The sequence below is a fragment of the Pleurodeles waltl genome, chromosome 2_1 (assembly GCF_031143425.1).
Source record: "Pleurodeles waltl isolate 20211129_DDA chromosome 2_1, aPleWal1.hap1.20221129, whole genome shotgun sequence".
NCBI classification, from domain to species: domain Eukaryota; kingdom Metazoa; phylum Chordata; class Amphibia; order Caudata; family Salamandridae; genus Pleurodeles; species Pleurodeles waltl.
Genome location: NC_090438.1, coordinates 341,907,541 through 342,051,719, shown reverse-complemented (window position 1 = coordinate 342,051,719; position 144,179 = coordinate 341,907,541). Strand labels below are relative to the sequence as shown.

The 144,179-nt window shown below is 46.5% G+C and overlaps 1 protein-coding gene across 1 annotated transcript; it reads left to right on the top strand.

Annotated features, from left to right (window-relative positions):
* The first annotated feature begins 41,032 nt into the window (after positions 1-41,032).
* ITM2A (integral membrane protein 2A) lies at positions 41,033-121,912 on the top strand. Its single transcript, XM_069212573.1, has 6 exons — positions 41,033-41,249; positions 46,154-46,285; positions 51,017-51,205; positions 62,481-62,591; positions 110,388-110,538; positions 120,599-121,912. The coding sequence occupies exons 1-6, from the start codon at positions 41,169-41,171 to the stop codon at positions 120,685-120,687; spliced, it is 753 nt and encodes a 250-aa protein (XP_069068674.1). The 5' UTR covers positions 41,033-41,168; the 3' UTR covers positions 120,688-121,912.
* Positions 121,913-144,179: the final 22,267 nt, after the last annotated feature.

Here is a 144,179-nt window from a genome sequence, read left to right as displayed (position 1 = left end):
GCATTAATAAATGGTTTGCTGCACTTGAGAGGGCCTGTATGGTACAGTTGGTCCCTCCTCAAAGGCAGTGGGCTGCCATCTTGTGGCTATCTTTCACTGGGAAGGGATAGGCTCCTTACTGTCAGAGAAAGTGATGCAAACAACTACAAAGCTTTGGAGGATGCACTCTTAGATGGATTTGGCTTAACCACTGAACAATACAGGATAAAGTTCAGAGATACCAGAAAAGAGTCCTCTCAAGACTGGACAGTCTTTGTAGACTGTTCAGTGAAGGCCTTGGGGGGATGGTTACATGGCAATAAGGTGACTGACTATGAAAGCCTATATAATCTAATCATGAGAGAGCATATTTTGAATAATTGTGTGTCTGATATGTTGCACCAGTACTTGGTAGACTCAGATCTGACCTCTCCCCAAGGATTGGGAAAGAAGGCAGACAAATGGGTCAGAACAAGAGTGAGCAGAAAAGCTCATACAGGGGGTGACAAGGGTGGCAAAAAGAAAGATGGTGAGTAATCTCAGGATAAGCATGAGGATAAAGGTAAAAACAAGGATCCTTCTTTACATCCTAAACACTCTTCAGGGGGTGGGGATAAATCATCTTCTTCCTCTTCTTCACAACCCACACACACTAAAAAGCCTTGGTGCTATATGTGTAGAAATAAAGGCCATTGGCCAGGGGCTACGTTCGGCCCAGGTAAAGCCCCTGAGCCTACCACCACTAATACATCAAACTCTAGTGCCCCTGGCAGTAGTGGTAATAGTGGTGGAACTGCTGGCAACAGTCAAAATAAGGGTGTAGTTGGGTTCACTTTTGGGTCCATCATAGGAACTGGGGTAGTCAGTCCCAAGACAGTTTCTGTCACACCTGGTGGCATTGGCCTTGCCACACTGGCTGTTTGTCCCCTTACAATGGATAAGTACAGGCAGTCAGTTTTAATAAATAGTGTTGAGGCCCAGGCCTACAGGGACACAGGTACCAGTATCACTTTGGTGACTGAGAACCAAGTGTCTCCTGCACAACACCTCAAAGGACAACAGTACAAGATTATTGATGTCCATAACTCCACTTAGTTCCTCCCCTTAGCTATAGTTCAGTTTAGATGGGGTGGAGTTACTAGCCCTAAGTAGGTGGTAGTATCACCTAGCTTACCTGTAGACTGTCTCTTAGGTAATGACCTAGAGACCTCAGGTTGGGCTGAGGTAGAGTTTAGGACCCATGCGTCCATGCTGGGTATCCCTGAGGAATTGCTTCCTCTCATTTCAGCTGAAATGAAAAAGCAAAGGAGACAAAAAGGCCTGAAATCTCAGGATCCTTCTCCAACAACAGGTGAGGAGGGCATCAAAGTATCCCCTACCCACCCTGCCACTAAGGATACCAGTCCTGTGGTGGGAGAAACCTCTCCTGTGGTGGAACCTGTACCAAGGGAACCACCGGCTACCACAGCTGTACTCCCTTAGGTGAAAGTACATCTCGGTGGAATAACTAATCCTGATGTGAAAGATTGCACTGTTTTAGTTAACATGGAGCATCCCTCCAACTCTCCCAGAGAAACTTTAGTGCAGCAGCCCTGCCCTGCCTCACAACACTTAGGACAACAACCTTGCCCTAGTGTGGAGCTTATAGGACAGCAACCCTGCCGTGCTCTAAATCAAGAGGAACAGCAACCTTGTTCTCTCTTAAAGCAATATGGACAAACGTTTTGCCCAGCTATGGCTTTATTGAGACAGCATCCCTGTCTGGCATTCTCATCATTTGATATTAGCCCAGTGGACCAATCCCACTGCTCTCAACTAAAACATACTAATAGGACCTCTGAAAATATAACCTCACATTGTTGGCTAGCTAAAAAACTCCAAACAGGGTGGTTTACATCCCCACAGGGAAGTAACCATACAGTGGATGATAAAGGGAGTAACCAATCTATTGCAGAGCTACTCTCCACTTATCACCACTTAGACAATAAAGACTCAACTGGCCAAGGTTAGCCTTATTGTCCTTTGTTTGTGGGCGGAGTTGTGTAGGAAGGTAGCCTCTTTCTAGCATTGTTACCCCCACTTTTGGCCTGTGTGTGAGTATGTGTCAGGGTGTTTTTACTGTCTCACATGGATCCTGCTAGCCAGGACCCCAGTGGTCATAGTGAAAACTCTATCTGTCAGTTTGTTTGTGCCTGTCTCACTGGGATCCTGCTAGCCAGGACCCCAGTGTTCCTAGTTTGCGGCTTGAATGTGTTCCCTGTGTGGTGCCTAACTGTGTCACTGAGGCTCTGCTAATCAGAACCTCAGTGCTTATGCTCTCTCTGTCTTTAAAATTGTCACTGCAGGCTAGTAGCCATTTTTACCAATTCTGATTGGCACACTGGAACACCCTTATAATTCCCTAGTATATGGTACCTAGGTACCCAGGGTATTAGAGTTCCAGGAGATCCCTATGGGCTGCAGCATTTATTTTGCCACCCGTAGGAAGCTCAGACAATTCTTACACAGGACTGCCACTGCAGCCTGAGTGAAATAACGTCCACGTTATTTCACAGCCATTTTACACTGCACTTAAGTAACTTATAAGTCACCTATATGTCTAACCCTCACTTACTGAAGGTAAGGTGCAACGTTACTAAGTGTAAGGGCACCCTGGCACTAGCCAAGGTGCCCCCACATAGTTCTGGGCAATTTCCCTGGACTTTGTGAGTGCAGGGACACCATTACACACGTGCACTACATAAAGGTCAATACCTATATCTAGCTTCACAATGGTAACTCCGAATATGGCCATGTAACATGTCTAAGATCACTGAATTGTCTCCTCATGCCAAATCTGGTATTGGGGTGCCAATCCCATGCATCCCAGGGGCTCCAGCATGGACCCCGGGTACTGACAAACAAGCTCTCTGGGGTTTTCACTGCAGCTACCGCTGCTGCCAACCCACAGATAGGCTTCTGCCCTCCTGGGGTCTGGACAGCCCAGTCCCAGTCCCAGGAAGGCATAACAAAGGATTTCCTCTGAGAGAGGTTGTTACACCCTCTCCCTTTGGAAATAGGTGTTAAGGGCTGGGGAGAAGTAGCCTCCCCCAGCCTCTGGAAATGCTTTGAAGGGCACAGATGGTGCCCTCCTTGCATAAGCCAGTCTACACCGTTTCAGGGATCCCCCATCCCCCTCTCCGGTGCGAAACTGGACAAAGTAAAGGGGCGTAACCACTCCCCTGTCCATCACCACCCCAGGAGTGGTGCCCAGAGCTCTGCCAGTGTGTCCCAGACATCTGCCATCTTGAATGTAGAGGTGTGAGGGCACAATGAAGGCCTCTGAGTGGCCAGTGCCAGCGGGTGATGTCAGAGACCCCTCCTGATAGGTGCTTACCTGACTAGGTTGCCAATCCTCCTCTGAGGGCTATTTAGGGTCTCTCCTGTGGGCTTCTCTTCAGATAACGAATGCAAGAGCTCACCACAGTTCCTCTGCATCTCCCTCTTCGACTTCTGCCAAGGATCGACCGCTGACTGCTCCAGGACGCCAGCAAAACTGCAACAAAGTAGCAAGAAGACTACCAGCGACATTGTAGCACCTAATCCTGCCGGCTTTCTCGACTGTTTCCTGGTGGTGCATGCTCTGGGGGCTGTCTGCCTTCACCCTGCACTGGAAGCCAAGAAGAAATCTCCTGTGGGTCGACGGAATCTTCCCCCTGCTAACGCAGGCACCAAACTTCTGCTTCAGCGGTCCTCTGGGTCCCCTCTCATCTTGACGGGTGTGGTCCCTGGAACACAGGAGCTGGATCCAAGTGACCCCGACAGTCCAGTGGTCCATCTGTCCAAATTTGGTGGAGGTAAGTCCTTGCCTCCCCACGCCAGACAGTAAACGTCTGTACTGCGTGAACTGCAGCTGCTAGGGCTTCTGTGCACTTTTGCAAGAAATCATTCGTGCACAGCACAGCCCAGGTCCCCAGCACTCCATCCTGCATTGCTCAACTCGCTGAGTTGACCACCGGCCTCGTGGGCCCCTCCTTTGTAGTGTTGAGACGACCGCCGTGCTCAGTTTTCTTGAACCCATGTTCAAGTTCTTCTGCGGGTGCTGCCTGCTTCTGCGAGGGCTCTCTGTGTTGCTGAGCGCCCCCTCTGTCTCCTCCTCCAAAGGGTGACCTCCTGGTCCTTCATGGGCCTGGGCAGCACCCATTTTCTTCAACTGTGACCTTTGCAGCTAGGAAGGCCTTGTTTGTGGTCTTTCTGCGTGGAAACAACTCTGCATCCTCCAGCACGCCGTGGGACATCTTCTGTGCAAAGTAGAAGTTCCTGGCATCTTCCGTTGTTGCCGAACCTTCAGCTTCTTCCACCCGGAGGCAGCCATTTTGCACCTTCTTCCGGGGGTTAGTGGGCTCCTGCCCCCCATAAACTTTCGTGACTCTTGGACTTGGTCCCCTTCCTTTACAGGTCCTCAGGTCCAGGAATCCTCAGTGCTTTGCAGTCAGTTGTGGTCTTTGCAGAATCTCATATCACGACTTTAGTGTGTTTCTGAGGAAGTAGGGTAACTTTACTCCTACTTTTCAGGGTCTTGGGGTGGGGTATCTTGGACACCCTGAGTGTTTTCTAACACTCACAGAACTACACACAACACTAGGCCTTGGGTCCTTAAGTGGTTCGCATTCCACTTTCTTAGTGTATGGTTTTTGTTGCCCCTAGGCCTATTGCATCCTATTGTATTCTACAGTGTTTGCACTACTTTTCTGTTTACTTACATGATTTTGGTTTGTGTGTATATTTTGTGTATTTTACTTACCTCCTAAGGGAGTATATCCTCTGAGATATTTGTGGCACATTGTCACTAAAATAAAGTACCTTTTAAGTATTGTGATTCTTGTGATATAGTGCTATATGATTTAAGTGGTGTAGTAGAAGCTTTGCATGTCTCCTAGTTCAGCCTAAGCTGCTCTGGTATAGCTACCTCTATCAGCCTAAGCTGCTAGAACACTACTAATCTACTACTAAGGCATAACTGGACCTGGCACAAGTTGTAAGTACCACCAGGTACCCACTATAAGCCAGGCTAGCCTCCTACAGTGGGGTTGATTGTGGCAATTTGTTTTGGACTGAGGTGCGGCATATTGTTTTGGACTGGAGTGGGGCGGATTGGAGTGGTGCAGATTGTTTTGGATTGGAGTTGTGCAGATTGTTTTTGACTAAAGTGGGGTGAATTGTAGTGGGGCAGATTGTTTTGGAGTGGAGTAGGGCAGATTGGTTTGGATTGGAGTGGGGCAGATTGCTTTGGAGTGGAGGGGGCAGATTGTTTTAAATTGGAGTGGAGTGGGGCAGATTATTTTGGATTGGAGTGGGGCAGATTGTTTTGGATTGGAGTGGTGCAGATTGTTTTTGATGACAGTGGAAGAATTGGAGTGGTGCAGATTGTTTTTGATTATAGTGGAGAGAATTGGAGTGGGGCAGATTGCTTAGGAGTGGTGCAGATTGTTTTTGATTAGAGTGGCGCACATAGGAGTGGGGCAGATTGTTTTGATTTGGAGTGGGGCAGTTTGGATTAGGGTGGATTGGAGTGGGGCAGATTGTTTTGGATAGGACTGGGGCAGATTGTTTTAGATTGGAGTGGGGCAGACTGTTTGGAATTGGAGTGGGGCAGATTGTTTTGGATTGGAGTGGACCGAATTGGAGCGGGCCAGATTGGAGTGCGGAAGATCGTTTTGGATTGGAGTGGGGCAGATTCTTTTGGATTGAAGTGGGCGAATTGGAGTGGGGCAGATTGCTTTGGATTGGAGTGGAGCAGATTGTTTTTGATTAGAGTGGGGCAGATTGAAGTGGGGCAAATTGTTCTAGATTGGCGTGGGGCAGATTGTTCTAGATTGCAGTAGGGCAGATTGGAGTGGGGCAGATTCTTTTGGGTTGGAGTGGGGCAGATTGGATTGGGGCAAATTGGAGTAGGGCAGATTGCTTTGGCTTGGAGTGGAGCAGATTGTTTTTGATTAGAGTGGGGCACATTGACTGGGGCAGATCGCTTTGGAGATTTGGAGATTGTTTTTTATTAGAGTGGGGCAGATTGGAGTAGGGTAGACTATTTTGGATTGGATTGGGGCAGTTTGCTCTGGATTGGAGTGAGGTAGATTGGAGTAGGGCAGATTGTTTTGGGTTGTTGTTTTGGGTTGGAGTGGGGCAGATTGCTTTGGAGTGGTGAAGATTGTTTTAATTAGAGTGGGGCAAATTTGATTGGGGCAGAATGCTTTAGAGTGTTGCATATTGTTTTTGATTAGAGTAGGGCGAATCGGAGTGGGGCACATTGCTTTGGAGTGGTGCAGGTTGCTTTGGAGTGATGCAGATTATTTTTTATTAGAGTGGGGCAGATTAGATAGGGGTGGTTAGGGAGGACTGAAGTGAGGTGGGTTGGAATGGACTGGATTTAGGTGAGGTTGATTGGTGTGGGGTAAAGTGGGTTGGATTGGGGTGGATTGTAGTTGGGGAAATTTGATTGGGATGGATTGGGGTGTACTGCATTATTAGGTGTTAAGGCATCATTTCACAGACTACACATAATAATGAAACACTGTCATTTTGCAATATTTTGAACAACTTTTGAACAACTTAATTGCCATCTTCTGAGAAGAGCGCCCACCAGCAAAAACAAAAGAAAACATGAGTGGAAAGTGAGGACAGACAACTTGGCAAAATAAAAGAAAGTTACCTTTAAAGAATAAAACTTTGCAGTTTTGTTTGGTTGAAGAAAACAAACAGCAGTGGGCTCCAGAGGCTCAGCAGTACCCGTCCTCACCCCTCCCCTCAGCCCATTCCCTTAAAAAATATTATCACTCACAACGAGGTGTGCGGCATCTCAGGAAAACAGATTGCTGTAAACATTTGTCTGATCAGGGCGGTCCGCATTTCATACATGAATGAATTATTGGTTGTTCAGCGGGCTGGCTCAGAACTTTCAGCTTTGCAGTGTAAGTCTTGGGCACCCTGCCTCAATTCCCGACTTCAGTGCTTTTGTCAAAGCCTTTGTTATCTCTGAAGGATGCAAATTTCTGAGAGCTTGATGTGTGTATTTTAAAATGGGAAGGAGCCTGCAGGCGTTGCTTGAGTTTTAAGCCTGAGCACTGAGTGGTGTTAAGGTCTGTCCTGGGCCACGTGCGCAGAGAGCACAGAGGGGTTTTACTTTATGGGTGGGGGAGTGTAGAAGATAAAAACTACCCAGCAGAAGATGCCAACTGGCAAGACACTGAACGCATTACTTTTACTATCTCAGGACAAGAGCCACATTTTATCCCAGTGTTCCTGTAGCATGTGTTCACATCTGAGCAAAATCTGATCTACCTTTTACCGAGGTGAAAGTACTTATCATTTTCAACGTGTTCTTCAGTTCAATGTCATAAGTAATTGCAGCCAATGAGCCTGTCTGAATGTCTGAGCACTCACGGCTACTTGGCACCTTTTAAAACTTTAGGTATGTATTAATTCATATATACAATCGTCACCTGTTGTTTGTATCCAGAGACCCAGGAAGAATGGTAGATTTACTGATTCAATCTTAACACAGTTGTCAGCCATGCCACAGAATGAATAATGCACCGTACTATCAGATGGCCCCATCTCAGGCGTGATACGACGAGCAAGTTCTGGCTTGTCAACCTGCATCACTTTTCATATTTTGGTTTTTGAGCATATCACAAAATTGGTAAACATGGAACTACAAGTCCCAGAATGCAAGATCTAAAAACTCGGGACCGCTGACATGGGTCCACTTGGTGGCTGTAGGATGCTGGCTTAGATATGGTGTACACCTATAGGTGAGGCACTCTGTACTGAGTCCAGGTAACCCTTAGTGATAGTGTTAGTGGTTCCAAATAACCAAATCTCTCCTAGGGTAGCTGTGGAGAGCAGATAAGGCTTATCGGAGAGGGTATAACGCAATTGCAAATACCAGAACAGTCAGTCAGTGATCTTCACACAAGAAAGAACCACACCAGTGTTAGTAAAATAATGTATTATTTATTTAAAACACATGCACTAACCTATCTTTGGTATATCTGGTAACTGGAGAAATATACGCACAAAAACATACTTAGAAACAGGTAACTAAAGGCATAAAGTAACATGAGCCACTATGCTACCATATGTTAAAAACTATATACTAACAAATGGGACGTGAAAGCCACAACTAACCAGGACTGACACTCAACGATCTTCAGGGTTGGTTAAGTACTGAAACACCAGAGGTAAGTTACTAGGTTTTCCCAGGCGAGCAAGCCTTGGCAACGACAAACAGACACGGTGCACAGGGTTTCCGGCCAATCAGCTCCTACAGTCGACCACATCTTCCCAGTTGCAAAGAAGACAGGTCAGATCTCTGGAGAGCCACAGTACCACCACCTGTATTGCAGAGCCTTGAAGAGTCCGTGGGACAAAAGGATCCACAAACCAGTCGTCAACACTGAGGTGCCTGCGGATGCAGGGGAGTGACTCCTTCACTCCAAGGGAGATTTCTTCTTGTTGTCCTTAATGTAGACAGAGTCCTTGTGACTATGGAGGATGCATTGGCAAGGACGTTGCAGAGTCCTTGCAATACTGGGGACAAAGTTGCAGTAGGAGCCCTCCTACCAGTTGCAGTCTTGTCTTGGTTCTCAGTGAGGTCCAGCAGCAGAATCCGGTGTCCAGCAGCAGACGTGCCTTGGAAAAGAATCTTGCAGGCAAATCTAGGGTCCCACCCTCAGGGGAGCCCTTAAGTAACAAAGGAAGGTGGTTGGACAGCTTCTGCAGTGACCCACTTATCAGGGGTATCAGGGACAATACTCTGATGGACTGGCCAGTCAGATGCCCTCAGCGGCCACTGCTCATCTTATTTCCAAGATGGCAGAATTAAGTGGCCACCTGGCAGAGCTCTGACCACCTCCTGAGGGGGGGAGCTGGACAGGGGGTGGGCACTCCCCTGTCCTTTGTGTAGTTTCGTGCCAGAGTGGGAGCCGGGGGCTCCTACAGAGGAGCAAACTGGTTTATGCAGGGAGGGCACCAAATGTGCCCTTCAAAGTAGTCTGGTGGCACTCAGGAGCATCCTCACCCTAGCCCAGAGACACCTATTTCTAAAGGAGAGGTTGTGACACCTCTCCTCTACAGGAAATTCTTTGTTCTGCCTTCTCATGTCTGAGATACGCTCAGCAGCAGGAGGGCAGAGCAAGGTTGGTGTCAGCGGCAGCACTGGCTTGCACGCAGACCCTGCCAGCCTGTACAGGAACCCCCAAAGTATATGGTATCATTCAACTAACACTTGAATCAGTGTAGTTGCATGATTCCAACATGTTTGATACCAAACATGACTAGGTTCGGTGAAGCCATTATGTAAGTGGACATCTCATGATACATACCTTAAAATGGCTTCCCCACACTTACAAATCCCAGAAAATGGTGTCTGGGGTTGGGTTTGTAGGGGTACCTCTGCTCATGCAAGGGTACCCTTAAACGTAGAACAATTCACCCTACCCTTGGGATGAAGGGCCTACTCTAGGGGTGACTTGCAGGGTCAGAGTACAGTGACCCGGATATAAGGTAAACCTTATATCTGGGGTGCAATGGCAGGCCTGTAGACACAATTTGCATGGGCTCCCATGGGTGGCATAATACATGCTACAGCCCTTGGGTGACACCTGGTGTGCCAGTGCCCTGGGTACCTAAGTACCATATACTAGGGACTCACAGGGGTACACCAGTATGCCAAATGTGAGGTGTAAGAAGTACTTACCAATCAAATTTAGAGGAGACAAGACTGACACTGGGGTCCTGGTTAGCAGGATCCCAGTGTACTACAGTCAAAACACACTGATACCGGGCGAAAAGTGGGGGCGACCATGTCAGAAAGATCCTATTTTCCTACAGTGGCTACCACATTTGGCACCTGTAAATGCATATTCACATCCATCACCAGTTGAGGGATGGGGGATGCTTTTTCTGTGTTTCTAAAATTACCATAACCTTATATAAACTCATTGGTGAGGAAGCGCAATATTTAATTCTTACAGTGAGATCAACTTTTTGTTTTTATGTGTTGTTTTTAACTGCTAATTTTCAAGAAGGATCAGTTATGCATTTTTTTAAAGCGATTACATGAACGTGCTTTAAGACGCTTTGAAAGGAAACCCCCGTTGAAAAATACAATTTATCGAAATATATAGCTCACTAAATCTGTGCCTTATACTGCACTGGGCATCTGTTCTAACAATAGTGCATCCTTATACTGACCCATGCTGTGTTACGCTTGAAGTGGGGAGTAAGAATGACACTGTTAGAAATGGGGTCTTTGGTTGAAAGTTAGTTTACCCCCTGTCCAAGCAAGGACCCTCACTCTAGTCAGGGTAAAAGAGAATCACCCTCAGCTAACCCCTGCTTACCCCCTGGGTAGCTTGGCACGAGCAGGAAGGCTTAACTTCAGAGCGCTATGTGTAAAGTATTTGTACCAACACACACAGTAATTTAATGAAAGCACTACAAAATGACACAACACAGTTTAGAAAAATAGAAAATATTTATCTAAACAAAACAAGACCAAAACGCCCAAAATGCACAATACACAAGTCAAGTTGTCACTAAAAATGCAAAAAGAGTCTTCATGTAATTTTAAACACAACGCTAATGCTGTTAGCGTGAAAATGTATCTGGGTGCGTCAAAAATAACCCCGCACGGGCGAGAGTGCTTCAAAAAGGGCTTGCTATGCATCGATTTCACTAACGAGCGAGACCTTGCGTCGTTTCTCCTTTAGTCGGGTTGGCGTGCATTGTTTCTTCTCTCTGCAGGAGAGCGATGCATCGATCCGGTCAGCACTCTCGGGTCCGGGCAGGCCTTGTGCCGTTTTTACACGCCCATTGGTGTTTGCGTCAGAAATTCAGCCGCACGATGGTCCAAAAACCACGCAGCGCAGGTTGTGATCTCACCAGCCTCCGTCAGCGATGCTGTGCGTCGTTTCTCCAGCTGCAGGAGTCGATCTTCTGGTCGCGTTGCATACAAGCGTCGATTTTCAGCTGCGAAGCCACCAGCATGTCAATTTTTCAGACGCAGATCAGAGTTGCGTCGATCTTTTGCCCGCACGACGGTCTGTGCGTGGATTTCTTCCACTTAGGCTGCCAGCATCTCCTTTCAAGGTCCCAGGTACTGGATGGGCACCACTTGGCAGAGTAGGAGTCTCTCCAGAGACTCCAGGTGCTGGCAGAGAGAAGTCTTTGCTGTCCCTGAGACTTCAAACAACAGGAGGAAAGCTCTAAATCAAGCCCTTAGAGATCTTCACAAGAAGGAAGGCACAGAAAGTCCAGTCTTTGCCCTCTTACTCTGGCAGAAGCAGCAACTGCAGGATAGCTCCACAAAGCACAGTCAAAGGCAGGGCAGTTCTTCTTCCTCAGCTCTTCAGCTCTTCTCCAGGCAGAGGTTCTTCTTGGTTTCCAGAAGTGTTCTAAAGTCTGTAGTTTTGGGTGCCCTTCTTATACCCATTTTCTCCTTTGAAGTAGGCCTACGTCAAAGCAAAGTCTCTCTTGATTGTGAAATCCTGCCTTGCCCAGGCCAGGCCCCAGACACTCACCAGGGGGTTGGGGACTGCATTGTGTGAGGGCAGGCACAGCCCTTTCAGGAGTGAGTGAACACTCCTCTCCTCCCTCCTAGCAGAGATGGCTCATCAGGAAAAGCAGACTACACCCCAGCTCCCTTTGTGTCGCTGTCTAGTGTAAGGTGCAATCAGCCCAACTGGGCAGGGAATCCACAAACAGGCAGAGTCACAAAAATGGTATAAGCAAGAAAATGCTCACTTTATAAAAGTGTCATTTTCAAACACACAATCTTAAAATCAACTTTACTAAAAGATGCATTTTTAAATTGTGAGCTCAGAGACCCCAAACTCCACATGACCATCCGCTCCCAAAGGGACTCTACACTTTAATCATATTTAAAGGTAGCCCCCATGTTATGTTAATCAAGGAGAGGGACAGGCCTTGAAACAGTGAAAAACAAATTTAGCAGTATTTCACTGTCAGGACATATAAAACACATTACTATATGTCCTACATTAACCATACACTGCAGCCTTCCCTTGGGGCTATCTACGGCCTACCTTAGGGGTGACTTACATGTAAGAAAAGGGAAGGTTTAGGCCTGGCAAGTGGATCCACTTGCCAAGTCAAATTTACAGTTAAAACTGCACACACCAACACTGTTGTGGCAGGTCTGAGACATGATTACAGAGCTACTTATCGGGTAGCACAACCAGTGCTGCAGGCCCACTAGTAGTATTTGATTTACAGGCCCTAGCACCTCTAGTGCACTTTACTAGGGACTTCCTAGCAAATCAAATATGCCAATCATGGATAAACCAATTAACCATACAATTTACACAGAGAGCATATGCACTTTAGCACTAGTTAGCAGTGGTAACGTGCTCAGAGTTCAAAAGCCAACAGCAACACATCAGAAAAAATAGGAGGCAGGAGGCAAAAAGATTGGGAAAGACCCTGCATAATCAAAAAAGTCCAAAAGACACAATATGCACATCTGATAGACTGATATTTGAAGAGATGGGTGAAAACTATAATAAATGTATACATTTGGTGGTATACATGTTGTTATTATTTGACAATGTATAAGATTTGTAGAAACTAAGTTTTTCATAGCAGGCCTGTATGAAGCTGAAGAGATCATCTCCTCCATCAAAGCAGCCAACATTATAAATGTTATAAGTTCAGCCAGTCCTACTTTGATTCTTTGTATCTTGATACCGGTAGTTTTGCTTTTAAATGCAGCACTACAAGTCCCAGGAGGCAATATAAAGGAGGTGCTCTGGCTGTAGTAGCATGACATGGAACAGACAGTGATCCTGTTAGACCTGACAGCCTTAAGGTGGTCATCCCCCCACTTTTTGGCTGCCTCCTCCACTTTTCTGACACTGTTTTTGCTGGTTTTAGGACTCTCTGCACTTTACCACTGCTAACCAGTGCTAAAGTGCATATGCTTTCTCCCTTAAACATGGTAACATTGGTTCATCCCCAGTTGGCATATTTGATTTACTTGTAAGTCCCTAGTAAAGTGCACTACGTGTGCCCAGGGCCTGTAAGGTGAATGCTACTACTGGGTCTGCAGCACTGGTTGTGCCATCCACATAAGTAGCCCCTTAAGCATGTGTGAGGCCTGCCATTGCAAGGCCTGTGTGTGCAGTTTCACTGCCACTTCGACTTGGCATTTAAAAGTACTTGCCAAGTCTTAAACTCCCCTTTTTCTACATATACATCACCCCTAAGGTAGGCCCTAGGTAATCCATAGGGCAGGGTACTATGTAGTTAAAAGGCAGGACATGTACATGTGTGTTTATTATGTCCTGGTAGTGGAAAGCTCCTAAATTCATTTTTCACTACTGTGAGGCCTGCTCCTTTCATAGGATGGCATCAGGGCTACGCTCATATACTGTTGGAGTGGTAGATTCTGATCAGAAAGGGGTAACCAGGTCATATTTAATATGGCCAGAATGGTAATAGAAAATCCTGTTTATTGGTGAGGTTGGCTTTTATATTACATGTTAGAAATAACACATTTAGAAAGTGAGCATTTCTCTGCACTTAAAATCCATCTGTGCTTTACAGCCTGTCTCCAATCAACGTCTGGGCTGGGCTGGTTGGCATCTTCCTTGTGCATTTTGTGACCATTTTTACCAATTCTGATTGGCACACTGGAACACCCTTATAATTCCCTAGTATATGGTATTGGGGTTCCAGGAGATCCCTATGGGCTGCAGCATTTCTTTTGTCACTCATAGGGAGCTCAGACAATTCTTACACGGGACTGCCACTGCAGCCTGAGTGAAATAACGTCCACGTTATTTCACAGCCATTTTACGCTGCACTTAAGTAACTTATAAGTCACCTATATGTCTAACCCTCACTTAGTGACGGTTAGGTGCAAAGTTACTAAGTGTGAGGGCACCCTGGCACTAACAAAGATGCCCCCACATAGTTCAGGGCAATTTCCCTTGACTTTGTGAGTGCGGGGACACCATTACACGCGTGCAATACATATAGGTCAATACCTATATGTACCTTCACAATGGTAACTCCGAATATGGCCATGTAACATGTCTAAGATCACAGAATTGTCCCCCCATGCCAAATCTGGTATTGGGGTGCCAATCCCATGCATCCCCTGGGCTCCAGCATGGACCCCTGGTACTGCCAAACTAGCTCTCTGGGGTTTTTACTGCAGCTACCGCTGCTGCCAACCCACAGACAGGCGTCTGCCCTCCTGGGGTCTGGGCAGCCCAGTCCCAGGAAGGCAGAACAAAGGATTTCCTCTGAGAGAGGGTGTTACACCCTCTCCCTTTGGAAATAGGTGTTAAGGGCTGGGGGGGAGTAGCCTCCCCCAGCCTCCGGAAATGCTTTGAAGGGCACAGATGGTGCCCTCCTTGCATAAGCCAGTCTACACCCGTTCAGGGATCCCTCAGCTCCTGCTCTGGTGCAAAACTGGACAAAGGAAAGGGTAGTGACCACTCCCTTGTCCATCGCCACCCCAGGAGTGGTGCCCAGAGCTCCTCCAGTGTGTCCCAGACCTCTGTCATCTTGAATGCAGAGGTGTGAGGGCACAATGAAGGCCTCTGAGTGGCCAGTGCCAGCAGGTGACGTCAGAGACCTCTCCTGATATGTGCTTAACTGACTAGGTGGCCAATCCTCCTCTGAGGGCTATTTAGGGTCTCTCCTGTGGGCTTCTCTTCAGATAACGAATGCAAGAGCTCACCACAGTTCCTTTGCATCTCCCTCTTCGACTTCTGCCTAGGATCGACCGCTGACTGCTCCAGGACGCCTGCAAAACTGCAACAAAGTAGCAAGAAGACTACCAGCGACACTGTAGTGCCTAATCCTGCCAGCTTTCTCGACTGTTTCCTGGTGGTGCATGCTCTGGGGGCTGTCTACCTTCACCCTGCACTGGAAGCCAAGAAGAAATCTCCTGTGGATCGACGGAATCTTCACCCTGCTAACGCAGGCACCAAACTTCTGCTTCACCGGTCCTCTGGGTCCCCTCTCATCTTGACGAGCGTGGTCCCTGGAACACAAGAGCTGGATCCAAGTGACCCCGACAGTCCAGTGGTCCATCTGTCCAAATTTGGTGGAGGTAAGTTCTTGCCTCCCCACGCCAGACAGTAAACCTCTGTACTGCGTGAACTGCAGCTGCAAGGGCTTCTGTGCACTTTTGCAAGGAATCATTCGTGCACAGCACAACCCAGGTCCCCAGCACTCCGTCCAGCATTGTTCAACTCGCTGAGTTGACTACTGGCGTCGTGGGACCCTCCTTTGTAGTGTTGAGACGACCGCCGTGCTCAATTTTCTTGAACCTGTGTTCAAGTTCTTCTGCGGGTGCTGCCTGCTTCTGCATGGGCTCTCTGTGTTGCTGAGCGCCACCTCTGTCTCCTCCTCCAAGGGGCGACTTCCTGGTCCTTCCTGGGCCCAGGCAGCACCCATTTTCTTCAACCGCGACCTTTGCAGCTAGCAAGGCTTGTTTGCGGTCTTTCTGCGTGGAAACAACTCTGCATCCTCCAGCACGCCGTGGGACATCTTCTGTGCAAAGGAGAAATTCCTGGCGTCTTCCGAATCTTCAGCTTCTTCCACCCAGAGGCAGCCATTTTGCACCTTCTTCCGGGGGTTAGTGGGCTCCTGCCCCCCATACACTTTCGTGACTCTTGGACTTGGTCCCCTTCCTTTACAGGTCCTCAGGTCCAGGAATCCGTCTTCAGTGCTTTGCAGTCAGTTGTGGTCTTTGCAGAATCTCGTATCACGACTTTAGTGTGTTTCTGAGGAAGTAGGGTAACTTTACTCCTACTTTTCAGGGTCTTGGGGTGGGGTATCTTGGACACCCTTAGTGTTTTCTAACACTCACAGAGACCCTCTACACACAACACTAGGCCTGGGGTCCCTAAGTGGTTCGCATTCCACGTTCTTAGTGTATGGTTTTTGTTGCCCCTTGGCCTATTGCATCCTATTGTATTCTACAGTGTTTGCACTACTTTTCTGTTTACTTACCTGATTTTGGTTTGTGTGTATATTTTGTGTATTTTACTTACCTCCTAAGGGAGTATATCCTCTGAGATATTTTTGGCACATTGTCACTAAAATAAAGTACCTTTATTTTTAGTAACTCTGAGTATTGTGATTCTTGTGATATAGTGCTATATGATTTAAGTGGTATAGTAGAAGCTTTGCATGTCTCCTAGTTCAGCCTAAGCTGCTCTGGTATAGCTACCTCTATCAGCCTAAGCTGCTAGAACACTACTAATCTACTACTAAGGCATAACTGGACCTGGCACAAGTTGTAAGTACCACCAGGTACCCACTATAAGCCAGGCCAGCCTCCTACAGTGGGGTAGATTGTGGCAATTTGTTTTGGACTGAGGTGCAGCAGATTGTTTTGGACTGGAGTGGGGCGGATTGGAGTGGTGCAGATTGTTTTGATTTGGAGTGGTGCAGATTGTTTTTGACTAAAGTGGGGTGAACTGTAGTGGGGCAGATTGTTTTGGAGTGGAGTAGGGCAGATTGGTTTGGATTGGAGTGGGGCATATTGCTTTGGAGTGGAGTGGGCAGATTGTTTTAGTTTGGAGTGGGGCAGATTGTTTTGGATTGGAGTGGGACAGATTGCAGTGGGGCAGATTGTTTTGGATTGGAGTGGGACAGATTGCAGTGGGGCAGGTTGTTTTGGATTTGAGTGGGGTACATTGGAGCGGGCAGATTGCTCTGGAATGGTGAAGATTTTCTTTATTAGAGTGTTGTGGATTGGAGGTGGGGCAGATTGTTTTGGATTGGAGTGGGAGGGGTTGTTTTGGATTAGGGTTGGGTAGATTGCTTTGGATTGGAGTGGGGCGAACTGGAGTGGGGCAGATTGTTTTGGATTGGAGTGGTCCAGATTGTTTTTGATGACAGTGATGGAAATTGGATTGGGGCAGATTACTTTGGAGAGGTTCAGATTGTTTTCGATTAGAGTGGGGCGAATTGGAGTGGGGAAGACTGCTTTGGAGTGGAGTGGAGTGGGGCAGATTATTTTGGATTTGAGTGGGGCAGATTGTTTTGGATTGGAGTGGTACAGATTGTTTTTAAGGACAGTGGGGAAAATGGGAGTGGTGCATATAGTTTTTAATTATAGTGGAGAGAATTGGAGTGGGGCAGATTGCTTAGAAGTGGTGCAGATTGTTTTGATTAGAGTAGCGCACATAGTAGTGGGGCAGATTGTTTTGATTTGGAGTGGGGCAGTTTGGATTAGGGTGGATTGGAGTGGGGCAGATTGTTTTGGATAGGACCGGGGCAGATTGTTTTAGATTGGAGTGAGGCAGACTGTTTTGAATTGGAGTGGGGCAGATTGTTTTGGATTGGAGTGGACCGAATTTGAGCGGGCCGGATTGGAGTGGGGAAGATTGTTTTGGATTGGAGTGGAGCAGATTATTTTGGATTGGAGTGGGGCGCAATGGAGTGGGGCAGATTGCTTTGGATTGGAGTGGAGCAGATTGTTTTTGATTAGAGTGGGGCAGATTAAAGTGGGGCAAATTGTTCTGGATTGGCGTCGGGCAGATTGTTCTAGATTGCAGTAGGGCAGATTGGAGTGGGGCAGATTCTTTTCGGTTGGATTGGGGCAGATTAGATTGGGGCGAATTGAAGTAGGGCAGATTGCTTTGGTTTGGAATGGAGCAGATTGTTTTTGATTAGAGTGGGGCACATTGAGTGGGGCAGATCGCTTTGGAGATTTGTAGATTGTGTTTGATGAGAGTGGGGCAGATTGGAGTAGGGTAGATTATTTTGGATTGGATTGGGGCAGTTTGTTCTGGATTGGAGTGAGGCAGATTGGAGTAGGGCAGATTGTTTTGGGTTGTTGTTTTGGGTTGGAGTGGGGCAGATTGCTTTGGAGTGGTGAAGATTGTTTTAATTAGAGTGGGGCAAATTTGATTGGGGCAGAATGCTTTGGAGTGTTGCATATTGTTTTTGATTAGAGTAGGGCGAATCGGAGTGGGGCACATTGCTTTGGAGTGGTGCAGGTTGCTTTGGAGTGATGCAGATTATTTTTTATTAGAGTGGGGCAGATTAGATAGGGGTGTTTAGGGAGGACTGGAGTAAGGTGGGTTGGAATGGACTGGATTTAGGTGAGGTTGATTGGTGTGGGGTAAAGTGGGTTGGATTGGGGTGGATTGTAGTTGGGGGGATTTGATTGGGATGGATTGGGGTGTAGTGCATGATTAGGTGTTAAGGCATCATTTCACAGATTACACATAATAATGAAACACTGTCACTTTGCAATATTTTGAACAACTTAATTGCCATCTTCTGAGAAGAGCGCCCACCAGCATACAAAAGAAAACATGAGTGGAAAGTGAGGGCAGACAACTTGGCAAAATAAAAGAAAGTTACCTTTAAAGAATACAACTTTGCAATTTTGTTTGGTTGAAGAAAACAAACAGCAGTGGGCTCCAGAGGCTCAGCAGTACCCAGCTCAAGCTTTATCGTCCTCACCCCTCGCCTCAGCCCATTCCCTTAAAAGATATTATCACTCACAACGAGGTGTGAGGCATCTCAGGAAAACAGATTGCTGTAAACATTTGTCTGATCAGGGCGGTCTGCATTTCATACATGAATGAATTATTGGTTGTTCAGCAGGCTGGCTCAGAACTTTCAGTTTTGCGGTGCAAGTCTTGGGCACCCTGCCTCCATTCCCCACTTCAGTGCTTTTGTCAAAGCCTTTGTTATCTCTGAAGGATGCAAATTTCTGAGAGTTTAGTGTGTGTATTTTAAAGTGGTGAGGAGCCTGCTGGCGTCGCTAGAGTTTTAAGCCTGAGTGGTGTTAAGGTCTGTCCTGGACCACATGTGCAGAGCTCACAGAGGGGTTTTACTTTATTGGTGGGGGAGTGTAGAAGATAAAAACTACCAAGCAGAAGATGCCAACTGGCAAGACACTGAATGCATTACTTTTACTATCTCAGGACAAGAGCCGTATTTTATCCCAGTGTTCCTGTAGCATGTGTTCACATCTGAGCGAACTCTTATGTACCTTTCACCGAGGTGAAAGTACTTATCATTTTCAACGTGTTCTTCAGTTCAATGTCATAAGTGATTGCAGCCAATGAGCCTGTCTGAATGTCTGAGCACTCACTGCTACTTAGCATCTTTTTAAAACTTTAGGTGTGTATTAATTCATATATACAATCGTCACCTGTCGTTCGGATCCAGAGACCCAGGAAGAATGGTAGATTTACTGATTCAATCTTAACACAGTTGTCAGCCATGCCACAGAATGAATAATGCACCCTAGCTATCAGATGGCCCCATGTCAGGCGTGACACCATAAGCAAGTTCTGGCTTGTCAACCTGCATCACTTTTCATATTTTGGTTTTTGAGCATATCACAAAATTGGTAAACATGGAACTACAAGTCCCAGAATGCAAGATCTAAAAACCCGGGACCGCTGACATGGGTCCACTTGGTGGCTGTAGGAGGCTGGCTTAGATATGGTATACACCTATAGGTGAGGCACTCTGTACTGAGTCCAGGTAACCCTTAGTGATAGTGTTAGTGGTTCCAAATAACCAAATCTCTCCTAGGGTAGCTGTGGAGAGCAGATAAGGCTTATCGGAGAGGGTATAACGCAATTGCAAATACCAGAACAGTCAGTCAGTGATCTTCACACAGGAAAGAACCACACCAGTGTTAGTAAAATAATGTATTATTTATTTAAAACACATGCACTAACCTATCTTTGGTATATCTGGTAACTGGAGAAATATACGCACAAAAATATACTGAGAAACAGGTAGGTAAAGGCATAAAGTAACATGAGCCGCTATACTACCATATGTTAAAAACTATATACTAACAAATGGGATGTGAAAGCCACAACTAACCAGGATTGACACTCAATGATCTTCAGGGTTGTTTAAGTACTGAAACACCAGAGGTAAATAACTAGGTTTTGCCAGGCGAGCAAGCCTTGGCAACAACAAACAGACACAGGGGTGCACAGGTGCACAGGGGTTCCATCCAATCAGCTCCTACAGGCGACCACATCTTACCAGTTGCAAAGAAGACAGGTCGTATCTCTGGAGAGCCACAGTACCACCACCTGTACTGCAGAGCCTTGAAGAGTCCGTGGGACAACAGGATCCACAAACCAGTCGTCAACACTGAGGTGCCTGCGGATGCAGGGGAGTGACTCCTTCACTCAAAGGGAGATTTCTTCTTGTTGTCCTTAATGTAGACAGAGTCCTTGTGACTCTGGAGGATGCATGGCCAAGGACGTTGCAGAGTCCTTGCAATACTGGGGACAAAGTTGCAGTAGAAGCCCTCCTACCAGTTGCAGTCTTGTCTTGGTTCTCAGTGAGGTCCAGCAGCAGAATCCGGTGTCCAGTAGCAGACGTGCCTTGAAGAAGAATCTTGCAGGCAAATCTAGAGCCCCACCCTCAGGGGAGCCCTTAAGTAACAGAGGAAGGTGGTTGGGCAGCTTCTGCAGTGACCCACTTATCGGGGAATCAGGGACAATACTCTGATGGACTGGCCAGTCAGATGCCCTCAGCGGCCTCTGCTCATCTTATTTCCAAGATGGCAGAATCAAGTGGCCACCTGGCAGAGCTCTGGCCACCTCCTGAGGGGAGGAGCTGGACAGGGGGTGGGCACTCCCCTGTCCTTTGTGTAGTTTCATGCCAGAGTGGGATCCGGGGGCTCCTACAGTGGAGCAAACTGGTTTATGCAAGGAGGGCACCAAATGTGCCCTTCAAAGTAGTCTGGTGGCCCTCAGGAGCACCCTCACCCTAGCCCAGAGACACCTAATTCTAAAGGAGAGGTGTTGACACCTCTCCTCTACAGGAAATTCTTTGTTCTGCCTTCCCATGCCTGAGATAAGCTCAGCAGCAGGAGGGCAGGGCAATGTTGGTGTCAGCGGCAGCACTGGCTTGCACGCAGACCCTGCCAGCCTGTACAGGCAAACGTGGTATCCTCTAAGGAACCCCCAAAGTACATGGTATCATTCAACTAACACTTGAATCAGTGTAGTTGCATGATTCCAACATGTTTGATACCAAACATGACTAGGTTCGGTGAAGCCATTATGTAAGTGGACATCTCATGATGACCAATGTTCACTACATACCTTAAAATGGATTCCCCACACTGACAAATCCCAGAAAATGGTGTCTGGGGTTGGGTTTGTAGGGGTACCTCTGCTCATGCAAGGGTACCCTTAAACGTAGAACAATGCACCCTACCCTTGGGATGAAGGGCCTACTCTAGGGGTGACTTGCAGGGTCAGAGTACAGTGACCCGGATATAAGATAACCTTGTATCTGGGGTGCAATGGCAGGCCTGTAGACACAATTAGCATGGGCTCCCATGGGTGGCATAATACATGCTGCAGCCCTTGGGTGACACCTGGTGTGCCAGTGCCCTGGGTACCTAAGGACTCACATGGGTACACCAGTATGCCAAATGTGAGGTGTAAGAAGTACTTACCAATCAAATTTAGAGGAGACAACACTGACACTGGGGTCCTGGTTAGCAGGATCCCAGTGTACTACAGTCAAAACACACTGACACCGGGCAAAAAGTGGGGGCGACCATGTCAGAAAGATCCTATTTTCCTACAGTGGCCACCACATTTGGCGCCTGTAAATGCATATTCACATCCATCACCAGTTGAGGGATGGGGGATGCTTTTTCTGTGTTTCTAAAATTACCATAACCTTATATAAACTCATTGGTGAGGAAGCGCAATATTTAATTCTTACAGTGAGATCAACTTTTTGTTTTTATATGTTGTTTTTAACTGCCAATTTTCAAGAAGGATCAGGTATGCATTTTTTTAAAGCGGTTACATGAACGTGCTTTAAGACCCTTTGAAAGGAAACCTCCATTGAACAACACAATTTATCGAGATATATAGCTCACTAAATCTGTGCTCAAGGCGCCATGCCTTGTACTGCACTGGGCATCTGTTCTAACAATCGTGCATCCTTATACTGACCTATGCTGTGTTACGCTTGAAGTGGGGAGTAAGAATGACACTGTTAGAAATGGGGTCTTTGCTTGAATGTTAGTTTACCCCCTGTAAAGAAATGGCTCCCTGTTGCAGTTACCCCCCCACTTTTTGCCTGATACTGATGCTGACTTGACTGAGAAGAGTGCTGGGACCCTGCTAACCAGGCCCCAGCACCAGTGTTCCTTCACCTAAAATGTACCATTGTATCCACAATTGGCACACCCTGGCATTCAGATAAGTCCCTTGTAACTGGTACTTCTAGTACCAAGGGCCCTGATGCCAAGGAAGGTCTCTAAGGGCTGCAGCATGTCTTATGCCACCCTAGAGACCCCTCACTCAGCACAGACACACTGCTTACAAGCCTGTGTGTGCTAGTGAGAACAAAATGAGTAAGTCGACATGGCACTCCCCTCAGGGTGCCATGCCAGCCTCTCACTGCCTATGCAGTATAGGTAAAACACCCCTCTAGCAGGCCTTACAGCCCTAAGGCAGGGTGCACTATACCATAGGTGAGGGTACCAGTGCATGAGCACTGTGCCCCTACAGTGTCTAAACAAAACCTTAGACATTGTAAGTGCAGGGTAGCCATAAGAGTATATGGTCTGGGAGTCTGTTTTACACGAACTCCACAGCACCATAATGGCTACACTGAAAACTGGGAAGTTTGGTATCAAACTTCTCAGCACAATAAATGCACACTGATGCCAGTGTACATTTTATTGCAAAACACACCCCAGAGGGCACCTTAGAGGTGCCCCCTGAAACTTAACCGACTGTCTGTGTAGGCTGACTAGTTCCAGCAGCCTGCCACACCAGAGACATGTTGCTGGCCCCATGGGGAGAGTGCCTTTGTCACTCTGAGGCCAGTAACAAAGCCTGCACTGGGTGGAGATGCTAACACCCCCCCCAGGCAGGAGCGGTAACACCTGGCGGTGAGCCTCAAAGGCTCACCCCTTTGTCACAGCCCAGCAGGGCACTGCAGCTTAGTGGAGTTGCCCGCCCCCTCCGGCCACGGCCCCCACTTTTGGCGGCAAGGCTGGAGGGAACAAAGAAAGCAACAAGGAGGAGTCACTGGCCAGTCAGGACAGCCCCTAAGGTGTCCTGAGCTGAAGTGACTCCAACTTTTAGAAATCCTCCATCTTGCAGATGGAGGATTCCCCCAATAGGGTTAGGACTGTGACCCCCTCCCCTTGGGAGGAGGCACAAAGAGGGTGTACCCACCCTCAGGGCTAGTAGCCATTGGCTACTAACCCCCCAGACCTAAACACGCCCTTAAATTTAGTATTTAAGGGCTACCCTGAACCCTAGAAAATTAGATTCCTGCAACAAGAAGAAGGACTGCCCAGCTGAAAACCCCTGCAGCGGAAGACCAGAAGACGACAACTGCCTTGGCTCCAGAAACTCACCGGCCTGTCTCCTGCCTTCCAAAGATCCTGCTCCAGCGACGCCTTCCGAAGGGACCAGCGACCTCGACATCCTCTGAGGACTGCCCCTGCTTCGAAAAGACAAGAAACTCCCGAGGACAGCGGACCTGCTCCAAGAAAAGCTGCAACTTTGTTTCCAGCAGCTTTAAAGAACCCTGCAAGCTCCCCGCAAGAAGCGTGAGACTTGCAACACTGCACCCGGCGACCCCGACTCGGCTGGTGGCGATCCAACACCTCAGGAGGGACCCCAGGACTACTCTGATACTGTGAGTACCAAAACCTGTCCCCCCTGAGCCCCCACAGCGCCGCCTGCAGAGGGAATCCCGAGGCTTCCCCTGACCGCGACTCTTTGAACCTAAAGTCCCGACGCCTGGGAGAGACCCTGCACCCGCAGCCCCCAGGACCTGAAGGACCGGACTTTCACTGGAGAAGTGACCCCCAGGAGTCCCTCTCCCTTGCCCAAGTGGAGGTTTCCCCGAGGAATCCCCCCCTTGCCTGCCTGCAGCGCTGAAGAGATCCCGAGATCTCTCATAGACTAACATTTCAAACCCGACGCTTGTTTCTACACTGCACCCGGCCGCCCCCGCGCTGCTGAGGGTGAAATTTCTGTGTGGACTTGTGTCCCCCCCGGTGCCCTACAAAACCCCCCTGGTCTGCCCTCCGAAGACGCGGGTACTTACCTGCAAGCAGACCGGAACCGGGGCACCCCCTTCTCTCCATTCTAGCCTATGTGTTTTGGGCACCACTTTGAACTCTGCACCTGACCGGCCCTGAGCTGCTGGTGTGGTGACTTTGGGGTTGCTCTGAACCCCCAACGGTGGGCTACCTTGGACCAAGAACTGAACCCTGTAAGTGTCCTACTTACCTGGTAAAACTAACAAAAACTTACCTCCCCCAGGAACTGTGAAAATTGCACTAAGTGTCCACTTTTAAAACAGCTATTTGTCAATAACTTGAAAAGTATACATGCAATTTTGATGATTTGAAGTTCCTAAAGTACTTACCTGCAATACCTTTCGAATGAGATATTACATGTAGAATTTGAACCTGTGGTTCTTAAAATAAACTAAGAAAAGATATTTTTCTATATAAAAACCTATTGGCTGGATTTGTCTCTGAGTGTGTGTACCTCATTTATTGTCTTGTGTATGTACAACAAATGCTTAACACTACTCCTTGGATAAGCCTACTGCTCGACCACACTACCACAAAATAGAGCATTAGTATTATCTATTTTTACCACTATTTTACCTCTAAGGGGAACCCTTGGACTCTGTGCATGCTATTCCTTACTTTGAAATAGCACATACAGAGCCAACTTCCTACATTGGTGGATCAGCGGTGGGGTACAAGACTTTGCATTTGCTGGACTACTCAGCCAATACCTGATCACACGACAAATTCCAAAATTGTCATTAGAAATTGATTTTTGCAATTTGAAAAGTTTTCTAAATTCTTAAAAGACCTGCTAGGGCCTTGTGTTAGATCCTGTTTAGCATTTCTTTTAGAGCTTAAAAGTTTGTAAAAGTTTGAATTAGATTCTAGAACCAGTTGTAGATTCTTAAAAAGTATTCCAACTTTTAGAAGCAAAATGTCTAGCACAGATGTGACTGTGGTGGAACTCGACACCACACCTTACCTCCATCTTAAGATGAGGGAGCTAAGGTCACTCTGTAAAATAAAGAAAATAACAATGGGCCCCAAACCTACCAAAATACAGCTCCAGGAGCTTTTGGCAGAGTTTGAAAAGGCCAACCCCTCTGAGGGTGGCAACTCAGAGGAAGAGGATAGTGACTTGGAGGAAAATTCCCCCCTACCAGTCCTATCTAGGGAGAACAGGGTCCCTCAAACCCTGACTCCAAAAATAATAGTCAGAGATGCTGGTTCCCTCACAGGAGAGACCAACACCTCTGAAATCACTGAGGATAACTCCAGTGAAGATGACCCCCTGTTAGCCAGGATGGTCAAAAGATTGGCTTTGGAAAAGCAGCTCCTAGCCATAGAAAGGGAAAGAAAAGAGATGGGCCTAGGTCCCATCGATGGTGGCAGCAACTTAAATAGGGTCAGAGATTCTCCTGACATCCTAAAAATCCCCAAAGGGATTGTAACTAAATATGAAGATGGTGATGACATCACCAAATGGTTCACAGCTTTTGAGAGGGCTTGTGTAACCAGAAAAGTGAACAGATCTCACTGGGGTGCTCTCCTTTGGGAAATGTTCACTGGAAAGTGTAGGGATAGACTCCTCACACTCTCTGGAAAAGATGCAGAATCTTATGACCTCATGAAGGGTACCCTGATTGAGGGCTTTGGATTCTCCACTGAGGAGTATAGAATTAGATTCAGGGGGGCTCAAAAATCCTCGAGCCAGACCTGGGTTGATTTTGTAGACTACTCAGTAAAAACACTAGATGGTTGGTTAACTGGAAATGAAGTGTGTGACTATGTTGGGCTTTATAATTTGTTTATGAAAGAACACATTTTAAGTAACTGCTTCAATGAAAAGTTGCATCAGTATCTGGTAGACCTAGGTCCAATTTCTCCCCAAGAATTGGGAAAGAAGGCAGACCACTGGGTCAAGACTAGGGTAACCAAAACTTCCACTGGGGGTGACCAAAAGAAAGGGGTTACAAAAACTCCCCAGGAGAAAGTGGGTGACACTAGAAACAAAGAAAAAGAGTCCTCTGTAGGCCCCCAAAAACCAGAACAGGTGGGTGGGCCCCAAGACACAACCCAAAACAAAGGTGGGTACCAGGGTAAGAACTGGGATGCCACTAAGGCATGGTGCCACAACTGTAAACAGTCTGGGCACCACACCAAGGACACTTCTTGTCCCAAAAACAAACCCCAGAACAAAATTCCAGGGGTAACCAGTGTAGCCATGGGAGATGACTCCTCAGATGAGGAGGTCTTCATAGCCTTCAACTGGAAACAGGGCCCAACAGGTGAGTTGGAGATTCCAGAGGGAAGTAGACACTTCCACCACCTACTGGTGAATGGAATCCCAACCACTGCCCTGAGAGACACTTGTGCCAGTCACACTATTGTGCATGACAGGCTGGTGCTCTCGAACCAGTACATCCCAGGTGAGACTGCCAGGGTAAGAGTTAGCCTAGACAGGGTCACTAAGAGGCCTGTGGCTTTAGTGCCCATAGAAGTGGGTGGCACTCTTAGCTGGAGAAGGGTAGTAGTCAGTACAGACCTCCCCCTTGATTGTCTCCTTGGAAATGACTACCCAGAGGTTAGTCAGAGCCCAAGAGAGGAACTGGTCCAGTGCCAGTCCTCTCCCAAGGATTCTGGAAATCCTGCCTCTGCAGTAAATGCAAGCAGGCCCCAGAAGAAGAAGAAAAGAAAACAGAGTAGGAGGGGTGGACAACCTTTAGCCAAGGTTACAGCAAGCCAGGGAGATTCTGCTCCAGTAGGGGAGAACTCCAAAAATGGCCCTGATAAAGTCCAACCTGACCCACAAGAAGTCCTGGCTAGTCAGGCAACTGTTAAACCTGAGTGGGTGGCTCCTCAGCTAACAGAAGAAAGAGTGGAAGAAGGGTGTTTACTACAAGATGTGGTAACCCCCCACTCCAATACAGCAGACAGGCAACCTGAACCCAAAGAGGCCTGTAACTTAGCCCCTTCCCTTTTAGGTGAAGAGCTAAAGGTGTGGTTCTGGGCACTGACAGCTGTCAGTGGCCTCTGCTGGGTGTTAGCCTTTATGGCTGCACTATCCTTAGCATGGTGGTCTGACCCCATGCCAAATAGCAAGTTAGGCCCCCTGACCCTATTAGTCATGGTGGGGTTACTCCAGCTCTGGGTAACCTCTCTGGGTAAGCTAGGGGTAACCCTGGCCAAGATAAGGTTAGCAGAGGTGGATACCTCTAAGACCAAAATAGAAAGAATGGGTGGAGACATTGAAGAGGCAGACAAGAGGCAATTCAGACTAGGTCCTATCACTGTGGAAGTAGGTCAGTTCCCCAAAGGGAATGACCTGAACAGAAGGATGTAAGGCAGAGTAGGCCCTGCAACTAACCAGCCTATTTCTCCTACTCTTCCTCGCCTGACAGACTAGGAAGACTCTCCCAGCTTGGGCTGAGTCTCCTGGCCTGTGGGCTGGGGGGGGGCTTGTGTAAAGAAATGGCTCCCTGTTGCAGTTACCCCCCCACTTTTTGCCTGATACTGATGCTGACTTGACTGAGAAGAGTGCTGGGACCCTGCTAACCAGGCCCCAGCACCAGTGTTCCTTCACCTAAAATGTACCATTGTATCCACAATTGGCACACCCTGGCATTCAGATAAGTCCCTTGTAACTGGTACTTCTAGTACCAAGGGCCCTGATGCCAAGGAAGGTCTCTAAGGGCTGCAGCATGTCTTATGCCACCCTAGAGACCCCTCACTCAGCACAGACACACTGCTTACAAGCCTGTGTGTGCTAGTGAGAACAAAATGAGTAAGTCGACATGGCACTCCCCTCAGGGTGCCATGCCAGCCTCTCACTGCCTATGCAGTATAGGTAAGACACCCCTCTAGCAGGCCTTACAGCCCTAAGGCAGGGTGCACTATACCATAGGTGAGGGTACCAGTGCATGAGCACTGTGCCCCTACAGTGTCTAAACAAAACCTTAGACATTGTAAGTGCAGGGTAGCCATAAGAGTATATGGTCTGGGAGTCTGTTTTACACGAACTCCACAGCACCATAATGGCTACACTGAAAACTGGGAAGTTTGGTATCAAACTTCTCAGCACAATAAATGCACACTGATGCCAGTGTACATTTTATTGCAAAACACACCCCAGAGGGCACCTTAGAGGTGCCCCCTGAAACTTAACCGACTGTCTGTGTAGGCTGACTAGTTCCAGCAGCCTGCCACACCAGAGACATGTTGCTGGCCCCATGGGGAGAGTGCCTTTGTCACTCTGAGGCCAGTAACAAAGCCTGCACTGGGTGGAGATGCTAACACCCCCCCCAGGCAGGAGCGGTAACACCTGGCGGTGAGCCTCAAAGGCTCACCCCTTTGTCACAGCCCAGCAGGGCACTGCAGCTTAGTGGAGTTGCCCGCCCCCTCCGGCCACGGCCCCCACTTTTGGCGGCAAGGCTGGAGGGAACAAAGAAAGCAACAAGGAGGAGTCACTGGCCAGTCAGGACAGCCCCTAAGGTGTCCTGAGCTGAAGTGACTCCAACTTTTAGAAATCCTCCATCTTGCAGATGGAGGATTCCCCCAATAGGGTTAGGACTGTGACCCCCTCCCCTTGGGAGGAGGCACAAAGAGGGTGTACCCACCCTCAGGGCTAGTAGCCATTGGCTACTAACCCCCCAGACCTAAACACGCCCTTAAATTTAGTATTTAAGGGCTACCCTGAACCCTAGAAAATTAGATTCCTGCAACAAGAAGAAGGACTGCCCAGCTGAAAACCCCTGCAGCGGAAGACCAGAAGACGACAACTGCCTTGGCTCCAGAAACTCACCGGCCTGTCTCCTGCCTTCCAAAGATCCTGCTCCAGCGACGCCTTCCGAAGGGACCAGCGACCTCGACATCCTCTGAGGACTGCCCCTGCTTCGAAAAGACAAGAAACTCCTGAGGACAGCGGACCTGCTCCAAGAAAAGCTGCAACTTTGTTTCCAGCAGCTTTAAAGAACCCTGCAAGCTCCCCGCAAGAAGCGTGAGACTTGCAACACTGCACCCGGCGACCCCGACTCGGCTGGTGGCGATCCAACACCTCAGGAGGGACCCCAGGACTACTCTGATACTGTGAGTACCAAAACCTGTCCCCCCTGAGCCCCCACAGCGCCGCCTGCAGAGGGAATCCCGAGGCTTCCCCTGACCGCGACTCTTTGAACCTAAAGTCCCGACGCCTGGGAGAGACCCTGCACCCGCAGCCCCCAGGACCTGAAGGACCGGACTTTCACTGGAGAAGTGACCCCCAGGAGTCCCTCTCCCTTGCCCAAGTGGAGGTTTCCCCGAGGAATCCCCCCCTTGCCTGCCTGCAGCGCTGAAGAGATCCCGAGATCTCTCATAGACTAACATTTCAAACCCGACGCTTGTTTCTACACTGCACCCGGCCGCCCCCGCGCTGCTCAGGGTGAAATTTCTGTGTGGACTTGTGTCCCCCCCGGTGCCCTACAAAACCCCCCTGGTCTGCCCTCCGAAGACGCGGGTACTTACCTGCAAGCAGACCGGAACCGGGGCACCCCCTTCTCTCCATTCTAGCCTATGTGTTTTGGGCACCACTTTGAACTCTGCACCTGACCGGCCCTGAGCTGCTGGTGTGGTGACTTTGGGGTTGCTCTGAACCCCCAACGGTGGGCTACCTTGGACCAAGAACTGAACCCTGTAAGTGTCCTACTTACCTGGTAAAACTAACAAAAACTTACCTCCCCCAGGAACTGTGAAAATTGCACTAAGTGTCCACTTTTAAAACAGCTATTTGTCAATAACTTGAAAAGTATACATGCAATTTTGATGATTTGAAGTTCCTAAAGTACTTACCTGCAATACCTTTCGAATGAGATATTACATGTAGAATTTGAACCTGTGGTTCTTAAAATAAACTAAGAAAAGATATTTTTCTATATAAAAACCTATTGGCTGGATTTGTCTCTGAGTGTGTGTACCTCATTTATTGTCTTGTGTATGTACAACAAATGCTTAACACTACTCCTTGGATAAGCCTACTGCTCGACCACACTACCACAAAATAGAGCATTAGTATTATCTATTTTTACCACTATTTTACCTCTAAGGGGAACCCTTGGACTCTGTGCATGCTATTCCTTACTTTGAAATAGCACATACAGAGCCAACTTCCTACATTGGTGGATCAGCGGTGGGGTACAAGACTTTGCATTTGCTGGACTACTCAGCCAATACCTGATCACACGACAAATTCCAAAATTGTCATTAGAAATTGATTTTTGCAATTTGAAAAGTTTTCTAAATTCTTAAAAGACCTGCTAGGGCCTTGTGTTAGATCCTGTTTAGCATTTCTTTTAGAGCTTAAAAGTTTGTAAAAGTTTGAATTAGATTCTAGAACCAGTTGTAGATTCTTAAAAAGTATTCCAACTTTTAGAAGCAAAATGTCTAGCACAGATGTGACTGTGGTGGAACTCGACACCACACCTTACCTCCATCTTAAGATGAGGGAGCTAAGGTCACTCTGTAAAATAAAGAAAATAACAATGGGCCCCAAACCTACCAAAATACAGCTCCAGGAGCTTTTGGCAGAGTTTGAAAAGGCCAACCCCTCTGAGGGTGGCAACTCAGAGGAAGAGGATAGTGACTTGGAGGAAAATTCCCCCCTACCAGTCCTATCTAGGGAGAACAGGGTCCCTCAAACCCTGACTCCAAAAATAATAGTCAGAGATGCTGGTTCCCTCACAGGAGAGACCAACACCTCTGAAATCACTGAGGATAACTCCAGTGAAGATGACCCCCTGTTAGCCAGGATGGTCAAAAGATTGGCTTTGGAAAAGCAGCTCCTAGCCATAGAAAGGGAAAGAAAAGAGATGGGCCTAGGTCCCATCGATGGTGGCAGCAACTTAAATAGGGTCAGAGATTCTCCTGACATCCTAAAAATCCCCAAAGGGATTGTAACTAAATATGAAGATGGTGATGACATCACCAAATGGTTCACAGCTTTTGAGAGGGCTTGTGTAACCAGAAAAGTGAACAGATCTCACTGGGGTGCTCTCCTTTGGGAAATGTTCACTGGAAAGTGTAGGGATAGACTCCTCACACTCTCTGGAAAAGATGCAGAATCTTATGACCTCATGAAGGGTACCCTGATTGAGGGCTTTGGATTCTCCACTGAGGAGTATAGAATTAGATTCAGGGGGGCTCAAAAATCCTCGAGCCAGACCTGGGTTGATTTTGTAGACTACTCAGTAAAAACACTAGATGGTTGGTTAACTGGAAATGAAGTGTGTGACTATGTTGGGCTTTATAATTTGTTTATGAAAGAACACATTTTAAGTAACTGCTTCAATGAAAAGTTGCATCAGTATCTGGTAGACCTAGGTCCAATTTCTCCCCAAGAATTGGGAAAGAAGGCAGACCACTGGGTCAAGACTAGGGTAACCAAAACTTCCACTGGGGGTGACCAAAAGAAAGGGGTTACAAAAACTCCCCAGGAGAAAGTGGGTGACACTAGAAACAAAGAAAAAGAGTCCTCTGTAGGCCCCCAAAAACCAGAACAGGTGGGTGGGCCCCAAGACACAACCCAAAACAAAGGTGGGTACCAGGGTAAGAACTGGGATGCCACTAAGGCATGGTGCCACAACTGTAAACAGTCTGGGCACCACACCAAGGACACTTCTTGTCCCAAAAACAAACCCCAGAACAAAATTCCAGGGGTAACCAGTGTAGCCATGGGAGATGACTCCTCAGATGAGGAGGTCTTCATAGCCTTCAACTGGAAACAGGGCCCAACAGGTGAGTTGGAGATTCCAGAGGGAAGTAGACACTTCCACCACCTACTGGTGAATGGAATCCCAACCACTGCCCTGAGAGACACTTGTGCCAGTCACACTATTGTGCATGACAGGCTGGTGCTCTCGAACCAGTACATCCCAGGTGAGACTGCCAGGGTAAGAGTTAGCCTAGACAGGGTCACTAAGAGGCCTGTGGCTTTAGTGCCCATAGAAGTGGGTGGCACTCTTAGCTGGAGAAGGGTAGTAGTCAGTACAGACCTCCCCCTTGATTGTCTCCTTGGAAATGACTACCCAGAGGTTAGTCAGAGCCCAAGAGAGGAACTGGTCCAGTGCCAGTCCTCTCCCAAGGATTCTGGAAATCCTGCCTCTGCAGTAAATGCAAGCAGGCCCCAGAAGAAGAAGAAAAGAAAACAGAGTAGGAGGGGTGGACAACCTTTAGCCAAGGTTACAGCAAGCCAGGGAGATTCTGCTCCAGTAGGGGAGAACTCCAAAAATGGCCCTGATAAAGTCCAACCTGACCCACAAGAAGTCCTGGCTAGTCAGGCAACTGTTAAACCTGAGTGGGTGGCTCCTCAGCTAACAGAAGAAAGAGTGGAAGAAGGGTGTTTACTACAAGATGTGGTAACCCCCCACTCCAATACAGCAGACAGGCAACCTGAACCCAAAGAGGCCTGTAACTTAGCCCCTTCCCTTTTAGGTGAAGAGCTAAAGGTGTGGTTCTGGGCACTGACAGCTGTCAGTGGCCTCTGCTGGGTGTTAGCCTTTATGGCTGCACTATCCTTAGCATGGTGGTCTGACCCCATGCCAAATAGCAAGTTAGGCCCCCTGACCCTATTAGTCATGGTGGGGTTACTCCAGCTCTGGGTAACCTCTCTGGGTAAGCTAGGGGTAACCCTGGCCAAGATAAGGTTAGCAGAGGTGGATACCTCTAAGACCAAAATAGAAAGAATGGGTGGAGACATTGAAGAGGCAGACAAGAGGCAATTCAGACTAGGTCCTATCACTGTGGAAGTAGGTCAGTTCCCCAAAGGGAATGACCTGAACAGAAGGATGTAAGGCAGAGTAGGCCCTGCAACTAACCAGCCTATTTCTCCTACTCTTCCTCGCCTGACAGACTAGGAAGACTCTCCCAGCTTGGGCTGAGTCTCCTGGCCTGTGGGCTGGGGGGGGGCTTGTGTAAAGAAATGGCTCCCTGTTGCAGTTACCCCCCCACTTTTTGCCTGATACTGATGCTGACTTGACTGAGAAGAGTGCTGGGACCCTGCTAACCAGGCCCCAGCACCAGTGTTCCTTCACCTAAAATGTACCATTGTATCCACAATTGGCACACCCTGGCATTCAGATAAGTCCCTTGTAACTGGTACTTCTAGTACCAAGGGCCCTGATGCCAAGGAAGGTCTCTAAGGGCTGCAGCATGTCTTATGCCACCCTAGAGACCCCTCACTCAGCACAGACACACTGCTTACAAGCCTGTGTGTGCTAGTGAGAACAAAATGAGTAAGTCGACATGGCACTCCCCTCAGGGTGCCATGCCAGCCTCTCACTGCCTATGCAGTATAGGTAAGACACCCCTCTAGCAGGCCTTACAGCCCTAAGGCAGGGTGCACTATACCATAGGTGAGGGTACCAGTGCATGAGCACTGTGCCCCTACAGTGTCTAAACAAAACCTTAGACATTGTAAGTGCAGGGTAGCCATAAGAGTATATGGTCTGGGAGTCTGTTTTACACGAACTCCACAGCACCATAATGGCTACACTGAAAACTGGGAAGTTTGGTATCAAACTTCTCAGCACAATAAATGCACACTGATGCCAGTGTACATTTTATTGCAAAACACACCCCAGAGGGCACCTTAGAGGTGCCCCCTGAAACTTAACCGACTGTCTGTGTAGGCTGACTAGTTCCAGCAGCCTGCCACACCAGAGACATGTTGCTGGCCCCATGGGGAGAGTGCCTTTGTCACTCTGAGGCCAGTAACAAAGCCTGCACTGGGTGGAGATGCTAACACCCCCCCCAGGCAGGAGCGGTAACACCTGGCGGTGAGCCTCAAAGGCTCACCCCTTTGTCACAGCCCAGCAGGGCACTGCAGCTTAGTGGAGTTGCCCGCCCCCTCCGGCCACGGCCCCCACTTTTGGCGGCAAGGCTGGAGGGAACAAAGAAAGCAACAAGGAGGAGTCACTGGCCAGTCAGGACAGCCCCTAAGGTGTCCTGAGCTGAAGTGACTCCAACTTTTAGAAATCCTCCATCTTGCAGATGGAGGATTCCCCCAATAGGGTTAGGACTGTGACCCCCTCCCCTTGGGAGGAGGCACAAAGAGGGTGTACCCACCCTCAGGGCTAGTAGCCATTGGCTACTAACCCCCCAGACCTAAACACGCCCTTAAATTTAGTATTTAAGGGCTACCCTGAACCCTAGAAAATTAGATTCCTGCAACAAGAAGAAGGACTGCCCAGCTGAAAACCCCTGCAGCGGAAGACCAGAAGACGACAACTGCCTTGGCTCCAGAAACTCACCGGCCTGTCTCCTGCCTTCCAAAGATCCTGCTCCAGCGACGCCTTCCGAAGGGACCAGCGACCTCGACATCCTCTGAGGACTGCCCCTGCTTCGAAAAGACAAGAAACTCCCGAGGACAGCGGACCTGCTCCAAGAAAAGCTGCAACTTTGTTTCCAGCAGCTTTAAAGAACCCTGCAAGCTCCCCGCAAGAAGCGTGAGACTTGCAACACTGCACCCGGCGACCCCGACTCGGCTGGTGGCGATCCAACACCTCAGGAGGGACCCCAGGACTACTCTGATACTGTGAGTACCAAAACCTGTCCCCCCTGAGCCCCCACAGCGCCGCCTGCAGAGGGAATCCCGAGGCTTCCCCTGACCGCGACTCTTTGAACCTAAAGTCCCGACGCCTGGGAGAGACCCTGCACCCGCAGCCCCCAGGACCTGAAGGACCGGACTTTCACTGGAGAAGTGACCCCCAGGAGTCCCTCTCCCTTGCCCAAGTGGAGGTTTCCCCGAGGAATCCCCCCCTTGCCTGCCTGCAGCGCTGAAGAGATCCCGAGATCTCTCATAGACTAACATTTCAAACCCGACGCTTGTTTCTACACTGCACCCGGCCGCCCCCGCGCTGCTGAGGGTGAAATTTCTGTGTGGACTTGTGTCCCCCCCGGTGCCCTACAAAACCCCCCTGGTCTGCCCTCCGAAGACGCGGGTACTTACCTGCAAGCAGACCGGAACCGGGGCACCCCCTTCTCTCCATTCTAGCCTATGTGTTTTGGGCACCACTTTGAACTCTGCACCTGACCGGCCCTGAGCTGCTGGTGTGGTGACTTTGGGGTTGCTCTGAACCCCCAACGGTGGGCTACCTTGGACCAAGAACTGAACCCTGTAAGTGTCCTACTTACCTGGTAAAACTAACAAAAACTTACCTCCCCCAGGAACTGTGAAAATTGCACTGTGTCCACTTTTAAAACAGCTATTTGTCAATAACTTGAAAAGTATACATGCAATTTTGATGATTTGAAGTTCCTAAAGTACTTACCTGCAATACCTTTCGAATGAGATATTACATGTAGAATTTGAACCTGTGGTTCTTAAAATAAACTAAGAAAAGATATTTTTCTATATAAAAACCTATTGGCTGGATTTGTCTCTGAGTGTGTGTACCTCATTTATTGTCTTGTGTATGTACAACAAATGCTTAACACTACTCCTTGGATAAGCCTACTGCTCGACCACACTACCACAAAATAGAGCATTAGTATTATCTATTTTTACCACTATTTTACCTCTAAGGGGAACCCTTGGACTCTGTGCATGCTATTCCTTACTTTGAAATAGCACATACAGAGCCAACTTCCTACACCCCCTGTCCAAGCAAGGACCCTCACTCTAGTCAGGGTAAAAGAGAATCACCCTCAGCTAACCCCTGCTTACCCTGTTGGTAGCTTGGCACGAGCAGGAAGGCTTAACTTCAGAGTGCTAGGTGTAAAGTATTTGTACCAACACACACAGTAATTCAATGAAAGCACTACAAAATGACACAACACTGTTTAGAAAAATAGAAAATATTTATCTAAACAGAACAAGACCAAAACGCCCAAAATACACAATACACAAGTCAAGTTATCACTAAAAATGCAAAAAGAGTCTTCATGTAATATTAAACACAAAGCTAATGCTGTTAGCGTGAAAATGTACCTGGGTGCGTCAAAAATAACCCCGCACGGGCGAGTGTGCTTCAAAAAGGGCTTGCAATGCGTTGATTTCACTCATAAGAAAGACCTTGCAATGTTTTTGGGGAGGAATGGGCAGGCTGTTTTGGATTGGAGTGGGGTGAATTGGAGTAGGGCTGATTGTTTTGAATTGGAGTTGGGCAAATGGTTTCAGGCTGCAGTGAAGCAGACTGTTTTGGATTGAAGTGCAGCACATTGAAGTGGGGCAGATTGTTTTAGATAGGGCAGATTGGTGTGGGGCAGATTCTTTGGGATTGGAGTGGAGTAGATGGGAATGGGGCATATTGTTTTGGATTGGGGTAGAGCATATTGTTTTGGATTGGAGTGGGGAAGATTGGAGTGGTGGCTGACTGCTTTGGATTGGGGCAGATTGTTTTGGAGTAGTGTAGATTGTTTTGGATTTAAGTGGGGCAGATTAGATAAAGGTGGGTTGGAGTGGATTGAATCGGGGTGGACTGGTGTGGGTGAGGTTGGACAAATTGGAGTGGGGTGGATTTGGGTGTACCGCACCATTATGTGTTAAAGCATAATTTCAGAAATTACATGTAATAAAGAAACAATGCTGCTTTGCAATATTTAGAACAAGATAATCGTCAGCTTTTGAGAACAGCGCCCATAAGCAAAAACAAAAGAAAGCATGAGTGCAAAGAGAGAAAAGACAACTTGGCAAAATAAAAGAAAGTTAGCAATAAAAAAAATTAACTTTGCAATTTTGTTTGTCCTGCTGTGCACGTTTTTGACAGTCACATGCCTGCTGTTTGCAGGGAACTAGAAGTTAAAAGGAAAAAAATAGTACCCCAATCACGTCGAAAGCAGCAGACGGGCACTGATCAAGTGGAATAGGTCAGTGCTTTATTCCTGCTCCAGACAGAGTAACAGAAAAGATGGTAGGCCTGTAGTGACTAATTACGAGGCTGTAAAGCAGAGTGCCAAGTAAGCCAACAAATGGTAAGCAACAGGGGGCTCCAAGCCTTTTACTGTACACAACAGAATCCTGCAAGCGAGATGCATGTGCTAGCCCATGCACTTGCAGGCTTGACCCTAAAAACGCACATATGTATTTCTGATACCCAACACTGCACCAGCACACTTGCAATTCTCAAACACACCAATGGACCTGATTCAGTCCTCCATAGCAGTCAATGAAAGAAATACATTCTTCTGATTCTTTTTTTGTTTAAATATCCCACTTTCCTCTTCTACAACGTTAGCATGTTCACCCTAAAGAAGTTCATATTGACGAAACGCGTTGGCTGCAAGAAAATTGTATGAGGCTACAAACAAATTGTACGAACAGAATATGAAAATAATAAAGGTTGGTTTAACACAACAAATTCAGACTTCTGTACACTGCCAGTTAACAATATTACAAGTGTTAGCGAGTCTGACCTTATTTGGTTTCTTATCTTTAATTCATAAGGGGACGCGTTAGAGGTTCAATGGACCTTTTGACTGCGCTTAGAGTAAATCCCACCATAGGACTCGACTTCAATACAAATCAATAACAAATATCAATCAACAATATCAATAATCTTTGGAGTCAGTAATTTCCACACACCATGACCCCTTTGGCCAGGAATAACAAACAACACCTTTCTTGTAAAAGTTAGAATGTTTAATTCCCTATATTAAAAATGCTAATATCACGTAACTTAGTCTCAAAATCAGATGATACACATGCAGAAATAACACTGGTTGACAAAATCTTCTAAGGAATCTCAATTTAACCAAAGCATGTATAGTTACGCATTCTAGGATTACAGTACAAATCACTAACAAGAATAACTGTGCAATAGAAATAGCATACATTTAGATTCAGCAAAGAAATGACATTGAATATTGTTAATATTTAGCAAACATCTTCTCTGGGTCTCCTAGGTAACCTTCTGATTAGGATAGCATGTTTGGACTTCATGCAAAACAATTTAGTCAACACAAATTTGGAAAAACATCTAACTATGGCTCTATCAAAATTGCGGTTGGTACCTAGGAAACAAAAGACAAATTACATCAAACAATAACATTTGATTAATACCTCTCCTCAGTATGGATCAACAAGCTGAGACTGTCTTTGTCAATTGGACATCTGTTTGGTCAGCATCAGCAACGGACTATGAAAGGGAAATGTTTCAGAACAAGGGGACTCTAAGCCAACGGTACTCAAAGTACGGCCCGCGGGCCGCCAGCGGCCCCACGGACCTAGCTTGGCGGCCCGCGAGACGCACACCAAACGCCATATCATAATAGCAGCAGTATGTAAACATAGAAGAGGGCCGCGGGAGCAGGCTCCCGCGGCCCTCCTCTATGTTTACATACGGCGGCCATTGTTTATGGCGTTGCCTTGACGATCCTGGAAGCCAAAGCCCCATAAAAGTCAGCGCTTGCAGCTAACTTTTATGGGGCTTTGGTCGTCTGCTTCCTTTCACCGGCTCCACGTCTGCTGCCCGCCTGCCTGCCTGCTGTTCCACATTTGTGGCATCTTTACAGTGCTTTGAGTCAGGTAAGGCTCTTTGGTTATTTATTTATTTGTTTTTAATGTAGTGTGTGTTACTGGGGTAGGCGTGAGAGCAGATTGCGCTGTGTGTGTGCACTGTGTGTGTGTGTTACTGGGGTAGGGGTGAGAGCAGATGGTGCTGTGTGTGTGCGCGCTGTGTGTGTTACTGGGGTAGGGGTGAGAGCAGATGGCGCTGTATGTGTGCGCGCTGTGTGTGTTACTGGGGTAGGGGTGAGAGCAGATGGCGCTGTGTGTGTGAGCGCTGTGTGTGTTACTGGGGTAGGGGTGAGAGCAGATGGCGCTGTGTGTGTGCGCGCTGTGTGTGTTACTGGGGTAGGGGTGAGAGCAGATGGCGCTGTGTGTGTGCGCTGTGTGTGTGTTACTGGGGTGGGGTGAGAGCAGATGGCGCTGTGTGCAGATGGCGCAGTGTGTGTTACTGGGGTAGGGGTGAGAGCAGATGGCGCTGTGTGTGTTACTGGGGTAGGGGTGGGAGCAGATGGCGCTGTGTGCAGATGGCGCAGTGTGTGTTACTGGGGTAGGGGTGAGAGCAGATGGCGCTGTGTGTGTTACTGGGGTAGGGGTGAGAGCAGATGGCGCTGTGTGTGTTACTGGGGTAGGGGTGAGAGCAGATGGCGCTGTGTGCAGATGGCGCTGTGTGTGTTACTGAGGTAGGGGTGAGAGCAGATGGCGCTGTGTGTGTTACTGGGGCAGGGGTGAGAGCAGATGGCGATGTTTTGAAAAAGGGGGTGGGGTGGTTGTTCCCCCTCTAAGCCCCGCCCCCCCCCCGCTGTCACTTCAGTGGCCCCCGAGAAAAAGTTTGTGAGTACCCATGCTCTAAGCTATCCGAACCATGTGTAAGACATAGTTTAAGGATCAGAATTCAGCATCAAAAGTCTAAGTAATAAAATTAAAGATAGAATTCTCTAAGTAAAGGAATCAAATACGAATGAGCAAGGAAGGTAAGAATGATCGGAATGGCCTCTCAGCAAAGGATTAAGAAAAATTAGCTCCCTTCTCTCCGTGCAGTCAGGCTGAGTTAAAATCCTCTAAACTCTTCAAACGTTGCCATTGGTTAAAGAATCGTATGTTTACATTTAGTCCAAGCTGAATTTCAAATCCAAGATATAACTAAACTGTCATTCACATCTTGATAATTGGCTCCTCTTTTTCTGTTCCCATCATTGGGCTCGTCAGGTAACAATTTTGTATCTCTCTGTCCTTCAGTCAGTGCATCCATTGTTAGCTCCTGGGAACATTGTTTTCACACACACTAAACTTAACATTGTAAAGATATCTAATACAGCATATTCTAACAAGCAGTTCTCATGGGAAAGGAAGACCATCTACTAGTGTATGGTCAACGCAGTGGAACACTACAAGTATTAATTTCTCAACAGCCATTTTTTATTTGAACAGTGCAACTTAACATGAGGCTGTGCAACTAGGCCCAAGACCTCGCCTACAATTAATAAACAAATACATAACACATAATCATTAATATAACATACTACTACATTAATCTAAACATGAGCACATCTTTTCATATTAATAAGCAATTAATAAGGACACTGTGATTATTTGCAGCCACCAAGTAGGCACATTTTCCAAGTTGTGCATTATTTTCTACATTAATTCATTTTCTATGCAGATTCAACATTTAGAATACATGAATATTTATTAGTAAAATTCAGCGTTCACACAAGTAGTGCGCTAAACAACACTGTACCCCTGTCCTGTGGTATGATTAAAAAAAATCTAGTAAAAAAAAAATGTAAGACGAAAATCAGGTTAGATATTCCCAAACAAACATTTTAATAAAAAATTGTAACGCTGAGAAACACTAGACACCACTGCTAATCTGACCCCGTGGCACTACAGACTGATAAAGATCTGGAATGCCTGGGTATGGCAAAAGGAATCGCCCAGAAAACAGAACAAAAGTTGCTGCACCAGAAGTCAAGAGTGCTCTTCTAAGTTTCTTTCTTTTTCACTGAGTTTGCTGTGGGGCGTACTCTTGTCATTGGTCGTGACGCAGTTCCTTAATGCACCCAACCCTTCAAGGAATGAGGAAGTCTGTCGACGCCATGTCGGTGCTTCGTAAAAACAAACGATGTTGCCATCTTTTACTCACAATTTTCTACTGAAGAAGGTCTACGAAATAGAAAAGAAGCAGAACCCGTAAACAAATGTCTCTATATTTCGATTTCTATTTCCTATTGTTAGCGACTTCTGCCATTTATTTATGAAATGTTGAAATAGCAGAAAATTAAAAGTCCCAAGTGTTTAGTATCACTAAGTACTGATAGTAAGAAAATTAACAAAACTTTAAAATATGTTTCCAAAAATAGGTCTAAATTGTGGTTTTGTGACCTCACAACAGCATTTTACGCCACTGGGAAATGGCCACCTTTTTTGCTGTTAGTTGATCGCGAGCACCTCTCTAGCCTGTAGCACGGAGGGGGAGGAGGAGGAGGAGGAGTGTCTGTGGTTGTTTTGAGGCTGTACGCAGGGGCAGCCATTGCTGAAGTTGCGTCACATGCAAGACAGAAAGCATAGGCTTGCAGTATTCAGACCAAGATCCCGTGCGGCGACATCGTCGCTTCTTTCTCAAACATGGTGAAGATTGCCTTCAGCTCCCCTTTTTCTGGAGCCAAGGAGCCCAAGAAGGATGCCGAGGCCTTGGTACCCGAGCAGGTAATGGAGGCAGCTAAAGGCGGGGTTAGAGATGGGCCACAGTTCCGTACCTGTTGGAGTCAGTAAGTCCCTCGGCCGCAAAAAACTATGGTCCACCCACAACTTCTTAATTTTGATCAATTGGGCGGAAAAATGTGTATCCATGCCACCAGGGATTCGGTTATTGAGGATGGTATTGAGGGGATACGGTACTATTTTCAGTTAAGGGCCAACGAACGCATTCCGCTGTAAAGACTTGGATTTGAGTAGGGCCATGGGTTCGTGCAGCAGTGGTGCCTTTGAAATTATTTTTTATTGACTAGGATCCAACACTTTTAGCTATGCTCTCTGAAGCAGTGGATTTCCTTAGTAGGTAATACCATTGTAAACGAGCCAAGGGGAAATCCGGAACTGAAAAGCTATTCTTCTATTTAACGGCAATCGGACCTTAGCTTAGATGAGCACTTCCATATATATATATATATTTTTTTACGACATCAAATGTTTTTCATGATCGTTTTTTGTTTACAGTTCGCATGTCGAACTTTTTTTGAAATCTCGCTCTGCAGGGAAGAGTTAGTGTCTTATTAAAGCAATCTAAGCTGGGTCCCTCGGGACCTCTGTGATTGTACGCATTGGAAAGGTGAATGCTTATGTCTCCCCTACACAGCGTCTCCAAAAGCAAGCAGTGGAGCTATGTGTCCCATTAATCCACGGGCGTTCTCAATCCACCTCCCACGGTGTGAACATTGACCTAGAGAATTGATTTTTGAGGTTTTGCATAGCACCGATCAAGTCGACGTCAGAGTGCTTCACACTGGAGTGAGACTGTGATGAGACTGACGACAGAACATACGTAAATACAAAAGTTAATAAAAAGCAAGGTATGGATACTTGTTTTCAATGAGAATGATTTGAAACACAACAGTAGCAAAGATTAGGCACATGTTCAATATAAATATTATACAAATATTGTAATGTTATAGTGTTGTAGGATATCGGACTAGTTCAATCAATCAGAAATTTGTAAAGTGCAGTACTCGCCGTGAGGGTCTCAAGGCACTGAGGGGGAGGGGGGGGAGGGAGGGGTGCTGCTACTGCTCAAACAGCCAGGTCTTGAGGAGTTTCCTGAAGGTAAGGAGGTCTTTGGTCTGGCACTGGTGGGTGGGTAGAGTGTTCCACTTTTTGGCAGCGAGGTGCGAGAATGATCTACTGCCAGTTGTAGTTCTGCAGACGCGTGCGATGGCTGCGAGGGCGGTGAAGCAGAGATGCCGGGTTGGGGTGTAGAAGGAGAGTCGGCTGAGGTATTCTGGTCCGGTGCTGTGCTTTTGTGAGCGTGGGTGAGGAGTTTGAGGGTGATTCTCTTGTTGACTGGGAGCCAGTGCAGGTTTTTCAGGTGGTCTGTGATGTGGCAGTGGTGGGGGATGTCCAGGATGAGGCGTGCAAATGTGTTTTGGATGCGTTGCAGCCTCTTCTGGAGTTTGGCTGTGGTTCCTGCGTAGAGGGCATTGCCGTAGTCCAGCTCGCTGCTTACGAGGCATTGGGTGTCCAAAAGAATCGAGAACACACTTTGAAAAGATTGAAAGTATATTCGTATATCAAATTATGTTCAGGCAATAAAGCTTAGAATCCATGTTTTCGATTTCAGTGCATTTATTGGTTCCATACACAATGAGTTTGTCAGAAAATGCGAAGCGAGACAGCTGACCGTTTCGCCCCCTTGTGGTGTGTTCACCTGGGGCTTTTTCAAGGCATTTGCGTTGTTCATCAAGAAAAATTAATTTCTTGGTGTAGATAGTCTTATATTCGATAGACTAATCCTCAAAACGATCCTGAGATCGTAATTGCGGTATCCCGAGCGGGCGCCATGTTGGATCCTGGATATACGTTATATACGGACATATGTTGGATATACTTCAAGAAAGTGTATTATTATTTGGGGTAGGCTTGTTTCCATTTCTAAGGATATTGCCACCACGTGCTACATGCCATACAAATAAAATAAATGTGTCCAGTCCTAAGTAATGTGACGGGAAGCAATCGGACTTTATTCAATGTATTGCAACCAAGGGTACCCAGTGGGTAAGGGAAATGGTGAAGCAATGCGATTTTTTTTTTTTTTTTTTTTTTTTTTTTTTTTTTTTTAAAGCGGATCAGTGTGTGATAGATTCCTTTGTGTAAGGGTGGTAATCCTCACCCACCAATGTTGTGGTATGCATTATCATAGCTCTCTTTCTCACTACCCCTACCACATCTAAGTAAGTGAAAACTTCCTGACGGTCGGCTAAACATCTTTAGTCATGTCTTTAGTTGTGTCCTCACATGGTATAATGTGAAAAATTGCCTAATGAGGTCTCCTTATAAAGAGAAATCCATTTGAGTCCTGGTAGAAGTCCACAAGCACCTTTATAGTGGGCCATGTTAGGGGCTGAAACATCTTGACCACCCACAAGGTTTGAATTATTCAACCCTTTAAAAAGAAAAAATTGTACCACACAGGGTCTCCTCGAGGTATTTTTAACTGTGCTTTTTTGATTAGTGTCTTAACCACTACCTTAAAAGAAGGGCCTACCCTCAATCGTCTTTTTTTTTTTTTTTTTTAGTTTTTTTTTTTTAGTTTTAACAACCCCACTGCTTACAATTACTTTACTTACTAGGTAACCTATGGAAGAATTTTACGATCTTAGAAAAAAACAGGAGCGGTTGGGGGTTTGTTAAGCTGTTAACATGCAAAGGAATAACCCTTATTTGGAGTACAGTTATTGAGTCTTTATGAGCAATGGCTGTAGAATTAGAGGACATTGAATTTGATTCATTAAAGATGCCAGGAGACATTTGCCCTGTCCTTAACTTAAGTATGACAGCAAGGGGATTCCCATTAAATTGTGGGGGGTGGGGTGGTTAGTACTAGTGGTCAGAGCAGACCCGGTATATAACAGAGGTGTTTTACTATGCATTGCACTAGACGCTATATGCGCAGCAGGTGCATGTAAGGATTGATCCTTCATCCAAGCAGGATTCTTTTGTTTATATTGAGGTGCCCTTGACTTGCATTGCATACATAACATTTATTCAGAGGGAACTTCCACACATATTGCAAAATCAATGGTTAGGTCTCCTCTCATTACCAGGGCAGAGTAGGCTTACATTGGCTATATACACCCACCATCCAGAATGGGAACAGCTTCAAATAGTAAGGGCTAAGGAAAAGCCTACTGAAGTTGTGAACATATACAGACAGTTGAGGTAGTACCTATTGCTGCACTGAGGTATTAAAGTAGTAGTTTGTTCAAGCACCCACAGAAGCAATATTAATTAGTCCACCAACAGTAAATGCTATAATGGGCCATTGGCCAGCTAAACAAAATTAAATACAGTTTGTTAGTAAAGAAAAACGTATTGATTAGAATTGGTGTTTCCTCATTCTACTCCACAGGATGATCAACACATTTTGAATGTGAGTTTATCAATAGGATTGGTACCAAATGTATACAGTGTTGTTTATGGGGATGTGTATTTGTTACCCTATATTTGACTGCACGCCATTCCTTTAATTGCTTTATTGCAGAGCTTACAGAAAACAGATGAAGGAAGAACAATTAGATCTCCCTGCAGTAGATTTAAGAATGAAGCATAAAAGTATCATTGATACTGTATCTGATCTAGCTCTTTGCAATATTAAGTGATGCAGCATATCAGCAAGGAACAGGAACCTACCGTCACTTGGGCTCACCACAGAATCCTTTTCAAAAGAAAAGAGTAGCAGCGACAAGGAAGTATGATGCCTTATAGAAAGAGTTCTACTGAAGAACAGGCATGAGTATTGGCAATACTAGATGTTGTGGCAGAAGTAAATACAGCCCACAAAAAACTAAAGACCCACTCATTGTGGAGAATAATGACCATATATAAATAGTAATACTGGACTAGATCTAGTTTAAAGTACAGAATCCGATTTAAGTTTATATTGAACAAATAATCTCAGTGATTTTTTTTCTGGACTCAGTTGACAGAGTCCTATGACCTGTGTGGGAAAAATCTCCATTCACAAGTATTATGCTATAATTGATGCGCCACTAGGGTACGAAGTTATAATGGGAGCATTCTCTTTGCTGGTGCCCCTATCACTTAATGACCAATATGCTGAAAAACTGGGTATTGCAGCTAGCTCCAACATTATATAAAAAACAAGCGGGCTGGAATGACTCCAAATGTGATTCCTGTAAGGGACAAACTACAGATTCAAAAATTAAAGCTTGGGCTAAAACATATCTCAAACAGATTTGTAAATGAATTGTGGTGTCAGGTAATCGTCACCCCTTGCATATCGGTAATGAACACCCAGCTTAAACGATTTTAAAGCCTGTTAAGTATTAGTGAACTGTATTCAACTGCTTAATTTGAATTGGTATTGTAAAACATATGCAACACAGAATGCACTTATCATTGGAATAGTGATGCAGATAACTCACAAGAAATTAAAGAGCACATTAGATGTAACAAATGGGTTTCTTATCCAAGGTTTAACGCTGGAATCATATTATTTAACTTTCTTCTCCCAACTTGGATTCATATGATAAACATGTGGGTATAAGAATAACCATCTGGGGGCTAATTTCTGCAACCACTCACTCTTTAGGGCATTGTTTGGTGAACTGGCCAATTTTTGCAGTGAACAGGTCGCTGCTTGTGTCCATGTTGAAATGAAAGAGGCTTTGTTTAGTAGGACTGTACTATCCAACCCATGTTAAGAAAGCAGTTCTGGATTTTCCCAAATCATTTGTTTTCTAAAGAAGGCTTTCATCATCTCCAAATATTTAGTTATTTTCCTTTTGTGATGAAGATCTTATGTGTATTGACATAATGAGGCTGATTTAACAAAGAGACAATATATAACATAACTTTTTTTGTTGTTGTTGTTAAAGGATCCTGAAATTGTGGCTCATCGAACTGACAATTCAACTGGAAGGTGTTTACTCACACTACTTGGGCTTGCTTTCATACTTGCTGGGCTGATAGTTGGTGGTGCCTGCATCTACAAATATTTCATGCCTAAGGTAATATATTTTCATTTTTGTTAATTTTAGTAAGTTATGTATAATTTCATGTAGGTATCCATTTCACGTTAGTGATTTAATATTAAAACGGTGTGTCTATCCATAGCCTAGAATATTATACCCATTATTTACTTTTTACCAGATCATTTCTCAAATTGTGCTCTTCTTAAATGTAGGTGCATACATTTGTATTGTTTCTGTGAAAGTGACAACTTTATGCAGTGAGGTAGAGATAAACTGTCAAAATCTAAATTTTCAATACAAAGCAAAAAATAATTCCAAATGCGTTCCTTTTGCATTTGTAGAGCTAAACATAACACAATGCTCATTGTAGTTGCTCTTTTTTGGTCAGACCATTTGGTCATTGGTGGCCAAAGGCAGAAACATGTTTCACAGAATATTAAATGAATGAATGTCCAGAAACAGGGGACAAAGAAAAAAAAAGGAAATCTGTGCTCGTAGTGCATCCAAATAGGACCTCCAGTAGTCGTCTTCATTCCCCGATCTCACCAGATAAGTATTGCCAGATATCATTCAGTTCACAAGACGTTATGTTGGTTTTCCATGTATAGTTAAAACAGTGGCAGCATGAGGCAACATTCATGCCTTTTGGCTAGTTTTGTGCTATAGAAATACTATATACATACAAATCTACTATATACATACGTGCATTAGAAATGTAAGGCTAGGTGTGCGCTAGGGAAATACCATACATGCACATTTCTTTTATATATATTATTTGTATGTGTGTGTGTATATATGAGAAAACTATTCACTTAATGCAGTACATTGCAGCACTGCAGTACAGTGAGGAACATATGTACATCATATATGGTCCTGTACTCCTGCCAGTAAAATAGATGCTCTGTACTCAAAAGCTTTATTTCTAAATGTTTTCATAAGGAAAACAGCCTTGAAAAGGGACTTCTATTTAAAGCAGCAAACACTGCATAGCTAAGTGCTACCTTTTATCCGAGATGAGCTGATCTTGTTTTTCCTGGGCACAATACCTGTCTTTAGCTCCTTGAACACTGGGATGTGTGGTTAGCTGTTGAATCAGGGTAACATTTATTTTCACATTTCTGTTTGTCATGTAAGGCTTGTGTTCTAAAGAAAGTATACATTGATAACTTCCCTGAGGCGTGCATTAACTTCCTTCCACTAAGCCATAAATCACGAGGCTAATAATTGGCAAGCTTTTTCTACCAAAACTCTGAGATCTTTTGAGAACGCCCAAAAGGGAGCTTCTGTCACTTAAATCAGTAGTGCTTTCCGCATTGAAAAAATACATTAACGGATACATACATAGGAAGAAATGTGACACATGAGTGAAAGTTCACCTCATGACCCAATTTTCCTTTCCAAAAACCCTGCATTCCTTATGAGGGGTATAAAAAAAAAAAACCAAGCATTTTCAATGCAACGGGTCTTGCATTTGCTCGAGTTAAAGCTATTAGCGTTGTAAACTCCTAACCAGACTTTTCTTGCCACACAAATTAAATGGGAAAAAAAAAAAACACAGCGCAATTGCGCTATTAAAATGCAGCGTGATCGAGCTGCATAAAAAATATACAGATAAAGTAGTCCGGAAATCATGCTGAAAACATCAAGCCTCGTATTTTTTCAGTAGTTTACCGGTGCTGTGTAGGTGGGCTAAACACCGGAAAAGGCATGACGTATGCATGCCTTTCACAAATGAAAGCAAGCGGATTTTAAAAGGCAAGCCCACGAACCAATGAAAGTGACTGACGTGTCATGGGCGTGGTTGGAAGCCCAAAGATGACAGCATGGGACAGAGCGCTTTGAGCTCGCCCGTAAAAAAAAGCTATGAGCACCCACAAGGCTGTTAAACTGCTTTTAAAAGTGTACTTGTAGAGTTACTCATCTATTGCTCCTCCGTTGTTGGGGACTACTCCGTTATTATCATGAACATTTTTTCAGCCAAAAACTTTAGTGACCAAATTACTCATAAGGTTCCCATCAGCTTTCGTGATATCAGCAGCTACATATTTGCTCTTTGCTGTTTTAAAGCTTCATCGATTACTTCCTTGTCTGATAGAACCTTTTTCGGCTGCTGTTCCATTAGCAGTGATCGTATTGTTAATGATACAAAAGTTAATGCATGTCAGTTTGTCTGGTAAGGGCAAAATTGAAAGAATGCAGGGTCTAAGCTAGCCAAGATGCTGTCCCTGGAAGTGCTTCAGAGCTCCCATATTCCTCAGGTCTACCCTTGTTCTGATTGCACAACTAAAGACCCAACCCTCCAAAAGTATTTCCCAGCTTGTTCGGATCCCTAGCCAGCAACATACTTGGTGCACAAATTGGGGAACTGAGCAGTGGGATGCCCAACCCCCAAAAATATTAACTTGATTACTCCATGCCTGTTGCACACTGTACGAACTGAGCAATGATATTTCTCAATCTTCAAGAAAAGAAGAGTCTTGTCCAATTCTAAGCCCAGCAGATCTGACTTACTGGTGAGGAGCAGGGCAACATTCCCTATCCCTGGGTGCTGTGGGAAGACTGGACGTGAGCACGTTTCACTGAAGCAAAGGAAATAAGCAAGTGACACTGGTGAAGGGTAAATGAGCAAGCGCTGCTGGAGGCAGAGTTTGTAATGGTGCTACAGGAATAAGTAAACGTGCAGGTGCCTTAGTCGAAGAGAATACAAAAAGGGGCAGGATGTTGCTCCCTGGCAAGGTATGGTTTTGAAAATTCACCTGCAATAGCTGTCGAAAGGAAACGTGACATTGCTTCTTATGATTAGCTGTGACAATTTGCCTCCTAGCTTCCCGTTCGTGTGCTGGCTCTTATGCCCAGCATTCTCTGTGGTGAGAGGGGGAAGACTGCAACAAATCTCTTGCTCAGCCATCTCAGCTTCTTGGATTAAGGTGCCCTCTACATGCAATCTTTTAATGGTGTTGAGTTCAGGTGTATAACCAGATTTCTGTGTAGTTTATTAATTTGTTTTAATTTGTATTATTTAAAACAACTGGAACGCTCACAGTGGTAGTGCTATTGAAGATTGACTTCGATCCATTGCAGTTTGTGCCTGGAAAATAAATCTAATTCGGGATGAATGAGATTTAATAGATTTTGTTTCTGAATGGCTTGTGTTCTGTATTAGGCGCAACAACACTAATGTGAGGCCATCAAATGTTCAAATACATTTGGTCAGGGCTACCCCTTCTTCAGTATTGTCCAAATGGATATCCATTGAAGCCCCTCCTACCTCTACCCTTTAGATTCCCCCCTCCCCCTTTCAGTCTTAAGCAGAGTAAGTTTATTACTTGGTGGTTCTAGTTAGTTATCCTGGCTTGCCATCACCTTCAGTATGCAGGGTCAAAAAGTGCACTCACCAGGATTCGCCAAACCAATGCAGACTGCTCTTGATCTAGGCCCCCAGCGGGTATTAGTCTGAATTTGTATGGTTCGGTAAAACTAAATCTTAGGTCAGTACTCCTCTTAAGTAACAAGATGGGCCAAGCCTCAGAAAAGTTGAGCTTTAGCTGAGTTACTCAGCCAAGCTCCCACCACTAGGGGATCAGGCATGCTCAGCTGCTGGAAAGTCCAGCGAGCGCTCACATGGACCTGATGGCCATGCACTGGGAGTTACATTTTCCTTCCCTTTTAGTGCTTGAACCTAGTTGATGCTTGGCGGTTCCTTGCTTGGATCTCTTGGGTGGATCAGAACGCTATTCCTCAATCAACAGATCCAGTCCCAACTTGCTTTATGACCGGGGATCACCGAAGAATGCCAATCCAACTTGATTGTATAGGCACCCTTTACTCCTCGCTAGATCCTGTCCAAAGCTAAAAGGCAGCCACAATTACCAATATTTCTTCACATGTTTATATTAACGCCCACCCCCTGTTGAAGCACAGTAATCCTCTCCTCCAGGAGTTTGGGGCAGTGCTGTTTTCCAAATCTTTTAAATACCACTTTTTACTGATTTGGGCAAACGTTTTGAGACCTGCTTCTAGTACAGTCTCTGATTTAGTTGTGTTATGTTACTTCCTTTTAAATATTTCACATTTGATTGATTTCCTTCATCATCTGCTCCATCCCCAATGGGGTGGAATTCTGAGGAGGAAGAGGCCATGGTATCGGGCGGAAACAGGGGCTATCTCTGAACTGCAGTGTTCAGTGCAGTTGAAGGCCACAAATTGCCTGTCTGGAATTCCATAAGGGTTATTCTGATAAAACTTGAGCTAACAGTGTTAATCCACAACTCCAATTAAGAGAGTGGGCCGAGGGAAGGTGATGAACACTAGTGGTGAATTTGGGGACTCTGTCTGCACCAGTGTCAACCAGTGGTGCATATGGACACTGATTGTTTTTTTTTCATATACTGTTTGTCAGAGAATGCTTCCACTATCTTAGTGTTTCCAACTACCCTTTCCCAATGCACACGCACACTAAATTACAACTGCTGAGGCAGTGTTCCTAGCAAAGGAGGCCAATGTAGGGACTTCTTTCGTAAGCATTGTTCTTATGGTAACTGTTGTGCTTATGTTTTTTTTCGTCTTGGCTTTTCGTTGCTGTGTAAAAATAATACAAAAATATAAAATTCAGGTGTGAATTTGGTGAATACTGATTTATTCAATTCATGTGAGGGGAGCGAAGCTTCAACGAAGAACGACAGAGCTCTTCAAATAAAAAAAAAAAATTGAATATTTCACTTGTAACTGATTTACTGATGAATTGATTTCAGTGTTTTTCTCTTTTAGCAAAGATTATACCATGGAGAAATGCGTTACTATGAGTCTGAAAATGTAGAGCATACTTCAGAGCCATATTACTTGCCCATCGCTGAAGATGCTGATATTCGTGTTGATGATAATGTTGCAATCCTTGATGTCCCAGTTCCCAGTTTCTCAAGCAGTGACCCAGCTGCAATTGTGCACGACTTTGATAAGGTGAGTAAAGCAAAGTTCTGCTTGGCTTCTTGTCTATGAATCAGTCAAGATTGGTTGATTGGACAGCCTTAGAAATAAATTACTTCATGAAAGAGCCTTAAAGACGACCAGTTCCTACTTAACAAAAAGCCTCCTACAGAGAGACATGGAAAAGCAAGTCAGTGATATAAAATGTATTGGGTTGCCGTTCTCCATTGTAGGATCCTCCTTCACATTTCCACTGATGTTTGAGATTCTGTAAATCTTAATAGATCATATTTTTATTGAGTAAACAATTTCATTAAAAAATCATGCTGACATATAGGGCCTCATTACGAGTTTGGCGAATGGGATTACTCCATTGCAAACATGACGGATATCCTGTCCGTCGTAATACATTCTGATGAGGTGCCTGCTTTTTTAGTGTTGATAGACTTGCAGCAACTGACATGATTGATCATGGCACCCTACTTGACACCTCTCTTATTCCTCCACCTACCCAACTCCGCAACACCCACTTGCCAATATGGGAACTGGGAGCTAGATTCTGAAATCATCCTCATGTTAATCATTTACACCCAGCTTTACTTTAGAATATGAAACTTTTCAGATATTACTACTTTTAAAAATCTTAGAAAGTGAGTGAACTCATTCTCTCTCTAAAGCTAAATCTTGTAAAAAGCAATTCTTCCACCTTTATTCTTCAGATCCACAACCTCACGTCCAAAAGCTGCTGATCACTCTCACCAACCTAGGCATCTCGTCCACCTTGTTTCCTATTGCCAAATTCTTGGATGCATCATTGGCCATAAGATCTCTGTAGGACCGCATATCTCCAAACTGATTGAAACGGTTTCATCCCAGCTCCACCTCATCAGAAAACTTAAACCTTCATCCTGACTTCGGCATTATTGTCAGGCCTAGTATCTCAACTAGATGGCAGAAGTGCCATACTATAAAGTGTAACGGAAATGTGTGGTGAAGCTAGATATTTTATGGTGTGAAGTAATATTTTGTGGTATTAGTGGTATGGTATTGGATGTTGTTAGACTTGGCATCCTTGGCATGTTTTCTCCTAACTTTTTGCCTTCATACCTCCTGTTTTTGCTGACCTTAGGGCTCTATGCACTTTACACTGTTAACAATGCTAAAGTCCTTGTGTTTTTTTTTTTCTTAAAAGATGTCCAATTGGCCTGTACCCAATTGGCATATTTAATTTACTTGTAATCCCCTAATAATGTGGCACTATCTGTGCGAAGGATCTGTAAATTGAATGCTACTAGAAGGCCTGCAGCACTGATTGTGCCACCCACTTAATTAGCCGTGTCAAACATGTCTCAGGCCTGACGTTGCAGCCTGATTGTGTGCTGTTTTGAAACTGCATTTTCGACCTGGCAATGTAAACCTTTTGCCAGACCCAGCCTTCTTTTTAATACATATACATCACCCCCGATGGGACAGCCCAGAGGGTGGGGTGCAATGTATTTAAAAGGTAGTACATGCTCTTTAAGTTTTACATGTCCTGGTAATGAAAAACTATTACATTTGCATTCACTGCTGCAAGGCCTACCTCTCTCATAGGATAACATTGGAGTTACCTTATTACATTTTGTCAATGTAATTTCAAAAGGGAAACAGTTGACCAATTCATGTTTGGTGTCTCTGAAATTGGAATATAAAATTCTAACTTACGATGAAGGCAAATTTTAAATTACAATAGTGAAATTAGAGAAAATTGGCATTTTCTTGCCTTTGCCACTTGGTGCTTGCAGCCTGTCTTTGGGTCACATGACTGAGCGTAGCTAACAGTTAAGCTTTCTGTTTTTTCTCCTAGCCACACACAATGGGCAGGTTAGGTATTCTTGAGTGGGGTGTCGGTGTCAGGATGAGAGGGAAGAACTGGACCCAGCCCAACTTACACTTGAATAGGCTGTGTCCTGTCTCCACAAAGGGCTACATTGTCTTAAACCAGGGCCAGGAAGGCAGCGCACCTGTACACTTCAAAGGCAAGCCTCTTGAAGCTTCTCCCCATTTCAAAGGTACAACTGTGTATAAATTCTGGACCTCAAACACCACCACTACAGTACACATGTGGACCTGTGGATACTCTGCCATAAAGGACTGCTGCTCTAAAGGAACTGCTGCCCTGCTGTGCTGACCAGCAGCCCTCTCTCATGGCTAAGAAGAGAATTGACCTGTAACTTCATCCTTGAACCCAGGACACTAGAATGACTTCAAGGGCTAGTCTGCTGGCCTCCTAGTCAGGCCCTGGATCCTTGGTGTGGCTCAAGGGATCTGAATTCAAGCTTTTGGGCTCTTAGCGACCCCCAGGGGTCTGTTCACACCAAGACCTCACCATCCGCACAAATTCATGCGAAGTTCCGTCAGCCACCTATTCTCGCTACAGCATCACCCACTAACGGGACCGCCAACGCGAAGCTACAGCAACACCCCATGCCCTCACCCCACCCCCAACGCTGGCTGTTCGCCCTATGCCAACAGCCTCCTGCAATGTTCTCACAGCTCCTCATGGCCCTCTTCAATGAGAACAGGACCCTGGCACAGACATTGAGAAGGTAAACTTCAGCGGGCCTAGCCTGTTGACTATCTAACTTGCGCTGCATTGCGGTGGACTTGAGAGTGTAACCTGCTTTAGCACGCCCAGATTGCCACAGTTGTCGCTGTGTTTTTTGGCATCATGTTACACATTTAATCTTTCAAAATGTATAACTCCGGGTCTACTGCTTGGATTTCTATAGTTTTGGTCTTGTTTTATTTATTAGATTTTGCTCTATTTTGTGTGGGATCATTTTGTGGTGTTTTCACTGTGGCGTTGTTTGAAATGTTGCACAAATACTTTACACATTGCCTGTAAGTTAGGTCTGGCTGCTCTGTGCCAGCTGTGAGGGGGTTGAGAACAGGTTCAGGGATGTAGAATTCCTATAGTCCAACGGCCAGGACATGGTGTTTGGAGGTCAAGGTCAAGTTTTCATGTTTATTTTCACTGCCAGTTTACAGTATCACAATGTGGAAGGGAATTCTCTGCCTTTATTAGGGTGGGTGCTCTAAGGAAATGCTGTAAGATCCAACTGCACTACTGAGAGGTTCCAGCATAATAAAGTGTACACGTTAGCAAAGTTTACCACAACGAGGCTAGATATAATGCTCTCTGATAAGATGCAAATATTTGCAGAAGCTTGAAAGACGGTGATGATTCTTTGTTTTCAAATGAAATTTTAACAAACAAATGTGACTAGGAAAAAAAAATTGTTTTCCTGTACAAACTCCTGTAAAAATTTTAGATACAATTTCTAGTAAAATGTGTTGATGCCATGCTAGTATTTCCAAAAATATTCAAAATGGAAAATCAGTGTAACCAGTTACAACAAAAGTATGGTAAACATGAAAATAAACAAGCATTGACAAAACCAATATGTCTAATATTGGTGATCAGCCTCCTGGTTTTGTCAATGCATGTCTTGTTTTGCCATTGTTTGTGTAAGACTTTGCTGTGGGAGCTATTGAGCCCTCACCATTATAACAAACATTGGCAAAAAGCAAACAAATCTTTTGGTCTAGAATAGCACACATTGCCACAGTAGTCCCTGGCACTTCTTTTTGTGCTAATATGTTTGTTGTGAAAGAGCAGAATGCTGTCACTCACAGTGAAGCGAGTCACCAGCTAGAGACAGAATTTCTTAAAAAAACAAAAGGTCTTGGTTAACACCAGATCTAATTAGGGACCCAATTCCTAAAGAAAGTCACTAAAGTGCACCTATGGTAAATGTCCTTACATTAATGCAGATTTACGGCTTTCATGAATTCACAAGCATTTACAGAAGTAGGCTGGAAGATCGTACTCCTAAAAAATATTTGTGAGCTGCATTTTATTATGAGCAAATATGCATGTGCAGGGGTGTGGAATTTATTAAAATATCTACTTGTCCAGGGGACAGGTTGCTTCTCAAATCTACTTGTCCTGTAAAAAGATCTACTTGTCCCTTTGGTGCCATGTAGTGTGGCGACAAATTATGGCCGCAATCACATTATGTAAGTGCTCTGATAATAGCCTCTCTGATTATGCCAGGGCTATTACCATAGTAGGGCTTGAATACTTGCAGTTTCAATCCCTACTGTAGCAATTTCCTTATTTTGCCACCTTTCTGCAGATCTGCATACTGGGGCTGGAGGAAGCAGTAAGCAATAGTTCCAGGGCTGGAATGCCTTTGAGTCTGCAAACCTACTAACCTGCATGTTTTAAAGATTTTTACCAGCTTCTCTCTAATATTTTTCCATAATAAGAAAGGTTGGACATTTACTTCTGACAATGGCAGAATTAGAACTTCTTCCAGGACGGGGAAGAAAGTGGCTAGAGGGAAAATGAACTTGCTAATGCTCAATAGATTTTCACATGAGCAAATCTACACATCGTATTTACCCATGCTAAAATACAGTTCACAAATATTTTATAGGGGTACGACATATACAATGGGTGCACTTTTGTGACTTTCTTTAAGAATTTGGGGCCACATGTAGGTAGGTTCAGATTTGCGACCTGCAAATTGCGAGTCGCAAATCCTAATGTAGGATGGTGTGCCTACACCATCTGTTATTCGCAAGGGCTTCGCATAATCATGAGGTGGGTCGCAATTTGCCAACCCCTCGCGAATGGGGGCCCTCACAGGGACTGTGGCCTGCTGGAGACAGCAGACCACCATGTCTGTGACTGCTTTTCAATAAAGCAGTTTTTTTTGTAATGCAGCCCATTTTTCTTAAAGGAAAACGAGATGCATAACAAAAACGAAAAATGAAACATTTTCGTTTAATTTTTTTAGAGCAGGCAGTGGTCCATAGGACCACTGCCTGCACTGAACAAATGTTTACAGTGACATTCACAATGGGGAAGGGGTCCCATGGGGATCCCTTCCCTTTTGCGAAAGTGTTAGCACCCATTTGAAATGGGTGCAAACTGCGATTGGTTTGCACCCGCGTTCGTGGTCACAAAACAATCCTACATTGCACTCCGAGTCGCAATTAGGAAGGGAACACCCCTTACTAATTGCGAGTCGCAAACCCGTTTTGCGATTCGGTAACCAGGTTACCGAATCGCAAAACTGGGTTTGTGCATTGCAATGTGCTTTTTGCACGTCGCAAACAGCGAAAGTCGCTGTTTGCGACATGCAAAAAGCTACCTACATGTGGGTCTTGGTCCCTAATTAGGTGTGGTGTTAACAAAGACATTTTGTTTTTATTAAACTTCTATTTCTCTCTCTCTCGGCTGGCTTTACTGTGAGTGATCGCATTCTGCTCTTCCACAAGGAGCATATTGCCACACAAAGTAGTTTTGTTCAGTGGCAGGAACTACAGTGGCAATCAGTGACGTAACGAAACTGGAGGGTACCCCTTTGCAAAGAACATGGAGGAGCCCCCTCTCCAGACTCACTCAGGGCAGGTGCTGTGCTGAAGGGGCCCCTGGAGGGCGGCTGCGGGCCTTTGTTATTCCTCTGGTGGCAACATGTGCTTTTAGAGTTCAAAAACTTTTTGGCTGGGTTTTGCCAGTGTTTGTTACAATGTTGAGGGCCTGGTAGCTCCCACAACAATAAAGTGTTACAAAAGGCATGTCAAAACAAGACACGCATTGATGAAACTAAAAGACTTATAAAAATATGTCAGATCAGTTGGATTTGTCAGTGTTTGTTTATTTTCATGCTTCCCATAATTGTGTTGAAAATGGTTACACTGATTTTCCATTAGAAATATTTTTGGGAAATACTAGCATGCATCAACACATTTTACTAAATGACACTTCATTTGCATCTAATCAGAGAGCATTCTGGGAGCATTATACTGAGCCTCATAGCCTAAACTTTTCAAACATGTGTATGCACGTTTTTGTTTTTTTTGTACTGGAACCAACGTCAGTAGTGAAGTGTGACCTTAAAACATTTATTTACAACACTCACCCTAATAATGAAGACTTTCAAATAATGAACCATAAATACAAGTTCGAACAGCATTATGTTTTGGAAACACATTACCTCAACTGCAGAGAGTTTCTCTCTCTGTAAACAGGCAGCCAAAGGGTTTGTGCTGCAGGGGGTTGGGCCTACTTGTCCCAAGGACAAAGTAAACATAAAAACTTGTTGCCCTTGACCCCAATCAAGATGTCCCGGGCGTCGGGCGATAGGAATTCCACATCCCTGATGTGTAGATTTGCTTATGCAAAAATCTGTTGAGCGTTCGCAAGTCACTTTCCCTCCAACCACTTTTCCCCAAACCCTGGAATATGTTTTACTTCTGCCTTTTTCAGGAGTACATTTTTAGCCTCTAAGTATGGGAAAAGTTTAGCGAAGAGCTGGTGAAAACCCCTAAAAAAAGCAAGTTCGTGGGTTTGCACAGACTCAAAAGGGCATTCCAACCTTGGTACTACTGTTTATCGATAATTTCAGTCCCAGTATGTAGATCTGCTGAAAGGTGGCAAAATAAGGGAATTGCTACTATTCAAACTCCACTATATTATGACTCCTGGCGTAATCAGAGAGGCTATTATTAGAGCTCTTATATAATGAGATTGCATGCTGCACTACATGGCACCAAAAGGCTGAGTTTTTTTTTTTTTTTTTTTTTTTTTTTTTACAGGACCAGCAGATTTTTAAAGCAACCTGTCCCACAGACAAGTAGATATTTTATTAAATTCCACACCCCTGCAGGTTAATTTGGGGTTTGCTTATACCGTACTCTGACGATGATTGTGGTTCCTGCTTGACCAGGGCTCACACCTCAGTCAACCAACAACTCAATTCTCAAAGATTTGATGTGCAACTGTATGTTGTAGACTGGCTTGGTGTACTGCATTTGAGGAGTAAATCTCCACTCCCATCTCAGTCCCCCAATTACAGTACTTCATTCGGATCACAGTGGACAGTTTATTGAAAACAAAAAATTGTAGCTGAGTGCCAGTCTTCCAGGCTGAGGCATCCAAGGCATTGGCGCTCTCATCTCCAACAGTGCTGATGCTTTTTCCTCCTGTCTTAATGTAGTATTAACCCTTAGTGTGCCTTGGACGAGGTGATCTCCGGTGTCTTGGACGAGATCACCTCGTCCTGCTAGGGCCCCCCCGATGGCCAGGTACGCCCCTCCCCTAGGCAGGGATGGAAGGGGAATCGCTTCCCCTTCTACCCCAAAATGGCGTCGGATGGCGTCATTGCGCTTTCGCGCGCTGACCTCATCAGAGGCATTTCTCAGACGATCACGTGGAGGGGGTCAGAGAAGCCTGGAAGGAGAGGAAAGGCCTTTCCTCTCCTTTCAGGCTTCTCTGAGCATTTCTGCTGCCTGATTGCGATGCGATCGGGCAGCAGAGATGCCACTAGACACCAGGGATTTTTTTTTTGGGGGGGGGGGTCATTTCATAAGGAGAGCGGCCCCTTGGGCAAGGGCCGCTCTCCAGGGGGGCAGTTTATTTTTTGGCTGTTTCTGCCCCCCCTGGGGGCAGAAACCCCCCCTAGACACCAGGGATTGTTTTTTTTTTTTTTTTTTTTTTTTTTTTTTCATTTGTGGGGAGCGACCACTTAGGCAAGGGTAGCTCCCCTGGGGCTCAATTTTTTCTAGGCCATTTCTGCCCCCCTTGGGGGCAGATCGGCCTATTTTTATTAGGGCAAGGTTTGCTCCTCGGGGGGTGGAATTTATTTCTAGGTCATTTCTGCCCCCCCCCCCCTTAGACAAGGGTCGCTCCTCTGGGGGCAAATTGTATTTAGGCCATTTCTGCCCCCCTTGGGGGCAGATCAGCCTATTTTTGTAAGGCTAATCTGCCCCCTTGGGGCAGAAACCTCTAGACACCATGGATTGGTGTGTGTGTATGTGTGCGTTTTGTTTGGGGGGGGGCAGCCCCTTGGGCAAGGGTCTCTCCCCATGGGGGCACACTACTGTTGGCCATAACTGGCCTATTTTGGACGGCCCATCTGTCCCCAAGGGGGGCAGAAAGCCCACCAGAGACCGGGGAAGAATTATTTTTCAAAATAAGAGGTTGGGGGTATGGCCATACCTGCACCCCCAAAAAAAGGGGGCCAAAGTTGTTCTAGGCAATTACCCCCCCCCCCCCGATCCACACCCCGGGGGGACAGAAAGTCTACAAGATGCCAGGAAATAAAAAAAATAAAAGAAAATAGTGGGGTGGTGGCTACCAACCAGTATGGGCCTGGTTATGCCCCCACCCGAACTGAAGGGGCTAACAGTCTTTCAGCTCTCCCCCGCATACTAAAACATCTTATCCCATGGCAAGCAAGAGGACATTTGATTATTTTTGTTTTTTGTTTTACATTTGGGCCATGAGAGCTTGGTAACTCTCAAAATCGTCCCACTTGGAATGGTGAGGGCTGCACTTTTTTTTTACTTTGGGACGCTGCCATGTAGAAAAATCCACAGGACCTAGACACATCTGAAAACTAAACATCTAGTTGATTCTAGGGTGGAGTGCTTCACATGCACCCTGCACTATTTCCTTACCCACAATGCCCTGCAAACCTGCAACTTTGTTGGAAAACACACATTTTTGTGATGGAACCTTCCAGAATCTGCAGTAATCCACAAAATTCCTACCACCCAGCATTGTCTCATCTATACCGATAAAATTTCGGCTTCATTTGTCAGCCTAAAAATGTTTTTTTCAAAACTGCCCTTTTGGACCCACTTTGGTTCCCCCTCAATTTTGATGTGTTTTTGGCTCTTCCCTGTCACAAACACTTGGCCCACCTACACAAGTGAGGGATCATTTTTACCGGGAGACTGAGGTGAACGTTGGGTGGTAGGAAATCTGTCCAGGTGCAGTGATCCCAATCAGAAATGTGGGAAAAATGTGATTTTTTTTTTTTTTTTTTTTTTTTCTTTTTCTTTTTTTAGCTAGATTTGCAGTTTGCTGCTGATTCTGGGTAAGAAAATATTGGGGGATCCACGCAAGTCACACCTCCCTTGACTCCCTCGGGTGTCTAGTTTTCAGAAATGTCTGGGTTTGGTAGGTTTCCCTAGATGGCTGCTGAGCCCAGGACCAAAAACACAGGTCCCCCCCCGCAAAAACACCTCTGTTTTGTTTGAGAAAATGTGATGTGTCCACTTTGTTTTTTGGGGCATTTCCTGTCGCGGGCACTAGGCCTATCCACACAAGTGAGGTACCATCTTATCGGGAGACTTGGGGGAACATAGAATAGCAAAACAAGTGTTATTGCCCCTTGTCTTTCTCTACATTTTTTTCTTCCAAATATAAGACAGTGTGTAAAAAAAGACGTCTATTTGAGAAATGCCCTGTAATTCACATGCTAGTATGGGCACCCCAGAACTCTGAGATGTGCAAATAACCCCTGCTCCTCATCACCTTATCTTGTGCCCATTTTGGAAATACAAAGGTTTTCTTGATACCTATTTTTGACTCTTTATATTTCAGCAAATGAATTGCTGTATACCCGGTATAGAATGAAAACCCACTGCAAGGTGCAGCTCATTTATTGGCTCTGGGTGCCTAGGGTTCTTGATGAACCTACAAGCCCTATATATCCCCACAACCAGAAGAGTCCAGCAGACATAATGGTATATTGCTTTAAAAAATCTTAACATTGCAGGGAAAAGTTACAGAGTAAAACATAGAGAAAAATGGCTGTTTTTTTCACCTCAATTTCAATATATTTTTTATTTCAGTTGTTACTTTCTGCAGGAAACCCTTGTAGGATCTACACAAATTACCCATTGCTGAATTCAGAATTTTGTCTACTTTTCAGAAATGTTTAAGTTTCTGGGATCAAGCATTGTTTTCACACCCATTTCTGTCACTGACTGGAAGGAGGCTGAAAGCACAAAAAAATCGTAAAAATGGGGTATGTCCCAGTAAAATGCCAAAATTGTGTTGAAAAATTGGGTTTTCTGATTCAAGTCTGCCTGTTCCTGAAAGCTGGGAAGCTGGTGATTTTAGCACCGCAAACCCTTTGTTGATGCCGTTTTCAGGGGGGAAAAAAACACAAGTCTTCTTCTGCAGCCCTTTTTTCCCTTTTTTTTTATTTTTTTATTTTTTAAATGAAATTTTCACTGTATTTTGGCTAATTTCTTGGCCTCCTTCAGGGGAACCCACAAGTCTGGGTACCTCTAGAATCCCTAGGATGTTGGAAAAAAAGGACGTAAATATGGCGTGGTTCGCTTATGTGGACAAAAAGTTATGAGGGCCTAAGCGAGAACTATTCCAAATAGACAAAAAAAAAGGCCTGGCACAGGAGGGGGGAAAAGGCCTGGCAGCGAAGGGGTTAAAGTTGTTTGGTGCTTGTTTCAAGGGGTATTTTTTGGGAGAGATGGTAGATACTGGGGGACTGGAGTTTGAATAGTGTCATTGGTATTTGTTAAATTACTTCCTAGGATCACTATCTCTAACCTTTTTAACTTGGGACAGAAGGGACAATTCAAGGGGAATGCAGTGCTACAACAATAGTGGTCCGAAAAGCTGGGGAAGAGGGGGGATTTGATTTCTTGGCTTAAAAGATGATGGACAAAGTGCCACAAACCCATCAAGATCCAGAAAGAACTGGTTCTTCATTTTCTTATGCTAGATGGTTTATCGCTTCAATTTCCTAAAGCTTTTGTAAATGTTTCTAATTCCCTCCTGACAACTTCGATAAAATATAGCTAGTTTGCAGATTTAGACTAAGTTCCAAAATTACAGTGCGGTTTCTCTAAAGGCAAGCCTTGCAACATTTAGATTACGAATCCTAAGAGTGTAAATTCATTGTATCCTGGCTCATAGAGAACGTGGGACAAAGATCATACTAGCCCCATGTACTGAGTATGAAAGGACCTGAATGCTAAAGCACCAGCATTTAAATTAGATCCTGTGATGCAGAACACCAGTGAATTTTAGACAAAACCGTGTCTAAGAAGGTTTGTGTAAAGCTGTTGTTAATTTTAATGTTAGCTTCACCATTTCTTTTCGTCTTCTCTAAGAATGATTCTTGTTGGTAAGCTGTTAATATTTCAGTTCCTTGCAGTCCTATTTTAGTGGAGTTAAAGCTTTCTGACTAGTTAAATGGTATGAGGCAGTGGAAGTGTGAAAACTGCAAGGTTTTTAAACCATTAGCAGTTCAAATGCTGTTGAAAAATATAAGTGATTTCCTAATTTGGGAATGGGTTGGTGTTATTTTGAGGTACATAAAGACGTGATAAGATACAGAAAATAATAAAGTGAACTGGTTAATCACAGAATTGCTATATCTCGCCTGTTGTCCAGTTTGTGAATGTCACTATTCATTTACTTTTCTTCTTGCACTAGCTCCTGACTGCATACTTTGATCTGCAATTGCGCAAGTGTTATGTGATTGCACTGAACACTTCCATTGTCATGCCACCAAGAAATCTTGTGGACCTGTTTATCAAACTTGCGGTAGGTACAGAAACATTTATTCACTTAAAATGCCAATTGCATGTTTATACAATGCATATTTTTGATTACTGCTTCTCTATCACAAACAGTAAACTTTAAAAGTCTTTCTTCATTCCCAAAAAAAAAAGAGCAGCGTCCCGCCTGTGCACAGTTGAGATGCATTGTCATAGGATCTTGTGACAGTCGCTGCAAATGGGAAGCTTCCTCTGTGGCTACTATCTCCAGCTAAGGCCCGAAGGCGATCTGTAAAATTTCTTACCAGTTGGCTAGCCAAATAATTCCATTTGGACACTTGACTCACCAGGAGCAACAAAGTTAAACTCCAAGGGTTTGGAAATTCTGATCTAACGTGAGAAAGTAAATAAGAGAGGAACCCCAGGGCCTGATTTAGAGTTTGGTGGAGAAGTTACTCTGTCACGATGGTGACAGATATTCTGTCTGCTGAAATATAAATCCCATGGGATTTATAATGGGATTTATATTTTGGTGAACAAGAGATCCCTCACCATTGTGACGAAGTAACCCCTCCACCAAACTCTAAATCATGCCCTCTCCTGTTGGTGCTACCCATGACATCTAAGAGGCATACTCCTTGAAGGCAAATTAAAAAGACAATTAAGATTAGAACACACACAGCTTTTTGAAGCTGCAACCCTAAATGTATTTATTGCTTGGTCATTCCACAATCTAGGCTGACCTTCAGTGTTCTTTGGCTGTGCTTTAATTGTTTTTTTTATTTTTAACTGAGATAGTGTTGGTTATTTTGTAACTTTTATAATTGCACCACTTAAAAATTGTAGTGTGTTAAATTGAAATGAATTATGTGCAGACTTTGAGAAAAGCAAAATATAAAAAAATTTTAAGCAGACAAACTAAAAGTAGCACTCAGCACTCTTTTTAAAATAAGCACATTTCCGAAAATGACACTAAATAATTTTAAACATGGCGGTTAATCCTTTACCTCAGCCAAACAACCATATGCCCAAGCCCATAACCATTTACCCTAAACCTTAACTGTATAACATAACCCCTGCACCCATAAACCTAATACAATTCCTGGCCAACGTCTTAAAATCATTAATGGGCAACTCACTGAACAACTTAACGACTGCCCATCCCTCTACACCATTCAGTCTGGTTGCAGACCCAACCTGAGCACGGACACTGCCGTCATCCCTGCCACGAATTACATTGGCGTGCCTCTGGACAGAAGAGACATGGTGGCCCTCATCCTCCAGGACCTCTCTGCCGCATTTGACAGTCTCTCACCCTATCTGCATACAACACTGTAGGAAGCTGGCTCTCTATGTAGTGCACTAAAATGGAGTACACTATGCAGAGTCCAGTGGATCCCCAATTGGTATTGCAGTGTGTAAGGAAATGCCTCCTTGGCATGGTTGCCCCCTGACTTTTTGCCTTTGCTGATGCTATGTTTACAATTGAAAGTGTGCTGAGGCCTGCTAACCAAGCCCCAGCACCAGTGTTCTTTCCCTAACCTGTACTTTTGTATCCACAATTGGCAGACCCTGGCATCCAGATAAGTCCCTTGTAACTGGTACTTCTAGTACCAAGGGCCCTGATGCCAAGGAAGGTCTCTAAGGGCTGCAGCATGTCTTATGCCACCCTGGAGACCTCTCACTCAGCACAGACACACTGCTTGCCAGCTTGTGTGTGCTAGTGAAGACAAAACGAGTAAGTCGACATGGCACTCCCCTCAGGGTGCCATGCCAGCCTCTCACTGCCTATGCAGTATAGGTAAGCCACCCCTCTAGCAGGCCTTACAGCCCTAAGGCAGGGTGCACTATACCATAGGTGAGGGTACCAGTGCATGAGCATGGTACCCCTACAGTGTCTAAACAAAACCTTAGACATTGTAAGTGCAGGGTAGCCATAAGAGTATATGGTCTGGGAGTCTGTCAAACACGAACTCCACAGCACCATAATGGCTACACTGAAAACTGGGAAGTTTGGTATCAAACTTCTCAGCACAATAAATGCACACTGATGCCAGTGTGCATTTTATTGTAAAATACACCACAGAGGGCACCTTAGAGGTGCCCCCTGAAACTTAACCGACTGTCTGTGTAGGCTGACTAGTTCCAGCAGCCTGCCACACCAGAGACATGTTGCTGGCCCCATGGGGAGAGTGCCTTTGTCACTCTGAGGCCAGTAACAAAGCCTGCACTGGGTGGAGATGCTAACACCTCCCCCAGGCAGGAACTGTGACACCTGGCGGTGAGCCTCAAAGGCTCCCCCCTTTGTCACAGCCCAGCAGGGCACTCCAGCTTAGTGGAGTTGCCCGCCCCCTCCGGCCACGGCCCCCACTTTTGGCGGCAAGGCTGGAGGGAACAAAGAAAGCAACAAGGAGGAGTCACTGGCCAGTCAGGACAGCCCCTAAGGTGTCCTGAGCTGAAGTGACTCTAACTTTTAGAAATCCTCCATCTTGCAGATGGAGGATTCCCCCAATAGGGTTAGGATTGTGACCCCCTCCCCTTGGGAGGAGGCACAAAGAGGGTGTACCCACCCTCAGGGCTAGTAGCCATTGGCTACTAACCCCCCAGACCTAAACACGCCCTTAAATTTAGTATTTAAGGGCTACCCTGAACCCTAGAAAATTAGATTCCTGCAACTACAAGAAGAAGGACTGCCCAGCTGAAAACCCCTGCAGCGGAAGACCAGAAGACGACAACTGCCTTGGCTCCAGAAACTCACCGGCCTGTCTCCTGCCTTCCAAAGATCCTGCTCCAGCGACGCCTTCCAAAGGGACCAGCGACCCCGACATCCTCTGAGGACTGCCCCTGCTTCGAAAAGACAAGAAACTCCCGAGGACAGCGGACCTGCTCCAAGAAAAGCTGCAACTTTGTTTCCAGCAACTTTAAAGAACCCTGCAAGCTCCCCGCAAGAAGCGTGAGACTTGCAACACTGCACCCGGCGACCCCGACTCGGCTGGTGGAGAACCGACACCTCAGGAGGGACCCCAGGACTACTCTGATACTGTGAGTACCAAAACCTGTCCCCCCTGAGCCCCCACCGCGCCGCCTGCAGAGGGAATCCCGAGGCTTCCCCTGACCGCGACTCTTTGAATCCAAAGTCCCGACACCTGGGAGAGACCCTGCACCCGCAGCCCCCAGGACCTGAAGGACCGGACTTTCATTGGAGGAGTGACCCCCAGGAGTCCCTCTCCCTTGCCCAAGTGGAGGTTTCCCCGAGGAACCCCCCCCTTGCCTGCCTGCAGCGCTGAAGAGATCCCTAGATCTCCCATTGACTTCCATTACAAACCCGACGCTTGTTTCGACACTGCACCCGGCCGCCCCCGCGCTGCTGAGGGTGAAATTTCTGTGTGGACTTGTGTCCCCCCCGGTGCCCTACAAAACCCCCCTGGTCTGCCCTCCGAAGACGCGGGTACTTACCTGCAAGCAGACCGGAACCGGGGCACCCCCTTCTCTCCATTCTAGCCTATGTGTTTTGGGCACCACTTGGAACTCTGCACCTGACCGGCCCTGAGCTGCTGGTGTGGTGACTTTAGGGTTGCTCTGAACCCCCAACGGTGGGCTACCTTGGACCAAGAACTGAACCCTGTAAGTGTCCTACTTACCTGGTAAAACTAACAAAAACTTACCTCCCCCAGGAACTGTGAAAATTGCACTAAGTGTCCACTTTTAAAACAGCTATTTGTCAATAACTTGAAAAGTATACATGCAATTTTGATGATTTGAAGTTCCTAAAGTACTTACCTGCAATACCTTTCGAATGAGCTATTACATGTAGAATTTGAACCTGTGGTTCTTAAAATAAACTAAGAAAAGATATTTTTCTATATAAAAACCTATTGGCTGGATTTGTCTCTGAGTGTGTGTACCTCATTTATTGTCTATGTGTATGTACAACAAATGCTTAACACTACTCCTTGGATAAGCCTACTGCTCGACCACACTACCACAAAATAGAGCATTAGTATTATCTATTTTTACCACTATTTTACCTCTAAGGGGAACCCTTGGACTCTGTGCATGCTATTCCTTACTTTGAAATAGCACATACAGAGCCAACTTCCTACATTGGTGGATCAGCGGTGGGGTACAAGACTTTGCATTTGCTGGACTACTCAGCCAATACCTGATCACACGACAAATTCCAAAATTGTCATTAGAAATTGATTTTTGCAATTTGAAAAGTTTTCTAAATTCTTAAAAGTCCTGCTAGGGCCTTGTGTGTTAAGTCCCTGTTTAGCATTGTCTTTTAGAGTTTAAAAGTTTGTTAAAAGTTTGAATTAGATTCTAGAACCAGTTGTAGATTCTTAAAAAGTATTCCAACTTTTAGAAGCAAAATGTCTAGCACAGATGTGACTGTGGTGGAACTCGACACCACACCTTACCTCCATCTTAAGATGAGGGAGCTAAGGTCACTCTGTAAAATAAAGAAAATAACAATGGGCCCCAAACCTACCAAAATACAGCTCCAGGAGCTTTTGGCAGAGTTTGAAAAGGCCAACCCCTCTGAGGGTGGCAACTCAGAGGAAGAGGATAGTGACTTGGAGGACAATTCCCCCCTACCAGTCCTATCTAGGGAGAACAGGGTCCCTCAAACCCTGACTCCTAAAATAATAGTCAGAGATGCTGGTTCCCTCACAGGAGAGACCAACACCTCTGAAATCACTGAGGATAGCCCCAGTGAAGAGGACATCCAGTTAGCCAGGATGGCCAAAAGATTGGCTTTGGAAAGACAGATCCTAGCCATAGAGAGGGAAAGACAAGAGATGGGCCTAGGACCCATCAATAGTGGCAGCAACATAAATAGGGTCAGAGATTCTCCTGACATGTTGAAAATCCCTAAAGGGATTGTAACTAAATATGAAGATGGTGATGACATCACCAAATGGTTCACAGCTTTTGAGAGGGCTTGTGTAACCAGAAAAGTGAACAGATCTCACTGGGGTGCTCTCCTTTGGGAAATGTTCACAGGAAAGTGTAGGGATAGACTCCTCACACTCTCTGGACAAGATGCAGAATCTTATGACCTCATGAAGGGTACCCTGATTGAGGGCTTTGGATTCTCCACTGAGGAGTACAGGATTAGGTTCAGGGGGGCTCAAAAATCCTCGAGCCAGACCTGGGTTGACTTTGTAGACTACTCAGTGAAAACACTAGATGGTTGGATTCAAGGCAGTGGTGTAAGTAATTATGATGGGCTGTACAATTTATTTGTGAAAGAACACCTGTTAAGTAATTGTTTCAATGATAAACTGCATCAGCATCTGGTAGACCTAGGACCAATTTCTCCCCAAGAATTGGGAAAGAAGGCGGACCATTGGGTCAAGACAAGGGTGTCCAAGACTTCAACAGGGGGTGACCAAAAGAAAGGGGTCACAAAGACTCCCCAGGGGAAGGGTGATGAGACAACCAAAACTAAAAATAGTAAAGAGTCTTCTACAGGCCCCCAAAAACCTGCACAGGAGGGTGGGCCCAGAGCCTCTTCACAAAACAATGGGTACAAGGGTAAAAACTTTGATCCCAAAAAGGCCTGGTGTCATAGCTGTAAACAGCATGGACACCAAACTGGAGACAAGGCCTGTCCCAAGAAAGGTTCCACTCCAAACTCCCATCCAGGTAACACTGGTATGGCTAGTCTCCAAGTGGGATCAACAGTGTGCCCCGAGCAAATCAGGGCCCACACTGAAGCTACTCTAGTTTCTGAGGGTGGGGTGGATTTAGCCACACTAGCTGTCTGGCCGCCTAACATGCAAAAATACAGACAGCAACTCTTAATTAATGGGACTAGAATAGAGGGCCTGAGGGATACAGGTGCCAGTGTCACCATGGTGACAGAGAAACTGGTTTCCCCTGGCCAATACCTGACTGGAAAAACTTACACAGTCACCAACGCTGACAATCAGAGAAAAGTACATCCCATGGCAATGGTTACTTTAGAATGGGGAGGGGTCAATGGCCTGAAACAGGTGGTGGTCTCCTCAAATATCCCAGTGGACTGTCTGCTTGGAAATGACCTGGAGTCCTCAGCATGGGCTGAGGTAGAACTAAAAACCCATGCAGCAATGCTGGGTATCCCTGAACTGGTGTGTGTGAAAACAAGAGCACAGTGCAAGGCACAGGGTGAAAAAGTAGAGCTGGAGTCTGGAAAAATGGCCCAGCCTACCAAGAGAACAGGAAAGTCAGTTGGGAAACCAACTGCAACACAGCTAAAGAAAGGGAACCTCTCTTCTCAGGAAGAAGTTCTGCCCTCTGAGGGAACTGAGCCTTTGGAGCTTGAACCTTATCAGGTTGAGCTCTTGGGCCCAGGGGGACCCTCAAGGGAGGAGCTGTGTAAGGGACAAGAAACCTGTCCCTCTCTTGAAGGCCTTAGGCAGCAAGCTGCTGAAGAGTCCAAGGGCAAGAAAACTGGAACCCATAGGGTCTATTGGGAAGATGGACTCCTGTACACTGAGGCCAGAGACCCCAAACCTGGTGCCACTAGGAGAGTGGTAGTGCCTCAGCTGTTCAGAGAGTTCATCCTAACATTGGCCCATGACATTCCCCTTGCTGGACATTTGGGACAAACCAAGACGTGGGAGAGGTTAGTCAACCACTTCTACTGGCCCAATATGTCCACCATGGTTAAGGAGTTTTGCCTCTCCTGCCCCACCTGTCAAGCCAGTGGTAAGACAGGTGGACATCCAAAGGCCCCCCTCATTCCACTTCCAGTGGTGGGGGTTCCCTTTGAAAGAGTGGGTGTGGACATAGTTGGTCCACTAGAACCTCCCACAGCCTCAGGAAATATGTATATCCTGGTAGTAGTGGATCATGCTACCAGGTATCCTGAAGCTATTCCCCTTAGGTCGACTACTGCCCCTGCAGTAGCCAAGGCCCTCATTGGTATCTTTACCAGAGTGGGTTTCCCTAAGGAGGTGGTGTCTGACAGAGGTACCAACTTCATGTCAGCATACCTAAAGCACATGTGGAATGAGTGTGGAGTGACTTATAAATTCACTACCCCATACCATCCACAAACTAATGGCTTGGTTGAGAGATTCAACAAGACATTAAAAGGCATGATCATGGGGCTCCCAGAAAAACTCAAAAGGAGATGGGATGTCCTCTTGCCATGTCTGCTTTTCGCTTACAGAGAGGTGCCACAGAAGGGAGTAGGATTCTCACCCTTTGAACTTCTGTTTGGTCATCCTGTAAGGGGACCACTTGCCCTTGTTAAAGAAGGCTGGGAGAGACCTCTCCATGAGCCTAAACAGGACATAGTGGACTATGTACTTGGCCTTCGCTCTAGAATGGCAGAGTACATGGAAAAGGCAACCAAAAACCTTGAGGCCAGCCAACAGCTCCAGAAGTTTTGGTATGACCAAAAGGCTGCACTGGTTGAGTTCCAACCAGGGCAGAAAGTCTGGGTTCTGGAGCCTGTGGCTCCCAGGGCACTCCAGGACAAATGGAGTGGCCCTTACCCAGTACTAGAAAGGAAGAGTCAGGTCACCTACCTGGTGGACCTGGGCACAAGCAGGAGCCCCAAGAGGGTGATCCATGTGAACCGCCTTAAGCTCTTCCATGACAGGGCTGATGTGAATCTGTTGATGGTAACAGATGAGGATCAGGAGGCAGAGAGTGAACCTCTCCCTGATCTTCTGTCATCAGACCCAAAAGATGGCACAGTAGATGGAGTGATCTACTCAGACACCCTCTCTGGCCAACAGCAAGCTGATTGTAGGAGAGTCCTACAACAGTTTCCTGAACTCTTCTCCTTAACCCCTGGTCAGACACACCTGTGTACCCATGATGTGGACACAGGAGACAGCATGCCTGTCAAGAACAAAATCTTTAGACAGTCTGACCATGTTAAGGAAAGCATCAAGGTGGAAGTCCACAAGATGCTGGAATTGGGAGTGATTGAGCGCTCTGACAGCCCCTGGGCTAGCCCAGTGGTCTTGGTCCCCAAACCTCACACCAAAGATGGAAAGAAAGAGATGAGGTTTTGTGTGGACTACAGAGGGCTCAATTCTGTCACCAAGACAGATGCTCATCCAATTCCAAGAGCTGATGAGCTCATAGACAAATTAGGTGCTGCCAAATTCCTAAGTACCTTTGACTTGACAGCAGGGTACTGGCAAATAAAAATGGCACCTGGAGCAAAAGAGAAAACAGCATTCTCCACACCTGATGGGCATTATCAGTTTACTGTTATGCCCTTTGGTTTAAAGAATGCCCCTGCCACCTTCCAAAGGTTGGTGAATCAAGTCCTTGCTGGCTTGGAGTCCTTTAGCACAGCTTATCTTGATGATATTGCTGTCTTTAGCTCCACCTGGCAGGATCACCTGGTCCACCTGAGGAAGGTTTTGAAGGCTCTGCAATCTGCAGGCCTCTCTATCAAGGCATCCAAATGCCAGATAGGGCAGGGAACTGTGGTTTACTTGGGCCACCTTGTAGGTGGAGGCCAAGTTCAGCCACTCCAACCCAAGATCCAGACTATTCTGGACTGGGTAGCTCCAAAAACCCAGACTCAAGTCAGGGCATTCCTTGGCTTGACTGGGTATTACAGGAGGTTTGTGAAGGGATATGGATCCATTGTGACAGCCCTCACTGAACTCACCTCCAAGAAAATGCCCAAGAAAGTAAACTGGACTGTGGAATGCCAACAGGCCTTTGACACCCTGAAACAGGCAATGTGCTCAGCACCAGTTCTCAAAGCTCCAGATTATTCTAAGCAGTTCATTGTGCAGACTGATGCCTCTGAACATGGGATAGGGGCAGTTTTGTCCCAAACAAATGATGATGGCCTTGACCAGCCTGTTGCTTTCATTAGCAGGAGGTTACTCCCCAGGGAGCAGCGTTGGAGTGCCATTGAGAGGGAGGCCTTTGCTGTGGTTTGGTCCCTGAAGAAGCTGAGACCATACCTCTTTGGGACTCACTTCCTAGTTCAAACTGACCACAGACCTCTCAAATGGCTGATGCAAATGAAAGGTGAAAATCCTAAACTGTTGAGGTGGTCCATCTCCCTACAGGGAATGGACTTTATAGTGGAACACAGACCTGGGACTGCCCATGCCAATGCAGATGGCCTTTCCAGGTTCTTCCACTTAGAAAATGAAGACTCTCTTGGGAAAGGTTAGTCTCATCCTCTTTCGTTTGGGGGGGGGTTGTGTAAGGAAATGCCTCCTTGGCATGGTTGCCCCCTGACTTTTTGCCTTTGCTGATGCTATGTTTACAATTGAAAGTGTGCTGAGGCCTGCTAACCAAGCCCCAGCACCAGTGTTCTTTCCCTAACCTGTACTTTTGTATCCACAATTGGCAGACCCTGGCATCCAGATAAGTCCCTTGTAACTGGTACTTCTAGTACCAAGGGCCCTGATGCCAAGGAAGGTCTCTAAGGGCTGCAGCATGTCTTATGCCACCCTGGAGACCTCTCACTCAGCACAGACACACTGCTTGCCAGCTTGTGTGTGCTAGTGAAGACAAAACGAGTAAGTCGACATGGCACTCCCCTCAGGGTGCCATGCCAGCCTCTCACTGCCTATGCAGTATAGGTAAGCCACCCCTCTAGCAGGCCTTACAGCCCTAAGGCAGGGTGCACTATACCATAGGTGAGGGTACCAGTGCATGAGCATGGTACCCCTACAGTGTCTAAACAAAACCTTAGACATTGTAAGTGCAGGGTAGCCATAAGAGTATATGGTCTGGGAGTCTGTCAAACACGAACTCCACAGCACCATAATGGCTACACTGAAAACTGGGAAGTTTGGTATCAAACTTCTCAGCACAATAAATGCACACTGATGCCAGTGTGCATTTTATTGTAAAATACACCACAGAGGGCACCTTAGAGGTGCCCCCTGAAACTTAACCGACTGTCTGTGTAGGCTGACTAGTTCCAGCAGCCTGCCACACCAGAGACATGTTGCTGGCCCCATGGGGAGAGTGCCTTTGTCACTCTGAGGCCAGTAACAAAGCCTGCACTGGGTGGAGATGCTAACACCTCCCCCAGGCAGGAACTGTGACACCTGGCGGTGAGCCTCAAAGGCTCCCCCCTTTGTCACAGCCCAGCAGGGCACTCCAGCTTAGTGGAGTTGCCCGCCCCCTCCGGCCACGGCCCCCACTTTTGGCGGCAAGGCTGGAGGGAACAAAGAAAGCAACAAGGAGGAGTCACTGGCCAGTCAGGACAGCCCCTAAGGTGTCCTGAGCTGAAGTGACTCTAACTTTTAGAAATCCTCCATCTTGCAGATGGAGGATTCCCCCAATAGGGTTAGGATTGTGACCCCCTCCCCTTGGGAGGAGGCACAAAGAGGGTGTACCCACCCTCAGGGCTAGTAGCCATTGGCTACTAACCCCCCAGACCTAAACACGCCCTTAAATTTAGTATTTAAGGGCTACCCTGAACCCTAGAAAATTAGATTCCTGCAACTACAAGAAGAAGGACTGCCCAGCTGAAAACCCCTGCAGCGGAAGACCAGAAGACGACAACTGCCTTGGCTCCAGAAACTCACCGGCCTGTCTCCTGCCTTCCAAAGATCCTGCTCCAGCGACGCCTTCCAAAGGGACCAGCGACCCCGACATCCTCTGAGGACTGCCCCTGCTTCGAAAAGACAAGAAACTCCCGAGGACAGCGGACCTGCTCCAAGAAAAGCTGCAACTTTGTTTCCAGCAACTTTAAAGAACCCTGCAAGCTCCCCGCAAGAAGCGTGAGACTTGCAACACTGCACCCGGCGACCCCGACTCGGCTGGTGGAGAACCGACACCTCAGGAGGGACCCCAGGACTACTCTGATACTGTGAGTACCAAAACCTGTCCCCCCTGAGCCCCCACCGCGCCGCCTGCAGAGGGAATCCCGAGGCTTCCCCTGACCGCGACTCTTTGAATCCAAAGTCCCGACACCTGGGAGAGACCCTGCACCCGCAGCCCCCAGGACCTGAAGGACCGGACTTTCATTGGAGGAGTGACCCCCAGGAGTCCCTCTCCCTTGCCCAAGTGGAGGTTTCCCCGAGGAACCCCCCCCTTGCCTGCCTGCAGCGCTGAAGAGATCCCTAGATCTCCCATTGACTTCCATTACAAACCCGACGCTTGTTTCGACACTGCACCCGGCCGCCCCCGCGCTGCTGAGGGTGAAATTTCTGTGTGGACTTGTGTCCCCCCCGGTGCCCTACAAAACCCCCCTGGTCTGCCCTCCGAAGACGCGGGTACTTACCTGCAAGCAGACCGGAACCGGGGCACCCCCTTCTCTCCATTCTAGCCTATGTGTTTTGGGCACCACTTGGAACTCTGCACCTGACCGGCCCTGAGCTGCTGGTGTGGTGACTTTAGGGTTGCTCTGAACCCCCAACGGTGGGCTACCTTGGACCAAGAACTGAACCCTGTAAGTGTCCTACTTACCTGGTAAAACTAACAAAAACTTACCTCCCCCAGGAACTGTGAAAATTGCACTAAGTGTCCACTTTTAAAACAGCTATTTGTCAATAACTTGAAAAGTATACATGCAATTTTGATGATTTGAAGTTCCTAAAGTACTTACCTGCAATACCTTTCGAATGAGCTATTACATGTAGAATTTGAACCTGTGGTTCTTAAAATAAACTAAGAAAAGATATTTTTCTATATAAAAACCTATTGGCTGGATTTGTCTCTGAGTGTGTGTACCTCATTTATTGTCTATGTGTATGTACAACAAATGCTTAACACTACTCCTTGGATAAGCCTACTGCTCGACCACACTACCACAAAATAGAGCATTAGTATTATCTATTTTTACCACTATTTTACCTCTAAGGGGAACCCTTGGACTCTGTGCATGCTATTCCTTACTTTGAAATAGCACATACAGAGCCAACTTCCTACACAGAGGCAAAAGTAGATAAGACTAATGCTCTATTTGTGATAGTATGCGCGAGCAGTTAGGCTTATCAGAGGGTAGTGCTAAGCATTTCTTGGACTCACAGAGGCAATAAATGAGACAAACACTCAAAAAATAAATCCAAGACCAATTTAGAAAAATAACAAATCCTTTTATGTATATTTCAAAGCCCAATCATTTTGTAATCGGGTAAGTAGACTTTTAGAGTTCAATATTTAGTAGTTTCTAAAATCAACAATACTGCAGTTTTCAGAGTTCTCTCTGTTATCTTATGAAGGATAAACAATATTAAACAGTGTTAACGACTTACAAAGCCAATCTCCGTGAGTTAAGGCAGTATTGGGCACTGATCAGAGCTACACCAATAGGTCACACCGGGTGTCACTGGGGCAGCCAGGTGCAGAGGTGCAAGAAGCATCTGGTGCCCAATGGTTTCCTATGGGAGTACGGTCTGTGTGAAGACAGGCTGCAGGCTCTGGTTAGGAAGCCATTCGGGGACAACAAGCAGGTAGGTCAAATATTTGAGATGTCCAGGAAGGTAGGTGCACCGTTGGTCCTTGTCTCAAGGGCCCAGAGGCGATGGATGCAGGGGTGTCTTTTGGCGTTTGGTTTTACTATCCGGTACTACTCCTGGTCAGAGGGTCCTGCATGTTGAGGCTGCAGGTGTCTTTGGGGTGTCCTGCAGGTGGTCAACCAAGGTGGACTCAAGCTCCGGGGATCCAGGGGATGTTATTGGCACCAGTGGCCCTCAGTTGGCGTTGGGCGACAGGTGCAGTGGTTGCTATAGTTGTCTGGGGTTTCTCTCACCACCAGGCTGTGGGAGAGTGGGCCTGCATGCAGGGGCTGCAAGAAACTTGGAGTAGTCCAGGAGGTGTGACACTTGAGTGGACTCTGTGGCTCAGCACAGCTTGGGAGCGCTGATGGCACAGCTGGTGGGCTTCTCACTAGGTCGAGGTTGTCCGTTGCTGTGGTCACTTTAGGTGTCGTGTCTCCAGTCTGCAGTCCATGTTGGATACTTTGTTGCTGAGCAAGTCCGCTGTTCACAGGAATCCTAGTCTTTTTAGAAGGCAGGCAGGCTTCCTGGGTTTCTTGCAGCTGCAGGGCAAGTATTTTTGTGCAGAGTCTGTAGAGGTCAGCAGGCAGACCAGAAGGGTTGGTACCAGGTCTTCTGCTTCTTCCTCTTCTGTTGGGGCGACTCTTCTTTGTCCTTCTTCGCAGGTAGTCAGGATCTGAGTTATAGGGTTCAGGGGTGCTACCTAACTAATCAATTTAGCGGGATTACAGGGAGTGCCAGGGCGTACCCAGTGGGCTGACCACCTTTAAGGTGACTACACCCTTCTTACCACCACATCTGGTGGGAAGTGGGCATAACCCTAACCATAGTGGCCTAATTCCTTCCAAACAAATGAAGGGATTTAAATAGTAGTGTCCACTTCAGCTCGTCGACTTTAGAGTTGGGACTGGCATGAAGTGGACACACTTCCTAATCTGCCTAATTTTCCTGCTTGTGCTGTTGCCAAAAGTGGGATCAGAACAGGGGGGTCGGTCACCTCCACCAGGCTCCCTGCCCTGTAATGTCCATCCTGCCTGTGAGGAGCTCACAATTCTGCCCAGAGAAAGGCTTTGTCTCAGGCCCTCAAGAGCACTGGCTCTCACCGGGAGTTGGGGGGGATCAGAAACACACCTGTTGTGGCTGAACTTGTCTGAACCAGTCAGTCAGCACACTAGTAGCTGGTAGGTTTTCAGAGGGCGTTTCTAAGGTGCCCTCTGTGCGTTTAATAAACCCTCACTGACTCCAGTGATGGATTTACTATTCTGAGCTTTTTGATAACAAACCTCCCAGGATTCAGAATAGCTGGGAAACTTGTAATGACCACTGTCCAGCACATGCATTTGAAATGGCTTCCATGTGCACTTACTGTGGCTTAGAATCGACAGACATAGCAGGAGCATATCTGATGATGCAGCCATGCTCTCGCATGTGTCTGGATGCAGCCTGCCTCAGGGGTGACTTATACCTGGCACATGCAGGGATGGGGGAATCTGGCACACAGGGGTGTGTGACAGGTAGTATTTTCAGTTTAGCCTGCACCAACGCACGCAGCTCTGCAGTGGACGCACTGTGTGGGTTTGGTGAGGAGTCCCTGAGGGTGCTGCAGCCCTCCGAGACCTTAGAACCCCAGGCCTAGGTACCAGGAGTACCATTTACTAGGGACTTACAGTGTTAACTTAATAGTTTGCCAATTGTGCAGAACAACTATACAGTTTTGGTGAAAGAGATCTGGCACTGGGGCCCTAGTTAAAAGTGACCCAGTATACTAACAGTCAAAGCCACATCAGAAGCCAGGCAAAAAGTGGGGGCTAACCATGTCAACAAGGGCGCTTTCTTACAAACTCCTACATGACATTGAAATTCAAGGACACATGCTTCAATGGATCTGCTGCTTCCTGACTGGAAGGACCCTTCCAGTCAGCCTGGCACTGTACACCTCAGATGACCACAGTCTCATCTGCGTAGCTCCGCAAGGATCTTCGCTGAGCCTGACCCTCCGCATTACATGCATCATCCACTATCCTGGCATCAACGTCCTCTCCTACGCTGATGACACACAATTCCTTCTCTCCCTCAATGACAAAACACCCAGTACCCAAATCAAGTTCAGTGTGTGCATAACTGAAATCGGCCACTGGATGAAGACCAACTGTCTAAAGTTAAACACCGTCAAGACCATAATTGTGATCTTTGGGAAGAGCACATCACTGTTAGACTCCACCTGGTGACAAGGAGAGATAGGACCACCCCCACCCCATACCAAGAACCTCACCAGCAGCAAACCCAACAAGACTGCATAAGTCATTGCCGTTACCTCCTCATTGTATTGTAATAGTATGTTCGATGGCATCTGTCGCTGTAGATACGCATGTTCTGCAATAGCTCGCCATCTGGTGTTGGGCCGGAGTGTTACAAGTTGTTTTTCTTCGAAGAAGTCTTTCGAGTCACGGGACCGAGTGACTCCTCCTTTTGTCTCCATTGCGCATGGGCGTCGACTCCATCCTCGATTGTTTTTTTTCCGCCATCGGGTTCGGACGTGTTCCTGTCGCTCCGAGTTTCGGAACAGAAAAAATAGTTAATTTCGGAAGATTTTCGTCGGTATTGTTGCGTTCGGGATCGGCATACTTACATTCAACACCGCATCGAAGATCGAAGAGCTCCGGTGCCCTTCGGGGTAATTTTTCGATCCTCCGTCGGGGCCTGGTCGGCCCGACCGCGTGCTGAAGAACGCCGATGGAACGGACCCCGTTCCGTTTCTGCCCCAAATGCCACAATAAATACCCCTACACAGACCAACACTTGGTCTGCAACCTGTGCCTGTCACCTGAGCACAGCGAAGACACCTGCGAGGCCTGTCGTGCGTTCCGGTCCCGAAAAACACTCCGAGACCGTCGAGCCAGAAGACTTCAAATGGCGTCCGCACCGACAGCCCGACGGGAGTTCGAGGAACAGGAAGAGGAAGGTACCTTCTCGATCCAAGACTCAGACTCCGAAGGATTCGACGATACACAAACCGTGAGTAAGACGTCGAAAACCACACAAAGAAACATTTACAAGGCCCAGGGGACGCCACTGCCACCAGGCCATGGCTCAACCCATAAAATCGGTGACCGACCGTCGGCACCGAAAAAGGCCCAAACAGTGCCGAGATCGTCCGACTCCGGTCGAGACACCGGCACGCAGCCTTCTCGGGACCGAGAAAGTGCTGGAGACAAGCCTCGACACCGAGATGCCGGTGTGGACACGGCTCGACGCCGAGACAGCGGCACCGAAACAGATCGACGCCGAGAGGTTTCGGCCCCGAAAAGGAAAAAAGTCACCTCGGAGCCGAAAAAACACGCAGACACAGTTTCGACGCCGAAACAAACTGCAAGCGACCCAGCTTCAGGCTCTTATACAGAAGAGCACTCGCTAACCTCCCAAATGCAGAAGCATAGGTTTGAGGAAGAGCTACAAGCAACTGATGCGGACCATACGCAAAAGCGTATCTTCATTCAGCAGGGGACAGGAAAAATAAGCACCCTTCCCCCCCATTAGGAGAAAGAGAAGGTTGGAGTTCCACACGGAACAAGCACCACAACCAAAAGTGGTGAAAAGAGTTACACCACCACCCTCTCCTCCGCCCGTGATTAACGTTTCACCAGCACAAACGCCATCACACTCCCCAGCTCACACCACCATGAGCCAGGGTGACCAAGACCAGGACGCATGGGACCTATACGACGCCCCAGTGTCAGATAACAGCCCAGAGGCATACCCTACAAAACCATCTCCACCAGAATACAGCACCGCGTACTCTCAGGTGGTGGCTAGAGCAGCACAATTTCACAACGTAAGCCTCCACTCAGAACAGGTCGAGGATGATTTCCTGTTCAACACACTCTCCTCCACCCACAGCTCCTACCAAAGCCTGCCTATGCTCCCTGGTATGCTCCGGCACGCAAAAGACATATTTAAGGACCCGGTCAAAAGTAGGGCAATCACACCAAGGGTGGAAAAAAAGTATAAGCCGCCTCCTACAGACCCGGCTTTCATCACAACACAGCTGCCACCAGACTCTGTTGTTGTAGGAGCAGCTAGGAAAAGGGCCAACTCTCACACATCTGGAGATGCACCACCCCCAGATAAAGAAAGCCGCAAGTTTGATGCAGCTGGTAAAAGAGTCGCAGCACAAGCTGCAAACCAGTGGCGCATCGCGAACTCCCAGGCACTACTTGCGCGCTATGACAGAGCCCACTGGGACGAGATGCAACATCTCATTGAACATCTGCCCAAAGACTTCCAAAATAGGGCAAAACAAGTGGTTGAGGAGGGACAGGCCATCTCCAACAACCAGATCCGCTCCTCCATGGACGCTGCAGATACAGCTGCACGGACAATTAATACATCTGTAACTATCAGAAGGCATGCATGGCTCCGAACGTCTGGATTTAAACCAGAGATTCAACAAGCAGTTCTCAATATGCCTTTTAATCAAAAAGAACTGTTCGGTCCAGAAGTGGACACAGCGATTGAGAAACTCAAAAAAGATACGGACACTGCCAAAGCCATGGGCGCACTCTACTCCCCGCAGAGCAGAGGGAATTACAGCTCATTCCGTAAAACGCCCTTTCGAGGGGGGTTTCGGGGTCAAAGCACACAAGCCAGCACCTCACAAGCCACACCGTCCAGTTACCAAGGACAGTATAGAGGAGGTTTTCGGGGACAATATAGAGGAGGGCAATTCCCTAGAAATAGAGGAAGATTCCAAAGCCCCAAAACCCCTACTACTAAACAGTGACTCACATGTCACTCACCCCCTCCACACAACACCAGTGGGGGGACGAATAGGTCATTATTACAGAGCATGGGAGAAAATCACTACAGACACTTGGGTTCTAGCAATTATCCAACATGGTTACTGCATAGAATTTCTACAGTTCCCTCCAAACATACCACCAAAATTTAACAACACACCATTCCAATCTCCTAGAGATAGAAGTGCAGGCACTATTGCAAAAGAATGCAATCGAATTAGTGCCAAACACACAAATAAACACAGGAGTTTACTCACTGTACTTTCTGATACCAAAGAAGGACAAAACACTGAGACCAATCCTAGACCTCAGAGTAGTCAACACTTTCATCAAATCAGACCACTTCCACATGGTCACACTACAAGAAGTATTGCCATTGCTAAAGCTGCACGACTACATGGCAACTTTAGACCTCAAGGATGCTTATTTCCATATACCAATTCACCCATCGCACAGGAAATACCTAAGGTTTGTATTCAAAGGAATACATTACCAATTCAAGGTACTGCCTTTCGGATTAACAACCGCACCAAGAGTCTTTACCAAATGTCTAGCGGTAGTCGCTGCACACATCAGAAGGCAGCAAATACATGTGTTCCCATATCTAGACGACTGGCTAATCAAGGCCCATTCGTTAATAGAGTGCTCAAATCACACAAATCATATCATACAAACCCTCTTCAAACTAGGGTTCACCGTCAATTTCACAAAATCCAAGATTCGGCCACGCAAGGTACAACAATACCTGGGAGCCATAATAGACACATCAAAAGGAGTAGCCACTCCAAGTCCACAAAGAATTCAAAATTTCAACACCATCATACAACGCATGTATCCAACACAAAGGATACAAGCAAAGATGGTATTACAACTCCTAGGCATGATGTCATCATGCATAGCCATTGTCCCAAACGCAAGACTGCACATGAGGCCCTTACAACAATGCCTAGCATCACAGTGGTCTCAAGCACAGGGTCACCTTCTAGATCTGGTGTTAATAGACCGCCAAACTTACCTCTCGCTTCTGTGGTGGAACAACATAAATTTAAACAAAGGGCGGCCTTTTCAAGACCCAGTGCCACAATACGTAATAACAACAGATGCTTCCATGACAGGGTGGGGAGCACACCTCGATCAACACAGCATACAAGGACAATGGAACGTACATCAAACAAAACTGCATATCAATCACCTAGAACTTCTTGCAGTTTTTCAAGCACTAAGAGCTTTCCAACCAATAATAGTTCACAAATACATTCTCGTCAAAACAGACAACATGACAACAATGTATTATCTAAACAAGCAGGGAGGGACGCACTCCACGCAGTTAAGCATGTTAGCACAAAAAATTTGGCATTGGGCAATTCACAACCAAATTCGCCTAATTGCACAGTTTATACCAGGGATACAAAATCAACTCGCAGACAATCTCTCTCGAGATCACCAACAGGTCCACGAATGGGAAATTCACCCCCAAATACTGAACACTTATTTCAAACTCTGGGGAACACCTCAGATAGACTTTTTTTTGCGACAAGGGAGAACGCAAAATGCCAAAACTTCGCATCCAGATACCCACACAAACAATCCCAAGGCAATGCCCTATGGATGAACTGGTCAGGGATATTTGCTTACGCTTTTCCTCCTCTCCCTCTCCTTCCTTACCTGGTAAACAAACTCAGTCAAAGCAAACTCAAACTCATATTGATAGCACCAACTTGGGCAAGGCAACCCTGGTACACAACGCTGCTAGACCTATCAGTGGTACCCTGCATCAAATTGCCCAACAGGCCAGATCTGTTGACACAGCACAACCAAAAGATCAGACACCCAGATCCAGCATCGCTGAATCTAGCAATCTGGCTCCTGAAATCCTAGAATTCGGGCACTTACAACTTACCCAAGAATGTATAGAAGTCATAAAACAAGCAAGAAGGCCATCCACCAGGCACTGCTATGCAAGTAAATAGAAGAGGTTTGTTTGCTACTGCCATATTAATCAAATACAACCATTACACACAACTCCAGAACATGTAGTGGGTTACTTGCTTCACTTACAAAAATCTAACCTAGCTTTCTCTTCCATTAAGATTCACCTTGCAGCAATATCTGCATACCTGCAGACTACCTATTCAACTTCCCTATATAAAATACCAGTCATTAAAGCATTCATGGAGGGCCTTAGGAGAATTATACCACCAAGAACACTACCTGTTCCTTCATGGAACCTAAATGTTGTCCTAACTAGACTTATGGGTCCACCTTTTGAACCCATGCACTCCTGCGACATACAGTTCCTAACCTGGAAGGTGGCATTTCTCATCGCCATTACTTCCCTGAGAAGAGTAAGCGAGATTCAGGCGTTTACTATACAGGAACCTTTTATACAACTACACAAAAATAAAGTCGTCCTAAGGACCAATCCTAAATTTTTGCCAAAGGTTATTTCACCGTTCCATCTAAATCAAACAGTGGAACTTCCGGTGTTCTTTCCACAGCCAGATACCGTAGCTGAAAGGGCACTACATACATTAGATGTCAAAAGAGCATTAATGTATTACATTGACAGAACAAAGAACATCAGAAAGACTAAACAACTCTTTATTGCATTTCAAAAACCTCATGCAGGAAACCCAATATCAAAACAAGGTATAGCCAGATGGATAGTTAAATGCATCCAAATCTGCTACCTTAAAGCTAAACGACAGCTGCCCATTACACCAAGGGCACACTCAACCAGAAAGAAAGGTGCTACCATGGCCTTTCTAGGAAACATCCCAATGCAAGAAATATGTAAGGCAGCCACATGGTCTACGCCTCACACATTCACCAAGCACTACTGTGTAGACGTGTTATCCGCACAACAAGCCACAGTAGGTCAAGCTGTATTAAGGACATTATTTCAGACTACTTCCACTCCTACAGGCTGATCCACCGCTTTTGGGGAAATAACTGCTTACTAGTCTATTGCAGAACATGCGTATCTACAGCGACAGATGCCATCGAACTGAAAATGTCACTTACCCAGTGTACATCTGTTCGTGGCATCAGTCGCAGTAGATTCGCATGTGCCCACCCGCCTCCCCGGGAGCCTGTAGCAGTTTGGAAGTTACCTTCAATTATTTATATATGTATCATCTCAACCTTAAATAAGTGCATACTTAGTCACTCCATTGCATGGGCACTATTACTACAATTCAACTCCTACCTCACCCTCTGCGGGGAAAAACAATCGAGGATGGAGTCGACGCCCATGCGCAATGGAGACAAAAGGAGGAGTCACTCGGTCCCGTGACTCGAAAGACTTCTTCGAAGAAAAACAACTTGTAACACTCCGGCCCAACACCAGATGGCGAGCTATTGCAGAACATGCGAATCTACTGCGACTGATGCCACGAACAGATGTACACTGGGTAAGTGACATTTTCATTATATAGCACTTACTACCCCTGGCGAGGCGTCAAAGCGCTTTTTGGCAAGTAGTACGCTACTCCGGAACCCAAAAGGAATTAGTGGTGGATTAGTATAGGGAAATATGAGTACCGTTTTAGTATTATTATGAGTTAATTTGAGCCGCGGATATGTAAGTTTGTTGGATTGACTGGAGTAATGGAGGTCTGGAGGAGGGAAGAATCCAGAAGTGTTAATTGGGAGTTTATGGTAATAGGATTTAGGCTTGGGATGAGTAACGGGGGATGGAGGAGGAGGGAAGAGCAGGATGAGATAAATTAGGGAGAATTTAGTAGGGCTGTTTGGGAGATCATGGTAGTAAAGTGAGATTTGTGAGTTAGGTGTGGAAGAGGAGGGAAGAGCTTAGGCAGGGTTATTTAGGAGATGAAAGTAGTAGAATGGATTTGGAATGAGTCAGAGTGGGAATGGAGGATAGATTGATAGAGACATGACATATGGTGATGGGTAGACAAAAGTGTGATATAAAATGAGAGCAGGGATTCATAAGTATCTAATATAACAACTTATCTAGGAGTTATTGTAGGAAGTTGGCTCTGTATGTGCTATTTCAAAGTAAGGAATAGCATGCACAGAGTCCAAGGGTTCCCCTTAGAGGTAAAATAGTGGTAAAAATAGATAATACTAATGCTCTATTTTGTGGTAGTGTGGTCGAGCAGTAGGCTTATCCAAGGAGTAGTGTTAAGCATTTGTTGTACATACACATAGACAATAAATGAGGTACACACACTCAGAGACAAATCCAGCCAATAGGTTTTTATATAGAAAAATATATTTTCTTAGTTTATTTTAAGAACCACAGGTTCAAATTCTACATGTAATATCTCATTCGAAAGGTATTGCAGGTAAGTACTTTAGGAACTTCAAATCATCAAAATTGCATGTATACTTTTCAAGTTATTCACAAATAGCTGTTTTAAAAGTGGACACTTAGTGCAATTTTCACAGTTCCTAGGGGAGGTAAGTATTTGTTAGGTTAACCAGGTAAGTAAGACACTTACAGGGCTTAGTTCGTGGTCCAAGGTAGCCCACCGTTGGGGGTTCAGAGCAACCCCAAAGTCACCACACCAGCAGCTCAGGGCCGGTCAGGTGCAGAGTTCAAAGTGGTGCCCAAAACACATAGGCTAGACTGGAGAGAAGGGGGTGCCCCGGTTCCGGTCTGCTTGCAGGTAAGTACCCGCGTCTTCGGAGGGCAGACCAGGGGGGTTTTGTAGGGCACCGGGGGGGGACATAAGCCCACACAGAAATTTCACCCTCAGCGGCGCGGGGGCGGCCGGGTGCAGTGTAGAAACAAGCGTCGGGTTCGCAATGTTAGTCTATGAGAGATCTCGGGATCTCTTCAGCGCTGCAGGCAGGCAAGGGGGGGGTTCCTCGGGGAAACCTCCACTTGATCAAGGGAGAGGGACTCCTGGGGATCACTCCTCCGGTGAAAGCCCGGTCCTTCAGGTCCTGGGGGCTGCGGGTGCAGGGTCTCTCCCAGGTGTCGGGACTTAGGATTCAAAGAGTCGCGGTCAGGGGAAGCCTCGGGATTCCCTCTGCAGGCGGCGCTGTGGGGGCTCAGGGGGGACAGGTTTTTGTACTCACAGTCTTAGAGTAGTCCTGGGGTCCCTCCTGAGGTGTTGGATCGCCACCAGCCGAGTCGGGGTCGCCGGGTGCAGTGTTGCAAGTCTCACGCTTCTTGCGGGGAGCTTGCAGGGTTCTTTAAAGCTGCTGGAAACAAAGTTGCAGCTTTTCTTGGAGCAGGTCCGCTGTCCTCGGGAGTTTCTTGTCTTTTCGAAGCAGGGGCAGTCCTCAGAGGATGTCGAGGTCGCTGGTCCCTTTGGAAGGCGTCGCTGGAGCAGGATCTTTGGAAGGCAGGAGACAGGCCGGTGAGTTTCTGGAGCCAAGGCAGTTGTCGTCTTCTGGTCTTCCTCTGCAGGGGTTTTCAGCTAGGCAGTCCTTCTTCTTGTAGTTGCAGGAATCTAATTTTCTAGGGTTCAGGGTAGCCCTTAAATACTAAATTTAAGGGCGTGTTTAGGTCTGGGGGGTTAGTAGCCAATGGCTACTAGCCCTGAGGGTGGGTACACCCTCTTTGTGCCTCCTCCCAAGGGGAGGGGGTCACAATCCTAACCCTATTGGGGGAATCCTCCATCTGCAAGATGGAGGATTTCTAAAAGTCAGAGTCACCTCAGCTCAGGACACCTTAGGGGCTGTCCTGACTGGCCAGTGACTCCTCCTTGTTTTTCTCATTATTTTCTCCGGCCTTGCCGCCAAAAGTGGGGCCTGGCCGGAGGGGGCGGGCAACTCCACTAGCTGGAGTGTCCTGCTGGGTTGGCACAAAGGAGGTGAGCCTTTGAGGCTCACCGCCAGGTGTGACAATTCCTGCCTGGGAGAGGTGTTAGCATCTCCACCCAGTGCAGGCTTTGTTACTGGCCTCAGAGTGACAAAGGCACTCTCCCCATGGGGCCAGCAACATGTCTCGGTTTGTGGCAGGCTGCTAAAACTAGTCAGCCTACACAGATAGTCGGTTAAGTTTCAGGGGGCACCTCTAAGGTGCCCTCTGTGGTGTATTTTACAATAAAATGTACACTGGCATCAGTGTGCATTTATTGTGCTGAGAAGTTTGATACCAAACTTCCCAGTTTTCAGTGTAGCCATTATGGTGCTGTGGAGTTCGTGTTTGACAAACTCCCAGACCATATACTCTTATGGCTACCCTGCACTTACAATGTCTAAGGTTTTGTTTAGACACTGTAGGGGTACCATGCTCATGCACTGGTACCCTCACCTATGGTATAGTGCACCCTGCCTTAGGGCTGTAAGGCCTGCTAGAGGGGTGTCTTACCTATACTGCATAGGCAGTGAGAGGCTGGCATGGCACCCTGAGGGGAGTGCCATGTCGACTTACTCGTTTTGTCCTCACTAGCACACACAAGCTGGCAAGCAGTGTGTCTGTGCTGAGTGAGAGGTCTCCAGGGTGGCATAAGACATGCTGCAGCCCTTAGAGACCTTCCTTGGCATCAGGGCCCTTGGTACTAGAAGTACCAGTTACAAGGGACTTATCTGGATGCCAGGGTCTGCCAATTGTGGATACAAAAGTACAGGTTAGGGAAAGAACACTGGTGCTGGGGCCTGGTTAGCAGGCCTCAGCACACTTTCAATTGTAAACATAGCATCAGCAAAGGCAAAAAGTCAGGGGGCAACCATGCCAAGGAGGCATTTCCTTACAGTTATGCATTGACCTATGAACATGTTAAGCATAGAATAACATACATACATACATACATATATATATACACCCACACGCATATGTACATACATATTTAAACCATGAGTAGATATACATTAAACAGGATTAAAGAGTATGTGTGTAGTTTATTGTTATGACATAGTAGCAATACATATTTTCGAAAGAACTATATATAACTAGAATATACACATAATCGGATAAAAATATTGATCAATATAGTCATATGCAGTCCATAGCTGTTTGAATATGGTGGTTATGAAGGAAAGAGCCAACTCTTGCGTAGTTTTCTGAAGACATGATAGTTATCTGTGGCTGTTATAGTTGGGGGTCATGAATTCCATAGTTTGGCTGCTTGAACGGAAAAGGATGTACCACCTATAGTCTTTCTTGTATGGTGGTGTTCTAAGGCGGGTACCAGTCTTGAGCGGAGGTTTCTTTGTTGAATGTATTTGGTTATTTTGTTTCTGTTAAAAAGTGGTCCTGTTCCATGGATAGCTTTGTGGGTGATACAAAGCAGCTTGAAGGTGCATCTTTGGGCAACGGGTAACCAGTGTAGTGCTCTCATGGCAGGGGAGATGTGGGCTTGTGGCTTTATATGTAATAGTAGCCTGGATACGGAGTTCTGAATATGTTGTAGTTTTTTCATAATTGATAAGAGATGATCCATGGTAGAGGCTGTTGGCATAATCCAGTTTGGATAGTACAAGCGAGATAGTAGCTTGTACCTTGTGTGGAAATCCGAGGTGGGGGAAGATGCGTCGTCAGATATGTAACCCGATTTCAAACAACCAATGGGAGACCCAGCCCTAATCACCAATCATAACCCTAATCCTGACAACCAATCACAAGCCCAGCCTTAAAAACTAGGAACCAATCTGAATCTCAACCCTACTACCAATCACAAGCCCAACTCTAATCCCTAAGCCAATAGAAAGACCAACCCCCAACAACCTATCACAACACCATATGCAACAGCCTATAGAAACTTATATAAGGCCCAAGTTAACTGAAGCCCAGTCCCTGTGGGAAGGGAGGAGGAAGCTGCTGCTCTATTCATAATTTCCTTGGAATCAGACCGGCTGAATCCACACTTCCAAGCTAGCAGAGTCTACTTTCCAGGTAAGGCAAGGATTGTAAAAAACAAACAAAAAAAACACTGAAATACTGCTAGTCACGCACTCTGCGGTGTGGTTTTTTTAAGGCTAAAACCAGGGGTTGCAGACAGTTTCTAAACACAATTTAAATCACAGAAACAGATTAAACAAGCTCTGCAAGCTCCTTACCCAGGTCTATTAGGAATCCTTGATCACTGGTCTTTATTAGGTCACAGGATAAATGCTGGGCTCACAAAATGGAGGTGGCTGTCTTGGCTTCCCTCCACAAACTTAAGGGGCCAGAGCAGGTGTGGGAGGAGGGCTCAGGTTGCCAGGGACTCAGAGAGCCAATCAGCTAGGCCCAGCCCCTGGGGAAGGGAGGAGGCAGCTGCTGCTCTATTCAGAATCTCCTTGGATGCAGGCTGAATCCACACTTCCAAGCTAGCAGAATCTTCTTTCCAGGTAAGGGAGAGATTGTAAAAAATAAAATAAAAAAAACACTGAAATGTGGCTTTTTTTTAAGGCAAAAAACAGGGGATGCAGACAGTTTCTAAACACAATTTAAATCACAGAAACAGATTAAGCTGTCTCCTAAACACACTCTGCAAAATGTATGTAGCCTTTTTACTTAGAAAGGGGGGGGGGGGAGAGCTTTTATGCAGTCTTGTGCCACAAACTAGATGGGAAATTTCACAGTCACGGCTACAATAAACACCTCTTTAAAAGGCCAAGCTACCTGAAACACAGAGTCTACAGTAAACAGGCACGGTTCTTTAAGTTCATATGCCACATCCCTTGTGTGTTTATTTAAAAATGTGAAGATTGCAGATCCTTTATCGTAGGGTCAATTGTAATACTTTCTTTAGTACAACTGACCGGCTTTCCCGTTCTCTTTGCTCTATTATGATGGCCCACTCATGAGCCATCTCTGAAATTATCTGAGGTGTAGTTGTTCAGTGGACATCAGTTACTATTTCAGCAAATCATCGTAACCAGTAGGTTCATCACCTCGGCACTGTAACATGCTTTACATTTGTGGAAGTTTTATCAAGTGTTCATTATTTGAGCCATTAATCACCAATCAGTGTAACTGCTGTCTGTATAGGCTGCCAAACTCTTTACGGTCAAAGCTGAAAATATACTTCTCTCGTAGGGGATTTCCATGTCTAGTCATAAGCACTGAATAGTTCTGCGCGTCTGCGGGGACCCCGGAGCACTGATGTGAAGTATATTCTTAAGTGCAAATACCAGTCCTTTGAAAAAAGGTCTGCCAAAAACCACTTAAGAATAACACTGTGCAGCCTATGTGAACAGCTACACAGGCCAAATTGTTGAAAAGAAAACGGCTGTAGTGTAAATTCACGTTCAAATACCTATTTATTCTAGAAATGTAATAAAAAATGCATTCTCATACTTTATTTACACCTCATGAGAATAAAACAATGCAGGTCAGTGTAGCCCATAGGCTGCCATTATACAGAATGTAAATAGAGTTGTGCCTTTAAGAAAGTAAAGTCTTCCTGTATCCCATCATGCACAGCAAAAGGCAGTTGCCTCAGTTCTTTTTTCCGGCTCCTTCTGACAGGACCCTGAAGCATTGAGCTCTACCTCACAAAACTGTTTTTGACAGAAATTCAATTAAAATCTTTTGAATTTCATTTTCACTCGACGTTTTTAATATTGAGTGAACATTTGCTAATCTTTTCTGTCAAATTCTGACAGAAATGTAAGTTTTTTTTCTATTTTAGAAATGCCTTCACTTTTTGATAAATGCCCTTCTTGTGGCAGAAAAAAGGCTAAAACAGATCCACACCGGGTCTGTATAATTTGCCTTCCATCCAGCCACAAACCTGATTCCTGTGACATCTGTAGAACTTTCTCCAGAAGGACTCTTCGTGATAGGGAGAAAATTTGACTTCAAGCAAGAGAGGACAGGAGAAGAAGTGGTCCATCTGCCACAGAGCGAGGAGAAGGTCAGTCTTCTACCAGGGCTCACCCTGTTCCTCTGCAACTTCGGCCAGACCTGCTCAGAAACGGCACAGGTCTCCGACGTCGAGACCAGGAACGGCGCCAACATGCTCGCCGTCGAGGACCGGTTCACCGGCGAGAAAGAAACATCGTTCTACGTCGGCTGCCGTTTCGCCGTTGAGACGGCGTGAACGCTCGGCGTCAAGAAGGTCTGGGTCGCCATCGACGAGACGAGGGCGGTCAACGTCGAAGATCTGGGTCCGGTTCGCCGGCGAGGGCGATCGACGTCGAGAGACACTGCTTGCTGTCGAAGACGGTCGCCGTCATCCCATCGACGGCGAAGAAGGTCGTCGTCTAGAGGATCTCAGCGACGAGGGGAATCGACGTCAAGAGGCACCCGACGTCACCGTACTTCGACGTCGAGGAGGCAGTCCGAGACCTAGAAGGGTTTATACCACTTCAGAATCCTCGGCCTCACTCATCCTGCTTCCAGCTTCACCGCAGCTCTCGCCTCAACAGCCGCCGTTGCCGCAGACACCAGTAACACCTACGGCTCCTCTTCAGGCTCCCCCTTCAGAGTCTGTTCCGAGGACTCCAGTGGAATCCATAAGACATTCCAGACATTCCTCTAGATGTTCATCTTCTTCTCGGCACCATCGTAGATCTCCACATTCACGTCATAGGCATTCTTCTTCGTCTACACGGGACTACTCTCCAACCCTATCGGACTCACCGTCCCCGAGAGTGTCCCCCATAGATGACGTGAATACATTCCAAGAGGTCCTAGTGCGCGGGGCGACCAAACTAAATATCCCGCTGGCGGTACCCGCCCTATCGACCTCAGTGATTTTCGAGACTTTACGCCAGAGGACATCTTCAAGACCTTTACTTCCACTGGTCCCAGGTCTTATTGAACTAGCAATGGATATTTTTCTAACACGGGCTGTAGGAAGTTGGCTCTGTATGTGCTATTTCAAAGTAAGGAATAGCATGCACAGAGTCCAAGGGTTCCCCTTAGAGGTAAGATAGTGGCAAAAAGAGATAATACTAATGCTCTATTTTGTGGTAGTGTGGTCGAGCAGTAGGCTTATCCAAGGAGTAGTGTTAAGCATTTGTTGTACATACACATAGACAATAAATGAGGTACACACACTCAGAGACAAATCCAGCCAATAGGTTTTTGTATAGAAAAATATATTTTCTTAGTTTATTTTAAGAACCACAGGTTCAAATTCTACATGTAATATCTCATTCGAAAGGTATTGCAGGTAAGTACTTTAGGAACTTCAAATCATCAAAATTGCATGTATACTTTTCAAGTTATTCACAAATAGCTGTTTTAAAAGTGGACACTTAGTGCAATTTTCACAGTTCCTAGGGGAGGTAAGTATTTGTTAGGTTAACCAGGTAAGTAAGACACTTACAGGGCTTAGTTCTTGGTCCAAGGTAGCCCACCGTTGGGGGTTCAGAGCAACCCCAAAGTCACCACACCAGCAGCTCAGGGCCGGTCAGGTGCAGAGTTCAAAGTGGTGCCCAAAACACATAGGCTAGAATGGAGAGAAGGGGGTGCCCCGGTTCCGGTCTGCTTGCAGGTAAGTACCCGCGTCTTTGGAGGGCAGACCAGGGGGGTTTTGTAGGGCACCGGGGGGGACACAAGCCCACACAGAAATTTCACCCTCAGCGGCGCGGGGGCGGCCGGGTGCAGTGTAGAAACAGGCGTTGGGTTCGCAATGTTAGTCTATGAGAGATCTCGGGATCTCTTCAGCGCTGCAGGCAGGCAAGGGGGGGATTCCTCGGGGAAACCTCCACTTGGGCAAGGGAGAGGGACTCCTGGGGGTCACTTCTCCAGTGAAAGTCCGGTCCTTCAGGTCCTGGGGGCTGCGGGTGCAGGGTCTCTCCCAGGTGTCGGGATTTTGGATTCCAAGAGTCGCGGTCAGGGGAAGCCTCGGGATTCCCTCTGCAGGCGGCGCTGTGGGGGCTCAGGGGGGACAGGTTTTGGTACTCACAGTATCAGAGTAGTCCTGGGGTCCCTCCTGAGGTGTCGGATCTCCACCAGTCGAGTCGGGGTCGCCGGGTGCAGTGTTGCAAGTCTCACGCTTCTTGCGGGGAGCTTGCAGGGTTCTTTAAAGCTGCTGGAAACAAAGTTGCAGCTTTTCTTGGAGCAGGTCCGCTGTCCTCGGGAGTTTCTTGTCTTTTCGAAGCAGGGGCAGTCCTCAGAGGATGTCGAGGTCGCTGGTCCCTTTGGAAGGCGTCGCTGGAGCAGGATCTTTGGAAGGCAGGAGACAGGCCGGTGAGTTTCTGGAGCCAAGGCAGTTGTCGTCTTCTGGTCTTCCGCTGCAGGGGTTTTCAGCTAGGCAGTCCTTCTTCTTGTAGTTGCAGGAATCTAATTTTCTAGGGTTCAGGGTAGCCCTTAAATACTAAATTTACGGGCGTGTTTAGGTCTGGGGGGTTAGTAGCCAATGGCTACTAGCCCTGAGGGTGGGTACACCCTCTTTGTGCCTCCTCCCAAGGGGAGGGGGTCACAATCCTAACCCTATTGGGGGAATCCTCCATCTGCAAGATGGAGGATTTCTAAAAGTTAGTCACTTCAGCTCAGGACACCTTAGGGGCTGTCCTGACTGGCCAGTGACTCCTCCTTGTTTTTCTCATTATTTTCTCCGGCCTTGCCGCCAAAAGTGGGGCCTGGCCGGAGGGGGCGGGCAACTCCACTAGCTGGAGTGTCCTGCTGGGTTGGCACAAAGGAGGTGAGCCTTTGAGGCTCACCGCCAGGTGTGACAATTCCTGCCTGGGGGAGGTGTTAGCATCTCCACCCAGTGCAGGCTTTGTTACTGGCCTCAGAGTGACAAAGGCACTCTCCCCATGGGGCCAGCAACATGTCTCGGTTTGTGGCAGGCTGCTAAAACTAGTCAGCCTACACAGATAGTCGGTTAAGTTTCAGGGGGCACCTCTAAGGTGCCCTCTGGGGTGTATTTTACAATAAAATGTACACTGGCATCAGTGTGCATTTATTGTGCTGAGAAGTTTGATACCAAACTTCCCAGTTTTCAGTGTAGCCATTATGGTGCTGTGGAGTTCGTGTTTGACAAACTCCCAGACCATATACTCTTATGGCTACCCTGCACTTACAATGTCTAAGGTTTTGTTTAGACACTGTAGGGGTACCATGCTCATGCACTGGTACCCTCACCTATGGTATAGTGCACCCTGCCTTAGGGCTGTAAGGCCTGCTAGAGGGGTGTCTTACCTATACTGCATAGGCAGTGAGAGGCTGGCATGGCACCCTGAGGGGAGTGCCATGTCGACTTACTCGTTTTGTCCTCACTAGCACACACAAGCTGGCAAGCAGTGTGTCTGTGCTGAGTGAGAGGTCTCCAGGGTGGCATAAGACATGCTGCAGCCCTTAGAGACCTTCCTTGGCATCAGGGCCCTTGGTACTAGAAGCACCAGTTACAAGGGACTTATCTGGATGCCAGGGTCTGCCAATTGTGGATACAAAAGTACAGGTTAGGGAAAGAACACTGGTGCTGGGGCCTGGTTAGCAGGCCTCAGCACACTTTCAATTGTAAACCTAGCATCAGCAAAGGCAAAAAGTCAGGGGGCAACCATGCCAAGGAGGCATTTCCTTACACAACCCCCCCCCCAAACGAAAGAGGATGAGACTAACCTTTCCCAAGAGAGTCTTCATTTTCTAAGTGGAAGAACCTGGAAAGGCCATCTGCATTGGCATGGGCAGTCCCAGGTCTGTGTTCCACTATAAAGTCCATTCCCTGTAGGGAGATGGACCACCTCAACAGTTTAGGATTTTCACCTTTCATTTGCATCAGCCATTTGAGAGGTCTGTGGTCAGTTTGAACTAGGAAGTGAGTCCCAAAGAGGTATGGTCTCAGCTTCTTCAGGGACCAAACCACAGCAAAGGCCTCCCTCTCAATGGCACTCCAACGCTGCTCCCTGGGGAGTAACCTCCTGCTAATGAAAGCAACAGGCTGGTCAAGGCCATCATCATTTGTTTGGGACAAAACTGCCCCTATCCCATGTTCAGAGGCATCAGTCTGCACAATGAACTGCTTAGAATAATCTGGAGCTTTTAGAACTGGTGCTGAGCACATTGCTTGTTTCAGGGTGTCAAAGGCCTGTTGGCATTCCACAGTCCAGTTCACTTTCTTGGGCATTTTCTTGGAGGTGAGTTCAGTGAGGGCTGTCACAATGGATCCATATCCCTTCACAAACCTCCTGTAATACCCAGTCAAGCCAAGGAATGCCCTGACTTGAGTCTGGGTTTTTGGAGCTACCCAGTCCAGAATAGTCTGGATCTTGGGTTGGAGTGGCTGAACTTGGCCTCCACCTACAAGGTGTCCCAAGTAAACCACAGTTCCCTGCCCTATCTGGCATTTGGATGCCTTGATAGAGAGGCCTGCAGATTGCAGAGCCTTCAAAACCTTCTTCAGGTGGACCAGGTGATCCTGCCAGGTGGAGCTAAAGACAGCAATATCATCAAGATAAGCTGTGCTAAAGGACTCCAAGCCAGCAAGGACTTGATTCACCAACCTTTGGAAGGTGGCAGGGGCATTCTTTAAACCAAAGGGCATAACAGTAAACTGATAATGCCCATCAGGTGTGGAGAATGCTGTTTTCTCTTTTGCTCCAGGTGCCATTTTTATTTGCCAGTACCCTGCTGTCAAGTCAAAGGTACTTAAGAATTTGGCAGCACCTAATTTGTCTATGAGCTCATCAGCTCTTGGAATTGGATGAGCATCTGTCTTGGTGACAGAATTGAGCCCTCTGTAGTCCACACAAAACCTCATCTCTTTCTTTCCATCTTTGGTGTGAGGTTTGGGGACTAAGACCACTGGGCTAGCCCAGGGGCTGTCAGAGCGCTCAATTACTCCCAATTCCAGCATCTTGTGGACTTCCACCTTGATGCTTTCCTTAACATGGTCAGATTGTCTAAAGATTTTGTTCTTGACAGGCATGCTGTCTCCTGTGTCCACATCATGGGTACACAGGTGTGTCTGACCAGGGGTTAAGGAGAAGAGTTCAGGAAACTGTTGTAGGACTCTCCTACAATCAGCTTGCTGTTGGCCAGAGAGGGTGTCTGAGTAGATCACTCCATCTACTGTGCCATCTTTTGGGTCTGATGACAGAAGATCAGGGAGAGGTTCACTCTCTGCCTCCTGATCCTCATCTGTTACCATCAACAGATTCACATCAGCCCTGTCATGGAAGAGCTTAAGGCGGTTCACATGGATCACCCTCTTGGGGCTCCTGCTTGTGCCCAGGTCCACCAGGTAGGTGACCTGACTCTCTTCCTTTCTAGCACTGGGTAAGGGCCACTCCATTTGTCCTGGAGTGCCCTGGGAGCCACAGGCTCCAGAACCCAGACTTTCTGCCCTGGTTGGAACTCAACCAGTGCAGCCTTTTGGTCATACCAAAACTTCTGGAGCTGTTGGCTGGCCTCAAGGTTTTTGGTTGCCTTTTCCATGTACTCTGCCATTCTAGAGCGAAGGCCAAGTACATAGTCCACTATGTCCTGTTTAGGCTCATGGAGAGGTCTCTCCCAGCCTTCTTTAACAAGGGCAAGTGGTCCCCTTACAGGATGACCAAACAGAAGTTCAAAGGGTGAGAATCCTACTCTCTTCTGTGGCACCTCTCTGTAAGCGAAAAGCAGACCTGGCAAGAGGACATCCCATCTCCTTTTGAGTTTTTCTGGGAGCCCCATGATCATGCCTTTTAATGTCTTGTTGAATCTCTCAACCAAGCCATTAGTTTGTGGATGGTATGGTGTAGTGAATTTATAAGTCACTCCACACTCATTCCACATGTGCTTTAGGTATGCTGACATGAAGTTGGTACCTCTGTCAGACACCACCTCCTTAGGGAAACCCACTCTGGTAAAGATACCAATGAGGGCCTTGGCTACTGCAGGGGCAGTAGTCGACCTAAGGGGAATAGCTTCAGGATACCTGGTAGCATGATCCACTACTACCAGGATATACATATTTCCTGAGGCTGTGGGAGGTTCCAGTGGACCAACTATGTCCACACCCACTCTTTCAAAGGGGACCCCCACCACTGGAAGTGGAATGAGGGGGGCCTTTGGATGTCCACCTGTCTTACCACTGGCTTGACAGGTGGGGCAGGAGAGGCAAAACTCCTTAACCATGTTGGACATATTGGGCCAGTAGAAGTGGTTGACTAACCTCTCCCACGTCTTGGTTTGTCCCAAATGTCCAGCAAGGGGAATGTCATGGGCCAATGTTAGGATGAACTTCCTGAACAGCTGAGGCACTACCACTCTCCTAGTGGCACCAGGTTTGGGGTCTCTGGCCTCAGTGTACAGGAGTCCATCTTCCCAATAGACCCTATGCGTTCCATTTTTCTTGCCTTTGGACTCTTCAGCAGCTTGCTGCCTAAAGCCTTCAAGAGAGGGACAGGTTTCTTGTCCCTTACACAGCTCCTCCCTTGAGGGCCCCCCTGGGCCTAAGAGCTCAACCTGATAAGGTTCAAGCTCCAAAGGCTCAGTTCCCTCAGAGGGCAGAACTTCTTCCTGAGAAGAGAGGTTCCCTTTCTTTTGCTGTGTTGTAGTTGGTTTCCCAACTGACTTTCCTGTTCTCTTGGTAGGCTGGGCCATTCTTCCAGACTCCAGCTCTACTTGTTCACCCTGTGCCTTGCACTGTGCTCTTGTTTTCACACACACCAGTTCAGGGATACCCAGCATTGCTGCATGGGTTTTTAGTTCTACCTCAGCCCATGCTGAGGACTCCAGGTCATTTCCAAGCAGACAGTCCACTGGGATATTTGAGGAGACCACCACCTGTTTCAGGCCATTGACCCCTCCCCATTCTAAAGTAACCATTGCCATGGGATGTACTTTTCTCTGATTGTCAGCGTTGGTGACTGTGTAAGTTTTTCCAGTCAGGTATTGGCCAGGGGAAACCAGTTTCTCTGTCACCATGGTGACACTGGCACCTGTATCCCTCAGGCCCTCTATTCTAGTCCCATTAATTAAGAGTTGCTGTCTGTATTTTTGCATGTTAGGCGGCCAGACAGCTAGTGTGGCTAAATCCACCCCACCCTCAGAAACTAGAATAGCTTCAGTGTGGACCCTGATTTGCTCTGGGCACACTGTTGATCCCACTTGGAGACTAGCCATACCAGTGTTACCTGGATGGGAGTTTGGAGTGGAACCTTTCTTGGGACAGGCCTTGTCTCCAGTTTGGTGTCCATGCTGTTTACAGCTATGACACCAGGCCTTTTTGGGATCAAAGTTTTTACCCTTGTACCCATTGTTTTGTGAAGAGGCTCTGGGCCCACCCTCCTGTGCAGGTTTTTGGGGGCCTGTAGAAGACTCTTTACTATTTTTAGTTTTGGTTGTCTCATCACCCTTCCCCTGGGGAGTCTTTGTGACCCCTTTCTTTTGGTCACCCCCTGTTGAAGTCTTGGACACCCTTGTCTTGACCCAATGGTCCGCCTTCTTTCCCAATTCTTGGGGAGAAATTGGTCCTAGGTCTACCAGATGCTGATGCAGTTTATCATTGAAACAATTACTTAACAGGTGTTCTTTCACAAATAAATTGTACAGCCCATCATAATTACTTACACCACTGCCTTGAATCCAACCATCTAGTGTTTTCACTGAGTAGTCAACAAAGTCAACCCAGGTCTGGCTCGAGGATTTTTGAGCCCCCCTGAACCTAATCCTGTACTCCTCAGTGGAGAATCCAAAGCCCTCAATCAGGGTACCCTTCATGAGGTCATAAGATTCTGCATCTTTTCCAGAGAGTGTGAGGAGTCTATCCCTACACTTTCCAGTGAACATTTCCCAAAGGAGAGCACCCCAGTGAGATCTGTTCACTTTTCTGGTTACACAAGCCCTCTCAAAAGCTGTGAACCACTTGGTGATGTCATCACCATCTTCAAATTTTGTCACAATCCCTTTGGGGATTTTTAACATGTCAGGAGAATCTCTGACCCTATTTATATTGCTGCCACCATTGATGGGTCCTAGGCCCATCTCTTGTCTTTCCCTTTCTATGGCTAGGAGCTGTCTCTCTAAAGCCAATCTTTTGGCCATCCTGGCTAACAGGAGGTCATCTTCACTGAGAGCATCCTCAGTGATTTCAGAAATGTGGGACCCTCCTGTGAGGGACTCACTATTTCTGACTAACACAGTTGGAGACAGGACTTGAGGGGTCCTGTTCTCCCTATTTAGGACTGGAGGAGGGACATTGGCCTCCAAGTCACTAATTTCTTCCTCTGTGAGGTCATCATCAGAGGGGTTGGCTTTTTCAAACTCTGCCAACAGCTCCTGGAGCTGAATTTTGGTAGGTCTGGAGCCAATGGTTATTTTTTTGATATTACAGAGAGACCTTAGCTCCCTCATCTTAAGATGGAGGTAAGGTGTGGTGTCGAGTTCCACCACATTCATCTCTGTATCAGACATTATTTTGCTAAGAGTTGGAAGACTTTTTAAAGAATCTAAAACTGTTTCTAGAATCTAATTTCAAACTTTTAACAAACTTTTAAACTCTAAAAGACAATGCTAAACAGGGACTTAACACACAAGGCCCTAGCAGGACTTTTAAGAATTTAGAAAAATTTCAAATTGCAAAAATGAATTTCTAATGACAATTTTGGAATTTGTCGTGTGATCAGGTATTGGCTGAGTAGTCCAGCAAATGCAAAGTCTTGTACCCCACCGCTGATCCACCAATGTAGGAAGTTGGCTCTGTATGTGCTATTTCAAAGTAAGGAATAGCATGCACAGAGTCCAAGGGTTCCCCTTAGAGGTAAGATAGTGGCAAAAAGAGATAATACTAATGCTCTATTTTGTGGTAGTGTGGTCGAGCAGTAGGCTTATCCAAGGAGTAGTGTTAAGCATTTGTTGTACATACACATAGACAATAAATGAGGTACACACACTCAGAGACAAATCCAGCCAATAGGTTTTTGTATAGAAAAATATCTTTTCTTAGTTTATTTTAAGAACCACAGGTTCAAATTCTACATGTAATATCTCATTCGAAAGGTATTGCAGGTAAGTACTTTAGGAACTTCAAATCATCAAAATTGCATGTATACTTTTCAAGTTATTCACAAATAGCTGTTTTAAAAGTGGACACTTAGTGCAATTTTCACAGTTCCTAGGGGAGGTAAGTATTTGTTAGGTTAACCAGGTAAGTAAGACACTTACAGGGCTTAGTTCTTGGTCCAAGGTAGCCCACCGTTGGGGGTTCAGAGCAACCCCAAAGTCACCACACCAGCAGCTCAGGGCCGGTCAGGTGCAGAGTTCAAAGTGGTGCCCAAAACACATAGGCTAGAATGGAGAGAAGGGGGTGCCCCGGTTCCGGTCTGCTTGCAGGTAAGTACCCGCGTCTTTGGAGGGCAGACCAGGGGGGTTTTGTAGGGCACCGGGGGGGACACAAGCCCACACAGAAATTTCACCCTCAGCGGCGCGGGGGCGGCCGGGTGCAGTGTAGAAACAGGCGTCGGGTTCGCAATGTTAGTCTATGAGAGATCTCGGGATCTCTTCAGCGCTGCAGGCAGGCAAGGGGGGGTTTCCTCGGGGAAACCTCCACTTGGGCAAGGGAGAGGGACTCCTGGGGGTCACTTCTCCAGTGAAAGTCCGGTCCTTCAGGTCCTGGGGGCTGCGGGTGCAGGGTCTCTCCCAGGTGTCGGGATTTTGGATTCCAAGAGTCGCGGTCAGGGGAAGCCTCGGGATTCCCTCTGCAGGCGGCGCTGTGGGGGCTCAGGGGGGACAGGTTTTGGTACTCACAGTATCAGAGTAGTCCTGGGGTCCCTCCTGAGGTGTCGGATCTCCACCAGTCGAGTCGGGGTCGCCGGGTGCAGTGTTGCAAGTCTCACGCTTCTTGCGGGGAGCTTGCAGGGTTCTTTAAAGCTGCTGGAAACAAAGTTGCAGCTTTTCTTGGAGCAGGTCCGCTGTCCTCGGGAGTTTCTTGTCTTTTCGAAGCAGGGGCAGTCCTCAGAGGATGTCGAGGTCGCTGGTCCCTTTGGAAGGCGTCGCTGGAGCAGGATCTTTGGAAGGCAGGAGACAGGCCGGTGAGTTTCTGGAGCCAAGGCAGTTGTCGTCTTCTGGTCTTCCGCTGCAGGGGTTTTCAGCTAGGCAGTCCTTCTTCTTGTAGTTGCAGGAATCTAATTTTCTAGGGTTCAGGGTAGCCCTTAAATACTAAATTTACGGGCGTGTTTAGGTCTGGGGGGTTAGTAGCCAATGGCTACTAGCCCTGAGGGTGGGTACACCCTCTTTGTGCCTCCTCCCAAGGGGAGGGGGTCACAATCCTAACCCTATTGGGGGAATCCTCCATCTGCAAGATGGAGGATTTCTAAAAGTTAGTCACTTCAGCTCAGGACACCTTAGGGGCTGTCCTGACTGGCCAGTGACTCCTCCTTGTTTTTCTCATTATTTTCTCCGGCCTTGCCGCCAAAAGTGGGGCCTGGCCGGAGGGGGCGGGCAACTCCACTAGCTGGAGTGTCCTGCTGGGTTGGCACAAAGGAGGTGAGCCTTTGAGGCTCACCGCCAGGTGTGACAATTCCTGCCTGGGGGAGGTGTTAGCATCTCCATCCAGTGCAGGCTTTGTTACTGGCCTCAGAGTGACAAAGGCACTCTCCCCATGGGGCCAGCAACATGTCTCGGTTTGTGGCAGGCTGCTAAAACTAGTCAGCCTACACAGATAGTCGGTTAAGTTTCAGGGGGCACCTCTAAGGTGCCCTCTGGGGTGTATTTTACAATAAAATGTACACTGGCATCAGTGTGCATTTATTGTGCTGAGAAGTTTGATACCAAACTTCCCAGTTTTCAGTGTAGCCATTATGGTGCTGTGGAGTTCGTGTTTGACAAACTCCCAGACCTTATACTCTTATGGCTACCCTGCACTTACAATGTCTAAGGTTTTGTTTAGACACTGTAGGGGTACCATGCTCATGCACTGGTACCCTCACCTATGGTATAGTGCACCCTGCCTTAGGGCTGTAAGGCCTGCTAGAGGGGTGTCTTACCTATACTGCATAGGCAGTGAGAGGCTGGCATGGCACCCTGAGGGGAGTGCCATGTCGACTTACTCGTTTTGTCCTCACTAGCACACACAAGCTGGCAAGCAGTGTGTCTGTGCTGAGTGAGAGGTCTCCAGGGTGGCATAAGACATGCTGCAGCCCTTAGAGACCTTCCTTGGCATCAGGGCCCTTGGTACTAGAAGCACCAGTTACAAGGGACTTATCTGGATGCCAGGGTCTGCCAATTGTGGATACAAAAGTACAGGTTAGGGAAAGAACACTGGTGCTGGGGCCTGGTTAGCAGGCCTCAGCACACTTTCAATTGTAAACATAGCATCAGCAAAGGCAAAAAGTCAGGGGGCAACCATGCCAAGGAGGCATTTCCTTACACGGGCCACAACAAAATCTGCTCCTTCCAGACTTATTAAAAAATATCGTCCACCGGAGCAAGATCCTCTATTTCTAAGGTCGGACCCGGTGCCGGACTCGGTGGTGATAGTAGCTGCAAAGAAACTACACTCTACATCACCGTCTTCCTCCTCGCCTCCGGACAAGGAGAGCAGAAAGATCGATGCTGCAGGCCGAAAAGTATGCTCTACCGCAGCCATCACAATGAAAGCAGCCAGTGCCACTGCTTTATTAGGAAGATATGATCAGGCCCTTTGGGGCTCTATACTGCAGTTTGCGGAACACCTACCCAAGGACAAAAGGGAAGATTTCTTGGAGGTCGTGGGTGAGGGATCCATGGTTTCCAACCAAGTAATAAGCGCTGCTGCTGATTCTTCGGTACTTTCGGCACATAACTACGCTCATGGAGTAGCGCTAAGACGACACGCATGGTTGCGATTGACATCTCTCAAACCAGAGGCGCAACAGAGAATTCAGAATTTACCATTCTCAGGCTCTACTTTGTTCGGCTCTCATGCCGATGACGAGATGTCAAGAATGAAGTCTGAGCTAGACACTTTAAAAGCGTTAGGCATCGAACGCCCAAAAGAACAGCGAAAAGTATTCCGTCCCTACCAGCGAAGGCTTTTCACCCACAGATATCAGACACCACACTGGATGTCCTCACGTCCCCAGCAACAACAGCATCATCAAAGGCCCTTCTCGACGCAGTGAAAGTCGACAAGGGGTCGATCCACGCCGCAAACTCCAGCAACTCGTCAGGCTCCCGCGTCTAAGCCCTGAATCTTCGCTTCCCCCTCCTCCGTTATCCACTCTGGTAGGGGGAAGTATCTCGAATCATCTGGAAGAGTGGCTACGCATCACATCAGACGCCTGGGTATTGAATATTGTGTGACATGGTTACGCTCTCAAAATCACCAGTCCTCCTCCATCTGTTCCACCCAAACCAGCCAGCCACCACCTCGAAGCTCTTCAGTTAGAAGTTGCTATTCTATTACAAAAAAGAGCTATAGAACCCGTCCCGATCAATCAAAGCGGGAAAGGGATTTATTTGAGGTATTTTCTAGTGCCAAAGAAGGACAAACAAGAGTTTCGTCCCATTCTAGACCTAAGGACAGCAAACCAGTGGATTCGCAAAGAGAAATTCAGGATGCCATCCTTGCACCAAATTTATCCGCATCTTCGTCAGGGCGATTGGCTCTGCGCGATAGACCTTTGCGACGCTTATTTTCACATTCCGGTGAGCAAGAAACATCGAAAATTCCTAAGGTTCTCAGTCGGCAAAAGTCCGTACCAATTTACGGTTCTACCCTTCGGCCTCAAATCAGCGCCGAGAAATTTTTACAAATGCATGGCGGTGGTAGCCGCCCATCTGAGGAAGCATCGAATATTTGTCTACCCCTATCTAGAAGATTGGATCATAAAGGCCTCCAACTATCTAGAGGCTCAACAACATTTCAAATGGGCGCAACAGCTGCTACAGAATCTCGGTCTTCAAGTCAATCTTCTGAAGTCCACAGCAACGCCTGTTCAGAGGCTGCATTACTTAGGGGCCATTATAGATACCAATCAAGGAAAGGTGTTTCCTTCGGAGGAACGACTATTATCGATTCTCCAAAAGTGCAAACAACTAGAGAGAACTCCACAGACCACTGCAAGAGTAATAGCCTCTCTACTGGGATCAATGGCGTCTTGTATCCACCTCGTTCCCAATGCTCGCCTCCATATGAGACCCTTACAGGAATGCCTGAAGGATCAATGGTGTCAACTGATGGACGATTGGGAGAGCAGAGTCCTTCTTGCTCCCCACGCCCTACAGTCCCTCAAGTGGTGGTGTTCACCCAACAATCTCTTGGTGGGGATTCCTTTCCAGCAACAACCTCCAGCTCAAACCATCGTAACAAATGCATCACTGCTCGGATGGGGAGCGCACATGGATCATCTTAGAGTCCAAGGCAAGTGGTCAGAGAGAGAGAGAGTCTCTATCATATCAACCTGCTGGAGCTTCGCGCAGTCCATCTTGCGCTCAAGGCCTTCCTACCTTCTCTGAAAACGGAAACTCTCCTCCTCCAGACGGACAACGTGGCCTCCATGTATTACGTAAACAAACAAGGAGGCACCAGGTCCAGGATATTATCCAGAGAGGCTCAGACAATCTGGCATTGGCTTCTAGCCAGGAACCTGTCGCTAGTAGCAACTCACCTGCCGGGCAGACAGAATGTTCAAGCGGATGCTCTCAGCCGCGTAATGGACGAGAACCACGAATGGGTATTACACGACGATGTCGTTCGTTCCATTTTCGCACTATGGGGTACCCCCTCTATAGACCTTTTCGCAACCCCAGAAAACACAAAATGCCAAAACTTCGCCTCCAGATATTACCATCCAGGGACAATGGGGAATGCCCTGTGGATAAACTGGTCAGGAGCATTTCTTTACGCCTTTCCACCGCTTCCCCGATGCCGGCAGTCCTTCAGAAGATATCCAATGCCCAGTCCAAAATGATTCTAATTGCTCCAGAATGGCCACGCCAATGGTGGTTTCCAGACCTTCTTCACCGGTCACTCAAGCCACACATCAGACTGCCTCATCGTCCGGACCTGCTCACGAAGTTCAGAGGGCAGATATCTCATCCCAACCTCATCATTGAGTTTGACAGCATGGCTCCTGAGCTAGTGCAATATGGACACTTGAACCTACCTCAGGACTGTATGGAAATCCTAAGAGAGGCAAAGCGCCCTTCCACACGATCGGCTTACGCATGCAAGTGGAAAAGATTCTGTGTGTGGTGTTTGGACAACAACGTTGACCCGATATCCTGTGGAGAGGAAACTATCTTGCCATACTTGCTAAGTTTGGCAAAATCGGGTTTACAATTGTCATCAATAAAAGTGCACTTGGCGGCTCTAACGGCATATAGAAAGAGCCCCTCTCAAACCTCCTTTTTTAGGATCCCAGTTATCAAGGACTTCCTGGAGGGCTTAAAAAAGGTCTTTCCTCCCATTAGGAGTCCATCTCCTCCATGGGAACTGAATGTTGTCCTATCACGTCTGATGCTACCTCCATTTGAGCCAATACATAAAGCATCACTTCAACATCTCACGTGGAAAACTGCCTTTCTGGTTGCAATCACATCAGCGCGTAGGGTCAGCGAAATCCAGGCCCTTTGCGCTCAAGAACCCTACACGGTCTTTCATTCTGCGAAAGTAGTGATGAGGACCCTTCCAAAAGTCGTTTCCGACTTTCATGTGAACCAAACCATTTCATTACCAACTTTCTTTCAAAATCCAACTACTGCTGAGAGAACTCTGCATTCTCTGGATGTAAAGAGGGTTTTGAAATTTTACTTGGACAGGACAAAATGCTTACGTAAATAACAGCAACTCTTTGTTAACTATGGCCCAGTTAGAACAGGGTTGGGCACATCTAAGCAATCATTATCCAGGTGGATTGTTTCATGTATACTGTTATGTTATCAGTTAGCGAACAAATCTCTTGGTGGTAGGCCAAAATCCCATTCTACTAGAGGGAAGGCAGCTACTGCGGCCTTAATGAGAAATATCCCTTTGGCAGAGATATGCAAGGCAGCCACTTGGAAATCGGTCCATACCTTTACACAGCATTACTGCCTTGATACAGACGCTAGGGAAGATGCGCAGGTTGGACAGGCCTTGCTTAAGAATTTATTTGCATGACATTTTTTTTTTGGGTCAGTATTATTCTGTCTACTCCACCGCGGTTATGGGGATGGGCTTGCTAGTCTATTCAGTGCTGATTTTTTTTTTTTTTTTAATATATTATTATTATTTCTCCCCCTCCCCCCCCCCCCCACACACACACACACACACACACACACACTTTAGGGGGAAGGGGGTGTCTTTAACAAGTTTGAAAACTAGGTGGAATTTGTGTCTACTCTACCAGGGCCACTGCTTCTTCTAATACTCACGAGGTGTTCCAATGTTTGACATCTGTCTTGAGCCATGTGGTCATCCTTAATTACTTTTGCTAAACATTATTGTCTCAAAGCTCATTCACACTGCGCTATGTTCCAAGACTTTCAGGGTTAATCAGCAGTAATCGATCCCGCCTCCCAGTAAGGTATTGCTTTGGGATTAATTCATAAGGAGAGAAATCTGTGAAAGGCACATCTATTAGAAGAAAAAGGTTTTCAGTAGTATGTGAAGTTCCCCAACATCGGATTTTCCATCATGGGACTCGTGAGTGGATGGGATGTCCTACTGCCATACCTACAGGGAGGTTCCTCAGAAGGGAGTGGGCTGCAGCCCCTTTGAACTTCTGTTTGGACACCCTGTTAGGGGTCCACTTGTAAGGGAGGGCTGGGAGCAACCTTTCAAGCCCCCTAAACAAGACATTGTGGATTATGTACTTGCCATCAGAACTAGAATGGCTGAGTATATGAAAAAGCCACTAAAACCATTCAGGCCATCCAAGAACTGCAGAATTAGTAGCTTGACCTGAAGGCTGTCCTAACTGTGTACCAGCCAGGGCAGAAAGTATGGGTCCTGGAGCTCCCAGGGCACTCCAAAACGAGTTGAGTGGAGTGGTCCCCATTCTATAGTGGAGAAGAAGGGTGAGGTAACCTATTTGGTGGACCTTGGCACTTCTAGAAGCCCCCTCTGGGTGCTTCATGTGAACTGCCTTAAGCCCTACTATAACAGGGCTGACATGACCCTGGTCATGGTTACTGAGGAGGGATAGGAAGAAGAGAATGATTCTCTTTCCTGATCTCTTCTCCACCACTGCAGCCGATGGCTCAGTGGATGGAGTTATCCTAGCAAGACTGCCTTTGAGTCTCAGAAAGAGGACTGCAGGAACCTCCTAGGCCAGTTCTCTGAACTGTTTTCTCTGGCACCTGGTTAGACAACATGGTATGAACACACCATTGGCACAGGAGACAGTTTGCCTGTTTAAAAGTAATATTTACAGGTAACATGATCGTGTTTGGTACTGCATCAAAGCAGAAGTGCAAAAGATGCTAGACTTAGGAGTGATTTGAGCACTCTGACATCCCCTGGGCTAGCCCAGTGGTGCTAGTCCCAAAACCTCACTCCCTAAATGGGAAAAGGGAGATGAGGTTCTGTGTTGATTATAAAGGGCTCAACACAGTCAAAGACTGATGCGCACCCTATTCCTAGTAATAAATACAAACTTGGTCACCGTGGGGGAAGTATATGCCTAGACGTCCACGGCACTTATAAATGTTTTTACAAAGATTTCTTATATCTAGATATAATATCCTTAGATTAGTTCATATCTCTTTTTTATTTCTTTTATCCAGAAATTTTTCTGGAGACCCCAAAGCGTATTATGTGCCGTTTTAGATGTTTGAGGTAAGTAGGCCCTTACCAATGTATCTTATATTCCTTCCTCCCAGCTGTACTAGGGCATTATAAACGTGGATGTTGCTAAGCATGCAAATCTAGTTTTAATACAATGAATTTTTGTTATGGTGACAATGTTTTTTTAAGTTGACTTCCTTCTCAAATTGTAATACTCAGGATGTCATCTCTGTAATTTGGTGTCCATACAATCTTATGTACGTGGGACAAACGATACAAAAAGTGAAATGTAGGATTTTACAACACAAAAGCAGAATCAAATGCACAACTGTGGGAGCACCAATGGCTGACTGCTATTCAAAATATCAACATAATGAGGATATCAGACGGCAAGTCATTGAACAAGTGATCTTGGGTCCCAGAGGAGGGGACAAGATTGGACTTCTTTCTAAGCGGGAACTCTATTGGCTGGAGAAATGCGGTATGATAAATAATGGACTGAATAATTTGGAAGATTGGAGACCAGCTTCGGCATTTTAAATGGACTGACAGCAGATACATAGTTAACAAATATTACGTTCACACTGTGTGATGTAAAGAAGATAATGGGGTCCATGGAATAACTCATTTTTCATAACCCGATGTGTTGAAAAATGGAATCAATGAAGCGAAATGAGGCTAAGTTAAATCAAAGTTCTGCAAGCCTGCCATTACAACGTGCGTGAAATGGGTGCATGCACCCATTTTCACTACAGGTCAATGCACCAGGTCATTGTAAGTCACCCCTATGGTAGGCTCTCTCAGCCCAGAAGGCAGAGTGCAGGTACCTGTGTGTTAGGGCATCCCTGCACTAGCAGAGGTGCCCCCACAAAGTCCAGATCCATTTTCCTGGACTTTGTGAGTGCAGGAACGCCATTTTACGCGTGTACTGGACATAAGTCACTAGCTATATCCAGCTACATAATGGTAACTCCGAACCGGGGCATGTTTGGTATCAAACATGTCGGAATCATACCCCAATACTGTTGCAAGTATTGGAAGTATGATTCCATGCACTCTGGGGGCTCCTTAGAGGACCCCTGGGCAGCCCAGCTGCTGCCCCCCCTACAGACCAGTTTCTGCCCTCTTGCTGCTTGATCTGATCAAGGCCAGGAAGGCAGAACAAAGGATTTCCTTTGGGAGAGGGAGGTAACACCCTCTCTTTGGAAATAGGTGTGACTGGCTTGGGAGAGGTAGCCTCCCCAAGCCACTGGTTTGCTTTGAAGGGCACATTTGGTGTCCTCTGTGCATACAGTCCACACCGGTTCGTGGACCCACAGTCCCTGCTCTGCGTGAAACTGGACAAGAGAAAGGGGAGTGACCACTCTCCTATTCATCACCACCCTACGGGTGGTGCCCAGAGCTCCTCCAGAGGGTCCCTGTGTTCTGCCATGTTACCAAGGTTGGCAGGGAACTCTGGGAGCATCTGAGTGGCCATGCTAGACATGCCTGGTTAGGTGACCAATCCCCCCTTTCAGGGCTATTTAGGGTCTCTCTCTTGGGTGGGGTCCTCAGATTCGGCTTGCAAGATTCCAGCAGGATTCCTCTGCAACCTCCACTTTGACTTTTGGCCACTGGAACTGCGACTGGACCCTCCAGGAACCGACAACACTGCAGTCAACGAAGAAGACTCTTCTGCAACTTTGTTTCTACAGCTCCTTCCAGCTTTGCAACATTTCCCCAGCCGTGCATCCTCAGACAGTAACTCTTCAGCCTGCACAAGAAGAAGAAAGAATCTCTCTTGGAGTAAAGGAGCCACTCCCCTGCAACCGCAGGCACCTACAACAAGCGACGACCGGCGGCGTGGATCTCCCCTCATCTTGAGCTGCGTGGATCCGGCAGCACGGGTGGTGGTCTGGAGTAGTCCTTTTGGTCCTGTCTGCCAGCTGTCCAACTTCGGTGGAGGTAAGCCTTTGTCTTCCTACGCAGGACAGGACCCCCGAGCAGGCGACGTGTAGCTCCAGCCCCCCAGCATTCCTTCCTGCAAAGCACAGCTTCCTGCATGCTTCTCATGTGTAGTGGGACCCTTTTACAGTTGTGCTGCGTGGGTTCCTCTGTGACTTATGGTTCCTCGTACAGTGGTGCTGAGGGTCACCTTAGGACTTCCCCCGTGGTTTGAGTCCTCCTGGGCCATGCTGGTACCTGACAACTCCACTTACTGATTCACCGCGACTTCTGTCTTTGCCAAGGCTTGTTGGTGGCTTTTTTCATGCTATTGACTAACTGCAATCATCCATCCGGCATGGGACGACGACTGCATCCTCCAGGAACTCTTCACCTGCTCCGGGGCCCCTTTCCTGACCGCCTTCGTCCTACCGTCGACCAGCTCCTGCAACCACAGCTGTGAGAGCAGTAGCTCCTGCTTTCCCTGGGCTCTTCTGTGACGTCTGAACTTGGTCCCCTTCTTCCACAGGTCTTCCTCTTCAGGAATTCCACTGCTGGTTTCTTGCAGTCTTGTCTGGGTGTTGCATTAGCTTCTTTTTAGTATTTCTATGTACTAGTGTACATATCTGGAGTATTTCTTACCTCCTATTGGAGGGTTGCCTCTCTAGTACTTTTTGATAATTGTGTCACTAAAATAAAGCACCTTTATTTTTTATAACTGAGTGTTTTCTTTCATGTGTGTAAGTGCTGTGTGACTACAGTGGTATTACATGAGCTTTGCATGTCTCCTAGACAAGCCTTGTCTGCTCATCCACAGCTACCTCCAGAGAGCCTGGCTTGTAGACACTGCCTACAATACACTAATAAGGGATACCTGGACCTGGTTTAAGGTGTAAGTACCTTTAGGTACCCACCACACATCAGGTCAGCTTCCTACACTGACCAACGCTGCATCCGCTAGAAACGGAAGCTACCTGGCGGCGGACACGCCTCTGAGGTCACGCGGCACTGACTGCTGCGGTTGTGTCTGGAGAGCATATTGGTCTGACCACCTCCCATACACGTTAGCAGAATCCAAGCTCCTAAATGCCTGCCTGCTTCCGCGCCATGAAGACACACGTCCGCCTGACCCAGGCCTACATATGTAGCAGAGGCAGCGGACGCAAGCAACAACTGCCTGATGTTGCAGCATATTCACGCGCCAGACGCTGGGGCAACGCTGCTGGGACTGAACACCGCCATGCTTCCTGATTGGTAGGAGACCATGCTTTTTCTTTCCCTAATGCAGCTAGTTCCCACATTCTGACACCTAGCAGGCCCATTGCTGGGTCTTTGATCTTGGCCTGCTCCCCCTGCTCCTTGGCCCTAAATTAGGAGACGCCCCCATCCCCTGCCGACTGCTTTGCCGTGCCTCTTTATCAGCCTTCCTGGTCCAGGGCACATCTGGTGTCAGCAGACCGCCACATCTTGGGAAAATCCAGTAACTTACTCCTTTCTTCCTAGTCACTAGGGGGCACTGTGGTACTTACCGTTGGGGGTTCCTGGTACCCCCAGCTTCCCTCTACACAATCCACTTACCTAGGTGGGGGTCTTGCATTTGCATTCAATTTTTGAGTATATGGTTTGGGCCCCCCCTAGGGTCACTATTGCCTATTTGCTATTGCACTGTTTTCTATCACTTTTTATCCCTATCACTGATTACTAGTGTACCTATCTAGTGTGTTACTTACCTCCTAATAAAGGGTTGCATCTCTAGTACATTTTGGTAATTGTCACTAAAATAAAGTGCCTTCATTTTTGTAACACTGAGTGTTTTCTTTCATGTGTGTAAGTGCTCTGTGACCACAGTGGTATTGCATGACCTTTGCATGTCTCCTAGAAAAAGCCTTGGTTGCTCATCCACAGCTACCTCCAGAGAGCCTGGCTTCTAGACACTGCCTATACTACACAAATAGGGGGATACCTGGACCTGGTATAAGGTGTAAGTACCTTAGGTACCCACCACACACCATGCCAGCTTCCTACAGGTACCATGGGTCTCCCATCTCCCACTTCGACAACAGGGAATGATTCAAGCATGTAAATCTATGGAAGATACCAATACTGGATAACTGCAGTTACAGGTAAGTAACTTGTTTTCATATTTTTGATTGTGCCCAACGAAAAGTGCTAATATAATAGCAACGTGAGTAATATTTTCTTCATTTTTCAGACTGGCTCCTACCTGCCACAGACCTATCTGATCCATGAAGAAATGATAGTAACAGAGGAGATTGATGATGTCTCAGAACTAGGTATCTTCATTTACCAACTCTGTGCTGGGAAAAAGACATTCAGGCTTCAGCGTAGAGATCACATCATAGGTAAGGTTATTTAATACGTATTTGTTTTCTCTTCCACATGTCTTCTCACAGTTTACCACAAGTAGGTGGAATAACAATTTAACCCATTCAGTCCTTTGAGATAACTTCCTTTAGGCTAACCTGCTTAATTTCCAGCCTGCAACACTGCATGTATCCTTTTAAATCTTAATGAATTTGAGTATACCATTACACTGGTTCCACCTCTGGATGGGCACACAGGCTCTGCGCAATGGGGGAGAAGGGTGTCGCCAACACGACAAGTTCAGAACATCAGCTTTCCAGCCACAGATCTGCAGAATCTATGCCAGGTTCGACTCTGCACCTCCCTTCGTTTCTGGTAGCCGTTGCGACCACCGCTCAAGGAAAATACTTCCACAAGGCCATACGCTGCATATTGGAGTGGGCCGCCCCCTCCGGAGCGCCTTCAGGCCCCGTGGGTCAGAGGAGGCCCCATCAGATTCCTGGAGGAGGCCCCATCAGGTTCCGCACTGGCGGCTTCAGCCTCTGCTCTGATGGGGTCTCATGGATCCGAATCTGGATCCATACTGGTGCCAGTCGTACCCACGCGACCTCCTCTGGCACGCGTCACGATTACGATGCTCCCGGTGCCAGCCCCATTCTGATTTCAGACAATCCGGAACAGCATCGCACAACACAGATTCCAGCTCCACCCATAGGTGCCAGATCATTGCCTGAGCATTATTTTCAGCAGCCAGGCATGTAAGATTAGGAGGGGTCACTGGACCCTTTTCAACAGTTAGAGAGGTCAATGGATTGGAATGAGGAACTAGAAGAGGCCAGTGGACTGGGCACCTCTCCAGGTACTGAACCCCCCCTCCCCTCCCTCCACCACTGTGGCTATGGAGTAAGGAGCTTCTTATGCAGTGGTGGTGTATAGGGCAGCGGAGGTCCTCTACCTCGAACTGCCCTTGGTGGCTGTCAAGACAAACCTCTTGACTGAGTGTTTCAGCCTGGGTCTTCCACTTCTGACCCCTCCTGCCCTTTAATGAAGCACTTACTGACATCCTGCTGGGAACTTGGTCCAAGCCCAGCACGGATGCTCCTGTAAATAGGATGATTGCCCTCCACCATTGCCCTAGTTTACCCAGCCAACACCCCACCCTTGAGAGCTTGGAAGTCCAAGCCTCAAATTCCCACAGCGCATTCCCTTCTGCTCCCCCTGACAGGGAATCCAAGAGGACGGCCCAGCTTGGGAAGAAGATGCTTTCGTCCACCATCCTAGCATTGAGGTTGGTGAACACCTCATGCTAATTGGGCCATTTCTCGCACACCTTATGGGATACGGATGCACAGGTGCTACCACAGGTCCCGAAGTAGTCCATGACTAGTCTCTCCCAAGCTGTAGAAGATGGGAGGGACGCACGAACTTCACCATTCGGTTTGGCTCGGATACAACTGACTCACTGGGCAGAGCGGTTTTGTCGACGGAGGCCTTACGGTGCCATGTCTGGATGAGAATATCTGACTTTTCGGGAGATGTCCAGGCAAACCTTATGGACATTCCCTTTGACGGGACTCGCGAGAAGTCAGACTTGGCGCTAGACCGTTTTAAGGTTTCCCTGACTGTGGACAAGTCCTTGGGCCACACAGCGACCCCTCATCCACCGTCTGCCTTTCGTGGTTACGGAAGGGGCATACCACTGCGCCAACCCTATTTCAGCCAGCATCCGGTGCAAGCGTCCCAAGCTATTCGAGGACGTGAATGCTGTGTCTTCAGACCTAGAGGGTCTGGAAGCCAGAAGCCATCTGCCTCCCATGGACCATCAACTGCAGCCTCCAAGCTCTCCTAGTTTGATTCTGCAAGACAGTGCTTGCCCAGTTAGCCCTCCTAATTTGATTCTGCAGGACCATGCTTGCCCAATTGGAGGGAGAATTCAATATCCTCGCCTCCAATGGCAATCCATTGCATTGAACACCTGGGTTCTGCAGATCATTCGGAAGGGCTATGCCCTATTTTTCCAATCACTTCATCCCCCAATACCGCCAACATTCGAATGGCTGGTGAAGAATCATTTGTCTCTGCTCCGAGAGGAAGTTACAGCTCTCTTGGCTAAGGGAGCCATAGAAACAGTGCAGATATAAGTAGGCAGTGGTGGTTATTCCTGCTACTTTCTGATAGTCAAAAAGAACAAGGTGTGAGAAAGTAGCCTCTTTCTAGCATTCTTACCCCTACTTTTAGCCTGTTTGTGAGTATATGTCAGTGTGTTTTACTTGTCTCACTGGGATCCTGCTAGCCTGGACCCCAGAGCTCATGTTTTGTGTCCTGAATGTGTATACCGGTGTAGTTCCTAACTGTGTCACTGAGGCTCTGCTAACCAGAACCTCAGTGCTTATGCACTCTCTGCCTTTAAAATTGTCGCTATTGGCTAGTGACCATTTTCACCAATTCTAATTGGCACACTGGAACACCCTTATAATTTCCTAGTATATTGTACCTAGGTACCCAGGGTATTGGGGTTCCAGGTGATCCCTATGGGCTGCAGCATTTCTTTTGCCACCCATGGGGAGCTCAGACAAACCTTACACAGGACTGCACTGCAATTTCACAGCCATTTTCACTGCACTTAAGTAACTTATAAGTCACCTATATGTCTAGCCTTCACTTGCTGAAGGTTAGGTGCAAAGTTTCTAAGTTTGAGGGCACCCTTGGAGTAGCAAAGGGGCCCCCACATAGTTTAGGGCCATTTCCCCTGACTTTGAGTGCGGGGACACCATTACACACGTGCACTACATATAGGTCAATACCTATGTGTAGCTTCACAATGGTAACTCCGAATATGGCCATGTAACATGTCTAAGATCATGGAATTGTGCCCCGTGCCAAATCTTGTATTGGGATGCCAATCCCATGCATCCCCGGGGCTCCACTATGGACCCTGGGTACTGCCAAACCAGCTCTCTGGGGTTTTCCCTGTAGCTACCGCTGCTGCCAACCCACAGACAGGCTTCTGCCCTCCTGGGGTCTGGACAACCAAGTCCCAGGAAGGCAGAACAAAGAATTTCCTCTGAGAGGGTGTTATACCCTCTCCTTTTGGAAATAGGTGTTAAGGGTTGGGGAGGAGTTGCCTTCCCCAGCCTCTGAAAAATGCTTTGAAGAGCACAGATGGTGCCCTCCCTGCATAAGCCAGTCTACACCGGTTCAGGGAACCCCCAGTCCCTGCTCTGGTGCGAAACTGGACAAAGGAAAGGAGAGTGACCACTCCCCTTTCCATCACAACCCCAGAGGTGGTGCACAGTGCTCCTCCTGTGTGTCCCAGACCTCTGTCATCTTGGATCCAGAGGTGTGAGGGCACAATAGAGGCCTCAGAGTGGCCAGTGCCAGCAGGTGACGTCCGAGACCCCTCCTGATAGGTGCTTACCTGACTAGGTGGCCAATCCTCCTCTGAGGGCTATTTAGGGTCTCTCCAGTGAGCTTTTCACCAGCACCTCTGCGCCTCTCTCTTCGACTTCTGCCAAGGATCGACTGCTGACTGCTCCAGGACACCTGCAACAAAGTAGCAAGAAGACTACCAGCGACATTGTAGCGCCTAATCCTGCTGGCTTTCTTGACTGTTTTCCTGGTGGTGCATGCTTTGGGGGCTGCCTGCCTTCATCCTGCACTGTAAGCCATGAAGAAATCTCTAGTGGGTTGATGGAATCTTCCCCCTGCTCCAGCAGGCACCAAACTTCAGCGTCACCGGTACTCTGGGACCCCTCATCCTGACGAGCGTGGCCCCTGGAACACAGGTGGTAGACCCAAGTGACCCAGACTGTCCAGTGGTCCAACTGTCCAAATTTGGATGAGGTAAGTCCTTGGCTCTCCTCTCCAGACAGTAATCCTGTACACCATGTGAACTGCAGCTGCTAGGGCTTCTGTGCATCTTTCCAAGGAATCCTTCATGCACAGTCAAGCCCAGGTCCCCAGCACTCCGTCCTGCATTGCTGAACTCCCTGAGTTGACCTCGGGCTTCGTGGGACCCTCTTTTGCTCTGTTGAAACGACCGCCATTCAAGGACTTCTGCGGGTGCTACCCTCTTGTGTGTGGGCTCTCTACGTTGCTGAGGGGCCCCTCTGTCTCCTTTTCCAAGTGGAGACATCCTGGTCCTGGGCAGCACCCTTTTTCTTCAACCACAACTCTTGCAGGTAGCAAGGCGTGTTTGCGGTCTTTTGCTAAAGAAACAACTCTGCATCCTCCAGCACTCCGTGGGACATCTTCTGCACAAAGGAGAAGTTCCTAGCACCTTTCGTTGTTGCAGAATCTTCAGCTTCTTCCATCCGGAGGCAGCCATTTTGCACCTTCATCCGGGGTTTAGTGGGCTCCTACCCCTCCTGAACAGTTTCCTGACTCTTGGACTTGGTCCCCTTCCTTTGCAGGTCCTCAGGTCCAGGAATCCGTCTTCAGTGCTTTGCAGTCTGTTGTGGACTTTGCAAAATCCTCTATCATGAGTTTAGTGTGTTTCTGGGGAAATAGTAGTGCTTTACTCCTACTTTTCAGGGTCTTGGGGTGGGGTATCTTGGACACCCTTAGTGTTTTCTTACACTCCCAGCGACCCTCTACACACTACACCAGGCCTGGGGGGGGGGGGGTCCCTAAGTGATTCCACTTTCTTAGTATATGGTTTGTGTTGCCCCTAGGCCTATTGCATCCTATTGTATTCTACAGTGTTTGCACTACTTTTCTAAGTGTTTTCTTACCTGATTTTGGTTTGTGTGTATATTTTGTGTATTTTACTTGCCTCCTAAGGGAGTATATCCTCTGAGATATTTTTTGGCACATCATCACTAAAATAAAGGACCTTTATTTTTAGCAACCCTGAGTATTGTGTTTCTTATGATATAGTACCTATATGACATAAGTGGTATAGTAGGAGCTTTGCATGTCTCCTAGTTCAGCCTGCGCTGCTCTGCTATAGCTACCTCTATCAGCCTAAGCTGCGAGAACACTACTAATCTACTAATAAGGGATAACTGGACCTGGCACAAGGTGTACCATCAGATACCCACTATAAGCCAGGCCAGCCTCCTACACAAGGGTCTTTACCCTCTTCTAGACCTATGGACCGTCAATCCATACGGTCTCCACTCTTCAGCCCTTGACCAAGAAGACTGCTTGGTAGCGCTGGACTTACAGGATGCATATTTTCACATTCTCATTCTGCCTGCCCACTGGTGTTACCTGCACTTCAGGGTGGGCTATGAGCACTTTCAGGTCACTATGCTCCCCTTTGGCAGCGCAGCAGCAAGGTAATGATGGTGGTCGCAGCTCATCTGCAAAGGTTAGGGGTTTCAGTCTTCCCCTACCTTGATGACTGGCTGTTGAAGACTGTCTTACCCCAGGCTGTCGTCTCCCTCCTCCAGACTATGTTGAACTTCTGCATTCGCTGGGGTTCACAATAAACGTGTCTAAGTCAAACGTGACCTCTCTCAGACGCTCCCTATCTTAGGAGCTGTTCTGGACACAGTGCAGTTTCGGGCTTATCCTCTCGAGCAGCGAGTCCAGGATATTCAGGTTATAATAACATGTTTTGGGCTCTATCCTGGGTTTCAATGAGACTGACTCTGAGACTGCTGGGCATCATGACCTCCTGCATCCTGCTGGTGAATCATGTCAGATGGCATATGCAGGCTCTGCAGTGGGACATAAAGTTCCAGTGGGTGCAGCATCAGGGCAATGTCTCTGACATGGTCCAGTGGTGGATTACGACCGCGATTGGGTCCAAGGCAGACTCCCCTCCCTTCGGCAACCAGACCTCACAGTAATGACAGATGCGTCATTTCGAGGATGTTGCGGCCATCTAGGAAAGGTGGAGATCAGAGGGCCCTAGTCTCCAGCGGAAGACGCACTCCACATCGGTCTGCTGGAGCTCCGGGCGGACCCACTAGCATTGAAAGCATTTCTTCCCTCTTTCAAGGGGGAGTTTGTGCAGGTATTCAGACAGCATCACCGCCATGTGGTACTGCAGCAAGCAGTGAGGAGTGGGGTCGTGGACCCTTTGTCAAGAGGCCCTGCGTCCCTGGACATGGCTGGAACAGAAGGGCATAACCCTGGTGGTTAAACACCTGGAAGATTCTCTGAACGTGAGGGTGGACAAAGCCATTGATGCCTAGCAGATCACGGTGGTGTCTCCACTCAAAGGTAGCTTTAGGACTCTTTCAACAGTGGGGAGAACCTTGGCTATATCTGTTCGCCACCAAAGAAAATGCACAATGTTAGCAGGATCGAAGAGGATGCGGTCAGGTAAGTGGGGCTGGAGTAGGGTTGTGAGTACTTTTCGTTTTTAAGGGTGGGGGGGGGGTAGGTTTAGTTTTTTAGGGGTGGGGGGGTCGGGTAGCTTTAGGGGTCGGGGAGGGTCAGGGGGGGGTCGGGTAGTTTTATGGGTAGGGTGGGGGTCGTTTTAGGTTTTAGTGGTGGGGTTGGCAGTCGTGGTAGTTTTAGGTTTTTGGTGCGGGGTGGGCGGTCGGGGTAGTTTTAGGTTTTTGGTGCGGGGTGGGCGGTCTGGGTAGTTTTAGGTTTTTGGTGCGGGGTGGGCAATCGGGGTAGTTTGGTTTTTGGTGCGGGGTGGGCGGTCGGGGTGGTTTTAGGGGTGGGCGGTCGGGGTAGTTTTAGTTAGGGGTGGGGGGTAGGGCTAGTTTTAGTTTTTAGGGGTGGGGGTCGGGGTAGTTTTAGGTTTGAGTGGCAGAGGTAGGGGTAGTTTTAGGGGCGGGGTTGGAGAGTCACTAGTTTTAGGGGCAGGGTCAGGCTAGGATTTTTTTAGGGGCGGGGGGGGTCGCATGCTGGAACAATGCATGCCGTTCCACGCATGTATTTAACAAGCATGTTTTGCACCAAAAATAATTAAGGCATTAGTGGTAACAACGATGTCGTTCTGACCGCGTTGTTCAGACATGCGTGGTTCCAGCGTGCTGCGTTCCTTGCTTTATTAGAGCCCAAGTAATCCTTGTGGCTCTGGATTGGGCATGGAGGGTGTGGTATCCCTGGCTTCTGAAAATGATCATCAATCTTGCTATCATGCTGCCTCTTCTGGAGGATCTTCTGGCTCAGACGCAGGGGAGGGTTCTCCACTGGAACCGGTCACTTCTGCGCCTTCATGTGTGGAGATTGAGCAGCGACAGTTGACCTCCTTCAACCTCTTCCAAAGTCTGTATTGTTGTTCTGGCAGCCAGGTGTTCCTTCATAAAAACTGTAGACGCCTCCCATTGGCAGAGATTTGTAAAATATTCTACAGAAGTCTATAGATCCTCCTTTTTGCTTCTTTCTCTGATGTTCATTTCTGCTGCTGTCTGACAAACATCTTTGTTTAAGCCCCCTATTGCAAATAGGTTTTTAAAAGGGCTTATACATATGTTCCCCCCCTTAGTCCTTCATTATGCCTTAGTGGGACCTGAACCTCGTTCTGATCTACCTCATGTGTGCTTTGTTTAAGCCACTTCACAACTGTCCCCTCAAGCGGCTCACCATCAAAACAGCCTTTCCCACGGCTATAACAACTGCTTGGAGGATGAGTGAGCTGCAGGCCTTGTTCTCCAAGCCTTCATATCTCTGCGTTACCTGACAGTGGTGCTTCGCACCTGTGTCCCTTTCCTTCCAAGGATGGTGACCCCATCTAATTTGGGACAGACTGTCACCCTGCCCACCTTCTTTGCTTCCCTGTATCCCTCTAAGGAAGAGGGGTGATTCCACTGGCTGAACCCAAAAAGAGTGTTCTACTTTGACCGCACAAAAGAGTTCCGGGTGGACAACCAAATCTATGCTGGATATGTGGGAGCAAAGAAAGGTCAGACAGTACAGAAATTAACCATTTCATGCTGGGTCGTTCTCTGTATAATCATATGCTACACTCAGGGTAAGAAGCAGCCTCCTGAGGTCTTATGAGCCCATTCCACCAGAGGAAAAGCTGTGACTACGGCAGTAGTTCGTGGAGTCCCAGTCCTGGCTATCTGTCAGGCATCAACGTGGGAGTCCCTGCACACGTTAGCCAAACACTTCTGCCTGGATACTAAAGTCCGCAGGGACAGGCATTTCACCCATTCGGTCCTGCAGGACTTTGTTGTTTAGAAAATGTGTCTGGAGCCCACCGCCAGGAGAATATGGCTTTAGTGTCTTTTCAAAGGTAAGGAATCTGCTGTTAGAAGTCTGTTAGATGAACAGGTTACTTACCTTCAATAACGCATTATCTGGTACAGATTATATCCACCTGCAGATTCCTTACACCCACCCAGACCTCCCCACTCTGCGGACTAATTTGCTAGGGTCAGGGTGATACCTTTTCAGGGCTCTAAATTGGACACACAATTGTCAGTTCATTTCATGGCTCTGCGCTCCTGGTGTGGAAAGTCGTGAAAAAAAGTAACTGATGTCCGCTAGCCTGGGTAGCCCATATATAGGTGACGTGACATCACATCCGGTGCCGCATAGCTACACAGAACTGAACAGTCACCCGATGGCGCTCACAAGGGTATTGCTCAAGCAAAAAATTTCGGGTGCAGTCTGATGCCTAGGAAATTCAAAGATAAGGAATATAGCTAGATATAGTCTCTACCAGATAATGTGTTATTAAAGGTAAGTAGCTTGTTTATTAGTGTAACCAAAAAAACGTGTAACGGCTCTGATACGCTGTGGGATAATGTGTGCACTACTGGGAAAAAATGTATGTTTGCAACAGATCAGAACACGTGGCCTTTGTTCACTAGCAAATGAAACTGCCTGGCATCTCAGAGAGAGGCCTTCTAGAGGAGATGGTTTGGCAAGTTTTTCCTGTGTTTTTCCTTCAGTGCTACTGATCCTGTAATTCTCGTGCATAATAAAGAACACAGTCACTCTCACATCCTAGAAAGAAACTCAGAGGTACGCAAAATGAAGGCTTTCAATTAAAAAGCTTTACTTGCTCCTTTACAAGAGTAACTTTTCTCTCTGAACGTATCCTAGACTTGTTTCCAAAGTGCAGTGTTCGGTTCATTTGAATCTACTCAAACTACATAGCTTTTTTTTGCAAGCATCGAGTGCTAGTAGGAGGGGGGTATGTTAACTCTACATCAAAAGATGTCTGGTATTACGTTTACAACAGACTAAAGACTTTTTACCAATCAGACCAGCTTTTCCTGGATCTGGCCAGAATAAGGTGGTCAATGCCTTATCAGTAAGGTTTGGTATGATGAGCTGTATTCTGCATCAGTTCGTTTACCTCACATTCTAATGGGCAGATGGTTCTAGTGAAGTCTGAGCTCACTCTGCTATAGGCGTGGCTCCTCTGACTATTCTTTTTAGATCTCGCCTGAGATAGCACAGTTGTTGTAGCTTGTGATCATTTTACTTGCTTGTCCTTCCCATCCCCCACAACATTTTCACATTGTATTGCTTGTTTCTGGAGCGTCCCTGAAGAAGAATGTGATTGCATTATTTATCTAAATCTGTCAAGAGTTATTGCCTTGCTGTGCAGGCCTGATCAATATCAGCAATCGGACCGGTGTTACCTAAAATGTTGTCCACTTAATTGTATGCCTCTTGCACATGTCCCAGTTTTCCTGTAATTCGAGCATACAAATCTATGAAAGATCCAATGTTCGAGAAGAAAAATGTTAGCAGTAGCTACACATCGCCACTCTCTAGATGCTCCAGAACTTGCTCTTGGTGAACTCTGAATGTCTGTTCTGTTGAGCCCCAGAGAGAAGGTAAGATCTGCATTGCTCCCCCTTGGCTACAGTTTGGGTCACGTAATCTGGTGGACAGATTGAGTGTATTTGTACGTTGCTATTTCGACATCGACTATTGAGGATTCTCATTCTAAAGACAAAGAATAATTCAGACCTGTAAATCCTTGAAAGACATCCGTGCCAGAAAACTTATGTTTACAAGAAAGTTTTTTTTGTTGGGGGTCATTAGTAAACCTACCTTTCAGTTTTCTTCTTTATACTCCAATGCATCGTTCTTGTGTTTTTTATATGTATGCTGCACATTCTATTTTTGATCCAGTAGCCTTATTTACGAAAGTCTCTTTTGTCCTGAAGTGTACTTTTTGTCTAGAACTTTATAACGTGTGACTGATTTTGTTTCTGCATTCAGGTTTTCAGAAACGATCTGCTCTACGATGCCACTCCATTAAACATTTTGAAAGTGCATATGTGGTTGAAACAAGAATCTGCGAAGGGTGAATGGCACTGGATCAGTAATTGCAAAGTCATGCATTGAATAAGAAGTCCATAATGCTTGGCGTCTAAATTAAAATGTGCAATGATAATCGAAAGCCTTATTAAGTCTGTTTTGATTTTATCTTTCACCATTAAAACTTTTGTCAGGCCTGTGTTTTTCTTCCAAGTAATGCCTGGGCAATTCAGATGATCCTTGTGGTTGTAAATTATCATCTGGTTTTGCATTGAATGGTACAAAGTCCAAAACGAACAGTTGCCCTGCATTTATTTTTCACTGGAGTCTGATATACCGGATGAGGAAGTTTATTATTACAGCTTGAACGATGGAGGGCGTTCAAGCAAATAAACACTACAAGAGGGGGGTTTAAACCTAAAACAATAGCAATTCGATTTGGCTAGTGGTGTCAGCAATGCATCTACCATGGACAAATGGATCCAGTGCATCTCTATTTTACAATATTATTTTTGTGTTTTTTGTGCAGGTATTACTTGGTCATTTTTGATGTACCACTCCGCAAGACTAATTTTACAGTGTTTGACTTAACATAGTCCTTATTCATACAGCTTGCAAATGCAATGTAGGACTAAAATTACTGTTTTAATATGCCATCTACAGCAGCAGGAATTCGCACGAATGAGTGAAATAAAATGAATGTCTTTAGCACACATGGTATTTTTATAGAGCACGATAACCTTGATTTCTTTCAGTTTAAAGTCATCATGGTTTGCTGATTTTCCTTTTTTGTGCTACTACTGTATTGACGTTTATGTGTATTTTTGGATCTTTTCTGGTATTAACATTTTCTTTCAGTAAATTTATAGTATTGTTGAAGCTAAATCTTGCAGCGTATAATCTATAGGGCACATGTGTTTGACTTGTCTGCCTAGAACAAGACCTTTGCATTTGTTTTAGTTAAGTAAAAAATAAACTACATGCCTGTGAAACTAAATAGAGTAAATACTATAGGCAGTGTAAACATATGCTTGATATTTTGCCTGTGTAATTCAGCTATGAAACTGGTTTCACAGTTCTGGAAATCTGGTTACTGATTTACGTCTATGCTTAAAACATTTAAAAAAAGAGCTAGAAATTATATGTGGAAGTTATTCAATCACATGACGATGTCTTTGAAGATTAGATGTAGGTAACCATTTTTTCCTTTGCATTATTTCATTTAAGAAGCACATAAAGGTGATGGAATGGGTAATAAAGCACACTGTCTTGAAATTGTGTCCAGTCGTCTGCTGAATGTAGTTCTAAGTACAAGTTTGTGTTTCTTCGAGAATTGTACGGGTTTCCTAGATTTGATCCTAATAAGAATTTCTATTTTACTTACATTATTAATTTCACTGTGTGCATTATTTGTGCTATTTCATTAGTCTTATGTTGCATGTGTTCACTCTGTCCTCAGTATTACATTGTGGCTTGTGTATGAAAAACAAACCCCAGGAATGTCACCTTTTGCATTTCCTCATTTAATCTACATACATACATAATATATTTGTTAGCTCATCCTTTTTTGCAGAGGCTTTCACAAGAAATGCCACACCAATATGGTAAAACTAAGTTTGTTTTACAGTGTATTGGTACAGGGGTGTGGAATTTATTAAAATATCTACTTGTCCAGGGGACAGGTTGCTTCTCAAATCTACTTGTCCTGTAAAAAGATCTACTTGTCCCTTTTGTGCCATGTAGTGTGGCGACAAATTATGGCAGCAATCTCCTTATGTAAGAGCTCTGATAATAGCCTCTCTGATTATGCCAGGGCTACTACCATAGTAGGGCTTGAATACTTGCAGTTTCCATCCCTACTGTAACAATTTCCTTATTTTGCCACCTTTCTGCAGATCTGCATACTGGGGCTGGAGGAAGCAGTAAGCAATAGTTCCAGGGCTGGAATGCCTTTGAGTCTGCAAACCTACTAACCTGCACGTTTTAAAGATTCTCTCTAATATTTTTCCCATAATAAGAAAGGTTGGACATTTACTCCTGACAATGGCAGAATTAGAAGTTCTTCCAGGGTTGGGAAGAAAGTGGCCGGAGGAAAAATGAACTTGCAAATGCTCAATAGATTTTCACATGAGCAAATCTACACATGCGTATTTACCCATGCTAAAATACAGTTCACAAATATTTTATAGGGGTACGACATATACCATGGGTGCACTTTTGTGACTTTCTTTAGGAATTTGGGGCCACCTGTAGGTAGGTTCAGATTTGTGACCCGCAAATTGCGAGTCAGAGCGACTCGCAATTTGCAAGTCGCAAATCCGAATGTAGGATGGTGTCCCATCTGTGATTCGCAAATGCCCACCTAATGAATAATGATGAGGTGGGTCACAATTTGCGAACCCCTTGCGAATAGCGGCCCTCACAGGGATGGTGGCCTGCTGGAGACAGCAGACCACCATATCTGTGACTGCTTTTCAATAAAGCAGGTTTTTTTTTTTTTTTTTTTTTGTAATGCAGCCCGTTTTCCTTAAAGGAAAACGAGATGCATTACAAAAACGAAAAATGAAACGTTTTCGTTTCATTTTTTCAGTGCAGGCAGTGGTCCGCAGGACCAGTGCCTGCTCAGATTTTTTTTTTTTACAGTGACATTCACAATGGGGAATGGGTCCCATGGGGACCCCTTCGCTTTTGCGAAAGTGTTAGCACCCATTTGAAATGGGTGCAAACTGCGATTGGTTTGCGCCTGCGTTCGCGGTCACAAAACAATCCTACATTGCACTGCGAGTCGCAATTAGGAAGGAAACACCCCTTCCTAATTGCGAGTCGCAAACCCGTTTTGCGATTCGGTAACCAGGTTACTGAATCACAAACCTGGGCTTGTGCATCGCAATGTGCTTTTTGCACGTCGCAAACAGCGAAAGTCGCTGTTTGTGACATGCGAAAAGCTACCTACAAGTGGGTCTTGGTCCCTAATTAGGTCTGGTGTTAACAAAGACATTTTGTTTTTATTAAACTTCTATTTCTCTCTCTTTCGGCTGGCTTTACTGTGAGTGATCGCATTCTGCTCTTCCACAAGGAGCATATTGGCACACACAGTAGTTTTGTTCAGTGTCAGGAACTACAGTGGCAATCAGTGACGTAACGAAACTGGAGGGTGCCCCTTTGCAAAGAACATGCAGGAGCCCCCTCTCCAGACTCACTCAGGGCAGGTGCTGTGCTGAAGGGGCCCCCTGGAGGGCGGCTGCGGGGCCTTTGTTATGCCGCTGGTGGCAATGTGTACTTTTAGAGTTCAAAAACTTTTTTTTTTTTGGCAGTGTGTGTTACAATGTTGAGGGCCTGGTAGCTCCCACAACAATAAAGTGTTACAAAAGCCATGTCAAAACAAGACACGCATTGATGAAACTAAACGACTTATAAAAATGTCAGATCAGTTGGCTTTGTCAGTGTTTGTTTATTTTCATGCTTCCCATATTCGTGTTGAAAATGGTTACACTGATTTACCATTAGAAATATGTTTGGGAAATACTAGCATGCATCAACACATTTTACTAAATGACACTTCATTTGCATCTAATCAGAGAGCATTCTGGGAGCATTATACTTAGTCTCATAGCCTAAACTTTTCAAACATGTGTATACACGTTTTGTTTTTTTTGTACTGGAACCAACGTCAGTAGTGAAGTGTGACCTTAAACCATTTAGTTACAGCACTCACCCTAATAATGAAGGCTTTCAAATAATTAACCATAAATACAAGTTCGAACAGCATTATCTTTTGGAAACACATTACCTCAACTGCAGAGAGTTCCACTCTCTGTAAACAGGCAGCCAAAGGGTTTGTGCTGCAGAGGGTTGGGCCTACTTGTCCCAAGGACAAAGTAAACATAAAAACTTGTTGCCCTTGACCCCAAACAAGATGTCCCGGGCGTCGGGCGACCACATCCCTGTGGTACAATGAGAAATTTTGAATCCAATCCTTCTAACCCTTCAATAAACGGTAAACTAAAATGTGCTGTGTTTAAAGTTAGTAAAATATGTTTTGCTGCATCATGCACATTGACAAATAATGCAGAAGCTTACAAAAAAGACCAAATAAATGTAGCCATTCGTAAACAGTTTGTCTAAACTTAACGGATATGACAGTTTATATATTTCTAAAAGTGCAGATCGTGTGTGCCATATTACTTTTATCCAAGCTGAATGATTTCTTTTTGACTGAATTTCAGAAACACTAGTCTGTAGCTGGTCATTATTGTTTTTTCTTTTGCTTCATACCTTGCTTGTTTGCTTGGTGTTGATTATTTTTCTAGCAGTAATAGCAAGCAACACCCTCAGTGTTTTTTTTTTTTTTTTTTTACAGTTTGTGTCAGGGAGCACCCTAATTTGGAAGCTTCCTATGCATGATAACACCGAGGCTTCTTCCACAGTGTAGGTAACTGTAGTTTGTACAGTACTTCACATATGCTGTGTTTTTCCTTATATTATATAGCTAATTTTAAGACTACAAAATGTCAGGTATACATTTAACACCTTAACTGAATAAAAGAAATGATGCTATTTGAATTTGTTATCCTTGCTTATGCTTACATAGTAAATGGCACCTAAGACAATGAGCTGCTGTTTAAGTGGTTATTGCACTTCAGTAGTTAGCTCCACAAATCAACTGAAGTTGCACCAAAAATGCACATGAACATACCCAACACCAAAATACTGCAGGGTAGGAGTAAGCATGGATGATCATGTACATTACTGAGGTACACAGAAAAAAAACATGTTTTTCCTGAGTTAACCACTGGCTCCAGCGCCCTTCACCTCAGTTAAAACATGTGACAGCAAGAATCCTCGTCTTCTAGCTCTGAGAGAAATGAGTAGGCTTCAGCCTTTGCAGGTACTGTTGTGTTTCCATTGCATTCCAGTTGGATAGCCAAGTTTCTCCTTTTGTACACTAACTTCCTTGGTAGTGAGGCAAGAAGGTAAGATTTACTCTAACAGGTTATATAGTTAGAAACTCAGCTATAGCTGTACACTCTCTTGTAGTCTGATGTTCGGTTCTAAATATAATAAGCTGTTTTTCTTCATCATGTGTATTTCAGTTTTTAGGAATAACCTGTGATCACATTCTCTGAACCTGAAATGTATCAATTAGTAGAGGAGCTCCACCTCAGAGTATTTATTTATGTATTACTCATCATCCGGTTTGAAATAATGTTCCATCTAAATGACTATGTTGCAACCAGAAAAAGAACCAGAGAGCACTGGTTGGGACATGCAACAGGGTTGGAAAACAATGATCGAATGTTCATCTTATCATTGCATTAGAAAAGATTACCCACTCACGCCCAAAGCCCTGTGAGAATAATCGGAAGAGGAGGAAGGAAGATAAAAACATGATGTTTCAATTTTACCTTCAAGGCACATGAAATTTGCGCAGTAAAATCTGGTGTAAAACCTGTGCCTTCCATGACATCAAATGTTTTTTTTTTTTTTTTTTAAACACCCTGTGACACATGTCACCACTTTAAGTATAGAAGACATTTTAATTGCGTTGCGATCGTAGGTCGGCTCACAACACAGGTATGGAGTTGATGGGAGCAAAGTTTGAAAGCACTGTTGAACTCTGGGTTCTAATACCGCTTCTATATATTTTTTTGTTTTCGAAAGGGGGAAGGTTGCGACCTAGACATTTCTGAGAGAAGGCTCCAATGTCGGTGTTATTCCACACTTGAAATTCCAGTACAAAGCGCCAGCCTACATAGGCAATTAAGTAATGTGCAATATGTATGTATATTTTATAGTATAATATTAAAATATCAGTTACCATAAGAGCCATTACATACAATCCATAAATGTTAAATACATCTTAATGAATTTCATAATATCACTGTCAGGTTTTACTAAGAGGATATGATAGAACTAAAAGTTTTGTCAGTTTCCTAATTGAGGGTCTGTGACAGAAACAATAGCATCCCTGTTAAATCTATAGTTGGAGATAATAAATGCAAGCTTCAAATATTTCATCCTTGACTAGTCAGACATATACAAATAATTAGTTATTTTGTTTCTTATAACTGCATACACAACAGTTCTTTGGCGACTGACACTGGATTCCGAGAGCCTTCAAATTGACTCCGTGGTATACACAAGACAAAATGTTAAATACTTCAATTTACAGCTGGGCTCAAGATTATAAGTAAACAATTTATGTTTTATACTGGAAGACAAATCGATTGTGTAATGTGATTTTTTTTTTCTTTTTTATATTTCTCAGCTATTGATCGATTAATAGCTCTTGCATGATACTCTTTATTAGTCTCTACTGCCCAAAGCAAGATGCATTTTTCAGATGTGGTTAGCAGAGGCAAGTTCGTTTCTGTAATTGCCCTCAGCGAAATTAAGACACAAGGATAAATCAACAATTGTTGTCACGTCTTTAAATATCAAAAGTCGGAAGGAGTCTTCATCCACTCCCATACATTCATACAGATAATGTTTCACTCCCTCAATGACGGAGGCTATTATCACTTTGATCCCAAACCGGGGAAAGAGCCCAAACAATGCACTTTTTATAGACCAGTCGCCCTTCTAAACATTAAGATTTATTAGAAAAATCTCAGCTTCTCGGGTGAAATACTCTTCCAGCTTGCATTCACACTGATCAGTTGTGATGTATTCAGAACCGACAAACCCACGACAATCTATGCAGACTGATTCACCTGACAGAAAAAGCACAGAAGGCGGCTCTCCCGTGGATCTTGTGCCAAGTAGGTTTTTGATTGGGTGGCCTGGGGGTTCCTACATCAGGTGCTATTAAATCTAAGTTTGTTCCTAAATTCATAACCACGATACTGACCAGATACTGAAGTACAGTCTCGAAAATAGCACTACTTGCCAAACTTCCTCACCCTTTCAGATTTGAGAAGCCCTCGACAAGGATGTCCGTTATTTTCTCTCTTATTCAACCTGACAATAGAACCTTTGGCACGCAGAAAACAAGATGTAGATATATAGACATTACGCTTTAGTCAAGATAGCCACAAAATCTTACTCTTTGCAGATGATGTCCTGATAACATTTACTGATTTTAGTCATGTGTCCCCACATGAAAAAAGTACTACTAGAATAGTAAGCAATTTCAGGTTGTAAACAAATATCAAATTCTGCAGTTCGTAATTTAACATTGTTGGCACAAGGATGTTTTTTTAAACCTTAAAGTACTTTAACGTTTCTCCTGGACCTCTATCTCATTTCAGTATTTAACCCCTTTACTGAGCGCCTGCCCCCTCTCCCCGGTGATAAGCCTTTTTTTGGCTATTTGGGTAGTTTGCAGTTTGGACTTCATAACCTTTGTCTGCATAAGGTATTCATGCCAAATTTGCATTCTTTCTCTCCCCCCCCACCCCCCAAAAAAACATCCTTGGGATTCTAAAAATATCCATGGTTTGCTGATTCCCCTGGAGTGGACTGAGAAAATAGCCAAAATACAGGTAAATGTTTTGGGGGGGGGGGTGGGGGTGGGGGGGGGGGGGGGGGGGTAAGTGATGCAGAAGGAAGCGGCTGTTTAGCCCCCCCCCCCCAATGGCATCAACAAAGGGTTTGCAGCACTTAAAACTCAATCTTCCCAGCTTTCAGGAACAGGTGTGCTTGAATCAACCCAATTGTTAAACCAAATTGTACATCGCCATAGTTATCCAAGACAACTACAAAATCATCCACGCGGACAGAGCCAACTGGCCTGGAGGAGGCATTGCCATAGTCTACATGAACACCCTCTGCCTGACACAAGAGCATTCACGCTGCTAGCCCAGCACATTACAACAGTCACATCAACAGACAGCATCATTCCAGGGCCCATCACTTTCATATGACCACATGGCTGACACAGCAATCACACCGGCCAACGGAGTGTGTGGACTGGTATTCGGCTAGCATCAAGTCACTACTCTCAGCCAGCCATGTTCCACCAAACACACACACACACACACACACACACACACACACACACACACACACACACACCCCCCCCCCCCTCCCACACACACACCCCCAAACCCCCCCCTCCCACACACACACACCCCACACACACACACCCCCAAACCCCCCCCCCTCCCACACACACACCCCCAAACCCCCCCCCCCTCCCACACACACACACCCCACACCACCCCCGGCAGCCAAGCACAAGTCCACACACATGTGCCAGTCCACACACAAGTACACCCAAGCACACACACAAACGCACACACCCCCACCATCACATAACTTTTGACAAAAAGAAAATACCAACCAATTGTAAGTAAATACAAAACTAAAAACACAACAACTCTAAATACATCACACTGATGGCAACTGCTGAAAAAAAAACAATGAATAAAACATTACAGGCCAGGCAACACTCAGGGTGCTCCCACAAACTCTTATGTGTGGTACAATCTAAAACATGCGGGCACACACAGCTAAGGTTTAGAAGAACATTCAGGGCAGTGCATATGACTCTCCTTTCACATCCCTCTTCACATACAGATTATATCTCTTGCAGGGATTGTGTTTTTTTGCGCATAATAAGAATGTAATCAGCTAATTGGTGATCTTTCAATCTAGTCACATCTTCCACTACTCCAACTCTAGGAACACTTGCCTGTTCCACTACAACAGGGCTTCCTATCACAGACTCCTGAAACTGATCAAAAGTCATCTTTGACTGGAGAACAATCCTTGAACAACACAACACAAGCATTAAAGGCTGCTGAATGGAAAAAATGGATAACCAACTTCTTATGCCAAATGTAAGCCTTACGAAGGACAGCAGTGTGGGATTCCACCCTCTGATCTACTGTATCTACACCACCTGTGTGCTTATTGTAGTCTAAAATGCGCACAGGTTTGTGCACTTCAGCAAACTGACCCCTAACAGTCACAGGTGAAGTGCTTTCATCATGGATGGTAGTTCGCATTTAGATATCCCTCTTGTCTGCAAATGTTTACAGACAACCTCCATTGGATAACCTTTACACTAGGAGCAGACTGCCACAAGCAACAGTGTCCACCCTGAACAAATGTACACCAGTGTAGTAGTTATCTAGGTATAAATTGTGACCTTTGTTAAAAAGACCTCTACCAAGTTTCCACACAATTTTCTCACTAACACAAAGTCGACGGACAACCTAGGTTGCCGGGTGGGATGGGTGGCGAAGGTCAATAGTGGAATCACTACCAGTGTACACCTGGAAACTATAGACGTCCTGTACTACTCTGACAGCAAATACATCTTAATTCCATAACATGCCCTCCTCTTGCTAGGAATGGCCAACATTTTCTCCCCCAAAAGGGAAGTGACTGGCCCAAGGGGGCGCTCCCCAAACATAAAAATCAATAAATATATAAATCTCTGTTGTCTAGTGGGCTTCAGCCCCTATTGGGAGCAGATGGGCCTAAATCATAATGGCAGATCTGTGCCCAAAAGGGGGAGAAACAGCCAACTTATTCTCCCCCCTGAAGGGGAGTGACACTTGCCCAAGCGGCTGCTTCTCAAACACAAAGATCATACTGTGAGAGGATGGTTCTGACTATTTGGTCTGCCCTGATTTTTTGCAATTGGATCACCTGTTTTTTTTGTTTTTTTTTTTACCTTTAACTGTGAGGGAGCCTCATTCTGGGACTCACCCACAGTAAACATGGTAAAATTGACTGCACATGTTTACCACTGGTGCTGCTATAACGCAGCAAGGGTAGGAGGCCCAGGGCTCGTTACACATGATCATGTGTGCACCCATATGAGGGCTGCATGGGGAGATTCCTGACGTGTGCAGCCCAAGAACTGCGCTTAGGTTGTCTGGTGCTGCAGGGACCTTGCGCAGTGTGTGGTGACCTGGAGTAGACCTTATGAGATGGGTGAACATATGTGAGAGATAGTCAATGTGCTTTAATGTTTTCACTGTAGTGACGCCTCATATGCCAATGGGAAAAGCTGGCCTAGAGTGCAACTCTAGTTCCCTGGCGTCCACAGACTCCAGAGTCGCACCAATGCACACTGTAACCTGTATGAGTAGAATAATGCATTAGGTTACAAAAGCATATTTGTACAGCTTGTATGTCATCCAGGGATGTCTTCTTTCTCTGACTTGGCTCAGGACTAGGGCCAGTTACTGCTCTGTCCAGTTGCAGGGCCTTGCATCAGTCAGCCAGCTGTCATTCCGTGCCAGGAACCGGGCCTGAGAGGCACTGAATGGAATGTCAAGTATGAGGGGCTGAGTCTCTCAGAGCACATGTGGCAACTAACTCCTGGCTGCCGCCGTTTTGAGCTATCCCAGAAGACTGTGCAGGATGGTTGGGAGGGGGGTGGATAAGTGATGTGACACATCTGGATAGGCCAGAGGTGCATCCCTGCTGGACACTTCCACCCCCATTTAAAAGGTCTTGCACAAAGGAGGGCTCTCTCTTCTGGCTGTGCTTCTCTGCAGGAAACTGGGACTGAAGGCGGGCGTGATGGACATTTGGAAGGAAGAACCCCCTGACTTCCCACTGGAGCAAGGACTTTGCTCCTTAAGGACTCCAGACCCAGTGGGGCACACTGCAGGGCCAGGTGAGCCCCTGAGGACCAGTTGGGGGACAGACTGGGCCCTGGCGCAAAGAGAGCATACTGCCCAGAAAAAAGGAAAACACCCAGAGGAAAGGCTGGTGCAGGGAGTCTGTGGGACTGGCTCCCTACCAATTTGGGAACCTTCTAGGCCAAGAGGCTTGAAGAAAATGCTTCTGGTGGCAAGGGCTCGCTACCAGGAGCAAAAAGACACCAAGATCATCAAAATCGGCCCACCGGGTCTTAGATACTCCCGGTAGAAGGTATGTGACTTTTGACCCCTGGGAGGACCAGCAGTGAAGCGCGTGGGGTTCCGCTGCCTCTTCCAGTGTTGCCCATAGGATGGGCCAGGGCCGACGGGGCTGCCCCTGGGAAAGAGTGGAGCCAGGGAGCGCTTTCGCGCATCCCTGGTGAAAAACGCAGTTACAAGGGATCGCCATTGTGTTCCCTCATAGGTGGGGGGGCAATCACGTCCCCTGCGAAGATGGTCCAGTCGGGCCCCAGAACTCATCCTGGGGCCCCACAAAGAAGATAAGCCAGGGGACGCCATTGTACCTTGTGCAAAGATGAGAGGGGCCCGCAAAGAAGAGATTGGCGAGTGCCATCGTGCCTCTGTAAAAATGGTTGCTCTGTGTGGGAGGAGCTGGTGGATGAAATAGAAGTCCGGGGGCGCCGTTGTGCTCCCGGTGAATATGGAAGAGGGTGCCAGACCCCATCCTGTGGCCCACACATAAGTAAAGGCATGGGGCACCGTTGCACACACATGGAGATGGCTGGAGGGGCCCCGGACTCTATCCGGGGGCCCTGCAAAGTAGACTAAGTTGGGGAGCGTCATCTTGCTCCCTGTGAAAGTGCAGAATGGGGCCTAGGACCCCATCCCTGGGCCTCAAGTGTGTAGGGGAGGCAGGGGGAGTGCTACTGCACTCCCCCCTGTGGCCCACCCAGACACAGCACCTCGACGCATCGGACAGGCTTACACTGCTAAGCAGGCTCCCGACGCAGCACAGGAAGGTGCTGGTCGTGCAGAGAGCCATCAGGAGTGGGGTCCCTGTGTCGCTCACCAACTAGGGACTCCCCTTGTGTGAGTGGTGTCTGGGTGAGACCGGACACCCCCCAAGGTAGTGAACAGATCTCTGGCAGCAACGCGGCTCTCCCCAGCAGCGGGAGAGCCCCTCATCAATATGCACACTCCAGCAAGGAGCGCTCCATAATGCCCTGCGGGGCTTGGACCATGTTTTAACACCAATGCTACTTGTTTTGGGCTTGTTGGTAGCCCCAGGAAGGTGAGGTCATCAAACCAATGGGGGGCTGCAGGAGGAGTGCAGCCTTCCCACAAAGAGTTACCCAATGTCCCCACCCTCAGTTTCAGGGAACTAGTATCTGATAACCCCTCAAGGGTTTCAACATGTTTTCAAGCCTAGTCCCCGCTAGAACTTTTGTTTCAGAGTGGTGGAACTGCACCCTCTAAGGGCAAAGATCATGGCTGCAGTCCTTGTGGCCTGAATTCCAATAACAACAAGGTTGTTATAATGGTAAACATCCTCTGGGGCTGAAAGGCTGTTATTACAGGTATTTTTACAGTAATGAAGTCCCTTAGGGACTATAGCTGAAATGGTAGCAAGTTATGCTAAATGTGTTTTAAAATGTAAAGAGAGCGAAAGATGGTATTACATTCTGATTAACAACCAAGTGATGTCCTTTAAGTACTGTGTCAACCATGTGTCAATCGTTTTTATCTTGAATATTTCAATGCAGGTAAGGATAAACTTTGGTCCACACTCTTTAGGAGTGTGGATAGACTGTGTAGATCAGTGGTTCCCAACCTTTGAACTCCTGAGGACCCCCACTGAATTAGTACTGGAAGCCGGAGACCCCTAAGTAATTACAAACATTAAAACAGTAATTCACAAAAAATACACAAACAGGTACACACAAACAAATACTCAAATTATTAAAGATATAATTATGTCATTATTTTATATTGAAAAAATATGCAAAAACTTAAATGGGAAGGTTAGTGCTGCATCTCCCCAACTAACTTTTCAGCGTTTGGTTTTATTTAGGAAACCTGAATCCTCAGGTCAGATTCTACGTTTCCCAAGCAAGTTTTGTTTTTATTTTGTAGGTACATAAGATCAGAGAAAGCTTTTTCACATATGTGATAGGGAAAGGAAATAAAACCATAAGGGCCTCTTATCTCTCAATAGCCTCTTTGTCACATGTAATTCATTTGTTTTATAGCACCTTCCATACCAGTGTAGGGTGTTGGAGCACTTTACAGGAAACTACTAGGTGTAGGATTCACATGTCATCCATACTGGTAGGCATTTTCTAAGAGTACTTGGTCTGGAGAAGCAGAAACTAAGGATTCAGAACATAACATAGTGGCTAGTGTTGACTAATAATAATGTATTTCTACACAAGCAATCCCGTTTTTAGCAGCATAAACATAACTTTCTAATTTGTTCCATGCAGTTTGCAGGCAGTTCTTTGATGAAAGTTTATAGCTCACTGTGCTAGATTACAATTGCAACTTATGAACTGCACAGTACCAAAAGAGTCTGTGTCAAATGCAGTAACCCACTGTGCTATGCGCAAAAAATACTTTTCTTTGCATGATACACATTCTATGCAGCAGGCATGTTAACAATCTGTGCTACCTTAGATGAGTCAAAATTGCCACTAGACAAAACCCCTATCTCTCTCCAGCAGGTACATTAAGCACCAGAGTTATCTTGACGCTTTTATTTTTGCCGGAAAGCTGCTGGATGTACAAGGAACTTTGAAATGCTTTTAAAGCTGCTTCACAAATTAAGTAACAAATACAAAAACATGCACATGTTTCTATAGAGTCCACAGCTGAAGAACTGCCTTCCTCCTGGCCCAGGCCTGTGGACCCCCTGGGAATGGGTCCCGGACCCCTGGGAATCAATGGTGTAGATCATGCGGAGAGTGATCGTAGCAACGCCAACCACTCCAGTCTGATTAGACATATTCCTTGTTGATGCTTATTTGAGTAATAAGTGTGACAGCCACCCGTGATCAAAGTAGATGTACTTTATTGCCAGTATCAGGTGCTCTCACTCCCAGGTTACAGTCAAATATTGCATTAGACTACCAGTAAATGTCCTGCCATATAGGTTGTGGGTTTATAGCTCCTCTTGGGAGAAACAAGAATGAGTATGCAATGTCATCCAAAAGTAATTCCATCAACTTGTGTATATTTGTAAATTGTTGGGTAGTATTGAGTAGTGTGTGTGTAATAAATGTACTTTTACTTTATGAAAAGAAAAGGCACAGACTGGACAATCATTCATTGAGTGTTACTCTTGTGTGGTTGTGAATGGTGATTAGTAGCCCACACCCCTCCCTTGAGTAAGCCTTTGACTGCTCTGCAATACTACCTTATGAGAGTCAAGCGCTACAATGGGGTGTTTGGTTCCCAGTGGTGGTCGCGTGCAGACCCATTACTTATGCAGGCCACACAACTAATGACCCACCATCCAACACACATATGTATATAAATCCCTGCTGTCTAGTGGGCTTCTGCCCCTTTGGGGCAAATGGGCCTAAAAAAAGACTGACCAGCTCCCAAGGGGGGCTTAAATGGCCAAAATACATGTGCCCCAAAGAGGAGTGACTCTTGATGAAGGGGCTGCTCCCCATAACAACATTCCTGCCCAAAGAAGAAATCCCATGGTTTCTAGAAGGCATTCCTGCTGCATGATTGCGGTGCCATGCGCAATTGTGCAGCAGTAACAGCAAAGTGACATCAGTAGGAAAGGAAAACCCTTTCCTTTCGTCTGATGCCTCTTTGGCTGGCCCAAAATCCTCCCCAGAGGAAAAGACTCTGTTTTCCTCCCCTGTGCTAAAAGTGATTTGCTTCCCAGTGGTTTTTGATGATGTTGGTGCATGTCAACGTCATCGGAAAGCCAAGGAGGTTGGTCTGGGGTGACAGTGGAAGCACTTCCGCTGTCATCCCTGGTGGGTGGGTGCCAAAGCTTCCCCCATGGGTGGGTGCCTGGACGGCGGGAGATTTCCAACGCACATGCCCACTGCCGTGTCGGATGGCTTCTGGCTGTCTGACGCACACAAGGGATTAGGGGTCACCATTATCTCCAAAATCAAAAACTTTTATAAAGCTAACTTTCCCCCTCTTTTAGCTTTGCTAAAAGGAGACCTCCATAAATGGCACACTTTCCAGCTTTCTTGCTTACACAAAGTAAGTTTCAATAAAATTACTTTTACTTCCTAGGTTGCTCTGCTTATCCCAAGTCTTTCAAGTCATTATCCTAGAATCTTTCTTTGGAGACTTCAGAAAACTATCCTTAAATTTATCTGGTGGAATAACTGCCAAAGGATATCCTACACAATTGTCAGCCTTGAGAAAAAGGGGGACTAGCACTACCGTACCTAACCCAGCAAGGTTGCACATTCTAACTCACTGTCCGTCCCTAAATCTTGGTGATGATTCAGTGGGATGGGTAATAAAAAACTTATCTGGTGAGACTGCTTACATCTCCAGATTTTAGTATGCCATTCTTGAGGCTCTGAAAGTAATTTTGGGATACCCTATTCCTCACTAACTATCCACAGTCTCACAGATTTAGATCACCTACCATAAAATACCAAGCCATAGCTTACAGGGTAATTCTATAGAACTACCTAGGGGCAGCCAAATTCACTGTGGCTTCTTGAAAGAGATCCTCGTCCCATCTTTAATACTGGCATGTGCTCCTGTGGAACCTTCTGGCAATGGATAAACTAACTGATAACCATAAATACAGAAAAGTAGCTTTGTCAACGTTTTGGGATCCAGTGTTTACCTGTCTTTCAGAAGGAGTTTCATCTCTGTCCCAAATCCCGAGAGATAGGGCCTGAAACCTATTGGCATTGAAAAGTAAAAGTGATTCAAAAGTCTGCCCCACTCCAATCCAAAACAATCTGCCCCAGAGCAATCTATACCACTGCATTTGAAAGCAATCTGCCCCAATCTGATCTGCCCCACTCTAGTCCAAAACAATCTGCCCCACTCCAATCAAAAACAATCTGCCCCACTCCAGTCTTCCAACTCCAGTCCAAAAAAATGCCTTACTCCAGTTCAAAGGTCTGCCCCACTCCAGTCCAAAAGAAGCTGCCCACTCCATCCAGAATAATCTTCCTCACTCCAATCCAAAACAATATGCCCCACTCTAATACAAAACAATGTACCCCACTCAAAGCCAGAACAATCTGCCCCCCCTCGAATCTTCCCAAGGCCAATCCAAAACAATCTAAAGCAATCTACCCCACTCCAGTCTAAAACAATCAGTCTTAGTCCAAACCAAAACAATCTTCCCTACTCTATTCCAAAACAGTCAGCTACACTCTTATCTAATCTACCCTACTCCAGTGTGCCCCACTCCATTCCAAAACATTGTGCCCACTCCATACCCAACAATCTGCCCCATGCCCATCCTACAAAAAAAAAAACAGTCTGCCACACCTCAGCCTGCCCCCCTCCAATCTAAAAAAAAATGTGCCCCTCTCCAATCCAAAACAATCTGCCCCACTCCAATCTGCCCCACTCAACCCAAAACAATCTGCCCACTCTATTCTCCCCCACTCCAGTTCAAAACAATCTGTGGCACTCCTATCTGCTCCAATCCAATCCATAACTGTATGCCCTACTTAAATCTATCCCACTCCAACCTAAAAGAATCTGCCCCACTCTAATCTATCCCACTCAGGTCCAAAACGATCAGCAGCACTCCAATCGAATCCACTACAATCTGCCCCACACCAATCCAAAACAACCGCCTCACTCCAATCTGCCCCACTCAGTCCACAAAAATCTTTCCTACTCCATTCTGTCTCACACCAGTCCAAAACAATCTGTACCACTCCAGTCTGCGCCAATACAAATCAATCTGCTGCACTCCACCTCCAAAACAATCGACCCCACTCCAAGTCAAAACAATCTGCCACATTCCAAAGCAGTCTGTCCCACTTGAATCCAAAACAATTCCGAAAACACAGAGACATTTAAAGTACGTTGCTGGTTAAAAAAAAAACGAGTTTTAGAAGTGCCACCACTGAAAATATTAGACGCCGTATTATTGCGAGGACAAAAGTAAATTAAATTCATGACGCTTTCATTCCTCACTCACAACGCCAACAGTTACACAAAGCATGCATGAGCTCCTTATTCTAATATCTCCAAGGGAATTGGCGAGTGGAATTCACAGCACCAAACCTAAAAAAAAACATCCTGAGTCCTCTAAGAGGCACGCCGATCTCTGGGAAACCCCTCAGCACACAGATTTTGCCAATAACGAACAAACACTATAGTCAGTCCCTGCTTGTGCCTCAGGGGCACTGTAAAGTGCACGCTCGATCGGAGCAAAGGAAAAAAGCATTTGGTACATTTACGAGCAGCTTTACAGCTTTACAGCTTTTAAAGGATTGATCATTATAATGTTTGCATTAGAGCACAGAAAATCATTTAAGGGCAAGCCATCTTGAAAAAATTCGAACTTACACAACTTGCATAAACACATGGGTCGTGTTTTACCGTGACCTTTAAAAAATATGCACAAGAAATGAAACATGTTTACACAAAATAAAAAGAGCGAGGGGAGAGCGAGGGGAGAGCAAGCTGGCCCTGGAAAAGCCCCCCTCTGTTTTTATTATGTTTGCAGAGGCAGCTGGTGGGGAGGAGGGACTGAACAAGCACCCACAGTGTAGAGAAACAGGCAAATGCAAAAAAAAAAGTCCCTGACAGAAGAGATAAACAGGACATAGCGTAATTATTCAGTACTTGGTGCTGCTCCCTAAGAGAAAAAGGCAGGATGAAGAGACAGAACGGACCACTAGCAAGCAAGGATTTTTGAAGGACACTGCAACTAACAAATCAAATAGCTTTTCTTCATAGTATAAGTATACTTAAATATACTACACGTCGAACACTAACGCTCGACCTAAAAATGGTCACTAGCCTATAGTGACAACTTTAAAGGCAGAGAGAGCATAAGCACTGAGGTTCTGGTTAGCAGAGCCTCAGTGGCACAGTTAGGCACTACACAGGGATACACATTCAGGCCACAAACTATGAGCACTGGGGTCCTGGCTAGCAGGGTCCCAGTGAGACATATAAAACACACTGACTACTAGGGTTTTCACTATGAGCACTGGGGTCCTGGCTAGCAGGATCCCAGTGAGACAGTAAAAACACCCTGACATATACTCACAAACAGGCCAAAAGTGGGGGTAACAATGCTAGAAAGAGGCTACATTCCTACAGGCGGCCTCTGCACCTAATCACAGAAGCTGTGGATTTGACCACAGCAACATCTAGGTCTTGGACATTCCATAGACAAGCACTCCGCTTTGTCTCTCTAGGGGTCTATCACACAGCATATGGTATGCAGGTTCTTACCACACATGGTAGTTATAGTCGCTCATCTCACTTTTCCAAATGGAGGAACATATTTTGGGGATCCTAGTGCCTGTCTCTATCTCCTGGGAAACCTCTTATAGGGGTGTTATCAGATCGCAGCACCCAGGGATGGGCACTCCCCAATCTCTATCCAGTGGTGCCCCAGCAGTGCGTGTCTGGTTACCGTACAATAGCAGGTCCACTGCGGGCAGGCTGGGCATTTGGCGCCCCAGACCAGTTCAATTCTGGGTTCAATTCGGGATGGTGTCGGCAGCTACCAGCTCCTCACATGTTGAATGGCCGAGCATACAATTGGCCCCCAACAGATTCCTACAGCAGTTGTGTGTTTTTGTTCTTTTTGAGCCCACTGGTATTTCTGATTGACCGCCCCTACCCCCACACTGTAACCACACAAGCCATCTCAGCCACCAACTACACCCTGCTGGGAGACCTCAACTTCCACCTCGAGAATCTACAAGACCCCAACACACCCCCGCCAGCCAAGCCTGCAACCTCTGAATCATCCTGGACCCCGACCTCAGCATGAACCATCAAATCAACTCAGCCACCTCCACCTGTTTCCACACCCTACGCCTCCTACCCAAGACCTTCAAATGTATCCCCCTCGAACATAGAAAGACTGTCACCCAAGCCCTCATCACCAGCAGACTGGACTTCGGTAATGCACTCTATGCCGGAATCAACAAAAAACTAATCCGCAAATTGCAAAACGTCCAAAATGCCGCAACAAGCCTGGTCCTCGACCTACCCTGACACTACCACATCTCGCAGCACCTTCGTACACTGTACTGGCTAGAGAAAAGAATCACTTTCAAGATCCTAACCCACGCACACAATGCCCTGAACCAGCGACTCAACTTCCATGTACCCCACCGGACCCTACGCTCAGCCCAGCTCTCTCTCGCAGAAGTACCCCACATGAGGAAAACCAGAAAAGGAGGACGCTCCTTCTCCTTCCTCACAGCCACCGCCTAGATCGCCCTACCATCCACATCAGACAAACAACCTGCCTCCTCAGCTTCACGAAGGAACTGAAATCATGACTTTTCTAAACCACCTCACCAGTATACTCTACACTCCTCCCCCGCGTCTTGAGACCCTAATAGATGAGTAGCTGCACTTTAAAAACACTGATTGATTGATTGACACCGCCCTCAGTGTTCAATCCAGCTTCAGGGAGGGCCTGGGGCCCCCTCAGGCAGGTCTTTCCTCAGGCCCGGCACTCCCATCTTCCGTCACACCAGGGCCTAATCCAGGTGTGTCCAGTTGAGGCCCCAATTGCTTTGCGGTCCAGCTGCACCACTGCTGCCACACCCTCTCAGTCCCAGCACTTCAGGCCTGTCCCCAGAAGCCGCTCACTCAGCAGACGTTTTTGTGGCCTGGGTAGGGGATGCAGGCCACATGGCTCTCCCCGTACGTAGGGAGTAGCCTCTCCATGCTCAGAGCAGCGCGACAGTAGTCCTGTCCAATCCGTCCCATCAGGCCATCCTCGCACTCCCAGATAGCTCCTTGCGGCACAGTCCTGTGTAGCCCCTCTATGTGCTGTAAGATGCAGGTTGGATGGGCCCCCGATATGCTGTTATAAGCAGGATCATTGTATAGATCAGCGCAGAGCTGCCGAATTATGCATTTGCCTGGCTGGCCACGACCCCCTCCCAAACTCCAGTCTAATGTTTGAAACACACAAGGGAACCCAAGGATACCTAGCGACTGAGGGTAGTTGTAAAGCTATAAGAAACAAAGGTCCCTAAGTGTACATATAACAGAGTAATTCTCTAAGTGCACAGTAATAATGCACAGGTCAAATTCAATACAATCAGCAATTTATTTATATAAACAAATTAAAATAATTTCTTTTAGGGGTATGCATCAGTACGGGCACATCAAATCAGTTATTACACAAACAAACAGGCAAAAGAAAGATTCTAACATCAAGAATTAAATAGAATCAAAAGGTCACATTTGTTATTAAAACAAATCACTCCATTCCACTCCAATCTGACCCACTCAAATCTATGGGCAGATGTCATATTGCCTTCTTTCTCTAATCTTGTTCCAGAAGCAGAAAAGCAAGCCTATGCTGTTGAATGGGGTTTAGCGCAGGCACTTGCGTTAAATCGCAATCATGTAGGTTAGGACAAGGACTCTCCTTGTCATGCCATTCCTATTAGGTCTACACCCCAACCTACACCTATCCTGTTAAACATGAAGCAAAAGCTCCGGTGAGGGAGATCCTCACTCAACTCGAGTACCAGGGAGTAATTGAGCCCTGCACATCTGCAATGAATAATCCGTTATTCCCTGTTGCAAAGCCAGACCATTCTTACAGGATAGTCATTGATTACAGACATTTAAATAGTCATACACGTACATATGCTATACAAAACTCACACAGCACGGCACTAATAAACAATATAGTACGTAAATAATATAAAACAACGTTAGATATTTCTAATGGGTTTTTCTGCCAGAACTTAGCACATGAAAGTCGGGACCTGAGTGCATTCTCATTTGGCTCACAAAAACGCTTTTGTCTATAAGGACAGCCCAGGGCTAATTTCAGCCTGTGTAACATCAATATTACATGATATTGATCCCGAGGCGTTATCCGACATGGATGACATATATCTCACGGACGACGACCTCAACATTCATCTTGTAAGGGTCGATCAGATCATTTTGGGATTTGCAGACCTCGGTTACAAATTCAACTTTAAGAAAAGTAAGATTGCCTTTCTCAGTGTACTATTCCTGGGATACGAGATATCGAATGAGGGGAAGAGCCTGGCCCGCACTTTCTAGAGAAATGTGCACAATTGCACCCTCCTAACACTCTCAAGAAACTACAGTCCTTACTAGGTTTCTTCAACTTTGGCAGGACATACATTCCAGACTATGCACAACATATTAAGCCACTTTATGACTTAATACAGCCAAACTTTTCTAGCAGACACTGACAGTTGAACACACACACATCCTTAGGGAATTGCAACAGGACATGCTAGAAGCTAAACACTTGCACACGTGTGACAATAAAATGAATTTGGTCATCAGAATAATTGCTGGTGCCATTGGGTTTACTTATGTCACCCTCAATGAAGGCGACACAGTACCCATAGCATATGTATCACATTTATACTCAAATGCAGAACAACGTTTTGCATCTACAGAAAAGATTCTGACTGCAGTTGAAATGGCTGTCATAAAGGAGAGGCCACTTGCCCAGGGGACACGCATTATTGTTGTTACCCCGGTGCCGGCCTTAGAGGCTGTCACCAAAGCAAGCCTTCCCAACACTAAAGCATTACATCCACGCTGGATTCAGTGGGCAAAGTCTCTGACCGCCACTGATGTTGACTACATCTTTGATCCAAAACTTCATACGCAAGAGTTTCTCCAGTATGAACAGGAGTACCCCGCTCCTCTAAATATCTTGCCACTTGACAGATACCACACTGTCATTTACACTGATGGTTCAGCACAACTACCTATAGGTACTAAACATCAATACTCAGCAGCTTGCGCAGCCGTGAGCGGAGTAATAGAGGATGGAGTTTTCCACCCTCACAACATCAATACTCAGCCGCTTGTGCAGCCATGAGCGGAGTGATGGAGGATGGAGTTTTCCACCCTCACAACACCTACACGCAGACCCTAGGGGACTGCATAGCTCATTTGGCTGAACTTAAAGCTCTTATATTAGCGCTAGAACACACAGAGCCAGGATGCCTTACTGTAATAGTCTGTGACTCATACTACTGCGTCCAGTCATACAATGATTATCTTAGTCATTGGAAGCTGAACGGGTTTAGAGATTCCAAAGGGAACACCATTAAACACAAGACATTGTGGGGGAGGGTGGCTGATCTTAAGGATAAGCTACCGTGTATCCATGTAGTACATACATTGGGCCATCAACGTGTAGGAGTACACGTTATCGGCAACACTTTGGCTGATGAAGCAGCCAAATCTGCAGAAGCTATGGCTTCTGTGGCTGCAGTGACTCGTTCAAAAACGAGACTGGATAATGAAATACTGGCTGCCGTGAAGGCTTCGGCTGAAGGCAAGCCCCTCCCGAAAGGATACCCTACAAATTATTCTTACCACATCAGTGCACAGAATGTTGCCTATGCAACGATTCCTTGGGTTGGAGATCGAGTGATCCACAACGAAGACCAGAGATTAGATCTAGTAAAAGCAGCGCATGAGGGTGTCGCTTCTGCACATGCTGGTATTTCAGCCACAATAACACTCTTACAGAAACGCTTCTGGTGGCCTGGTCAATGCAGACGGACAAAAAAGTACATCCTTTGTTGTGACATTTGCCAGCAAATAAAGGGCTCCAATATCAAACGCCCACCCCAGACATCCCTCTTAGTGTCCAGCAGGCCACTACAATGTGTGTACCTGGACCATTGCGGTCCACTCCAACCTGATGGTGCATACAAATAAATCTTAGTCGCTGTAGATTCTTGTTCTAGATTCCTGTGGATATGGCTGCAGTGGTCGGCTGACGCTCAAACTGTTATAAAAGACTTGCTGATCTTCATCAGTACATATGCGGTTGCAGCATTCCATTTGGACCAGGGCCCTGCATTTGTCTTCAAGGCATTCAGGGACCCATGGGTGTTGAACTCCATTACTCATCACCATACCATCCCGAGGGAAATTTGGTCGTGGAGAGGCGGAACCGTGATCTAAAGCAGTCCTTAACAGCTCGAGTATTAGGTTCAGGCCGCAGTTTGCTTCACCACCTATATGGGGTCCAGAGAGCAATGAATAATCTGCCAAGACAGTACTTTGGGGGACGCACTCCTTATGAGGTTCTCTTTGGGATACCTATTTATGTCCCAGATCTTGATGGCTCTGGTTTGGTGGCAGCAGAAACACCATTTGACATAAATGAACATCTCACTGTCTCACAGGAGCTTCAGCAATTTTGTGATGATAAATCATCTATCAGTGCTGCCACCTTAGAAATAAGGGATTTAACGAAAACTTCGACTGGCTGTATTCCTAAAGTTGTGGATCTGGTTTGTGAGAAGATCGCTGTGAAGAAGGAATTTGATCCATCATACAGAGCACCTGTCCCGGTCTTGGGAATTCAAGGTACCAGAACTGTCATCTTACCACCACTGTCTGGTTCCAGAACGAACAGATTAATTTCCATTGATGACATCAAACTACACCATGTGGCCGATCCTTCACAGTAGACCAAGAGGTCCCTTGGGTAGTTCCCTATCCCCTCTCACTACCCAACAGGACATACCTCTACATAGTAGAATGAACAACACTACTGCGGACTATGCAACAATGTCCAATGCTGTCACAGATACCTCCTCGACCATGGGGAGGGCGGAAAACAAACTCTTGCTAATTCCAGTTACCACTTCAATGACAACACCTGTCCAAGATTTGGCTGTTTTTTACACAAACACTTCACAGATTGATGACACCGTCTACCATGAGCCTCCACGCGAAGACCAATATACAGGTAATGCACCAGCTCCAGTATTTACAGAGACTGCCTC

Excerpts from the sequence above, each read along its gene's own strand:
- ITM2A (XM_069212573.1), top strand. The coding sequence starts at position 41,169 with ATGGTGAAGATTGCCTTCAGCTCCCCTTTTTCTGGAGCCAAGGAGCCC. Across the intron at positions 41,250-46,153 it reads AGGCCTTGGTACCCGAGCAG|GATCCTGAAATTGTGGCTCA; the intron begins GTAATGGAGGCA and ends TTGTTGTTAAAG. Across the intron at positions 62,592-110,387 it reads ACCTGTTTATCAAACTTGCG|ACTGGCTCCTACCTGCCACA; the intron begins GTAGGTACAGAA and ends TTCATTTTTCAG.